Below are 121896 nucleotides of genomic sequence, written 5' to 3'. Positions count from 1 at the left end.
TAGAAAGCTGGAAATGGAGACTTATATTTCTCACAATGTCCTTGATGAGTTTTTTCAGGGCTGACCACAGCTTGGCTAACTGCTGTTCACTGGAAACGCAAGGAACTGCAGATGCTGGCATACAAAAACAGACACAAAGTGCTGGAGTAACTCAGCGGGTCAGGCAGCATCTCTGGAGGAGATAGAGATGCCGCCTGACCCGTTGAGTTACTCCAGAACTGGGTTTGCTGTTTACTGAAGTATGTGCACACTTGAAGCATTTAGTAGTTGGCTAATTAAATGAAAGACTTTGCAAAGCTCTTGCGTCCATTTCACTTTCAGGTGCTGCCTGAACTGCTTCAGATTTCTGGCAACTTACTGTAATGTCTCGTTTTTAACTCTGCAATCCTGGTCCAGTGTAATCAGAGTAATCATTCAAACTCAGAGAAGGCAGACAATGGAGTTTTTGGTTCTAGTTTTAATGCACAGCCATCTTCTGTTTCGACTTCACTTTGTTGCTGAGTAAAGCTTTATTAGGGCTTATTAAAGTTAAACCAAGCCAGAGGTTTATTTACTAGATGTTAGTATTGACTGCTCTGAGCTCATTCCATTGTTGCTGCAAGTTTGTTGTTTGCCAGTGGGCTAATTTAACATTCCTATCTCATTATCTTCAAAGAAATGTGTTTTTGTGACAGCTGGGATTGAAGGTGCTGCACAATATTCAGTGTAGAATTTGGTAAGAGTGCTGTAACTGATTAATAAACACAAGGCAGGCTGCCGTGGACATGTGGCCCTCAAGTTCTATGTTCTTGAACAGCCAATATGTTGAAAACATGGGGCTACGTGGCACTCAGTGTGTCCAGACTAAATTGGCTGAACCTTCGGTCTTAGATGTCCTCATAAGGTTGGTCAAGCAACTAAGCTACCAAGTTTTCTTTGAAGTAACCCTTACTCTTCTCCAATGACTTTGTGCATATACATCGACCTAATGTCAGCAGTAATTAAAATGGTGGAATCTACAATGAAGGCTGTAATAATTGAACACAATGAAAATAAGACACAAGGAACCATAGTTGCTGGTTTACAAAAAAGACTCAATGTCTGAAGAAGGGTCCCGACGCAAAACATCACCCATCCATGTTCTCCAGAGATGCTGCCCGACCTGCTGAGTTACTCCAACACCTTGTGTCTTTTCTGGTAAACCTGTAGTTCTTCCTATCTCCAATTTCCATTATCTTGACATGCAGGAATCAAGAACCAGCGGAATCATCTCCCTGCATCCATCCTACTGTATTCTAAAATAAATTTGCACATTTCAACGAGATTCTTTCAGTTATTGCAACTCTTCAGAACACAAGCCAGGTCCACTGAATTTTTCCTCACTCAAGATCAGTTTATGCCTGTGTAATGCATTGCAAATGATAACGCTGTGTGACATGCCCAGAAGGCCAGTGTACACAAATAACAAAAGAACGTGATGACATGTAGAAAAGGACAATTCTAATCCAGGGAACAAGAGATCAAGTGAGTTACCAAAAGATAGAGAAATTCATATTGAGCTCTGAAAGAGATTTGCAGATATCTGGATATTAAACATATCCAATAATCTAGGAAAATTGTTTCGATACAAGATTATCCATGATCTTGCCAAATGGCAGAAAAGGCTCAGGGTGCCAACAGTCCCTTATCGTATGTTCCAATAACATCAAGGAATTGAACATTAAATAGCTGATCTTTACCTTCTGCTCAATGTTTCAATTTGTATAGCACTTGCTGCAATTAGTGCTTTCACCTGTATCTTGTTGTATAAACACAAATTACATTGAGTTAATATGTGAGTATTGTCCTTTGGCACGTCTAACTGCTTACTTAATTAACAAAATAGGAATTTGGTGTCATGGGAAGTGTTTTTCTCTTGCAATATTCTGGATTAGGCTAAAATTTGTATTTCAAAGGCAAAAATAAAAATGGATTTGTCTTTGGATTCTGTGAATTTTGTGATGTAGGAAACTTTAAGTGGGTACAGTGGACAAGCATTTTTTGCAGCTTTAAACACATGTTTCATGCCATCTTTTAAGTAGTAACAAAGGTGAGTGGATTATAGAGACTGGTCTGGTCACCCTTGGTAATTAAAGAACATCTTTGTTTAAATTCTCTAGTAGTCAAATAAAACGAAGCAGAGAGGAGCCTTATATTATATATATATATATATACATATACACATATACACACACACTCATACACACATACACACACACACACACATACACACATACACAAAGTAGTAAGGATAAAGGTGTAAATGCAAACACTTGCACTGGCAATGTTACATCAGAAAAAGGCCATTTTTATTGAAGCACACGACTTAACTCCAGTGATTACTCAAGAGCACAAAATGAAAACATCTTGACAATAGAATATAATCTATGTTGTACAGGAGTTTGAAGTACAGTAATTCCATTTCAACAATATTATTATTTTACAATGTCAAACCATCAAACACGGTTTTAAAGGCAGAATTATTTTAATCTTGTTAATGTTAGAAGCAACTATTTGATACAGCCAAAGCAGACAGCCGTGAGAGAAATGGTTTGAGAAAGTATATTTTAAAACAAATTAGGCAGTAGTTTAGATGCATACGGTAAATATATGGCAAGCATTCTTTATTTTACTATGTTTATATCATGTACATTTAGGCATGGAGAATTTTTATCTTACAAAATTGAATCTTCCTCAATTACTTTTAATCTTTTAGGCTGTTATCTTCAGCATGAAAGCAAGAAATAAAGATTTCTTACAAAAAAATCTCAGAATTACACTTTATTACTTCTCCTCCCCTAGAAAACAAGATACCAATAAATGCAATGATCTGATATCAGGTAGGGCTGGTCATGGAAGCCAAGCCTCAGAAACAAACCCGATATGGATGTTTTTGGGTGAAACCTCCCCTTTTGGCTCAAGGTAATAGTGAGTTCTAAACAAATATTCAGGGTATCAAAAAACAAATATAAACTCAGATGGAGGGGTCTATAAATGGGCACGTGCATTACATTTTTCATTGGATATAGAATTGTGCTCCTTTACTGACTTAGTTTTGGTGCTGGGTCCTGTGAGATTGTCCATCTTACTAAAGTGGAACTCAGCCACTAAAGAAAACATCAACCTCACCCCAATCTCAGTCCCCCCCCACCCCGCTCCTTTTGAGACCATATTGGTCAGCACAAGTGTCAAGTACGAAAGACCTTTGGAGTCAACTGAACCCCTGTTTTGTGGCTTCTCGTCCAAATAATTCTGCATATTTGTGGCCGTTTAAATTAGACGTTTAATCACAGTGGTGCAAAGAGGGCAAAAAACTGTGGCCAAGCACCTAATAGCAACCTTTACTGTAATTACTGGTTACCGAGTATGGATAACAGAAAACGCCAGGGAAGTCCATTGTTTCATATTTGCTTCTGATTGTTATAGTGCCATGTCTTTGGCTACCAGGTTTCATTTTGGCTCAGTCGTTTGTTGGCTGTGGAAAAAAATAAGAGATTTCCTGCCCCATGTCCCCAGTGTGACTTGCTATGTTGTGGCAAATGGGAAAACCCTGGTGAGGATGAAGCTTATACTACTGATGCATCAGAATAATTGGGGTTGTATTTTGCTTTCCAGGATGCTGCCAGCAGCCCAAACTCGTAGCTTACAAATAGAACTGTCATTTCTCAAATAAGAAAAAGAAATAATATTCCAATCTTTAAAAAAAGCCCAGCTTGGCAGATAATTAATCTTTTGAAACCCCCCCCCCCCCAAATATATTCAATTATTAAATAGGATGGAATTTTGCACTGAAACTAACTTTAAAAGCGTGTAACCCGACACCCTTGTGTAAGTGCAACTGCTTAATCCAGATACATTTGTACAGAAATATAAACGTCTGTACGTGAACAGCTTCCAGCTCCCACTCTTAATAAATAAATTACAAAGGAGATTTAACGCTCAGAAGAGATAAGCTGGAAAGAAGTGAAGCTGACATCTACTTATTTTTAAAGACACATGCCTTCTCGGGCTCTTGTGAAGCTACAAGACTGCAATCAACAGGATTATCTTTTTTTGCATTTCTTTTGGAAAATAAATATATCAATACCATAGGTGTGTAACACAAGCCGTTGGCTAAACGCATTGCTTTATGTCAACCAAATAGAATCTGTGGGTGGACATTTTAATTAAAATGTCTTGGATGTCAGAATAGTATTCATATGATTGAAATGTACCTTGCAGAAAACATAATCATAGTCTCGACCCGTACCTGTGGAACAATGGGATACTTTAGTGCTGTGCACTCAAGTGAGGACACTTAAGTGACCACCTTCCTCTTCCTTGAAATTTGACCAAGTATCCCAGCCTTGGCTGTTTTGACATCAAGCAGCAGCATCCATAGTATGCAGCAAGACTTTGTAGTGGTATCTGTGTCCTACCTGAATGCTCAAGAGCGAACTATATCTTACTGAGTTGCTGAGACATAATCTTTGACTGCCCTGGGAAATACCATTATAAACCTCGTGTGCTTTATACTTGGTAACGTTAAATCCAACCTCGCCAAGGAATTTTCTTTAAATGATCTCTTTATAAGGAATTGTGATCAGATTGAAAATAGTTTTGCTGAATTATAATTGACCTTGGCAATTGTTCACTTAGATAAATAGTTACTTCATCAACTTGGATTTTAAGTTGGATATTCATAAAGACGATTTAACTCCTCGTTAGTGTACAACCTCACTGCGAATCAAAACGATCATAAAGTAGAAATCAAGGTACTATATGTGATGTTTTTTAAAATTTTAATTTCCCAACTGTGACCGGATGGTTTCATAATAAAAGAGCTTCCAATTTTATGAATTAATTATCTGTATATTCCCTGGTAGAACAGACCTTCAGGTATTTTAACTAGCATCTGCAGTTTTTTTCCTAGACCTTCAGGTAACCTACTGATGGCAAAGGAATTCGAGCTTCACCAAAGTTATAATAATTACATTTTGCAGACTGTCACTGGTTAGTAACAACCAAAGATACTAGAGGAACAAGATGGACCACTCCGTTAAAATCGCCTATATTGAAGTGTAGTACGCAAAGGAGCCATTTTAGTAAGCAAAACCCGCCGTTCGCTCTGCCTCTTGCAGTGTAATCAGTGTCTTGGGGGAACATTATGTGTGATGATACCATTAAAATGCAGAATATATCTCATCTATCAATTCACAGATTTTTGTTATTTTTCTTTTTAAATGTTTCTAAGTTTCTGCCTACTAAAATGGTGTCATGACATACTACGGTTTTTAGGGTCGTGTGGTCTATCTTGTTCCTCTAGTATCTTTGGTAACAACTAATTTCCAATTAACCAACGAAGGCATGAGTGTTTTACAGGGGAGATATGGGTAGCCACTGTACATCAGGTTAATAATTTAACACCCCCCCCCATCAACCTTATTTTCACAAATAGAAATACAAAAACACCACTTCATGGTTCTGAAACAAAATATACTCCTGAGGATGAAGGAACCCAGAACATTTCTTCCTGGGGTGTGGGAAAGCTGCTGGAAGAGGAACACTAACTCGTGAGGGAATTTGGTCATGGTACCATATCATAAACTGAGTGCAAAATGAATACGGTGGAATACCCTTTGGAACGTGGAACTTTACAGATCGCAACAAGAATAAAACAAACAATGATAAGAGAAAATTTATAGATAACCTTCAAGAAATCTATGCATTGGTCATTTACCTGTCTGATCAATATGGGTAATTTTGATAACCGAGACAGTTATTATTCCAATCTTCATAATCGGAAGTATTGCTGTTCACTTAAGTAAATAGTAATTCATCATCCCACGCTTTTATGTAAACAATCAAAAGAAAATCTAATAAAGTTGCCACAAAGCTATGCCATTATTTGAAAAAGTAGTAGCGTTTTGGTCAATTTATGTTTTAATTTAGCTAGGTGCAGCAACTCACTGGCTATCAAATGTAAAATAAAGAGGACCAAGAAAAAGCTTCAATAGAGCATTGTTTTCAGAATAAATACTACACATGCATATCAGCCATGCAAGGCTCATATAGCAAGGACAGAGGCAATCTCTACTAATGTGCCATTGAATTGTCATCCAGCCATATCCATGAGAACACATACTTATCACATATCCACCAAGCATCTATAGAATTTCACTGGCTGATCAGTAGCACTGTGTCCCAGTGCATTTTATGTTGCAGTCCGCAGTGAGCAAAATAATGGTAATCGGATTCATCTGGCCACGTACCTAGTTTGTGTCGATTCAGTGGTAAACATGAAGACATGCTCAGACTATTTTGTAGATCTAGTAGGGACATCAAGACATTTGCAGCTCATTGGCGGAGATCGACTAACACAAAAATAACTTTCTTCTACAAGTATATTGTGCAGTATTTCAGCTAAGTAGACAGTGTCCGAAATCAATTTACGAGGCTTGGCACGAGGGAGTTTGGTCACATCTGCAGCCCGACACAACGGGGAAGCAAAATTAAGTGTGCCAAATTATTATTCTAAATTATATTGTGTACTCATAGAGCAAAAAAAACTAGGAGTTCAGGTACCTTTCCAAGTGTGGCCTGAAGTAGGTATCTAAGACATTGACTTGGTCCTTGTTAACTGTGGCAAGTCTGCAGACATCCTGGATGTTTTCGGAATGTGAATATCTAACGCTCTGATAAATCAGTTGGCTTCTGTACGACCATCTCGTTTGTTAAAAAAGGAGAATAGCATGAAAACATAACTTTCTAAGGTTATCTCAACAGTCATTAGATAATGTCTTGTGGCCCTTATTTTCTGTTAGAGGTCCTTATAACAAATTTAACATGGCTTGTTTGAACCTCTGATGAAATAGACTAGTAATGTGCAGACTACGAGATTTTCTAATCCTTATACCTCTGTCCACGGAGACCGACCTTTAGTTTAATGGTTGTAGAAATTCTCTCCATCTATTGTCTCTTTGATAAAGTTTTTTCTTTAAAATACAAGTGCGGAAATACTATGGTCACACCACAGCAGAAAATAATCCAGTATCTGTACGGCCATTGCCAACTACATAACCACAAATGACCAATAAATGATTGTTGTAAAAGGCCAAAATATTAATTATATCCAACCTACGCCGACCTGCCTGTTACTTGTGAAATGTGATGATAATCATCTTTGGTTGGAAGTCATTCTGACTCGGTGGCCATTTGACCACTGCAAGGAGGGCTGATTATTTTCCACGATGGCTCATCTCTTAAGTGAAGGTATCTACAATAGGAGCCTTTAGCCAAAAGTCATACTCGAAACATGGACATTTTTGGATATTTTCATTCCACTATTCCCTCTATTACAGCTAGAATTCTTTATAGTGCATAGAGGGAAGATATCATGGATTTGTTTGAACAATTACTGCTGCTCGCACATCTTTGGTTGTCTAGTAAGGCCTCCAGACTGACTCGTCCATCCGTCCCGTGGTTGTCATTGCTGTTGGAGAATTGCTTTGACTGCCATCAGCATCCACAACATCATTCTGATTAGCCAAATTGGGATTCATAAGTGAGCTTCCAGTAGATACACTGGTGCAGGAAGGCAACATTCTGGTGGGTGAGCGTTCTCCTCCAGCAACCATGGAGAATTGGTACGATCCAGCAGAGGTGCCGTAGTAGAGATGATACGGCGAGGCGCTGGTCTGGAAGGGTCCACTTTGGTTCTGGGCTGATCCAGGGTAAGGTGGCGGCAAGTAGGTATGGTACCGAGCTGTGGCTGCCATGCCCGTCATGCTGATGCCACCAATGCCCGCGGTGGATGGAGCCGAGGCGTAGGTGAAGGCGGCTGCGGACATAGCGCTGGGATAGTGCATGCGGGGATCGGAGAAGCGGGAATCTGTAAGTGAAGATAGTCCAGGAAACTGGCGCTCAAACTGACGAGGATCTGTGAATGGGCTGATGTCTGAGGTGCCTGTGGAGAAAAACAAATGAAAGATTTTAAACATTTGTGTAGGAAGGAACTGCAGATGCTGGTTTATGCATCAGTGACAGACACAAGATTCTGGAGTAACTCAGCGGGGCAGGCAGCAGCAGCTCTGGAGAGAAGGAATGGGTGACGTTTCGGGTCGAATCCTTCTCAGTTTGAAGAAGGGTCTCGACCAGACACGTCACCCATTCCTTCTCCCCAGAGATACTGCTGCCTGTCCCGCTGAGTTACTCCAGCACCTTGTGTCTGTCCAAAGTTAACATTTGATGGGATGTTGTTCGACACTTCAAAATTAAGTCAGAGGTTCTTCATGATGAGTTTAGAGAAGCTGCATTCTATATTGATTTACACTTAAATGGAGCCTCCTCAACATAAACGGTTGCGTTGTGCAATGAATCAGTACGTTCCGCCCACTGTCACTTAGTCAATTTATCACTCACTATCACAAGGATGCTGCCAGGACTCAAGGGCCTGAGCTATGGTGAAGGGTTGGGCAGGCTAGAATTTTATTCCTTGGATCACAGGAGACTGAAAGGTGATCTTATAGAGAGTGTATAAAATAATGAAGATAGGGTGAATGCACAGAGTTCTTTACCCAGGATACGGAATCATGAACCAGAGAATATAGGTTTAAGATGAGAGATGAAAGATTTAATGGAAACTAGACCAAGTGGACCCGCTGGGCCCAAACCTCTCCTGCATTGGTGCAGCACCTTCTCTTCCCCCCCTCCCCCTTCCCCCTCCCCTTCCCCCTCCCCTCCCACCTTCCCCTTCCCCTCCCCCTACCCCTCCTCCCACTCCATCCCCCTCAACCCCCCTTACCCTCCCTCCTCCCCCTTCCTTGCCCCCTCCCTCTCCCCTCCCTCCCTAGGAGATAGATTTAAACTTTAAAATGTGAATAGCTTTCAAAATATAACACCGATTTCAATGAAACTTCTTCCATTAGCACCAAAGAGACAACGGTGAGTGAGGTGGGCTTAAAATTGTCGGGCTATCGTGTACAGTTTTGGCTGTAGTTCAGGAACAAACAAACAAACAAATGAGAGTTTTAGTACATAGATGTGAAAGGTAACTTTTTCACTTGGAGGGTAAAGGTATTTGGAATGAACTGCCAGAAGAGATAGTTGTGTCAGGTTCCATAACAGCGTATCAGAGGCACTTGGACAGGTATACGGATAGGAAAAGTTAAAAGGGATATGAGCCAAATGTGGGCAATGGGACTAGTTTAAATGCGGTGCCTTGGTCATCATGGACAAATTGGGCCAAAGGACCTGTTTCCATGCTGCACGGCTCTGTGACTCTATCTCATTCCTGTTAATGGCATCTTGCTCTTTGTATTTTCGTTGTCGCATCTCCTTACGACGGCGACTATCTTTTCAGGAAAGAAGCAAGTTTCATGTTAATGCTACCGGAATTAGAACGAATACATGCCCATTAAAGGGTTAAACCAGAACAAGATGAAATTAAATACGGATAAATGATCAATTCACTGAATTCGGAATGTGTTGCAAATTCTTGCTTTTTTAAAAAGCTGTGTGTGTTCAGAGCAGCGCCATTTGGAAGTGATTGTAAAATCTCCAGCTGCATCATTCTAAAAAATACAAACATGCTCGTATTCTAACCTGCTGCTGAATAAAAGCCTTGTGAGCGCAGGACTCTGCATAAACAATCAGAAACTGCGAGCAATGCTACTGGTCAACGAAGACCTGCTAAACCCAAACAGGAAGGTACTCAGCCGAAGCGCTGAGTCACGACGCCAGGCAACAGACTGTAGACGGCTGGAAAATCCATGACTGCAACAGTTTTCCACGCAGTGTAGCTCACACTACTGCAACCAGACGTGTCATTCTACAGAAGATAGACACAAAATGCTGGAGCAACTCAGCGGGACCAGGCAGCATCTCTGGAGAGAAGGAATGGGTGACGGTTTTCAGGACGAGACACTTCTTCAGACTCGTTAGGGAAAAGGGAAACAAGAAGTGCAGCCGATGATGTAGAGAGATAAAGAACAATGAATAAAAGATATGCAAAAAAAGTCTTGATGATAAAGGAAACAGGCCATTGTTAGCTGTTTGTTGGGTGAAAACGAGAAGCTGGTGCGACTTGGGTGGGGGAGGGATAGAGAGAGAAGGAATGACGGGGTTACTTGAAGTTAGAGAAATCAATATTCATTCCACTGGGCTGTAAGCTGTAAGCTGCCCAAGCGAAATATGAGATGCTGTTCCTTCAATTTGAGTTTGGCCTCCTTCTGACAATGGAGGAGACCTAGGACAGAAAGGTCAGTGTGGGAATTGGAAGGTAAATGAAAGTGTTTGGCAACCGGGAGATCAGGTAGGTGAATAATTGCATGCAGTTGCTCTGCATAGATTCCAAACAGGTGGCAACAATGAAATAAGATGCACCAACATGTTGTTGAGATTTTTATATTCAATTAGTCATTTTTTAAATACCTTTTCATATTTGATTTACTTACTTCTACATTGCTCCAAAGGACCGCATTAGTTTTTCTTTGATTGGTTGAGAGATGCAGCATGGAAACAGGCCCTTCGGCCCATCAAGTCCACTTTTTACTTAGTTAGTTTATTGTCACGTGTACCGAGGTGAAAAGCCTTTGTTGCATGTTAACCAATCAGCGGAAAGACTATATAGAAACATAGAAAATAGGTGCAGGAGTAGGCCATTCGGCCCTTCGAGCCTGCACCGCCATTCAATATGATCATGGCTGATCATTCAGCTCAGTAGCCTGTGCCTGCCTTCTCTCCATACCCCCTGATCCCTTTAGCAAAAAGGGCCACATCTAACTCCCTCTTAAATATAGCCAATGAACTGGCCTCAACTAACTTCTGTGGCAGAGAATTCCACAGACTCACCACTCTCTGTGTGAAGAAATGTTTTCTCATCTCGGTCCTAAAAGACTTCCCCCTTATCCTTAAGCTGTGACCCCTGGTTCTGGACTCCCCCAACATCGGGAACAATCTTCCCGCATCTAGCCTCTCCAACCCCTTAAGAATTTTATGTTTCTATAAGATCCCCCCTCAGTCTTCTAAATTCCAGCGAGTACAAACCTAGTCTATCCAATCTTTCCTCATATGAAAGTCCCGCCATCCCAGGGATCAATCTGGTGAACCTTCTCTGTACTCCCTCTAAGGCAAGAACGTCTTTCCTCTGGTTAGGAGACCAAAACTGCACACAGTACTCCAGGTGCGGTCTCACCAAGGCCCTGTACAACTGCAGCAGAACCTCCCTGCTCCTAAACTCAAATCCTCGTGCTATGAATGCCAACATATATGATTACGATCGAGCCATCTACTGCGTTCAGATCCATGATAAAGGGAATAACTTTGAGTATCGATGATCAGTTCACACTAGTTCTATGTTATCCCACTTCCACAGTGGATGCACTTGGGAGAATTCACAGAGGCAGATTCACCTACAAACCCACATGCCTTTGGGATATGGGAGGAAACCAGAGCACCCAGTGGGAACCCATGCTGTCACAGGGAGAACCTGCAGACTCCACACTAACAGCACCCAGGTCTCTGGCAGAGTCAGCAGCTCCACCAGCCATGCCATTGTGCTTCCATCTTAGTCTCATGTTTGGTATAAACTGATTTGGTTACCACTTTGCTTCCAGGAAGTGTGTTAATAGCTGTGCACTTTCCCAATCAAATTCCAACATCAAGTGCTGGTTGGAAATCTAATTGATAAATTCAGGGTTAGAAGTCCCCCCAGGTAAAAGGAAACGGGCAGCTTCACCTTTGAAGATCACCTCTCAAAAGACGGCTGCCCAGAGAACATTTCCGCTTCATGCTCCTCGCCATTCAATAGGGCAGCACAGCGGTGAGCCGCTGCCTTACAGTGCCAGAGACCCGGGTTCGATTCTGATTACAGGCCTGTACAGAGTTTGTGCATTCTCCCAGTGACTGCGTGGATTTTCTCTGTGTCTTCCGGTTTCCTCCCACACTCCAAAGATGTGCAGGTTTGTAGGTTAACTGGCTTTGGTAAAAATTGTAAATTGTCCCTAGTGCTGAGGATAGTGTCAGTGTACGGGGTGATTGCTTGTCTGAGCGGACTCGGTGAACCGAAGGGCCTGTTTTTGCGTTGTATTCTTAAAGTCCAAAGCTGCCTGGCTGACAGTAATGTGTAGATTCAAGATGGAAGACCTGTCTCTTTTCGGCAGCAGATCTATTTAATATAACAGGCCTCCCAGAGCCAACCCCAGACTTGATATTCATTCAGAGAGGCAACCAGTATTACACCCCTTGATCAGGTGTTGTGGACAATTTCAGGCACTGGCGCAGTCTGTCATTTGTTTACTACCAGAAGGAGTTGCGGCAACACTAAAACACGCTGCAGAATAACTTTGGCAGTGGCCCACCCTGGCCTCTGTGTCGGTGGCATCTCCGGATCGCGAGTAATCTAGAGCATTCAACGTTTGTCACCCACGTTACATGAAAACAACAAAACTGGGATTGCAAAACCTCAGTTCCACCCAACTGAGTTCATCTCCTTGTAGACACTGTAATTACGCCTACATTACAGATGTATGGATGCAAAACGGCATAGTTACCATAACTGAACTTTGAATTATGTTCTGTTCCTGTAGGAGCCGAAGGAGGTAGATTTAACCTGTGATACCTCAAGGAAATGAGTGATATTGAGTTCATGGTCTGCCTGCTTTGGCTCTCCCTAAAGTCAATGGAAAGGGTGTAAAACTACCAGTCCGTCTAATCCCATTGGTTTACTACTCACTATGTTGAGTTAAAATGATGTCCAAGACGTTTTCTTCTGAACTCCATCATGTGGAGGAAATCTTCCACCTACATCAGATTAATGGATGAAGAGACAGCTCGATATTGAAGAGACTATGAGGAGAGACTGAGCAGACTGGGGTTGTTTTCCCTGGAGCAGAGAAGGCTGAGAGGGGACATGATCGAGGTGTACAAGATCATGAGGGGCATGGATAAGGTAGATGGCGGGGAACTTCTTCCACTGGTGGAAGGTTCAACAACGAGGGGACATAGATACAGGGTAAGGCAAGGGAGGTTTCGGGGGGATGTGAGAAAGAACTTTTTCACCCAGAGGGTGGTTGGAGTCTGGAACTCACTGCCTGGGGTGGTGGTGGAGGCGGGAACACTCACAACGTTTAAGAGGCATTTGGATGGGCACTTGAAATGCTACAACATTCAGGGCTACGGTCCAAATGCGGGAAAATGGGATTAAAATTAGACTGTGTTTGGTAACGGGCGGCACGGACACGATGGGCTGAAGGGCCTCTTTCTGTGTTGTAAGACTCTATGACTCTATGACTATTGGTGTTGGGAATTTTGAAAAGACTTGAAAATCCCATCACAAACCCATGTGAATGGTGTCTCTGTTTCCAGTCGGTAGTGTTACTTTTGTACACAATACATTCACGTCAAGTTGAAGGTTCCACATCTGGGTAAGAGAGTAAAATGAAGATAGACACAAAATGCTGGAGTAACCCAGTGGGTCAGGCAGCACCTCTGGGGAAAAAAAGGAATCTGTGACTTTTTGGGTTGGAGCCCTTCTTCGGACTGAAGAAGAGCCTGAGGAAGGGTTCCGACCCGAAACGTCACCTATTCCGTTTTTCCAGAGGTGCTGCCTGACCCGCTGAGTTACTCCAGCATTTTGTGTCGATCTTTGGAATAAACCAGCATCTGCAATTCCTTCCTGCTAAGAGAGTAAAATTATTGGAGTAACTACTCTGTTTTGAAGCAGCTGGGCACTTGTGTAATGAGTGAAGAGAAGCTAGATTATTGTTGCTGATATCTCTTCCGTCCCACCTCCCGAATGACAACGCTGATTTTTTTTCTTGCAGTGATTTTCTGGGTTATTTAAAATAATTTGCCATTTGTTTGACATTATTGGAGACACCATTGCACAACTGGGGAAGGGCGAGAGCTGTGAGTTAGGCAACAAGTTTGCAATATCGATAGTTACTTTGGTGCCAGCAGATCCATGCAGAATGACAAGTCTGCTCATTGAGTATTGCACAGTAATGCCAGACAAAATAATTCCCTGCCAAAACGTCTTTGTAGAGGGAAAGTTTTAGCTAACAAGTTAGATAGATCTGAAGGTAAAACGTACAGGTATGTAGGTTAATTGGCTGGGTAAATGTAAAAATTGTCCCTAGTGGGTGTAGGATAGTGTTAATGTACGGGGATCGCTGGGCGGCACGGACTTGGAGGGCCGAAAAGGACTGTTTCCGGCTGTATATATATGATATGATATGATATGATAAATCAAGGCGGCAGCTCAACTAATGAATGATTTTTGCAAGGCTTATTATAAAAAATATAAGAAGCACTTTTGAAAAGAGGGATAGCAACTCATCTTGATGAGTTGAAAAGGAAGAGGCTGATTATGCATTATGAGAAATTTTAAGGGTGGCACACTGGGGCAGGGGTAGAGTTGCTGCCTTACAGCGCCATGGATCCGGATACGATCCTGACTACCGGCACTGTCTGTGCGGAGTTTGCACATTCTCCATGTGACCGCATGGGTTTTCTCCGGGTGTTCCAGTTTCCTCCCACATCCCAAAGACATGCAAGTTTGTAGGTTAATTGGCTTCTGTAAATTGCTCCTGGTGTGTAGGAGTGATGATGAGCACGGGTGATCGATGGTTGGCATGGATTTGGTGGGCCAAAGGGCGCGTTTCCACGATGTGTCTCTAAACTGAAAAAAACAAAACTAAATAGAACTCCTGAGGCGTGTTTTGAGATAGAGTGGTGATCACTGACGAGTGTGTCACCATCTCCGTCTGACTCTTCTAGGGCTCAGGCAAGATGCAACAGGGGTAGACTGTTAGTCAGTGCATTTGAGATAACTTACAACAGTATAATTAAATGATGATATCAAGTCTGCATTTTAGGTTAGACTGTAGGTGTGAGTCAATAATTTAAAGAAAATTACTTTTCCCTGAATTCAAAAAAACGAAACTGCCAGAAACAATTTATTTTACAGAGTGGAAACTGGCCCTTTGGCCCAACTTGCCCACATCGGCCAACATGTCCCAGCTGCACTAGTCCCACCTGCCTGCGTTTGGTGCATATCCCTCCAAACCTGTCCTATCCATGTACCTGTCTAACTGTTTATTAAATGTTGGAATAGTTCCGGCCTGAACTACCACCTCTGGAAGCTCATTCCATACACCCACCACCCTTTTAGAGAGAATCTTTTTTTTAACTTTGGTTAAACAGCCACATGTAGGCAAACGAGCAGGATTGCTTATGTTTAAGTACATTTTTGTCCTCTTTCCCAATATCACAAGTATTTTCAGCTCTTATAGTACAAGGACGCATTCCCCAGCAGTGTGTACGGTAACTATACCAAAGCAACCTGCTATGACTCGCTCACAAATACCTCCACACTACGTGAATGCAATACATAAGGATACAGTAGATTCTTCCGTCATGTGTTGGATTTATTATTTAAGCATTGGCTTGTTCACTACTATTCCCACCATAGTCATCATGACTAGTTTTTCCAGGTAAAAGGCAGACTGCGCTAAATTCCATACCTGATTATAGTGGAACCATCAGGGCAGAAGCAAGACTGTCATTAGCAGAATGTTGTGCATTTTATATTGGCCGTTCAAATGAGAGGTTTCCACAGTTGCGCAATGCTGTGGTCATTTTCCAGCAGATTTGATATGACCTTTAGCTGGTTTAGTTACTGGGAAAGTAGGATTTATGTAAAAGCTTAAATTCTATATTTTGCAAGGATTTTGTTATGTGTTGGTGGACAATCCAGATTGAATTGGAAACCTGAAGAAGCATCCAGACCCGAAACATCATCTATGCATGTTCTCCACAGATGCCGCCTGACCCGTTGAGTTACTCCTACACTTTGAGAAAAAATTCAAACAAACAATAATATTACAAATATTTTTAAAATGGCCCCGTCTATGCAATTCTGAGCTTATTTGGAGGTTGTAGAGCATGGTAGACACAAAATGCTGGAGTAACTCAGCGGGACAGGCAGCATTTCAGGAGAGAAGGAATGGATGACGTTTCGGGTTGAGGTCCTTCTTCAGACTTAATAGCATGATGGTTGTAGGGAAGAAGTTGCTCCTGAACCTGGGCGTTACAGTTTTCAGGCTCCAATACTTCCCGATAACAAGGGTGAAATGAGTGCGTGGCCAGGGTGGTGTGGGACCCTGATGATGTTGGCTACCTTTATGAGGCAGCGACTCCTGTAGATCCTTTCGATGGTGGAGAGGTCAGTACCAGTTATGGACTGGGCTGTGTTTGCCACTTTTTTGCTACGTTATTTGGGAAAATCCCGAAAATTCTCTACTTTTCCAGCTTTTGCTTGCATTTAATGAAGCAATCTTCAATGATCTAAGCACGCCCACCATCATTCCACGGGGAGTTATTCATTTAACTGTATGCAACTGTGGAAACCACTGACAGTAACAAGAATGCAAAGCCAATTTGTAAATAAATCACGTTATGGCAGTTCATTGAACTTCGCTGCATTTCGACCAAGTGGCTTCTGAAAATGGAAATTTACGATCAGTCAGAGATAACGTTTGAAAAACAGAGCTGCTATTTACTTTAAATGCACTGATCTCATGTGATTGTACAGTTGGGAACAGCTGAAAAATAGAAATACAAACTAGAGACTGACTTTAGCTCGCTAGAGTCTTTGTTTTTAACTGTGAAGAAAAATACATGCTGTTCGAAGGATCAATGTGATGAGCCAAATCCTGGTATTGGCAGAGTATGTGAATGAAACACAACACACATGAGTGGCACACCACCCAGATAAATATCTCATTTGGGACTATTGACATAAAGGTAACGACAGGCTAACCACACTGGTCAGTTACCATTGAAGGGAAATCACCTTTCTGAGTTGTTTTAGTCAGATAACTCATTCTATTCTATTCATCCACCATTCACTCAGTCAAACATAGAGGGAACAATTGTGCAGGAAAATAACTGCAGATGCTGGTTCAAATTGAAGGTAGACACAAAATGCTGGAGTAACTCAGCGGGTCAGGCAGCATCTCAGGAGAGAAGGAATGGGTGACGTTTTGGGTCGAGACACTTCTTCAGACTGCAATGACAATGAAAATGAACTTTGTAGATTGGTTCGGTGCTTGGGTGGGTTATGGCTTGGGAGGATATGGTGGATTTTTTTTTGCGTGGGAATAGGGCAGAGATCAGCAACAGAGCTCCAAAGTTTATTTGCTGGGATGGAGAACTGCGACCCTGATCCCGTGGCCCCATGAAGAAATGTTTCAAACTGAGCTCAAGTTCGAGAAGGCTCAAAAAGGCTTTTGGCACATTGGCCTTCATCAGCCAGAGTATTGAGTATAGATGTTGGGAGGTCATATTGCAGTTGTATAAGATGTTGGTCAAGCTACATTTAGAGTATTGTGTTCAGTTCTGGGCGCCGTGTTATAGGAAAGGGGTTGTCAAGCTGGAAAGTGTACAGAGAAGATTTACGAGGATGTTGCCAGGACTAGAGGGTCTGAGCTACAGGGAGAGGTTGAGGAGGCTGGGACTCTATTCCTTGGAGCGCAGGAGGATGATGGGTGATCTTAGAGGTGTATAAGATCATGAGAGGAATAGATTGGGTAGATGCAAGAGTCTCTTGCTCAAAGTAGGTGAATCGAAGACCAGAGGACATAGGTTTAAGGTGAAGGGGGAAAGATTTAATAGGAATCTGAGGGGTATCTTTTTCACACAAAGGGTGGTGGATGTATGGAACAAGCTGCCAGAGGAGGTATTTAAGGCAGGGACTATCCCAACATTTAAGAAACAGTTAGATTGGTACATGGATAGGACAAGTTTGGAGAGATATGGATCAAATGCTGGCAAGAGGGACTAGTGCAGCTGGGACATGTTGGCCGGCATTGGCAAGTTGGGCTGAAGGGCCTGTTTCCATACTGTATCACTCTATGACTTGCCTAACCTGCTTAGAGCCCCATTATGTTTTCTCCATTCCCTCATCCTCTGCAGTGACAATGGAGTTAAAGCCGCCTCAGGATGGAAGCAGTTTGGAAATGGACCGGTTCCATTTAAATTTCAGATTCAGGCTATCGCAATGTTTAAGAAACAATTAGACATGTACATGGATAGGACCGGCTCGGAGGGATATGGGCCAAACGCATAAGGTTGGACTAGCGAAGATGGGACATGTTGGTCGGTTCGGGCAAGTTGGGCCGAAGGGCCTGTTTCCACACTGCATGATTCTATGACTCTATTCCCTTAGAGTTTGCTGGGGTGGAGGGGGTTAAAATTCCCGATCGAATCCTCTAAACTGCCTGCTTTGCGATTGAGTGTGTGCACAGAACTTTACATGTGCACAGCAGGCACAGTGATTTTACTGTTTATTCCACACATGATTTAGTGTGGGAGCCTCCCTGGAGATATGTTCTGCATGTGTCTGTGACTGTACCACTGGTTACTAATTTAACAAACCTCAGCTGTTGCTCTGTGCAGCCGGAATTCAGAAAATGGAAAATTTTGAAAGCTACAATTAGTTACACCGGAAACACTGATTCAATCTATTCTCGCTGAATAAGATTTGCCCAATATTGTGGATCTCTAACTCCCCGTTGTACGATTCCTGTCCATTCTGTAGGGCAGCCGATTGTAAGCCGTTCATTAATAGCAAGCTAATGCCTCAGTTTTCCAAAATTTCTCCCAATCTGAAAGATGGATGGATTTGCAAGATAATGGGCCACTGTAAATTGCCTCTGATGTGTTGGTGAGTGGTAGAATTTGGAGGGGTGGGGGAGTTTGGAGGGTAGTGGAAGGAATAGTTTACAAGGAAGATTATCGGGGAATGGGATTGCTATATGAGCTAGCTTTGACAAAATGGACTGAACGGACTTCTACACCGTAAGGAAATATGGAATTCTCATCTGTTTGTGGAGCGGAAGACAATGTGTTAGGACATTCCCCCTGGTTTCACCTTTGAACACTATGATCTGCTTTTCTGCAGCTGATGCCAGCCCCAGGATATCTCCTTTCACCGTAACCTCTACACTGGTCTCCGTTCTTAACTTACACACACAGGCCTTCATGCTGCCACTCAACCTCAAGCAGCAGCTTTCTTCTACATTGCCACATACTCAACCTCTCTGTTCTTACACCCACTCCTTAAATAAACTGCACACTTCCCTTCAGCTGCTTGGCCTGATTGATGAATCTCGCAGAAGACCTTGGAGAGGATGGTATGGAGAATAGAGGACCAGAGGCTATAGCCTCAAAACAAAACGACAAGGCTTTAGAAAGGAGATGAGGAGGAATTTCTTTAGCCTGAGGGTGGTGAATCTGTGGAATTCAAACAGCTGTGGAGGCCAAATCATTGGGTAATTTGAGGTGCAGATTGACAGATTCTGATTAGTAAGGGTGTCAAGGGTTATCGGGGGAAGGCAGGAGAATGGGGTTGAGAGGGAAAGATACAGCCATGGTTGAATGGCGGAATAGACTTGATGGACCTAAAGGCCTAATTCTCCTCCTGCAACTTATGAATCTATGAAGAAGATTTCTGTGTGAGCATATATGTAAAGAGGTGTGGCATTAGAGTATGCCACAATGTACCACATGTGTATCGTGAATCTTGATGGAAGGAGACACACATAGAGGTTTATGCGTTTCCTACATTTAACTTTGACCATTTTTGCATTTAACTGTGCAGACTTTCCGCGACTTATGCTGTAGGCGACTTGTGCAAACACGCACTTACGTAAACAATTCTGTACTCAGTCCCTAGTGCAATCAAGGCAGTTTGTCAGTTCAAGTTTACAATGGGAACAAGCTGGCAATGGCGGTGTTGCTTACCCACAAGGCCGCGCGCTGCAGAAAGTGCCCTGGATGCAGTTGGACGCAGCTGAGGCAGTTAATGCTCTCTGAGTTATTTCAGGCAGGGGATGGTGATTCCGATTTACGTAAAATCTGGCTTACACAAGGGTTCACAGAACGGAACCCTTTATGTAGGTGGAGAGTGTCAATAGTTGGGACGTGTAAGGGTGCAGGCACTATGGAGATGTTTGCAAATAATCCATCTCCATTTATTCAGAGGCACAGAAGTTTGTTTAGGATGGTTAGTAATCTGAGGGAGCTGTAGTCTATTATCTGCATCGTCTGCACTCATTACTCTGAGTGATTGCACAAAGTAACTCCTGTGGGCAGGAGCAGGCCCCACCCTCAGCCCACATCAATTTCCCTGGGCTGCGTTCCAGACAAGCTTTTATATGCAACAGGGATAAAGCTGTGGAATCACACGGCAACCAGAATGAGAGAATTGATTCGTTTTTTGGGGGATGCTGTAAATCTGGGTCGGCCCAGAATAACTTCCCAGTTTGTGGTCAAAAGCCATGATACGGTGAGCAATACCACCTTCATTTGTTGTAACTTTTTACAGATATCGGCTCCTTGTTCCATCTCAAATGTCATCCTATTTACGCTGGTGGTGAGGTTGAAAGTTGTGAGATGCAGCACATGACCCAGTCTGGTCTTACGATGTGCAATCTTTTTCAGATCAGGCACCACCTGGATGTGTCTCTTAACCAAGGGAGCCTGTCTATACTCTTTGGTAGGCAGAAGAGATGCCAGAGCAATTATTTGAAAGGGGGGGGGGGGGGGGGTGGGGGAGAGGCATATTCTCCCAGATGCCCTGGACAACAAAGAAGAAATACCACCACTCCCTTGCTGCTTTATGACAGCTTGCTGCTGCAAATCGGTGTCTCGTTCATTAAAACAACAACGAGACCTCTGAGTACTGTAGATAGACACATGGTGCTGGAGTAACTCAGAGGATCAGGCAGCATCTCTGGAGAAAAAGGATGGGTGACATTTTGGGTCGGGACCCTTCTTCAGACTCTGTAGAAGGGTCCCAACCTGAAACATCGCCCATCCTTTTTTTCCCCCAGAGGTACTGCCTGATCCGCTGAGTTACTCCAGCACATTGTGTCTATCTTTGGTATAAACCAGCATCTGCTGTTCTTTGTTCTACTCCAAGTACTATAGTGGATTAAAAAAGTGCTATAGAATCTTTTAAAATCGTGAGATTGTTTTCATTTTTTTCCATCCATCATTCCACATTTATCGATAAGCATATGCTCATGCTCCTAGAAGATATTTACTCTTTTTTTCCCTTTCAAGTCTAACTAGCACACATTGTAGTGTCTTTACGCATGACTTGTGCCTATAACATTTGAAATCATTTCTGGAGATCTTCCCTATGTTAGCATTTAGCTGACATTCTGTCTCAGTGAGCAGATCTCATGCTGTCACAGAGATGTAAAGCACAGAAACAGGCCCTTCAGCCCAGCAAGTAGGTGCCACCCATCAGCCACCTATTTACACTAATCCCGCGATCGCATTGACTGCCACTGGACTCTACCACTCACCTACAAACTTGGGGCAATTTTGTTCAGTTTTTGTCTTCCTGCTAAAAGGAAAGATGCCATTAAACTGGAAAGGGTGCAAAGAGGATTTCCGAGGATGCTGCAAGAACTAGAGGGCCTGGGCCATGTGGAAAGGTTGGGCAATCTAGGTCTTTATTCTTTGGAGCTCAGGAGGTTGAGGGGTGATCTTACCAAGGTGTATAAAATTAAGAGGTGAATGCACAGATCCTTTTTTTTTCCCAGGGTAGGGAAAATCAAGACCTAGAGGGCAGATGTTTAATCTCAGACAGGGAAAGATTGAATAGGAACAGAGGGGAAATCCTTTTCACTCAGAGGTTGGTGAGTAGATGGAAATGAATATCCAGAGGACAGAAGGCTGTGGAGGCTAGGTCAATGGATAGTTTCAAGGCAGAGATAGATTCTTGATTTGTGCGGGTGTCAGGGGTTATGGGGAGAAGGCAGGAGAATGGGGTTAGGAGAAGGAGATAGATAGAACAGCCATGATTGAACGGTGGAGTAGACTTGATGGTGGTGAATGGACCCATCACTTCTAAACTTATGAAGGATTTTTTTTAGGGCAGGTACTGTATAACAACATTTAAAAGACATTTGGACAGGTATATGAATAGGGTAGGTTTAGAGGGATATTGGTCATAGATGGGTAAATGGGGCTGGCTTACAAGGGGCATGTTGGTCAGCATGACTAAGTTGGGCCGAAGGGCCTGCTTCTGCACTGTATCACTCTACTGTATGAGGAGGCACAGTAGCAATTACACTCAAGAACCACGAAGCCAAAGGGTTTCAGCCAGCATGTAACCAGCATGTTAACAAGCGTTCTGTGTAAAGGACCCTATTGGGAGTCATTTATTTGATTTCTTATTTCCATGAAATTAGAAGCCTCATTATCACGCCATGTAGTTGCTGTTTTCATAACACCACAAAAAAAGGCTTGTGGTGATGAATATGGCAGCAATCTCTGCCTTAGATGAACAAAACAACTATCTACTGGGGGAACTCAGCGGGTGTGAGAGAATCTGTGGAGGGAAATGAACAGATGACATTCAAATTGTAACCCTCCTTCAAGACCTGAAGATGGTCTTGAAGATGGGTCCCGACTTGAAATGCCATCTAAACATTCCCCTCCACAGATACTGCCTGACGTGTTGGGTTTGCAGGTAGCTCTCGCTCAATATTCCAGCGTCAGCAGTCTCTTGTGTCTCTGCCTGAGACGGTTTAGCTTGTGAAACAATCCGTCCTTTTTATTTCTTGGGCTTGGATTGCTTCACGAAAGGAATGTTGTGTGTTTGTTTTTTAATGTGAAAAATAAATTGGTCTGAACCCCACCTTCTGTTTAATTGTTTTGACTGGAAAAGCAATAGTGGAGGTGTACATGTCGTTAAGTAAAAATGCATGCGTGGGAGTGTATTACTGGCAGGATGAGAACAGTAACAAGGGAATGAATAGTTAAGCAAGCATTCCATTACAAACACCACATCTTCCGCGGTGCATTTAATGCTGCTTTTCTTATTCTTCCAGTTAATTTGGCATTTTATAATTGAGAGGGGATTTGTATCATGAATATCGAGACTTTATAAAATCTCGCACTAAGAAACAGGTTAAAATGGAGATCGTAAAATAACCATCTGAGAGTGGTTTTCAAGCTTTTTATATCAAGGCTATTTTAGAAGGCACTTTAGAATAAACAGTGTACTCCGATGTCTTTGGTATCATTAAAGTCTTACTCTGTTTACAAACACCACCATAAATATTCGCCAAAAGTGGTCATTTGGATAGGATCACAGGAAAAAGGCAAAAACATTCTCGGTTTTAGAATAATGAAACAGCTTCATTATGCATACTGAATCTGCATTAGTGGGTTGTAACGTAGTCTGAGTTTGTAAGTGGTTAATTATTTAAGAACTCGTGATTCCAGATTGTGTGCTTGAAGAGCTATTCTTCTGCCTTGATTTCAAGATGGCTCAATTAAAAGCCAGGGGTTCTTTCTTGTCGCGAACAATCTATGTTTAGATTGGGCTCGTGTTCATCAATATTGATTGGTTATTGGCTCCAGTTTGCACCCCATTTTTTTTCTATTAGACTTTACATTATTTGTCATTTTCTGTCACAGAATCATAGTCATACATCTTGAAAACGGGCCCTTCAACCTAACTTGCCTATGCCAGCCAAGATGCCCCATCTATAATTATCCCACCTGCCTGAGTTTGGCCCATATCCCTCTAAATCTTTCCTATCCATGTACTTGTCCAAATGTCTTTTAAATGTAGTTAAAGTACCTGTGCCAACTACCTCCTCTGGCAGCTTGTTCCAGAACCCACCACCCTCTGTATGTAGACGTTGTCCCTTAGGTTCCTATTAAATCTTTCCCCTCTCACATTAAACCTATGTCCTCTGGTTCTTAATTCCCCAAATCTGGGTAAAGAAACTGTGCATCTACCCTATCTATTTCCCTTATGATCTTTTTCAGCTCTATAAGATCACCTCTCAATCTTCTGTGCTCCAAGGAATAGAGTCCTAACCTGCCCAAGATCTCCCTGTAGCTCAGGCAGTCAAGTCCTGGCAACATCCTGATAAATTTTCTCTGCCCTCTTTCCAGCTTAACACCATCTTTCCTTTGGCAGGGTGAATAAAACTGAACACAATACTCCAAATGCGGCCTCACCAACATCTTGGAAAAATGTAGCATAACATCCCAACTTCTATATTAAGTACTCTGACTGATGAAGGTCAATGTGCTGAAAGCCTTCATGACCACCCTTGCCACCTGTGAGGCAACTTTCAAGGTGCTATATACCTACACTCCTAGATCCCTTTGCTCTACACACTTCACAGGGCCTTGTCATTCACTGTGAAGGTCCTGCCCTGGTTTGAGTTCCCAAAATGCAACATCTCGCACTTCTGCATGAAACCTCATGAAAAAACATTCCTCTGCCCACTTGCCCAACTGATCAAGATCCTGCTGTAATTTGTAATGTGACAACCATCTTCACGATCTACGATACCACCTACATTAGTACCATCTGCAAACTTACGAACCATACCTTGTACGATCTCAGTCAAATCGTTGATATAAACCACAAGCAGCACTTGATTCCCTGAGGCACACCACTAGTCACAGGCCTCCAATCCCAAAAAACACCATCACCCTCTGCTTCCTTCCATGAAGCCATTTCTCGATCCAGTCGGCTAGCTCTCCCTAGACCACATAGAATCTAACGTTCCAGAGCAGCCTACCAAATACCTTATCAAATACCTTGCTGAAGTCCATATAGACTACGCCTACAGCTTTACTCTCATCAACATTTTTGGTTACTCCTTAAAAAGACTCGATCAGATTCGTAAGACACAAATCTTTTTCAAGGTTATTCCTGAAAATGCTTTATTAATTTCTGGATGTTAAGTAAAAGCTGACAATTTTCAACCATTCCTTAGTTTAGTTAATTCTGCAAATCCATACAAGTTTAAAAAAAAAGTAAATACGATACTCTATATGTCGTGACTTTTTTAAATTTACAATGCTAGTGTTCACATTTTGTGCATGAAAAAATGATAAACTGGGAAAAAAAATCAATAATGTATTATATTGCTTCATTTATGCTGCAGATGTTTTCTGATCCAGGGTATTATTGAGGTCCTGACTACATGAATATAATAAAATGATCGGCCACTGACCAGCAACGTGTCCTTGCAAGTAACCTGAATGCAGAGTTAGATGGTACATTATAATGAACTCAATTTATGTCCTTTCTTTAAGACTCAGAGAACCATAAATGATATACAGTATATTGTTCCAGAACTGACAACATAGCTGGCTTGTAGCAAGGATGCCTGAGAGTCATCAATTACAAGTAATCTATTGCTGATGTGTATCAGACAGAGCCTGAACAATGGGTGTACTATACATAGCTTCTGAGATCCAGTCTGACATAGTTCATTAAGTACTGGTCTGAAGAATCTTAAGGAGAGTGCACAGTTGGTGATTCTGTCTTGCTTTCAGTACCTGGTGTACTTAGCAGGGGTGGCTTGAAAATACGGTTGCATCGGAAGCATTTTTTGTTGCACAAACTCAACAAAGGCGGTTCAAATGGTATCCCAATGTGAATCCAAGGATGAGTTGAGTTGCAACTCGTTGCAAATGGTGGATTTGGGTAAAGGAAAAGAGGTCAAAGATCTCTTTGGGCAGCACTGCTGGTAAAGTGGCTGCTTCAAAGCGCCAGAGACCCAAGTTTGATCCTGACTCCGGGTGCTGCCACTGTGACCACGTGGGTTTCCTCCAGGTGGTCAGGATTCCCTCCCACATCCCAATGGCATGCCGGTTTGTAGATTAATTGCCCCCCGTAAATTGCATCCAGTGTGCAGGGAATGTATGTGACAGTGGGATAACACAGGGCTAGTGTGAACGAGTGATCGATGGTCGGTGTGGAATCAATGGGCCGAAAGGCCTGTTTCCATGCTTCGCCTTTCAATCAATTCATTCAAAGATCTCAATCCAGGAATGTCAAAAATATCTGTCTATAAAAAAACAGTTTTATCATAAAATTATGGAACAATTTCAGCCTAACCAGTTTGTTGAGATCCTGTCAGCACGTTGTAGAATACTTTATGATGTCCTATTCTCATGCTTTTACACAAACTTTTAAACCATTCCCCCCCACCCCCACCTCCCACCCCACCCTCCCATGCCAATCTACTTCATTTTGAAAAACTCAAGTCATTTTGTTTCCGCCATCTTTACCATCACCAATTACAGTGTAAAAGTTCCCTGTATCCGCTGTTTAAATCTGTGAACCTCGGGGTTAAACTATGCATAAATGGGAACAATCTCCCTCTATTTGAACCCATCACCTTTATCAAATCTCTCATCCTCCTCTAATTCAAGGATAATGCCTCCCAACTTCACCTGTCTGAACTACTATATCACCTGTCTGAACTACTATAGCAATCCATCAACCCTGGAACCATTCCAGGAAATCTTTTCTGCAGCCTTGCTAGCACCCACACCTCCTTCTTAAAATGTGGTTGTCCAAATTGTGCTCAATACTTCAGCTGTGATAAAAGTTCAGCACAACTCCCCGCTTTTGTGCTCTGTGCCTCTGCAAATGAGGGGAATAATGTCAGCAAGGTTATGTTATCAGCCAGAGACCCGAACTAATGAGCTGGAGATATCAGCGCAAAGCTTGCTCGAATGTGCCTGTCAGGCTGCAGCGAGCAAGACTTTCATTGTTCCAGTTCATTTCTGGTGAATGCGACAAATAAACCAGAAATCCTTGGGTCATAAAAGCAGGTGCTTTGGCCTTCCATGTCCATGCCAGCCTTTTCCCCCCATCTATACCAATCCCATTTGCCCACTTTAAGTCCATATCCTTTCACGTCTGACCTATTCAAGTGCCTGCCTGCACACCTCTTGTACGTAGATATCTCATCCCACCACCCCGACCGGCAGCGACCCTCAGCTATCAGCCACTCTCTGCGTAAAAATTATTCTCTTCTGATCCCCATTAAAACTCCTTTCTCTTGTCTTGAACCAAAACCTTTTTGTTTTTGATGCCCCTCCTATAGGAAAAAAAGATTCTGACGATCATTCCTGACTGCAATCTTTTTTAGGTTCAGAGACACAGCACGGAAATAGGCTCGCCGAGTCCACGCCGACCAGCGATCCCTGTACACCGACACTATCCTACACGCACTAGGCACAATTCACAATTGTACCAAGCCAATTAACCTACAAACCTACACGTCTTTGGAGTGTGGGAGGAAACCGGAGGTCCCGGAGAAAACCTACGCAGGTCACGGGGAGAACATACAAAGTCCCTACAGGCAAGCACCCATAGTCGGGATCGAACCCGGGTCTCTGGCGCTGCAAGGCAACAATTCTACTGCTGCTCCACCATGATGCATGTCATCATTTTTTTTTATACCTCTATCAGGTTAACCCTTGGTCTTCTTGTCCTCAGGAGGAACAAGGACAGTTTATGTAATTTCTCCCCACAACAGAAGTCCTCCAATCCAGGCAATATGGTGGTGAATCTCCATTCATACTCCCATTCTGTACAAATGTAATTGATTTTACAAGATACAAAAGGCGTGTAAGTTTTGTATGCTGGTGCAAGTTCTCTGGACATCATATTCCACTCACCCTGAATCTGTGTTTGTGTTGGTGGGCTGAAGTGGGTGGGAACACTCAGAGGGCGGGGACTAGGATTGCATGGACCGACCCTCATTGTCGTTTGCCGATACCGTTCCAAATCGCTCAAGCGGTCTGAGAAAATGGTGCCAGATTTTGCCTGCTCTTCAAGCTTTTGCCTGTGCCCTGCAATCAAAGAAAATATCGTAAATGAACGATGTAGACACAAGGAACTGCGGATGCTGGTTTACAAAAAAAAGATTGCAAAGTAGCGGGTCAGGCAGCATCTCTGGAGAACATGGACAGGTGTCATTTTTGGTCGGGTCCCTTCTTCTGACGAATAAAGAATTGCAGAAGGATCCTGACCCGAAACGTCGCCTATCCATGTTCTCCAGAGATGCTGCCTGGCCCGCTGAGTAATCCCAGCACTTTGTGTCTTTTAAAAAAATAATAAATGAAAACTGTTTTAGCCTCTTCACTTTTCCTTCCAGTGTGTCCAACTGTCCTTTCCCTCATCGATTAAATATCCCTTTAGTTATGAACACATTAATAAATACATCTTTGTAAAGGGTTGGTGGGGATTGAGTGAGTCAATTATGATCCATCCCTTGGTGCACTAGATATCAGCGATATAAATAACAGAGGTTTTGTTGCCTTCACTAGAACAAAACAAGATTGGTGCTGCCTGTCCCGCTGAGTTACTCCAACATTTTGTGTCCACCTTCGATTTAATCCAGCATCTGCAGTTTTTTCCTACACAAGATTGATCTGGCTTCATTTTGCAATGTGTGACATCTTACTATTCAAAATGGCTACTTTGCCATAGTTCTTTGCGACAGTACTGTCTGTGGTAGGGTGGAGACTGAGGTTGGTGCAGCATTAACAAACATCTCCCTCTGCTGGTTGAGGAGAGCACTGATGCAGCTTTACAATGAAGGCTGACAAAGCCCTTCCATGTGAAACCAAGTGGCTTCAGAACATTGTGATGTGCAGTTTATAACATGTTGGTTATGAGCATCCCAGGACTGGCATGATGATTCTACACACATTCTACATGATGATTAAACACTGTTGATACTCAACTATCTATCTTTGATCGGCACTTCTCAACATAACTGATTTCTTAAATAAAGATCCATTAACATGTAACATTCAATCAGCATAACTGTGATTACCCAATCAGGAACAATTTTCTACAATTCTTCAAGTCTGGATGCTTTTTAAATGCATTGTAGAAAAGTGTTTTACATGCTTCTAGTTTTAAATAATTACCAATACAAATAATCGGCATCTGTACAGATGTTAAAAGGGGAAAGTTGCACAGCATGTGGACACTAAAGGGGGGAGGTATAAACTGGTCTTATTTTGGTCAAATTTTAGACAAAAAATCCTCTGAGATACACAGAAAGTGCTTTCTTCTAAAAGGCAACAATTGTTGTTATATAGCACAGCTAAGCTTCCCATGTATCCCATTGCATAGCATAGTAAACCAATCTCATGAGATACCCAAGTCTAAATATTCTTCCTGTTTTTCCATGCCTGTTCATTAGTCACAGCGCCTGCGAACGATATAATATCCCAGCACCCAAAACCACTGATAGATTCCCTTGTTTCGCAAACTTTTCATAAAACCTATTCTGTTAGGCCCGCAAGTAAGTTAATGCTGCAGAATCAACCACAAAACATGTGGATCAGACCCCTGTACTTTGGAGCTTAACAAGAAGACCAAGAGCAGTAGAAAAATCATCCAGAGTTACCAGTTTATTCTTCGTGCTTAGGTTTTAGTCATTGAGTAGTGCATTGTATTGATTATCATTGTATTGATGTCACCAACTAAAAAATGATTCATAACTGGAAGTACTTGGTTGACTTTCCAGAGTGACCCACTTTGACCTGGAAATGGTTGCAAACAAATTTCCAAAGACTAATTTCCAAGCAATTTTCGCTCATTGAGTCATCCAGCCTGGGAACAGGCGCATTGGCCCACCCCGACCAACATGCCCCGTGTACACTAGTCCCACCTGCCTGCTTTTGGCCCATATCTCTCTAAACCCATCCTATCCAGGTACCCATCTAAATGTTTCTTAAACATTGCGATAATATCTGCCTCAACTACCTCCTCCGGCAGCTTGTTCTATAGACCTACCACCCTTTAAAACGTCACTCTTATTTGCGCTAACATTCGGGAAGACGCCCATCAGTCATTCCCAGTTGGTTGTTCATGGCTTAGTTATCCTAGGTTAGGGGCAAAATGGAGTTAGCAACGTGAATGCTACATGCTGCTCAATGCAGGTATTATTCCAAAAGCAGTGCCTTCCGAACAACTGGACCTGCATCATTCAATCTTTCCTAGAAATAGAGTGGATCCTGAAGGAGGTAGACTCTGCTCCACTAAGTGTGAAAAGGCACGGCTCCAGATTCAGGAGCAGTTTCTTCCCAGCTGTTATCAGGCAACTGATTCAACCTACCACATCTAGAGAGCAGTCCTGAACTATTATCTACCTCATGGGTAACCCTCGGACTGTCTTTGATCAGACTTTACTGGCTGTACCTTGCACTGAACGTTATTCCCTTATCTTGCACCCATACACTGTAAATGGCTTGATTGTAATCGCGTATTGTCTTTCCGCTGACTGGTTAGCACGCAACCTTTCACTGTACCTCGGTGACATGACAATAAACTAAATAAACTAAACTAAACCCTGCTGCACATACTGTGAAGGCTGGGCACAATCATGCCTTGGTTTGAACATATTTGGCAGTAGTGAAGCTGTCACGCCGGGATCAATGCTGGCAAAAGCTGTGTTTTATCTTTACGCGGCTGTGAGATGAAAAGTGACAAAAATTTATTTGAAAACTTCTTGAACTGCAAATTTGCCCCAGTGTGTGCAATAAAAGCTTTCACTGACAGCCTTTAAACAACCTACTCGAAAGTCACTGTAATTTCCTGCCCATCCTTAAAGTTAAGCAAGGGAACAGACAGAGGTACGTGTTAATTGATAATTAATGTTCAGAAGAATCAGTCTGGGCATGAGATGAAATTAAGTACTTGTACTAATCCAAACTTGCAAGCCTTAATATATTGGCAATCATAACATAGTTTCATTTCAATTGTCTCTGCCAGTAGTGATTTGAAATGTTACATATCAATTTAAGAAAAAATGTTTCTTCTAAGTGACAGCAAAGCTTCAGCAGCAAGAGTTCAGAAATGTAAACAACTTCTGCAGTTGTGCAGGCCCTTAGTGAGACCACATCTGGAGTATTGTGTGCAGTTTTGGTCTCCCAATTTGAGGAAGGACATCCTTGCTATTGAGGCAGTGCAGCGTAGGTTCATGAGGTTAATCCCCGGGATGGCGGGACTGTCATATCGGAAAGACTGGGCTTGTATTCATTGGAATTTAGAAGGATGAGAGGGGATCTTATAGAAACGTTATAAAATTATAAAAGGAATGGACAAGCTAGATGCAGGAAAAATGTTCCCAATATTGGTGGAGTCCAGAACCAGGGGCCACAGTCTAAGAATAAAGGGGCCATTTAAAACTGAGATGAGAAAAAAAACTTTTTTCACCCAGAGAGTTGTGAATTTGTGGAATTCTCTGCCACAGAAGGCAGTGGAGGCCAATTCACTGGACGAATTTAAAAGAGAGTTAGATAGAGCTCTAGGGGCTAGCGGAATCAAGGGATATGGGGAGAAGGCAGTCACGGGTTACTGATTGTGGATGATCAGCCATGATCACAATGAATGGCGGTGCTGTCTCGAAGGGTCAAATGGCCTCCTCCTGCACCTATTTTCTATGTTTCTTGGTAATGGCCAAATCCACTAGTAAAGTGGAGTAACTCTTTATCTGACAGGTCACAGTATTTGACTATGCACTTCAAAGTAATTCATTGTGTGGGGTGGTTGAAAGTTCCTAATATGACAAGATACGACATAACTGCAACTCTTATAAATGCTAATGTGATGAATTTCTGACAACATCTCGATGCTGCAGGATGCAGGACAGATGTTCCAAGATGCAGGATGGAACGCCACAGGAGATCCTTCTTTCCTGCGGCTATCAAACTGTACAACTCCTCCCCCTCTCTGTCGTGGAGTAGACTGAGACTGAGATTGACTCCCCTCCCCCCTCCCTGATCTTTGTTCCTCCCCAATCCTTTCCACTCGTCACTTTAAATTCATGTTTCATGTACTTGCGTGTTTTATGGCTGTTGGCAGATCAATTTCCCTCCTGGGATCAATAAAGTTTTATCGTATCGTTTCGAATGGAATCTCGGTTTTTATTTGAGAGAAAAGCAAACTGCTCGTGGAACTCGAGCAAAGTGCAAATTGCTGGAAGAACTCGGTGGTTCAAGCAGCATCCCTAGAGGGAAATGGACAGGCACCATTTCAGGTCAGAGCCCTTCTTTAAGTCTTGAAGAAGGGACCAGATCTGAAACGTCTTTGGTCCATTTCCCTTCAAAGATGCTGTCTGATCACCTGAGATCTGCCAGTAGTTTTTTTTTTTGTTGCTCAGAATTACAGCACCTACGGTCTCTTGTGGATCTGTCTCTATTTGTGTTCTCATATCACAGTATGCATCTTGCTCTCTGCTTTAATGTCATCTTAGAAGTTGCGGCACAGTGGTGCAGCGGTAGAGTTGTTGTTATCACAACGCCAGAGATCCGGGTTCAAGCCTGTACAGAGCAAGTATGTTCTCCCTGTCACCACATGGGCTTTCTCTGGATGCTCTGGATCTCTCCCACATTCCGAAGACGTTTTCAGTCAGAGAGTTGTAAATCTGTGGAATTCTCTGCCTCAAGAGGCAGTGGAGGCCAATTCTCTGGATACTCAAGAGAGAGCTAGATAGAGCTCTTAATGATAGCGGAGTCAGGGGGTATGGGGAGAAGGCAGGAACAGGGGTACTGATTGTGAATGATCAGCCATGATCACATTGAATGGCGGTGCTGGCTCGAAGGGCCGAATGGCATACTCCTGCACCTATTATCTATTGCCTGTTGTCTATTGACGTGCAAGTTTGTAGGCTCTTTGGCTTCTGTAAATAGCTCCTAGTGTGTAGGATACGAAACTGAGATAATATCGAACTAGTGCATGGGTGATTGTTGGTTGGCTTGGACTCGGTGGGCCAAAGGGCCTGTTTCCACGCTGTATCTCCAAACTGAACTAAACCCGTGTTTCATTTTCTATTATCGAGCACCAGGTTCTAGGGATCCGAGAATATACAGTGAGTGCAACTTCACACCCTGTTGCGTGGATACAGTGGGCTGGTGCTTCTTGTTCATTTTGCTTTGAAGATCAAATTAGCACAAAAGGCACAAAGAACAGTCTTTGACTGGAACCATTGAGCACAGAGAAGAGCAGTGGAAAATACAGGCAATCAGTTTGTTCCCTGAATTAACCCTTCATGCATTACTCTGTTGCAATAAAGTAATATAGCTTATGGATAGAAACAAAGTGCTGGAGTAACTCACTGTGTCAGGCAGCATCTCTGGAGAAAAAGGTGGATGACAAAGGGTCCCGACCTGAAACGTCACCCATCCTTTTTCTCCAGAGTTGCTGCCTGAGGTACTCCAGCACTTTGTGTCTATATCTTCGGTACAAACCAACATCTGCAGTTCCTTCCCAAACAAAGCTCATTGTTGGGTTATTTTATGTTTACTTTTATATCTGGGACGATTGCACTTCAGCAGAGTGACAATAACATTTACATTTAATGGCCTTCAAAATAACCAGCAGCAACATTAACCATAAACAATGCACACTGAAGTGTACAATGTGGATGCATTGGACTAAAGACAGAATCAAAGCTATAGCCTTGATATCACTGGGCAATGATTTCTTTGCCAGTTTTGGCACTAAAGCTTGAAAACATTAGCGAAAATGACAACTAATAAGACAGACTATTCTAATGAAGAGCAGATCCTGAAGGCTAATCAACTGCGCAGAACTTCAGAAGTCCACAGAGGTATAAAGCTGAAGGACACTTCTCGTGCGTGTGTATATAAGGGAAATGTTTCCACCTGGCACAATTGCTGCTATTCCAGGAGAGTGACATGGAGTGATGACTCTGTCTGGAAGAAAATGCCTTGTCTCCATTATATCCTTCCATTCAATGGTCTAGCTGAGATGGATTTGCAAACTGCAGTTCTCCAGTCGGGACGTTATATCCTCAGTCAGACGCCCACTGCATTGGCACCAGGGTTCTCCATAAAGCACAGTGTGTGGTTTTATTCACGATTCAACAACAGTTGTTCTTTGGTCCACTATTAATAGAAATTGGCCCTTTTTATTGCACTTGATTTCGTGACAGGATATCAGGAATCTTAGTCTGAAAACTTGCTTTCCAGTGAGTGCAGCCACCACCCCAACAACAAAGAAAACCTTTTGGATCCTCAATCTAAAATAGAAGTCAACTCATTTCTGACACATGCCCGTATTTCCAGCGCGGAGGAGGAGTAGCCTGACCTAATATAGGGATTAGGTAATATTTGCACAGCAGCAATAAGCTGTGTATATGCAGCAAATCGAAAAAGTAGATTTTAAAAAGTTTTCTGACTTCTATTGCCAAATTTTAACCAATATGCTTAAGAGTTACACCCTTCCATTTCGCAGTTTTTTGTAACTTTGCACCATTAGTGCGTTGGTTTTTTAAAAAAATGATTCGGGAAATTTTCAGTTCAGGTTTAATAAAATAAAAAAAGTTGCAAACACAGATGCCCAGCTCATAATTGAACACACGCAAAAGCCACAAGACCCAGCATAAACAGCCAGAGAAATATTTAGGAGGGAACAGACTCTTCCAGCGACTAACAGAGGCAGTCACAGATAGATTATTATTCACATGTTTGAAGTTGGCCTGCTTGCGCCGTTTGGAAAAGGATCCAGTCACGCCAAGTCTTTGCCTTGGCTGCTCTCTGCACTGCTTAAACACTGTGGCTTCTGTCTGCTCCGCACCATGTTCCAAATATCAACTTTTAAAACGAAACCCGCCCAAAGCCAAAGTGTCTGTGCTTCAGTCAGAATTTTTTTACCAGCTTTAACAAATATAGGGCAAGAAAAAAAAAAAGAATTGCTCCAACACTACAATAATTCATATTGCTTGAGGTTAAATTACACTTGTGATAAATTGGCTGCCTCTAAAGGCGCAAAGAAAATATCCATTTAAAGGGAAATAGGCTGGCTGGCATCCAGTTGGCAGAAGGATGTCAACTGCTGAAGTCTGAGAGATTTGGACTCCCTTTAGTCAGAACAGTGGGAGAAATGTTCATTGAAGGCCTGATGTTGATTATGTAAAGGTAAAGTTTCCAGAAGTCCAGAACTACACAGAAGGCAAAGGCGGAAGCATAATAGTCAGTTTTATAACACACCGATTACATTCTGTTCTGTTGAGAGTCTGTGGCAGCCAGATGAACTATTTATATCATAGTCGTAATGGTTTTTCTCATGCTGAGGAAAAAGGGAACCTGCTTCAAGCGGCTGAATGACTAATAACACACTGCTATGTTCTTAGAGCCTACCCATAACATGCTTCCTCTTAAACAGCCGCTGCACGCTTTAAGAATGTGCATGGAGCTGCTTAACTGTTTCCAAGCCACATGTTGCAGTCATGTAGCATGCCTGTAGTAACTTGCCCCATTGTAAACATCAGCCATATGTCCTGCAAACAAATGCAAAGCACCGCAAATGCTGGAAACCTGAAAATACTAGAAATAACTCAGCAGGTCAGGCAACATTTGCAGTGAGCACAAGCATGTAAGATATAAAAGCAGAAGCTTGCTTTTGATGACTCTAATGCCTGCATACCTTTCAATACGATCATGGCCATTTCTTTACCTCAATGTCACTTCCCTGCACAAACCCAATATTCCTTGAATTCCCAAATCAAAAATTTTTTTTTGAATTATCTCCTGTGTGAATATATTCAGTGGCTGAAATTCTCGAATGGAATATTCCAAAGCTTCACTATTCTCCGAAGAATTTTCTTCTCGGCTTTACCCTGATTGTTGAGACTGCGTTTCTTGGTCGTCGGCACCACGGCTGGGAAAATTACCATCCCCACATCTTTTCTTTCGAGCGTATAGAATTTTGCGTTCTGAAAAAAGGAATAAATGCTGAGGAGTCTTCTTCTTCTTCTTCTTCTTCTTCTTCTTCTGTCGTTTGTCTTTTAGACCCGCAGCTCCGTTGAGGCGAGCCAGGCCAACGTGTCATCGTCCAGGTCAATCAGACCTCGTTCACCATTCGGTGGCCGGTATTTGGGGCAACTAGTGACTGTGTGCTCCACTGTCTGTGTTGGGTCCCCACACTCGCAGAAGGCACTGTCCACGAGAGCCCCACCTCTTCATCGCTACTCACGCTGAGGAGTGAAACGACGCAAAACGAATCTCAAAGCCATGTGAATCTCCTTCATTGCCGTTGAACAATTCCTATTTAATAGCGTCCATCTTAAAGCCTGACGCCTGGGGCAGTTTCTTATACACATTAACACAACCATGAGCTGAACTTTACTCTCCTGTAGTGCGTACTTTCTATGTACATTAGTATGTGCAAACCAGGTAAATACTGGAGGTAACACCCACTACTACCTTTTCTTAATGTCAACAGGTGCTGAATAATGGAACTATTGTTAATAAGCGAGGAAGGTTTCAAAGGATACAATAGGATAAGTTGAAAAGTTGGGCGGAGAAATGGCAGATGGAATTTAATTTGGATAAATATGATGTGGTACATTTTGGGAAATCAAATGCTAGAGGTAAGTATATGTAACTAGCAGGACTCTTCATAGCTATGATATGCAAAGGGACCTTGAGGTACAAGTTCAAAGTTCCCTGAAAGTGGATAGAGTGCTATAAAAGAGATATGATACACTGAGATCTAGGTTGGTCAGACACTGACGATAAAAGTTGGGAAGTCATGTTGCAGCTTATAATTCTTTGGTTTGGCCACATATGGAGTGCAGTGTACAATTCTGGACACCACTCAATAGAAAGGATATGGAGACTTTGGAGAGGATGCAGAGGTTTACCAGGATGCTCCCTGGATTGGAAAGGTGGAACAAACGGATTGTTTTCTCTGTAGCATTGAAGGCTGAGGGTTGGCCTGATAGAAGCGTTGCCTAATTCTGCAAGACGTAGATAGTGTGGACAGGCAGTCTTTTTCGCCAGGATGGAAACCTCAAATACCAGAGGGCGGAGGTTTAAGGTGAGAGAGGGGATATTTAATGGAGATTTGCGAGACGAGGTGTATACTGCCAGGAGAGGTGGCAGAAGCAGCAACATTTACATGGCTTATCCTTGGACACATGAGGACATAGTGATCTGAAGGGCCAATTTCTGAGCTGCATTTATCTATATACCATGTGTTCTATGTAATAAGGGCTGGTTATTTAACAGATAATGACACATTGGACACCTGTATCATGTTGGAGAGCACCTGAGATTCAGGACATGCCGGATATCATCCAATGTCTCCTTTTTGCCCAACGGCCTAACTGCCTCTGGTGGTAGGGCGGCAAGGTGGTGCAGCGCTAGAGTTACTGCTTCACACGCTTGCAGAGCCAGAGACCAGGGTTCGATCCTGGCTCCTGATGCTGTCCGTATGGAGTTTGCACGTTCTCCCCATGACCGCGTGGGATTCTTCCGAGATCTTCGGTTTCCTCCCACACTCCAAGGACGTACAGGTTTGTCGGTTAATTGGCTTGGTATAAGTGTAAATTTTCCCCAGATAGACACAAAATGCTGGAGTAGTCTGAAGAAGGGTCTCGACCTGAAACATCACCCATACCTTCTCTCCAGAGATGTTGCCTCTCCCGCTGAGTTACTCCAGCATTTTCTGTCTATCTTCGGTTTAAACCAGCATCTGCAGTTCCTTCCGACACATCCTGTAAATTGTCCCTCGTGTGTTTGTGCAGGGTAGTGTTAATGTGCGGGGATCGCTGGTCGGTGCGGAATCAGTGGGCCGAAGGGCCTGATTCCGCGCTGTATCTCTAAAATTAAAAACTAAAACTAGTACAAAAAAACCCCACTGCTATTCTCCATTTGTCATTAACTGAGACCGTGGGAATATGACTCAGAAACCAAGTATATATCTTACCGCAATGAAGAACAGAATGGCTTCTGGTTGTGAACTTTCTCCTCCCAACAACTTTTTCTACACTTTTCCAGATGTGATTGTGTCAACTTCAAAAAGAGGGGCCAAATTTACTTCTGCATATCTGAAGGGTACACTTAGATGAGGTTGCATGAGAGAAAGTGGGCACAGAAAAAGGCCCCTTTAAGCCAACTTTTGAGAACAGCAACAGATTATATTTTGAAACTCATTCACCAGTTGATACCAGTGTTAACATAATCTTTTTAGGCTGTAAGGGTTCAGATATCCTTTTTAACAATTGATACAGGTGTTCATTTAGAAGGCCTTATTTAGGAGATTTAAACACCACCTTTGTATTTATATTTATTTATTTATATTTTTGTATTATATGTATCTATATTTATTTTAAATATATAATGTATTTATATTCATAAGCTGCTAAATTGTAGGGAAGATGGCAACAATATCATGAGATGCAGAAGTGGGGGTTAGGAAAAAGCAAAAAATGAGATGTTCCACATAACGATTGAAGTTATTGTGTTTACAGGAGGAAGTGCTGAGATTCATTGAGATACTTGTACCATGTTGTCTCCTACTTCAAGAAAAGCTAGTGTGTGCTAAATGTAACATATCATAAGGTCATAAGTGATAGGAACAGAATTAGGCCATTCGGCCCATCATGTCTACTCTGCCATTTAATCATGGCTGATCTACCCTTCCCTGCTAACCCCATTCTCCTGCCTTCTCCCTATAGCTTCTGACACCTGTACTAACCAAGAATCTATCTATCTCTGCCTTAAAAATATCCATTCACTTGGCTTCCATGACCTTCTGTGGCAAAGACTTACACAGATTCACCACCCTCTGACTAAAGAAATTCCTCCCCATCTCCTCCCTAAAGAAGCGTCCTTTAATTCTGAGGCTATGACCTCTACTACTCCCACTAGTGGAAATATCCTTCCACACCCACTCTATCCAAGCCTTTCATAATTCGGTAAGTTTCAATGAGGTTCCCCCTCATTCTTCTGAACTCCAGCGAGTACAGGCCCAGTGCCGACAAACGGTCATCACACGTCTGTGAGTACAGTCTTTTACCCAATTCTGCATGTTGGAGTGGGTTAGGGTGATGAACAGGCAGCAAGAAGGTTCTTGCTTTAATGCAAAAGATCATTTATATTCCTTTGATTATTGACTATCCAGTACTTTTTTCTAATCCTAACATGAGCAATATAGTCCTCATTACTAAACGACCTGATAGTTAAGCGTAAAATGTATTATTGGAAAAGTATTTTTTGCAAAATGTCTAAGAATCCCATGAGTGTTCTTTCTTTAATTAAAGCAATTCCTGAGTTAAAAGTAATTATTTTTAGATTTCAAAAGCTGTGCAGCGCTGTAGATAATAAATGTAACAGAGGAGCATAATTTTGGGAACTTCTCTGCATTTGGCTGGGGTTTGAGTTATCTCTATTCAATCTTAGCAACACACTTCCAGTGTTCCACATCATATCTGTAAATAGATGACTGATTATTTTAACTCAGATTAGTTCTTCTTATTTTCCCAATGTTCCTTATCCCTGAGCAAAAGGTTGCTGCATGCATTCCCTCCCCCACTTTCCTCTTAATATGTTAAGATAAATATTCCTGCTCCACCAGTTTCTTTCACAACACCTGGCAGCATTAACTTCATTGGAAATTCATTTATTCACGACATCTGATACCTTTCCCAAATGGCCTACTACATCAATCCGCCCTTAATCGGACATTTACATGATATTGAACTGTTGAGTCATCACACCTAGCTCTATCTTCAACTCATCAAAGTCAAAATGATTATGGGTGGCACAGTCAGGAGAATTGACAGCCACAGGGTTTAGTCCTGACCTCCAGTGCTGCCTATGTGGAATCTACATGATCTGCCTATGACTGCAGGGACTCTTACCGAATACCTTGGTTTCCTCCCACAGCCCAGGTGTAGGTTGGGTGGTTAATCAGCCAACGTAAGTTGCCACAAGTGTGTAGCTGATCTGAATGGACCTTGTGGGAATGTGGGTGGAATAAAATGGGTTAATGTGGAATTAGTGTAGTACGTGGCTGATGTGGACACAATGGACCAGAGGGTCTGGTTCCAAGCTATGTGGCTCGATGATGGGTATCAAAAGCAAGACGATGATGGGTATCAACAGTCCCCGTCCTAACAGAGATTAGCACAGAACAGGGAATGACCCCGACATTGTTCTGATCTCATTGTGAATGTTCAATGAACTGATCACACGGATGGAAATCGGGGGAAATTAATATTGAGATATGTGAGGCAAATTCCAGAAGTAATCAATGAAAGTGCTTACTTGGTACATTTTGATAGGAAGAATAAGGAAAACATGAGTCTAAAGGGGTCGGAGAGACAAAGTGGGGAGTAAGCATTCACAAACTCTTAAAAGCAAAAATTGAAATCAATCTCACATATCTGTCCATGTTGAACTTATGTGCACCACACAACATATTCTGGGGCAAGGTAGCGTAACCCATTTACCCTCGTTCAAATGAAAAGTTTATGCACTGTGAATTGTTGGAAGAGGCTAGATAGGGCAATCTTGGAATCATGATAAATGGCAAGATCACAGCACAGTGATATTGACAAGTCACACTCATAATGACAAGTCTGAAGATGGGTCTCGACCTGAAACGTCACCCATTCTTTCTCTTCAGAGATGCAGCCTGTCCTGCTGAGTTACTCCAGCATTTGTGTGTATTCTCACAATAACATACAGCTATATAACGGATTTTGGTAATAGCAGAGCGAGGCTCCTGTTGCACCCCCTCTCCCCCCCCCCCCCCCCCCCCCACTCTGCCAGTTACCTAATGAGCTGGCATCACGTGGCGTACTTCTGGTTGAGGGAGCAGAGAGAGCGGGCAGCATGAAGGTGGCGTGAGTACTGGATCGTCCCTGGCGCACCACGTCAGGGGCCAGGGGATCCCAGGCCTGTGAGTTCCCACTTGTTTACCCCCTCCCCCCACCCCCTCCTCCTCAGCCCAGGGTTAAACTTTACCCCCCCTCACTCGGTTATAGAGGACAATCAGCAACAATGGGCACCATCCTCCCCCACGCGGTCCATTATTGCGATGGGTTACTGTACATGTCCTCAACAAATGAGATTTAGAGGCGGAGAAAGTAACTAAAGAATGAAGGAAAGGAAACAGCAGGAACTGAATATCAAATTGCATGTCAAAAAGTGAAAAAGAAATTGGATTAAATGCTTTGAAGAATGATAGATGGTGGATGTTTCCACTAGTGGGAGAGTCTAGGACCAGAGGGCATAGCCTCAGAATTAAAGGCCATTCTTTCAGGTAGGAGATGAGGAGGAATTTCTTTAGTCCGAAGGTGGGGAATCTGTGGAATTCTTTGCCACAGAAGGCTGTGGAGGCCAAGTCAGTGGATATTTTTAAGGCAGAGATTCTTGATTAGTACGGGTGTCAGAGATTATGGGGAGAAGGCAGGAAAATGGGGTGAGGAGGGAGAGATAGATCAGCCATGATTGAATGGTAGAGTAGACTTGACGGGCCAAATGGCCTAATGCTGCTCCCAACACTTACGACATAAATAATTTTTACTTGTTGAAGTCCCCTTAATTTGCAACCTGCAGGATTGAGATTCTGTGGTTTTAATCATTCCCTATCCTGTCCAGAGGCCAAAGGCCACTGCAGGAATATCATTCTTATTAAATAAAAAATATAAGTTGTCGCGCCCCAGCCCTGACTTGCTGTGAAGAGCTCAATGGGGAATTAATGGACATAGGCAGCAATTTCTGATAACTCAGTGGAATGTTGATGGTTAGTTGCCATTCACGTAACACTAATGGTGGAATGGCATAAATTGCAACCCAACTTTGTGACACGATGCAATGCATGATTGTTGGGCGTTTACAGACCTATAATGGCATCCACATTATTGCTCGATGGCTCGATTGTAATCATGTCTTGCCTTTCCGCTGACTGGTTAGCACGCAGCAAAAAGCCGTTCATTGTACATTGCACATGACAATCAAACTAAACTCAAACATTAAGCTCCAGCCCATTTGTAAAAACAAGATTTCGGCTCGGTCATTCGCTTGCCATGTGTATCAGGGATCAGGAAAAAAATCGCAAACAAGTATCTATTTGCTTAATGCAGAAAAGTGAAAATATCTTGACAGGAGATAGTAAGAAGAGATAAGTGAATATGGACAATTTTAAAGTAGGTATTTTTTTAACAAATCTTTTACAAAAGTGGTGAATAAAGAATTGTTCTTTCAGTGCTTTGTAAATAGAGGAATACAGTACAAAAATCAAGAAAACTTTTTTACAGACTGAGTGGCTAAGATTTGGAATAGGCGGAGGGCGAGAGATTCAGTGCTAAGAAGAATAGTGTGCAACTTCTGGAAGAGGAAAGATTATATGTCAAAAGAGCAGGAAATGACGCTGTTACCCTTTGAAAGGTTGCTGCAGATTTAACATATCAAAAACTGGTCTGTACAATCATTCTATTATATTGGCTACAGTCTAAAGTTATTAGTTCAAGCAGAAGTCGAATGCAACATGTCTCAGATGCCCAATTGCAGGTGCTGCTGATAACAAGCTAATTCTAAGGTGAAGAATAAAAAAAACACCCATGGGGATGAATCCAAATGCAAGTCTGGAGTAATGCTTAAATTCTCCTGCCATGGGGGAAATTAGATTGGCCATGGTCAAGCCATTTGCTAAGTAAATACAGCAATGAACAGTGTAGCCTGTAAATAGAATGTTATAAAAGGGAACTGCAGATACTGGTTTATACCAAAAATTGACACAAAATGCTCCGTGGGTCAGGCAGCATCTCTGGAGAAAATGGATAGGTGACGTTTCAGGTCGGGACCTATCTTCAGACTGTGATAAGGAGAGTGGGGGAAACAAATGGAAGTGAAGAATAAAACAGGATAAATCATATAGTATAATATAGTACAGTATAGTATAGCCTGTAATTCCATTTCCATCCTGTAAAAGTGGACCTCCAAAACGCTAACCAGAGAACAAACTTGGAAAACATAGAAACATAGAAAATAGGTGCAGGAGTAGGCCATTCGACCCTTCGAGCCTGCACCGCCATTCAATATGATCATGGCTGATCATCCAACTCAGTATCCCGTGCCTGCCTTCTCTCCATACCCCCTGATCCCTTTAGCCACAAGGGCCGCATCTAACTCCCTCTTAAATATAGGCAATGAACTGGCCTCAACTACCTTCTGTGGCAGAGAATTCCACAGATTCACCACTCTCTGTGTGAAAAAAAGTCCTAAAAGACTTCCCCCTTATCCTTAAACTGTGACCCCTTGTTCTGGACTTCCCCAACATCGGGAACAATCTTCCTGCATCTAGCCTGTCCAACCCCTTAAGAATTTTGTAAATTTCTATAAGATCCCCCCTCAATCTTCTAAATTCCAGCGAGTACAAGCTGAGTCTATCCAGTCTTTCTTCATATGAAAGTCCTGCCATCCCTGGGATCAATCTGGTGAACATCATGCATAAGTGCCATACATGTCTCTCTCCCGCTCTCGAGCAATATACATCTGGTCTGTATTCTTCTCAATATTTCTCTTTTCTTCCCAGGAAGCTGTGAATATGCCTCTAAACCAGAGGAATAGGTCATGCTCCTCACTTGGTTGGCTAGGATAAAGCAGGTAGAAGAAGAGGTCAATTAAGAACTTGCAATGAGCTGAACCCCAATGGGATTAATGTAGTATTAGTGTAAATGGGGGGTTAATGTTCAGCATGGACTCATAGGCTGAAGGGCCCATTTCTGTTTTGTAATTCAAAACTAGGAGGAAGAGAGGAGTTGAGTTGAAGCAGACTCGCTTTGAGGTATTCTTCTGGAGTACAGAACAATGCACCATGAGAAAAAAGGCCCTTCGGCCACAACATCGGCGCCAAACATGATACCAAGATCAACTCTTATCTGCCTGCATGTAATCACATTTCTCCATTCCCTGCATATCTATATGCCTATCCAAAAGTCTCTCAAATGCCACTATGATATCTGCCATAACCACCACCCCTACCAGGGCATTCTAGTCACTCACCACCTTCTCTGTGTGATGAACATGCTCTGCACATCTCCTTTGAGCATTGCCCCTCTCTCCTCAAAGCCACACCCACTGGTCTCTGACTTATTGCTGATTACAAAGGCCAGGATTGCTGTCCCTTTCCCCAGTTTTGACTTCTCCCTGCAAACGTCCAATCTCTGAGAATTCAAATTTGACATCTGCCCATCGCTAGTTCTTCATTTGCCTTGGCTGCCACCTGCTTCATCCAACCCAATGCACACAAGAGCCCTGGGCAGTTCCCCTGGCTCTCTCAATATAATCAATGTTCAATGAAGCAGGTGAAAGGCAGCAATGGAGACCTTTGTGAAAAAGGGAAACAACAGGTGAGAAATGAAAATGGATAAGAATTCATCGCACTCCCCAGAGTTTACTTGCCTCGGGATATCCGTTTGACAGCTTACTTTTGAGCTGGCGTAAATAACAGCATCTTTAGTCAGTTTGAGGTAGTGAAGGCTCAATGCTGGGTATGATTGATGAGTCTCCTATGGTGCAAATCCTTTTGCTTTAGATTCAGCACTGGGTGCCCAAAGACACTGAGAACTGCAAGGTAAATAATGTTAAGCAAGGATGCACCTGTAAAATAAAATTACAGCTGCTGGTTTTCTTCCTGTTGTTTGTCTCTGTATGTGCAGAGCAAACAAGTTAACAGGAACTCCAAGAATGAGGTTTCTTTGTCAACTAGGATCTGGCTTGTGGCCATTAGACATGCCACAGCCGACTGCCTTGGCTGGTAAACAGTATAGATTTATTTGTAGAGGTGGCAAAGCATAACTGGGCTGGAAAAAGTTAAAATAACTTCAGTCCCCAGCCCATGAAATTGTGTGGGATTAAAAGCCTTAGAATCAAGCGTGGGCTTGAGGGACCGTAACAGTATTTATGATTTCCTTCCTACCGCCTTCATCTCTCCCCAACACCACATGCTTCTATTCTTTTCTCATTCAAGTATGTATCCAGTTTTCCAAAGATGCCATTCTCCTCATCCCCAACATGCAGTACAAAATGCCACACACTGTGAATCCAGGCCCTTTAGTTTTTTTGTTTGTTTGGAGATAAAGCGCGGAAACAGGCCCTTCAGCCCACCGAGTCCATGCCGACCAGCGATCCCCGTACACTAGCACTATCCTACACACACTAGGGCCAATTAACCTAACAGCCTGCACATTTTTGGAGTGTGGGAGGAAATCAGAGCACTGGGGGAAACCCACGTAATCACGGGGAGAACGTACAATCCCTACACAGACAGCACCCGTGGTCAGGAACGAACCCAGGTCTCTAGCGCTGAAAGGCAGCAACTCTACCGTTGCACCACTGTGCCGCCCTTTCTTATTTATCTTGCATTGTGGCCCGTCAGGTGTGAACGCACCCTTTCTACCTCTGCCCTTCCAAACACCTTCTTTGTTTTAATATGGTTATGGCTCTTGTTACAAAAATGAATTATTTTCGATATTTGAAAAGTCACATAACATGAATAAAGAGAGACAGATTTTTTCCCCCTGATGCCAGGGAAAGGAGTTTTAAAACAGAGATATTTTTTGGCCTTCTTCCTATTTGTCCAACCTATTTTTCCACCAAGCTCCAGCTAGCTCTGCAGCACAGCAGTAAACACCTATCCCAGCCAGACGGCTAGCATTCAATTTTGCTGTGTTCGAGAACTCATGAGAGGAATAGATCGGGTAGACGCACAGAGTCTCATGCCCAGAATATGGGAATTAAGAACTAGAGGATATAGTGTTTAAGGTGAGGGGAAAATATTTAATAGGAGGGTTAACTTTTTCACACAAGGAGCTGCCAGAGGAGGTAGTTATGGCAGGTAGTATCGCAATGTGTAAGAAACATTTGGACAGGACCATGGATAGGACAGGTTTAGAGGGATATGGGCCAAATGCAGGCAGGTGGGACTAGTGTAGGTGGCACATGTTGGTCATTGTGGGCAACCTGGGCCCTGAGGCCTTTTTCCATGCTGTATGATCCTATGACTCTAACTCGTGACCTTGAATTTGACCAATGTATTAAATGGAGTTCAAATTCACAGTAAAGATGGTTAGCATGGTGGATTATTGTAGAAAGGAACTGCAGATGCTGGTTTAAACCGAAGATTGACACAAAAGGCTGGAGTAACTCAGCAGGACAGGCAGCATCACTGGATAGAAGGAATGGGTGACATTTCAGGTCGAGACCCTTCTACAGACCCTTCTGATATCACACATCAGGTGTGATATGTAATATTCTCTTCTTGCTTGTATGGACACAGCTCCCACAAAGACACGAACTTGAGCAAAATAGTCCACTTTAAAAAAGACTGAAGTAGGGTCCCAACCTAAAACGTCACCTATCCATGTTCTCTAGATATGCTGCCTGAACTGCTGAGTTACTCCAGCACTTTGTGTCCTTTTTTTGTAAACCAGAATCTGCAGTTCCTTGTCTCTAAAGTGGTTCACTTGGTTCGTGTTCCACCCAACAATCTGACCTTTTCCCTTCCTCCACTACCAGTACATTGAGGCTGGAGGGAAGATACCATCCACAAAATGAGCTGTATTTGCATGCCTTGGCTACTCTGTCCCCACTGCCCAGGCAAATGAACTCCACCAACAAGGAGGATAAGAGCAGTTGATGCATGTGATCACCGTTCATCCTCCAAGACATACACCATCCTGACATAGAGATTCAAGTGATCAAGAAGGTGACTCACCTTGGTAAGAACTATTAGGGATGGGCTATCAATGATGGCCTAGTCATCGGCGCTAAACATTCCACAAATGAAGAAGAGAAAGCACCACTTAAAAATCCATGCTTAAGTCATCTAGGACAGATCTACCTTCAGTTTTACCGTGCCTGCTACAAAATAGACAATGACCTTCACATATGCAACTGAGGAGTTTACATTGCTACAATTACACTGAGGATCATTTGGAGTAATTTTCAAACAGGCAAAATGTTTGCAATACTTTCAAGTTTTACTGGGCGATAAAGCTCCTTTGCTTATCTAATAGGAAGTTTAGAAAGTTTAACAGCATCTAAAAGTTCACCCTTTGAAAACACTTCATCAGAAAAGCAAACTGATGCAGACACAGAGATAACAACTTCCAATCTGACCGTTACTGTTTGTGGAGATAGAATTATATCAGATAAAACTTATTCCAAATAATTGTGTGTGACACAAAGACAGGTCTGGTTTAATCTCGGACCCATGAGCATGATGCAGTACTTGACACTGGGCATTGTGGCTGTCTTTCATTGTCTTTCTTGCACAACGGGCATGTAGTGCATTGGGTCGTGATCATAAGTCTCTTGATTGAAAATGATGACCTGAAACAGAAGGGTTACTGAAGGGGAACTAAAGGCAAGGGAAAATAAATCATATTTTGTTCGTGCCTTTTTTCCACTCCGAACATCGTCCTCAAAAGTCTCTCATCTCCAAATATCTATCTAAGCTCCACATGGAAGTGTACTGGGAATTGTCAAATTAATAAAAATCAATGATTCAACGATACTTTATTGTCACGTGTACCTAGGTACAGTGAAATGCTTTGTTTTGCATGCAACCCAGTCAAATCGTGTTGCAGACCTCAGCTGGGCCTTACACAAATGTCGCCAGGTTTTGGTGCCGACAAAGTACACTGAATATTCCGAGCTGCTGCCTGCTACTGCATGTGGCACCAGGGCATCATCCCCCCACCCCACCCCACCCCACCGCTGGGTCCCCCATTGTTCTCTGTGCCCCCCCCCCCCCCCCTGCCCCCAATCCAGATCCCCCTTCATCTAGCTTGAGACATGTAGCTTGAGGAACACATGAGGTGATTAAAGCCCTTGGTGATGTTCGTAAATTCATGAATTACCTTTTGGCCACTTCGTAAAATTCCTGCACTGAAAGAAAATTAAAACTAAGAGAACTGGATGGAGATATCGGATGCTCATTTCTGAGGCCTGAATTGAAAACCAAACACCAAAATATGGGATATAATGGTTTTGTTTGACTGCCATCTATGACATCCACTGGGAAATGAGTTTGGGCAGGATTGGATCCCCAGCTTGAACAAGTCAACACCACTAAACCTAGACACAGAAGAGACTGCAGATGCTGGAATCTTGAGCAAATCAAAAAGTGCGGGAGGAACTCAGCAGGTCAGGCAGCATCTGGGGAAGGAATGGAAAGGTGACGTTTCAGGTCAAGACTCTTTTTCAGAAAGGTTTTGACCTGAAATGTTGCCTGTCCATTTGGTCTCCCTAGATGCTGCCTGACGTGCTGAGTTCGTCCAGCACTTTGTGTTTGTGCCACTAAACCGACTTGGGATAGACATTTGGCATAAACATGGTGGGAATGCAGAGTGCAGAGAGAACCACACTTGTGCAGTCAAGGGTGCTCTGGCAATAGTTTAGTTTAGAGATACACCGTTGAAACAGGGCCTTCGGTCCACCGAATCCAGGCAGACCAACGATCACCAGAACACTAGTTCTATCATACACACTAGGGACATAGAGACATAGAAAATAGGTGCAGGAGTAGGCCATTCGGCCCTTCGAGCCTGCACCGCCATTCAATATGATCATGGCTGATCATCCAGCTCAGTAACCTGTACCTGCCTTCTCTCCATACCCCCTGATCCCTTTAGCCACAAGGGCCACATCTAACTCCCTCTTAAATATAGCCAATGAACTGGCCTCAACTACCCTCTGTGGCAGAGAATTCCACAGACTGACTACTCTCTGTGTGAAGAAATGTTTTCTCATCTCGGTCCTAAAAGACTTCCCCCTTATCCTTAAGCTGTGACCCCTGGTTCTGAACTTCCCCAACATCGGGAACAATCTTCCCGCATCTAGCCTCTCCAACCCCTTAAGAATTTTATATGTTTCAATAAGATCCCCCCTCAGTCTTCTAAATTCCAGCGAGTATAAGCCTAGTCTATCCAGTCTTTCTTCATATGAAAGTCCTGCCATCCCAGGGATCAATCTGGTGAACCTTCTCTGTACTCCCTCTAAGGCTAGAATGTCTAGAATAACTTACAGAAGCCAATTAACCGACAAACCTGCACCTATTTGGAATGTGGGAGGAGACTGGAGCATCCAGAGAAAACCCACATGACCACAGGGAGAACATACAAACTCCGTACAGACAGCACCCATAGTCAGGATTGAACTTGAGCCTCTGGTGCTGTAAGGCAGCAATTCTACAGTTGCGCCACTCTGCTGCCCAACATTATGCTGTACTCTGCTAATATCTGATACAGGTAGCCTGAAGTGTAGGGTGTTCCATTACTTTGCATTAACACCAATTACCTGCTCCCCCCCCCGTACAGAAATTAGGGTCCCAAGTTACTCTAAATACCACCTGCATCAATGAAAGGATATTCTTGAGATGTTACTCTAACTTCATTATGTTCGCACAGCAAGCAGATGTACTCTTCAAAGCATTTAGTAACCAAATAGTTAATGTTAAGGAGCCATGATTATCATCTCATCAGTGTTAAAGAATCAAAGGGGCTGAACTGTGGAATTCGGTTAACCAGATGAATTAGCACCAAAAGAATACTCTTTTTTTTTAACCCAATACCAAAGAAATGCTTCTTTCTATTGTGTGACTAACCAGTTACACGCCTCCAAAAAGTACAGTAATAAATAGCCAGTGGTATCAAAGCTTGCCTTCTAACCACAGTTAAGAACATTCAGATACTGGCCTGAGGACCAACATTACTACCCAACATGCTTCTGGCTGTAAATAGAATTTTACTTGACGCCTGGAGTCTAGACATTATTTATGTGCATCAAGTCTCTTGTAATGAAGACTCCCCAAGTTCACTAGCTACCCTGGTATTTGCATTAAAATAAAGTACAACAATTAACCTGATTCCGTATGTCTGCAAACTGTTTACTTTGTCGACATGCAAAGCACAGAAACACGCAGTGAAAATAAAAGCATGCACTGACTGGTGAATGGAGGGGGTTGGGTGTACTTTGAATTAAATAGGAGTGTCAACACTGAAACTGTACCCTGAATTCAAAGAAGAAATTGTTGGCTCGGAGCAGGATTTTGAATAAAAGGAGGGGTTTGCCAGCGTTGTACTGATTTGCAAAATAAAAGTTTGACTCACCTTAAAGTTCCCTACTTTATCTTGAAAGGCTTTAACTGCTGACACCAGGAATACAAATAAATCTCCTGAATTGAAAATGTCATGAATACTTTGTCGTGCCTTTCACTTATCTCCCCCGCTTCCCTGGTTGATTTTGCGTGAGCAATAAATGCACTAATTATACCAAGAAATTGCTGTTTCTGAGCTGTACTTCATTTTCTGAGTGATAGCTCCATCCTCTTTCTCTGGCAACTGCCTGAAGTTAATTTCCTGATCCCTGTCTCGCGCTGACCCTGAATGGTATTCCAGACCAAAGACTACTCATTTTCACCTTGGTTAAAATGCAAGACTTTGTCCCTGTTTTAGCTCAACTGCTTTTGAAAACCTAAACGATCTGTTTGTTACCTCGAACCTTGACTATTCCAATCTCATCTAGTGTCAGAAAAGGACACAAATTGCTGGAGTAACCCAAAGGGTCAGACAGCATCCTTGGAGAACGTGGATAGGTGATGTTTCGGGCTGAGACCACTCTTTAGACTGTTGTCAGCACCTATTGTTCTACCTTCCTTAAATGAGGACTTCCCAATATTTGTTCACCATGTGCTATCTAACCACAAGTATTCAATAGACAATAGACAATAGGTGCAGGAGGAGGCCATTCAGCCCTTCGAGCCAGCACCGCCATTCAATGTGATCATGGCTGATCATTCTCAATCAGTACCCCGTTCCTGCCTTCTCCCCATACCCCCTGACTCCGCTATCCTTAAGACTCCGCTATTCTTCTCCCAGCATCCTATGTTTGTTGATAGTTATTGGACAGTGTTGTGCTGTTCCATGTTCTTTATTGGCTCCATTTGGTAACATAGAGTAACAAAGTCAAACAGCATGGAAATATACTCTTCAGCCCTCCGAGTCCTTGGCTGACCATTATCTACCCATCTACACTAATCCAATTCTCATCACATTTTAACTTCAATTTTAATATTCTTATTCTTGTTTTGAAAGCCCTCCATGGCCTTGTCGCTCCCTCTGCCTGTAAATTAATCTGGTGCTGTAACCTTCCAAGACACATGCACTTCTCAAATCTTGGACATTTGATCATGCTTGATTGTAATTGCTCCACCATTGGTAGCGATGGCTAGACATGGAAATCCTAACTTCAACTCTTACACCTCCTTACCTTCTTTCAAACCTACCGCTCTGCCTTAGTACCTCATCACATAGATTGGCATTCATTTTCATACAAGTAGTACTATGTTGTGCCATGCGACGTTTTACTACGTTAAAAAGTTGCTATATAACTGTAAGTTGTTTGTTGTTGAAGCTCATTAGATTGCTTTATTGAACAATTGGGTCATATATAGAACATAGAACTTTGCAGCACCAGAATGTGCCCTTTGACCCACAATGTCTGTGCTGAACATGCTGCCACCTTTCGTCTTTCATGCTTCCATCTACTAAGTAACAAGGGGCCACAGTTTAAGAATAAGGGGTAGGCCATTTAGAACTGAGATGAGGAAAAACTTTTTCAGTCAGAGAGTTGTGAATCAGTGGAATTCTCTGCCTCAGAAGGCAGTGGAGGCCAATTCTCTGAATGCATTCAAGAGAGAGCTGGATAGAGCTCTTAAGGATAGCGGAGTCAGGGGGTATGGGGAGAAGGCAGGAACGGGGTACTGATTGAGAATGATCAGCCATGATCACATTGAATGGCGGTGCTGGCTCGAAGGGCCGAATGGCCTCCTCCTGCACCTATTGTCTATTGTCTATTGTAACTCAGCATACTTGGTAAAGAAAGTGAGAATGAGGGGAAGAAGATGGAAAGGCACATCACTCTGACATATTTACTAGCTTCAATGTTCCTCATCAACAGTGTGTACAGGTACAGCAGTCCCAGTAGATGCATATGCAGATATCTCAGTGTTTGCACATATACAGCTCTCAGTAAGTCCACATATTATTAATTATTTATTGGTTTTTATTGATATTGGTACTTATTGTATTGGTTCTTATGTTTGTGCGATTATTTTTTGGAAAGATTTGCACTGTTGCACTGTTTCCGAGGTAGCACTTTTAATTTTGTTGTACTGCTCGTACAATAACAATAAAGGCATTCTATTATTCTATTACTATTCTATACATATAGAGTATACAGGCCTTTGCAGATAGAGAGGACAGAACATATGCATACACCAAGTTCTCAGCACACACACACTTGCAGAGTTTTCATAATGTACATATCCTGAACTCTAAGGCCCCTATGCATACACACAGACGGACAGCAGTCAGAAATCAATGTGCAAATCATTCTTTATGAAAGATATGCTGTGGATAGTTGGATTTTATTAAATGCTGAGTGCACCTGTGTTACACTATAAGATGTCTTTTTTTAGTATCTGACTGTGTCCTGGCTTAATCAATGTTTAGTTTAGTTTAGTTTAAATATACAGCATGGAAACAGGCCCTTCGGCCTACTGAGTCCAGGCCGACCAGCGATCCCCGCACACTAGCACTATCCTACACACTAAGGACAATTTACAATTTTTACCGAAGCCAATTAACCTACAAACCTGTACGTCTTTGGAGCGTGGGAGGAAACTGGAGCACCCGAGGAAAACCCATGCGGTCACAGGGAGAATGTATAAACTACGTACAGGCAGCACTCGTGGTCAGGATCGAACTTGGGTCTCTGGCGCTGTAGGGCAGCAACTCTACCGCTGCGCCACCGTGCCGCCCTTGCAAGAGGACTGTGGAGTCTGAAATGAATCACATTAGACCATGTAGGAGAAAATGTTCTAAAATTGATTATTTTCTAATTATCTTTTTTCAAAATTATTTGTTTTCTGAGTTGTTAATTCACTGGAGGCTAAAGGGCCTTTCAGATTGCAAATTACCTCCTCAAATTCACTCGAGCCTTCTTGGCAATAAATAGATGCCATTAATTTTTCTCAAAGTAACCTGAGAAGGAATGGATAATTATATTTTGCATGTCGATTTCCACATTTGCATTTTTGATAAGAGGCTCACAGCTGAAATCTCTCCCATATCTCATTATTTTAAACTTTTTCCTCGGCCACAATGTGTATGTAGGAGTGAGGGAATCTTACAGCAAAACAACTTCCCTTCGCAGTGACATCATCTGTTTTGTTGGGAAAAACAAGCTTTACCAGCATGACAGTGGAGGCTTTTGCCTGCAGGCACATCTTTCAACTTTACCAGTAAAAGTTGATTTTCTCTCGAGAATCTGGGTTAGAGGTTGCACAATTTTGATTAGCTCTTCGACTCGTAAGCATGCGATGCTAGAATATGCACAACCTTTGCACAACGGAGGTGTTTTAAAACACATTCCGACAAGTGCTTTAACTAGTCTGGTCTGCTTGGCTCTGAGCAGGGACTTTGTGTGCTCAAACACCGCACCCGAACTTGTATGTGTGATCTGGGCCGACACTCCAGTGCATTAACAAGGCGGTGATGCATTGCTGGGAGGGATTAAACTGAACGTCAACTTGCAAACTGAAGGGCCATGAAAGGGACTTCCCCTGTGGGTATCATGCAATGTTCATCACCTCTCTCGACAGTGCTGATGCTCCACATGGTGGTCTGAGGGCCTTCACACATCCTTAGACAGAGGCCTAAGCTGTCTCCCTGCCTTTGCCACCCATTATCTCCATTTGCCTGTTTGGCTGTGGGGGAGATTGACAAATTCTTGGTCAGGAGTCAGAACCAATGCCATGGTTGGGGCGGCAAGCGGCTGATTTGAGGGTCCAAAAACCAAAAGTTAAGTGGATGGTCGGGAACTTAAACTCTCAGATGTCCTAATTCAGCATGATGATGGAAGCACTTAATGATAGTTGTTCCCAGTCCAATCCCCTCTTTAACGTTCAGAAACAGAGCACCACACAGGAAATGGCATTATCCCACATATGACTGAAACAGAAATAGCCTTAGGTACAAAGTGAATCACTCCAAGAAATTCTGATGTAAAATGACTTGGAGAGAAACAGTGTTAATCGATTGAATTTCTAGGCCAGAGTATTCAGTGTGAATGGGAATTACTCATTTGTTTTGTTTCCCCAAATCCATTTTGTTGTGTTTTATACTTTGAAACCACAAAAATCTGTTTGTGCCCACAGTGGCATAGAGTTGCAGCTGATGTCGTTCAGCTCAGGGTGGAGTTTGCTTGGTTGAATCAGCAGCCTCAGCTGTGCCTCCAGCCTTATTTCCATTCACCAACAACATAGACTGGCATCTAATTTGGTTGCTATTCAAATGAAGCACATTAGGAGGCAAAGCCAAACATAGAAGAATGGTTGATAAACCACTGGGATCAATTGGAGAGATAATGCCAGATTCTATACTTGCCTGACTTCTAGTTTGTAGAAATCAGCTTCATATCATATCATATATATATACAGCCGGAAACAGGCCCTTTCGGCCCGCCAAGTCCGTGCCGCCCAGCGATCCCCGTACATTAACACTATCCTACACCCACTAGGGACAATTTATACCAAGACAATTAACCTACAAACCTGTGCATCTTTGGAGTGTGGGAGGAAACCTAAGATCTCAGAGAAAACCCACGCAGGTCACGAGGAGAACGAACAAACTCCGTACAGACAGCATCCGTAGTCGGGATCGAACCAGGGTCTCTGAACGCTGTAAGGCAGCAACTCTGCTGCTGAGCCACCGTGCCGCCCTTCTAAGTAACTGAGTAATTGTTCATAAATTGCATATAAACTAAGTGCAGCAATAAACTCATCATTATTAAGTTACAAATCACACTTTGCTCCTACAATTAGCCATTCAGCTTATTAAATCTTTCATTTTGATCAAGTGTTATTTCTATTGTAATACTTTCTGTCTGCCCTTAATACTATCTAAAGATCCTTTATCAATTGACCTACTTTCAACCGTCTTTGTGGGGTGATTTGCTGATTCCACTGTCCTTTGTATGAACATGTTTGCTGCTTTATCAGCTGAGTCCCCTGCACCCAGTTTTGTGGATATACTGTTTGTTTTTGAACTCCCCTGCCAGGTGATTTTATGGTTCTCTGTCCTAGTCAGTCCTTAGATCATCTGCCAAATATATTGTGGACACTGGAAATTGGAAATTAAAACAGACAAGACTGCTAAAATGCAACAAATTTTGCAGAAGCTAGAAAAAATAAATGATTTTTAAAAAGTTGCAGGGGGAGCAAAGTAAAGGAAAGGTCTGTAACATGAATTCACCACAACCAAGACCATCACCACTGGTGTTACTCAATCTCCCCTGTAGCCACCTATCATAGAACTTCCCCTTTTGTTCTCTCTGCCCCCTCTCCCACCTCCCTGTAACTTAAAACGGTTTTGTTTTAAAACTCAACATTTTTCACAGTTCTAATGAAAAGTCATGGATCTGAGACTTTCAACTCTCGGCCTAAGCACTTCGATGAACCACCCCTGAGTTCTCTATATTCTGACCATTCTCTCAACACTCCTAAAAATTAAAACAAAAAGAAGAAGTTTTGGAAATGTTCAGCAGGTCGGGCTGTATCTGCCGAGAGACAAACAAAATATTCATGTTTTGCCCGTGACCATGTTAGTCATTGGAAACATCGCCATTTCTCCCTCCACACGTCTTGCCTAAGTCTCCAGTATCTGCTGTTTATATGTATGTGCTTCCAGCTTTCACAGCAGTTTGCTTTTGTACTTGCTTTCGCCAGTCATCATCTATTCAAGCAGCTTCTAAATAAAAGTGAACTGCTGCAGAAATGACAGCCTCAAAGGACTCATTTTCATTTTGCTTTAATGGCTATTTTTATACGTTGGTTGAGATCCAGTTTCCTTAATGCTGTAATAGGTTAGCTCACTCAGTGTACTAAGACTCCAAGAATGATTTCAAGCTGTTGAGTCCCTGTGCTGTGGGTGAGCATTGATATTTTCCCTTGCACAACACTGAAAATAACAGTCTGAAATCAGCTTGTATTTGCACGTGGAGAATGTTTTATTTGTACGGTGCACACCATTAACAGATCACAGTTATATTTAGTGAAGTGCATTTGCAGTGCAAAAGGTTCTACAGTACTCGAAGGGTTAAGTTTCCCACTGCTGCTTTGAACTTCAGTCTTTTTTTTAAAAAAGCAGCTACTGTTTCTTAACGGAAAAACATAGCTGATAATCATCTCTTCTAACTGATATATCACATTCACAGTCACATTTGTTTTTTTCTATCTATGTGCAAACGCTTTACTACGAGGTGTGATTGGTAACTTGCAAAAATATTCTCACACTCTGCTCGGTCACATACCGGGTCTGTCTTTTAAATATCCACTTCTTATAATTAGTAAAACTGGAGAAATGCAAAAAGTGTTTTTGTTTGCCATAAATTACACTGGAAATAAGTCACATCAATGGTTTACATTCTGCACCTGCTTACTTGTGTTCACCAACATTTTTAGACACTTTCTGTAACTCCAGCAAAATATTATTTAGCATTAAGTAGGGGCAGTGCCATATTACAGATGGCTCCTCACGGCACCAGAGACCTGGGTTCGATCCTGACCTTGGGAGCTATTTGTGTGGAGTTTGTATGTTCTCCCCGTGACTGCATGGGCCTCTTCCGAGTGCACTGGTTTCCGCCCACATCCAAAAGACATACTTGTTGGCAGGTTAATTGGCCTCTGTAAATAGCCCCTATCATGTAGGAAGTGGATGAAAACATGAGATAACTAGCGTGAATTAGTGTGAACGGGTGATCAACGGTTAAACTGGACTCAGTGGACCAAAGGCTTGTTATCCTGCTGCATCTTTAAATTAAACCAAACATAAGTGAGCTAACTAAATATAGCTAAGCCGGTATGCAGCCCTGTTTTGAAAAGGCAGAGTTGTATCAGTTTGCAGGCCTATGCAGTAGATAGTACATGGAAGACAGACACAAAACGCTGGAGTAACTCAGCGGGACAGATAGTATCTCTGGAGAGAAGGAATGGGTGATGTTTCTGGTCGTGACCCTTCTTCAGATCCTAAAAGTCACCCATCCCCTCTCTCCAGAGACGCTGCCTGACCATTTGAGTCGCTCCAGCATCTCGTGTCCATCTTTGGTATAAACCAGCATCTGCATTTCTTTGTGTAGGAAGGAACCGCAGATACTGGTCGACACCGAAGATAGAATCAAAATGCTGGAGTAACTCAGTATGCTGGGACAGTCAGCATCTCTGGCGAGAAAGATAGGAGGAACCTTCCGACACAGATAGTACATGTAGTTCTGTAACTTGAATTCATGATCAATGGGAGAGAGGGATTGGTCTTTATGGAGCCACAAAATGATACAGTACAGCAAAAACATGAACTTGCTCAGGCAATGTTGCCAATTCTGATTCTCAGATGGCCATTGTTAACCCAAACTTCTGTTGACTTCAATTAAGGATAATACCATCAGTTCATAGTTCTCATCACACAAGTCTATTAACTTATTGTCTCCCACAAATTTAAAACCCATTCAAATGTCTAGTTAACTGAATGCAAGAGCACTTGAATAAATATGAGATTTGCGCATTCATTTTCTGGTTTGTTTCATGGGGAATAATTTGTCTTTCATTTAAATATTAATGTTGACTACCACAAACCCTATTTTCACTGATTATTATTTTGCCGCAACATCAGGCTTTGGAACACTCTCTTACCAAGAGCCATTCTGAAAGCAGCATGATTTCAAGGTAAGCACTCTACAAATGCACAATATAAAGAAGATACCCATACCAGGATTTGCAACAACAAATTTAGTTTAGAGATACCAATCGGAAACGGACCCTTTGGCTCACTGAGTCCACGCCAACCAGCGATCCCCACATTAACACTATCCTTCACATACTGGGAACAATTTGCAATTTTACAAAGCCAATTAACTTAGAAACCTGTACGTCTTTGGAGTGAGGGAGGAAACCGGCGATCCCAGAGAAAACCCACGCAGTTCACTGGGAGAACGTACAAACTCCGCACAGAGTACCCATAGTCAGGATCAAACTCGGGTCTCTGGCGCTGTAAAGCAGCAACACTACCGCTGCGCCGCAGTGCCACACTTTATTAGGAGTATTTCTGAAATGAATTATTCAGCCTCAGCAAAGATAAAATAAAAACCTATCCTGTCAACTAATGAATGATTATCCATCTGTTCTCCTTCTGTTAATAATTTCTTGTCTTCCCTTGAGTAGCTTGCTTCTAAATTTGCTGGAACAAGTCCACAAAAGTAAAATGGAAATAATTGACTGTAGCAAAGAGAAATGAACATCAAAGTCACCAAAAGATGGAGCGATGTATGTAGATACCACAATAGTGAAAGCAGTTGGCATTATCAATTTGAATATTTGAAATGATAACATTTTTTATTAACTAACAATGACCATGCACACAGGCAGAGAGCTCATGCTTTTTATCCATCTCATAAATTCATCTCAAATTAGTGGGCCTCAATTAATACAGTCTCACTTCAACAAGGTAGTACACAAAGGCAACTATATATAGAGTGCTCCTTTGGTTTTGTGAACCTTTTTTTAATCAAAAATTCTAATAAACAATTCATTTAAAAATCTGTAGCATTCATTTTTAAGAACAGTATATCTCCATTTGTTCAGATATAGGAAAGACATTATTGCCATTAATAATTTACTTCCCTTTAATATACCTCTAAAAATACTGATTACCTCCTATCCATACTTATTTGTCATAATGTCTACCTTTAAACATATGAACTGGGAATTAAATGCTTGCATTAACTCAATCAATTGCAAGTAATTGCTCTGTTCTCTTAAACCCTGACAGCCAGTTAGACAAGACACCTTCTGCTTGGATCAGAGTTGTCCAGAAGATACAGACTGCTCCAATGGTACCTCAGTGAGTTGTCAGCATGTAACTAAAGCATTCAGATAAATAACACTCAGTGTGGTGAGCTGGACAAATAAACCTGTATCTCCACCATTGCCGTGACAAGCTCCTGGAATTCCTCACTGAATACCATTGCTGGAAAGAGGCTAACTACGCTTTCTTTCAAGTTGCACATTTTCTGATTATCTTTTGTTCAGTCTCAGCTTTGTTTAACGCCTGCTGTGCATTTTACATGAGCCACTGGGCGGAAGTTACCAGCCAAATGTGGAAGTACACAAATGTGATGGCCGGTGAGCACAAAGGCAGTTGAGATTCACAATCAGGATTGAAAGATGAATAATGATTCACTGAAGGACAGACTCCACAACTGCAATCATGTCGAGTTCTGGAGGAAATCGTGGGCGTGTTTGATAAAGGATGTTATTCTGGCCGGAGGTCTGTGACCAGTGGACTTCTGCAGGGATCTGTGCTGGGACCTCTATTGTTTGTCAGTGTGGATGGTTTGGTTAGTGAGTTTGCAAGTGATGTCAACATTGGTGGAGTGAGGAAGGCTGTTAAAGACTGCCAAAGTATACAACAGGATATAGATCTGCTGCAGAAATGGGCAGCAAAATGGCAGATGGAGTTTAATCCGAGCAATCTAAATTGTACCAAGTGTGTGTAGGATAGTGTCGGCGCGGATTTGGTGGGCCGAAATGCCTGTTTCCACGGCGTATCTCTAAACTAAACTAAACTGAATGAAACACACACCTTTAGGAGCATCCTGTACTGGGAAATGCTGGCATGATGGTAATTGGGCTTCAGTCTTCCTACTGAAATGGCCTAAAGGTCAGTGGTGGCCCTGCAACAGGCTATGGTTTGACAACTGGAAGCCGGGATTGTCCTCAGTATTTTTGGAGCATTCTCAGTCCCAGGTAGCCTAACAATGTCTGCCTAGACTGGCTTCAACAGGCTCTGGTTTAACTCAAATCTTAAAGCCACAAGTGCAAAATGTCTTACCTTCCTAGCCATTCCTCACATTAACAATCTGCAGGCATTTAAAACCCAATCTTAGTGTCACCGAATCAATACTTCTCATCTTCTTCCCTACTCTTTTGATGTCTGAGCTATAAGCCTTGGACTTTCACCTGAGGTTTCTCAATTAAAAGTAAATGGACAGACCTTTTGAGATAATAACTGCACTTTATCAAAATCTATAAATTAATGTACTCTGAAACATCAGATTAAGAGTTAATGCATTTATAATGGAAAATTAAATAGTATTCCTGTCTTGTGTCTGGTTGTTGTGTGAAGCAAGAAAAGATTGAGAAGGATTTTGGTGGGTCAGAAGGGCCTGAGTTATAAGGAGAGACTCATTAGTCTGGGACCGTTTTCCAAAGAACAAAGGGGGCTGAGGGGTGACCTTTTACGTAGTTTTCTAAAATTATGAGAAACATAGATAAAAGGACACAAAGTGCCAGAGTAACTCAGCGGGTCAGGCAGCTTCTCTGGAGAACATGGATAGATGACGTTTCAGTCATTCTGAAGAAACGTCACCTATCTATGTTTTCCAGAGATGCTGCCTGACCCGCTGATTTACTCCAGCACTTTGTGCCCTTTTGTGTAAACCAGTGTCTGCAGCTCCTCGTTTCTTCAGAGACCTAGCTAGATAAGGTGGACGGTCACAGTCTTTTTCCCAGCGTTGGGGAGTCCAAAACTGGACCAGAGGGTGTAGAGGCCATAGGCTTAAGGTGAGATAAAAGAGTTAAAGGAGGCCTGAGGGGCAATTCTTTTGACAAAGTGGATCATGGGTCTTTGTAATGAGCTGCCAAACAAAATGGTGGAGATGTACAATTACCATATTTAAAAAAACATTTGGGCAGATACATGGATAGGAAAGGCTTATATGGATAGGGTGAAACACAGGCAAGTGGGACACTCAGGAAGGCACCTTGGTTGGTGTTGACTAGTTGGGCGGAAGGGCCAGCATCTGCGTGATTTAATATTGAATATTGAATATTATTCCATAACACTCTGACTCAAACACATCGTATAGTTCCCGACTGCAACAAATGCTCTTTCATCTTCCAAACAATGATATATTTGTTAAACCTGGTGATCATTAAAAAGTGCTGTTCACAGTTGTAGCCTGGCCTAGTATGAAACTTTCTTATCCTCACATTGGACACCGAATACACATCTGACGGTCCGATAGTTTTCTCATGTTCCCTTTTCATGGCTGGAACTTAGTCACGCAGAGGGGATCGTGCTATTTGAATATCCCCATTCATAGGGAACCCTGGGTTAAAGAATTAATGCTAATTGAAGAGTTGATCTTCAGTGGCAATTAGAGAGGAATGAGCACCTGCCCAATAGTTACAATGTCGTTTATGTCGGATCATATGTGGAAAACCATTGTTCTGCCCGCACAACCTAACAAATCGCTCAGTATTTCTCTAACATTCCACAATAGAACAGAGGAAATTTCACTTTTTTTTCAATTCTTCGGGGATTGAGAGCTATTTTCTTTGGCCAGCCGAGCAATAACTCACTTGGGTTAAATCAGATGCCTGAAGTCAAGGCTTCACATCTCAGAGCGTGAACCTGCAGTGAACATTCCAGGTTATGCACTGCCATCACAAGTGAAGGGAATGAACTAAACCAAAATTCCCATCAGTGGTTGCCAGCTCCAATCATTGTTTTGCACAATAAAACAAGTCAACTTCATAAATCTCACATGACGGTAGGACAATCTTTTTCAGAACCTCCTCTGTGTTGATACGGGAATGTACATTCCCTCAGCTTTCTTCCTATTCCTTGCCAAATTACTTTTTGTTCAGAAGATAGACAGAGTGCTGGTGTAACTCAGCGGGTCAGGCAATATCTCTGGAGAAATAGGATGTGTGACATTTCTGGCGGGACCCTTCTTCACAGGGAACTTAATGTTCAGGTTTGATTTTTTTAAATTATGAATGGAACATTTTACTCATTATTTACAAGTCTCTCTCATGAACGATGCAGCCAAAGTTTGGGCCATGCACATTTCCTTGGTGTTTTATTTTACTTATTCTAATTTGATTTAAAATTAGCCTGTGCATAGCTGACAACAGAAAACGTGACAATTCCCACATGTTTGCTACTAAGCTCTGTTGCCATTAAAGCAAATGTTCACACAATGTGGAACGGCCGCACATTTATTTGTTATCTTCAAAAATAAGATGTTGCTTCAAGTGACCTAAAATCCATAGATCTATCGTTTCCATGGGTGGCGCACTGGAGGAGTTGCGGCCTTACAGCGCTTGCAACACCAGAGACCCGGGTTTAATCCCAACCATGGGTGCTGTCTCCACGGAGTTTGTACGTTCTCTTCATGACCTGCGTGGGCTTTCTCTGAGATCTTTGTTTTCCTCCCACACGCCAAAGATGTACAGGTTTGTAGGTTAATTGGCTTGGTATAATTGTAAATTGTCCCTTGTGTGCAGGATAGGAGTTAATGTGCGGGGATTGTTGGTTGGTGCGGACTTGGAGGGCTGGGCCTGTTTCCGTACTGTATCTCAACTAAACCAAGCTGAGCACTCCCCCTTTGGTTTCCAATGATACTTCAATGTAGTCCCTTCCTGGTTCTTTGATTAATAGGAACAATCAATAAAAAAGAAGTGTACAGCCCAGTTAGCAAATAAACGACATGTTTCTACAGTTCATATCCTTACAGAAGCTGTAGAACATTTCTGTGGTTTACCATATCTGCAGTGTGATTTAAAACCTGTTTATATCCCATCTTTGGAACAGAAACCATGCCTGAAATGCACAACAAATTGCGAAACCCTGACCTCATGGTCTAAGCATAGTGCATGTCTTTTCTAAGAGTATAGTTTGCAAAGATACAAGCTGGCTGAAGCAAAATAAAACTTTCCATTTCATTTGCTTCTAATTACTTATTGATAGTAAGCAAATTACTCAGCGAAAGGATCTGAATATTTTGAGTGTGAATACCAGTGGTGGGTTTCATTCCATTTGTCGCATGCTCTGATTTCAGCCACAATTTAACACTAGTATCTCTCCACAGCAACATGGCCAAGACTACAAATTGTGCAGCACATTGGTTGGTGTACTGTTTTTCCAGATGGAAGTATTCTTTAGCTATTAAATATTTAAAGGTTCATATTTTCCTTAAATAATATTTTTTCAATTTATTGAATAATACTTCATCTGTGGCAATTTTACACTGTTTGCCATTTATGGGTTAGAGTTATGCAGCATGGAAACAAGCCCTTCAGCCCAACTTGTCCACGCTGACCAAGCAGGTACTTTGGGCTCGTCTCATTTGCCTGCTCCTCTCCCTCTAAACCCTTCCTCTCCATATATCTGTCTAAATGTCTTTTGTAAGTTGTAATTGTATCCATTTCTTTAGCCTCCCCTGGCAGGTTGTTCCAGAAAAAGCTGCCCCTAAGGTGCCTCTGAGTGAAAAGGTGGCCCCCGAAGGTTGCTCTTAAATCTCTTCCCTCTCACCTTAAGCTTCCCCTTTAGTTTTAGAATCCTCTACTCTGGAAAACAGACCGTTAAATACTGCAATCAATTAATACTGCTTTGGAATGGTTGTTAATCTTACATGAATACCCTCCATGATATGTTTTCATCATGTATTTAAGTTTTCAGTGCAAGCGTATACTAATCGATATCACTGTACTGCACAACGCAATTACGTTGAAAGCAGTGAATAAAACCTATTCATGAGGAGTAATTGCCACTGATTAAAGCACCAATCTCAGATGATAATTAATGCTGAATGAATGTATTCTATGTTTGATATTTATAATCTGAGTTTTGACTTACTGCGTGGCTCTCTGGGTCCGTCCACTGTCACCTTAATGGCTCTGTGGTAGGTGGCAACTTGAGGAGGGCTGGTGAATACAGTGATTGTCAGTGTGAAGCTTTTACCTACAAGGGAAGAAATAGAAAATATTGTTTATTTTACCATGTTTCTGCCAGACTTGTCAAACATTGCAGACTGGGAAGGAAAAGGACTAGGAAGGGGGTGGGGAGGGGGTGGAAAGGGGTGGCAATAACTTCCTTGATGCTGCAGAACTTAACCGTGTACTGCTGAGTTTTCTTTTTAAAAAAGCCACAAAAAAAAATCAAGTTTATTATGAGATAAATCTTGCTGTTGTATTTATCCGCCTCTGACATTAAGGGTGGATTGCATGCGCTCCAGGGTTTATCTCTATGGAAGTACCTCGACTGAGTTAAGGAGTAATGAAATTGTCTTATAGCAGCTGCTTCCGAAACGTGTCCCTTGGCATCAGCAATAGACCTCTGGAGCTTTTTATCCCAAGGTATCCCCAGTATCCTAGCTGGTGCGGTGACTAACTGTGTCAGTTCAATTTTTGTTTTGAACAAAATGATTAATTATGAAGCTTACTTTTATCAAATACATGTTCTCCGCTGCGTCATTCTTGCCCCATCAATAAGGTGGAAGCTGCATGAGCTCTGGTCCCTTGCCTGTCACCACTACCACTCCATGGGGCTATGTGTCTTGTGTTCTTTTTTTCTATGACTGCTATGTAGTTTCGTTCGGTACTTCGGTACCGAACGACAAATAAAGCTCTGTTATACTGTTATACTGTTATACAATCTGTTACTGGGAGGTCAGATGCAAACAGAGCAATGTTAGCTCAATATGTGCTTCCACTAGTGGGGGTGTCCAAAGAAGGACTAGGGCCTATAAGGATTCTGAACAGTTCTTCCATAAGCTGGGGTACAATGTCAACCTCATTGTGGACATTGAGCTTTGTCTCTGGAACTGTTGCACTACTATGAAGATAGACACAAAATGCTGGAGTAACTCAGCGGGTCAGGCAGCATTTCTGAAGAAAAGGAGTAGATGACCCTTAGAAGGTGTTTGAGCCAAATCATCACCTATTCCTTTACTCCAGAGGTGCTGTCTGACCCACTGAGTTACCCTAGCATTTTGTGTTTATTTGCCATGTAAACCTGCATTTGCAGTTCCTTCCTACTCATGAAGTAGTTTATATTGTGGTTTGAACCATTTTATATATCAAACTAATTGTAGATCAGGGGTGTCCTGAAGTAATTCCTTGTTTTCCCATATATCTTAGCTGTCATCGTCACTGGGTCAAAATCCTACCACTCCCTACCCAATAGGTCTGAGAGTGTACCTTCGCTGGATGAAGGGAGAGATTTAGGGTGGCTTACTACCACCTTCTGAAGGGAAATTAGTGTTGCCTATATATTCTGACCTTTCCAGTGACATTCTCATCTCATGAGAAAATCTTTGAAAGATTTCATACCAATGTAACAGGACAGTATACTACACTGCCCGCAGATGGATATGAACTCTGCATGTTTTCTATAGCGGTCTATATCGTTCCAAGATCTTTGAGTGTGAAGACTATTTTTGCTCAAAGAAAAATCTAAATATTCTTACAAATTAAGATTATACTGCAAACGCATTAATAATTCGAATACTATTCCTTTATTTAACTCTGTACCTCATCTTTACTGAACATTGACTCCAAAAAATATGAATGGAATTATCAATTGGGGGAATAATTAATCAAAGATTCTGCATTATTATAGATCAGAAATCATTTTGCAGATCTTTGACAGCTGACAAATAGGTTAGGAGAATAACATGGCATTATACCATAAACTCCTGAGATACAAAGCAAATCAGGCAAACTTTCCCAAACAGGGCATTTGGGGGTGAGGGGACAGACGTCAATCCCAAAGGCAACAGGGTTAAAGGAGTAATGACAAAAGAATAGACATTGGAATTTAAATAATCAATATGCTGGAAAGACTCGTCATTGAGCTGTCACTGCAGCTGAGAACAGTAAGTAGTAACCAAACAACAGGGCAAACTTAACTTAGACTTGCAATACTGATTCAGTAAAATTTCATGCTGATAATGTAAAATATGTATGCATTGTGTATGCAAGCAAAGAATTTCACTGTGCCTAGTCACATGTGACAATAAGGTATTCCTATTCCCATTCCTAAATACATTTAAAAAAAATTATTTGCATTTGAGTATGAGTAGCCACTTGTTTAATCGGCAGTGTGTGAGGCCATATTACAGCTTTTCAATAGCCCAGCTTGCCTCCTGTTTAACCACATTCAGATGTCCTTTCTCTTGCTGTGCATCACACCAAATGCTACTTTAGGCAAATAGAACAGTTTTATACGCAAACCAGGCAGCAAGTGAAAAATAAGTGAAATACGGGTGTTTCGCATTTTCATGTTTAAAGGAACCGTTTCTTAAAATAGTCAAATTTAAATATTCCTGTTGGCATTTAATTCTATTGCTGGGGACACAATACTCAATCCTGTCCCGTGATGTGGTTCAAAATTAGTTAATTAGCAGATTTCATAGAATAATATATATCTGTTGCCATTTTCAATGTTACAGCTAGAAATAATCACTCGTCTGTTTATTTAGTTGTATTGAACTCTCTTAAATGCAACTATGCTTGTGCTAACTTGTGGTAAATGGAGGTAACACTCAGTAGGAGATTGCTTTTATTTTTGTTACAATGCATTATATGTCATATATCATCATCAGCCTAAACCCACATAACATGATTCATTAAAGTGTGTAAGTAATTATCTCAGGATTCATAAAAAAACATTTTGGAGGCGTTTTTTTATTACCTAAAAAAATAGAATTGGTTCCACAAAGGCATTGTCATGATTATAAAGTTTCAGTTGTCACCACAAAGTGTATGCTAATGTAGCAGATTGTAATGGTGCTTGGAGAGTTGTGTGAACTGGAGATAGATTTACTCTAAGAGGATGATCCTCCTGGTAAGGCCTCTGTAAACATTGCCTTATTAAAGTAATAAAAGAATAGTAAAGCCTTGAACTAAGAAATGACATTGCCAAAATTTGCCACAGTGCCAAAATACTGGGTGGGTGGAATCTGTTAGACATCGAGTCTCATTTTAAATGAGTACAATTTTTGATTGTTTATATAATGTGCAAAATTATCTTAATTTAGAATTTAATGTAAAAGAAACAGGAACTTCAAGAAATGCAAGACTGTCAGAGCTGAACAGAGCACAAATATTTCATTTTGTTTTCCATCTGAAAGCCTTGTTTAATCAATTTGAACTTTGCAAAATGAAACCTACTCTCAAGCCAAGAAATTAAGAATCGTTACAAATAATTTTAATTGATGAAAATATACAGATCCGTTTAAACTTTGCTAGTGTGTATAATTTTATGATAAGCAATTGCAGATTATGAGTTTATAATATGGTCTTCCCTGAAGACTTTTTTTTAACCAAGCTAATAGTTGTTTCCTATTTTGTTCAAACGCAATTAAATAAATAAATAAAATACCCTTTGGCATAAAATAATGCTTCCCAATCATTTGATGAATAACACCTGCCGGTCACTACCAGCTCATTAGAAAAATATCTTGTTTGCAAAACCATAGTATATCATGTTCATTTTTTAAAAAGAAAAATCTCCTGGCACAATTGTGAGACTTGCAGAATTTGCTAAAGATTTTTTAAAAGATGCCCTATTTCCACTACATATTTAAAGTGATCAACCACAATTAACATTACATTGGTGTATTGTAGCCTGTATCAAAAAGTTATAAATAGTTGAACAAAATTATCTTAATGGTTTTATTTCATGCCATCTCTTGCAGATGGGAAGGTTGTTAAAATTATTTTTTGATATTTTGTCAGGAAAATTTAAAGAAATGTTGATGATCAATGATAGTCTTTTTTTTGTATTTAGAATATTATGCAATGATTTTTTTTTTTAATTGGCTTTTTCTATCATTATTCACAGAATTAAAATATAATTGTTAAAAATGAAAACCCCAATTATATTAAAAAAACAGAATTTTAAACAGGTGTTTCTCATTATGTGAATGGGAAAATAAAATGATGGTGTAATCAGTCACATTTCGAAGTGGTTCTTTGAATGACTTTGTGATAAACAGCAGAAGTGCAGCAGGGATATTGTCAAGTATTACTGGTAATTAAAAAGCAACATGCAAGGTCATCTTCAGTTTTTGCCAGAGAACTGTTTGATAAAAATATCTTCACCAGCAAGAATGAAAGACTATTGCTTGCACATTGTTCCTAACCTCCTAACAACGTGCTTTGCAGTTAATAAAATATCGCTTTTCCTGCTTAATTACTTTCTGAACTATATTTACGACTTTAGTTCAGTGCCAATTTTCTTCTGGTAACAACCTTAATTCTTCTTGCATTTGTGCTGAAAATCATCAAATCTCACAAGAGAATGAATGCATATGTATGGCAACAAGGTAAAGACATCTTTAAAAAAAAGTTTTTGCGCCTTGAGGGCAGTAAATCCCGAACGTCTGACTGCCATATTTTGTGTATCTCTGCATCAGCGGTAACAGTCTGCATTAGTTAAGAGATACTGCTTGAGGTCCTGCAAATAAGTGAGTGTGATTGGACGTTTTTGGCTGTTTTAAGTGCAAAGATTAACAAAGGGGAACAAAAGAAATGGAAATACGTTATTTTTTAAATCAACAATTTGTGGTACTATCTGATAATCGTTAAAAATAAACATACTTTTTTTTAAAATGGCCTTTATGTATTGATTTTGGATCACACTGAAATTGGTTCAACTCTTTGTAATATTTCTGTAAGGTGAGTTTTGATATATAAATTCAATATTTTTGTCGAATAACGATGCAATCCGTTAACCTAACTGATGATCGAGCGAGATGGAGAATATTTGAATAAAACCACAAAAAAAAAATAGTCCCGGATTAAACAGACTGTGTTTAAATCGGAAATCGGATTGTTGAATGGTCATCTGAACATCATCACTACAATTTGGTCTCTTTCGCAGCACTTAAAATGCACAATAAATAGCCTTTGGGTTTATCTATCTATAATTAGGAGGGGTTTGGTGGATTCAAAATCGCAGAAGGAAATCTTCTTCGTCAGTTCAGCAGACAGAAAATGCGTAGACCAGGACAGGGTGAAGAGGAAGGAGACGGACTGACTACGTTGCCGGGGGAGTGGACGAAGTGATCGAGTTTAGTTGAAAAATGCAAGTGGTCCTGGCGCTATGAAAGCTCAATAAAGGCCGACTCACTGTTTCTGATCAATTTACCCGCCAAGAAAATGCACAGTTGATCGACAAAACAGTCAAATAACCATCGATTTCAATTCGAATGCGATATTTTGGTTTGTAATGAAAATGTTGTTAAAAATATATATATAATAGGAGAAAATATAAAGGTGACGAAAACATGAGGTGTTTTAATCAGTGATCGTGCTAATGTCAAAGTTTTTTGTTTGTTTTGTTCAAGAAAGCAAATTAAAACATTGAAGACAATTGGAAGAGTTAAAATATTAGTGTGAGAAGGGTTAGGAGAGATTTTTTTCTAAACCTTCAGTCGAGGCAGATCTTCGAACCAGAGAATAGATATTATAAAATCAAATGATGTTATGAAATATTGCCACCTGGGTTTAAATCTCCTAATCTAGGAAGAAAATAGCCAGCTATTGGTGAGAGAACAAAAGCAATTGAATAAAATTCCTTATTGCGGTGAACTAGGGTTGAGGGAAAAGAGGTTACGGTAACCCCGAGCCCCCAGAAACCACAAAGCATTTGGTGTTGCTGGTGTAAATACCTCGTCCGCTTCTTCCCACAAATCTGAGGTCGTTAAATCGGGCCACCGTGTTCTTCATGACGGCCGAAGCGTTGCGCAGTTCTGCTGAATAATTCTCGTCGTTCCCAGCCATTACAGTGACCAGGGTTCCATCAGGAACATCTCCAAGAGCCACGACCTGCAAAAACGAATCATTTGGGCTGAAGCACCTCGAAAAGCAGGAGACCTGCACTCAAACCTACACCCAAAACACCCCCCAACAGATCGGAAACTTTTCCCACTCAACTGAGCGCCGACATCCAAACAGTTACAATGAAATTAAACCCACACCAATTACAAACCAACGCAGATAATGTAATTCTAACAGTATTTGCGTCGAATTGCACATTGTTATGCCAGGTGTATCCACGGCTCTATGTGTGTCATTAAATATGGACTATACACAATTATGTGATTTTAAATGTTATAAGGGTTTCAAATACAAATACGTGAGTTAATTGTCCGCCCACTCGAATACTATTAATGGTTTTAGTGTAATGCCTGAAATTTGAATATTGAATTTAGCGGGAAGGCCAACATTATGATCGTTTTTCGACATTAGTGAGGAGCTCAGAATAGATTTGCAAAAGAGGTTGCGTTAAACAACTTTCCCCCTGAATTGTTAATCTGTCTCTTTCCATTTTAACGGATTGAACAATAAACAAAAACGACAATTACTTGCACCATGGATCTGAAAATTCTACATCAACGTTTTGAAGCAAACCTCAATATAAAGGCGCCACAAGATGCAATTGTTTTGTCTTTTTCGTTATTTCAAGATGTTAGCAACATTCGAACGTGTGTTTTTTTTCTGTACTGACTGCACCCACGATAAATTGTTCACGGACAAATGTCAACCTTTTTTGTCGCATCGTGCAGTGAGTATTGCACTCGGGGTGATGTTTAACGTCGCTCAGAGTGGCTTTCTGATTATAATACATAATGGGACGTCCTGCTTTGTGACTAATCTTGGGACGGCGCAGCATAATATTCCAATCATTTGTAACACGTGTTTAAATCTAAAGGGATCTAACAAATCCTTAAAATGCTGAAATTCTGCTTTGGGCGTCCTGCCCGCCAATTTTATATTGATTGTGGGCATTCGGTTGAAGATGTGCAACGTCGCTGGAACAGGATGAACATAACCCCGCACCATCACTGTCCCCCCGTTATATGTGGGAGTCAAACTTTGTTTGATTAACCTCCTATAAGCATTTTGGGCCATTTCTCCACTTTGAAGGAGTATCACAAGCATCGGGGTTTGTGGTGTCCTTGTGCCAATGTATAAATTATATTCAATCCATAGAGACCAGAGAGGCACTTTATATTCCAGTGTTACCTATCTGTGTGTGTAGTTCAATGATATATTATTGGATTGTCAAATTATTAACGTTTCAATTGGAATCAATGACTATTTATTACAGAATAACGCTGTGCAATGTTTTAAAAAAAAAAAATACATTTTCGGGGCAAGACCATGTGTTAATTGAAACTCCATTAGCAGGAACGATGGAAATGCCACATAAATGTATGATCATTTGATTATGTTTTACAGCGCTATTGCAGAGTTTTAAGTGACATCTGCGGATCGTGGTATTGTCATTATTGTATTCCTGCAAACACGCACGCTGACCTATCTGTAAATACTGCGGTTGCGGCAGAAACTTTCCCAATTTGACCAAAATGTTTTTTTTTTTTAAAAACACACGTTTGAAGGATACTGACCTTAAACGCCACGGGCAGTGTCTTGTTGCACCTCCAGTGTGAAGGCAGGACGGAGCAGAGGAAGTTGAGGCTGTCAGTTCGGACTAGTTCGCCAGCGTGGTCCTGCAGAACATCGACCACCGTGCGGGTCTCGGTCCGGATCCGGGACAGACCCGGCGGGTTGGGTTGAGTCAGTGACACCGGTTCGCTCATCTTCCCCGAGCTGGACGTCAGCGTTGTGGAGGGAGGAGTGAAGCGCCTGCTAGTGCTGGGATCTACGGGAATACGCATCACAACGCCCGGTTAGAGGATAGCAACGAGGAGTTGCATACAACGGCAGGCAACCGCCTCAAACTGTGTGTCTGTGTGGCTTAACAACCCTTAGGCTTAGTCTCAATTTGGAGTAAGTCTTTTCTCTCAACCTTTTTTTAAAAAAAACACACACACACAAACTCAACTCCCACGAACAACTTTTATGTTTCGTCTACTCCACACAGGAGGGATTCAGATCGCCAATCGAAATGTCCTTGCAGTTCCGATACCCTCAACTTGTTCCTTCCTAGTTATTGAGATACTGAATAGTCCATCCCTCTTGCTCACAGATCACTCGGAAGTGTGTGGATATCCGCGTTCGGTGCCAAGACTTTCGGCAGCCGACTTCAGTGTCTGAGCCCTTCAAGCCAAGAGTTCTTCAACTTCAAAGCGGCCGAGCACCATTTCCTCTCATGTTAGTCGCGGCGAGCACATCGCCAATTCTCCACATCTAAGTCCACGCACTGAGCCAACCCCGAGAGCCGACGATCACTTTCGGTATCACTGCTGTTCCTTCCAAACCCTGTCCTCAAACAGATCTGGGCACCTCCAAACGCGCGCAAAACTTAACAGCAACAACAACACAAACAAAAACCAAAAAAAAAAAACCCCAGGCGGTGGTGCAGCGTTTCAAAACTAAAACACATAAAGGAAAGGATTTTTTTTTTTTGCTGCTTTCCTCCGCGCCCCAAAGGTTGCAGACTGCTAGAGGAACATCCAGGCGAATTGCTCAAATCCCTAGGTCTCTTTCAGAAAGTTTGCTTGCTGGCTGATTAAGGCAAGGAAGTGCACTGAGCTGCCAATATACGGTCTCCGTCAGCTCACTTGAGAGGCGCTGCCGCTGAGTGACTTCGCTCGTAGCCAGTCGCGTCCTGCGATGTGCGACTCCATACGACTGCTGCCAATGAAGGCGGGTTCTGGCCGTGAAAGAGGCCGAGCCGCCTTTGAGCCCAACCCCATTCGGAATCTTCTGCATTTTTGCATTTTGTTAATATGTTTACATAGTTGACATAGCTCTATAGCAAAATACAAACGGTATTTTCATAGGTTAAAGCTCGACAAACTCTTTATTGTGGGATTTCCCCCCCTTACTATAATGTAAAACAAAACTAGCATGAATAAGACTACTGCAACTTGGGGAACAATGGGAGATGCTGCCTGACTCCCCTGAGTTACTCCAGCGTTCTTTGTCTCTTTGGTGTAAACCAACAGCTGCAGTTCCTTCTTACACAATAACTAAGAACCTCTCTCCCTGGCTTCCCTCTCTCCTGATTCTCAGACTGAAGAAAGGCTCTACCTCTGCCCTTTCTCCGGAGATGCTGCCAGATCTGCCGAGTTACACCAGCATTTTGCGTCTCACTGGAAGGTCAGATCAGGCTGGGAGCTCATGCCATTCAACATACAGGAATGAACTGCAGATGCTGGTTTAAACCGAAGATGGAAATGGAAAGTCTGAAGTTACTCCAGCTTTTTGTGTCTGTCTTCTACTTAATATATTCCAGGTGGAATCATTTTATGCGTGGATCTTGGTGGACGTTGACAATTGGATAGGTTGCAAGGATGCACACAAGTTCATAAATCTTATAAATGGCAGAAGCCTTGCGCTTCTGATTAACCTTGCCTTTTACATAGATACTTACCATAATGGTTCATTATACCACTCAGCTATAAATACACCGTGTACAGATGATAAATGTTAACCGGCACGCGCTTGGGTACATTCTGTATGCAGCTTATTGTTTTTCTTGAGAATAACCGAACATGATTATGGGTGTAACTTTAATAATGGCACAGCCGCCCACTCCATTATTTAAAGAGATCATTAAAGTGCTGTCATTTCAACCAGGCAAATGTTTAAAAAAATGCGAAGTGGAGAAATAAGGGGGGGGGGGGGGGGGGAGATAACGAGAGAGAGAGAGAGAGAGATAATTATTAGCATCTTTCCAGGAATCAGGCAAGAACAGTTATATCTATCGTCAGTTCAGGAAGAACGCGTTCGCTACTGTTCATTGCGCATTGAATTAACTGGGGCAGTCGATTCTTCTTTAGTGATTTCTTCTGCATCACACAAATTCCTCACTGAAGATAGACACAAAAATCTGGGGTAACTCAGCGGGCCAGTCAGCAGCTCTGGAGAAAAGGAATCACCGATTTACTCCAGCTTTCTGCGTGTATCTTCGGTTTAAACCAGTTCCTTCCTGCGAATTCCTCACTGATTTCACTGCGCGCTTGTTTTCTAATTAAAGGCCATTCCTCCCCATCAATGTGGTTCGAAACCATTTGTTACAGACATTCGTACCATGCTTCAGTAGAAGGGCGGCAGATATTCGCCCCTTTCAAATAAAGCGGTTGGTTTTATTTGTTTACTCGCAGAATCAGCTTGTCTATGGGACTACCCCTGACACAAATTAGAAAGCATTACTTGTTTCAAATCAATTTTCATAAAATATCATTGAAATCCCCCCCAAAAAGAAGCCTCCTCCAAATAGAACTATTCTGCAAACAAAAATAATCAGGAATTTTATCAAGACAACTGTTTGACTTTACTTCACTCTTTTTTTCTCTCTCCAATTACACACATATCTAGAAAGCCCGGAGATCGGAATATTTACACTGTCAGATGTCTCCACATGTAAATTGAAATGATGGTAGTGGTAACATAATTGGCGAAACTGTTCACCAAAATAAAACAAACTACCCCTTTTCTATTTTTACTGGAAAGCCGGGAGGTGCATGTCATTAAAAAAGTGGGATATTGAAACAATCCGCCCGCATCCTTGCAGTTCAGAATTAATCCTTGACTACACGGTTTATTCTGTTCAATGAACTCCCTCTCATGCTTTTGCTTTGCGGTGAATATCCACTGTGATTTCTTTCTGTAAGTTTCGCTCAGTCCATCCACTCAGGGCACCCTGACCCTTTCAACCGATACTGGCTTTGCAGAATACATATAGCTCCTTGTTTGAAACGACAGGGATGTAGAATTGTGACAGATTGTCTGTTAAGTGCGGTGTAAGACCTGTCAATAACTTTCACCATAAAATACCCACAAGAATTTGCCATAAGCCGCGTGTTGTCAGTATTTGTTCTCTCTCTCTCTCTCTCTCTCTCTCTCTCTCTCTCTCTCTCTCTCTCTCTCTCTCTCTCTCTCTCTCTCTCTCTCTCTCTCTCTCTCTCTCTCTCACACACTCTCTCTCTCACACACTCTCTCTCTCTCGCTCTCTCAGCCACACAGGGCACTGTGGTGATTGATACCTGCAGAGTGGCGCTGAATCCAAAAAAGGCCGGTCACTCTTATGACACACCGTGTGCACAGCCCGCGTCTGATATTGTTTTCATCTGTGAGTTATTTGTTGAGCTCTCTCTGACTATAACGCGACTTTTGTTTTAATGGCGCTTTCTCTGAAAATGACAACATATGGAACCGAATCCGCTGTTCATCTCAACGTTGAAATAACGGACCGTTTTCTCCAACGATGTTCTGCACACCGACAAGTCCGCTCCCGGTTCTTCCTGTTAAAAGGCGAGATTCTCACCCGCCACGGCTGTTTACACTAGTTTTGAGAGAGGAAATAGAAGTGTCTATATTTCATCAAACCCAGTGTATAAGGAACACCACCGGCGTATTTTGTAAAGTTATTTATTTCTCTTTTGAGAATTCCAGTACAAGACGGCCAACGAAATATCTACGGCGACCTATTATTAGTAAGGTAAACTAAACTGAGGCGCTGCGACGCGAGTTGCTTCACGACTTTGGTGTTCGGTTGCCTGTGTTGGCTTTTTACAGGACCTCTTGTTCAGCCACGACCCACCTCGTGATTTTCAGTCCAAGCGGTCCAAAGTGTGGATTTAACGAAAGTACCTTTCCCTGCTGGAAGTCACACACACCGATAGATGTCAATATTTCAGTGTTGTGAAACTAACACCTCTAATCAGTTTCCCTGCAAATTCCACAAAAGATCCCTGAAAATCCGATCTCCACGCCCCCTGTTTAGAATTTTTTTTTTAGTGGTGGGATTTGATGCGGAGTTTTGAGCATTCCTCGGTGTTTCAGATAGTGTAGCTGGTTGTGAATTTTTTCTCTATCTGGGAATTTGATTGTGAATTTCAATTAAAAAAAAACCCAATAACAACATATTATTTTGCATTTCAAAAAGAAAACCTCATGATCGAATGTGAATTAATTCCGCACAGACCAGCCATTGCACTTTGAAAATGTAGATCATCAGCCCTATTCCAGAACAATTCAAACACAGCAGGAATAGCATGTTTTTTTTGTCCCCGTTACTATTTAACAAATGTGTGCTTTGCACTGGACAGTTAAGTCCTTTCCAAAACCACGAAGGTCTGAAGTATTTCGCCACGCACGACAGGTAATTCCACATTATTCTGGTTTTCCGCTGGGCGCAATGACCAGTTTCACGAGAGCCGGTAGCGACCCAGAACCGGCCACGCCAACAACAAATGTACTTATTCACAAAATGCTGGAGAAACTCAGCAGGTCAGGCAGCATCTCGGGAGAACAACAAATGTACCCTCTGCAATAATACTCTTTGGGGTTTTACGCCTTTGGAGTTCAGGAATTAGAATTCAACATATTTTGCTGTTTTAATCATGTAACATCTTTTTGAAAATGTTCCAATTAAAATGAAATATATATATTTAAATTGAATATATATTAAATTGTATATATATATATATGTTTCAATTATATATATATAATTGAAACATTTTAAAAGAGATGTTACATAATCCCAGTGAAGCCGCAATGACAACAATACAGGTTTTCCCTTGAAATATTCAATGCGAAATTACTTGCGACAAAAAAATAATAATAGTTAGCCCGCACTGGGAGGAGGTGGCGACGTTCAGGAGTGTGTTTCCTAAGTGGGATGGTGTCCTCGGGTGTTGAATTGTCCGTCTGGAATGGCGCACTGTTGCCACTAGTTGGCGCCTCCGTTGTACATATGGGGAACTCTGTCTGCAAAACTCTCTCTGCCAGGCAATTCAAGTTGAATCTACAAATTACTGCAGCTCTTGCCGCCCAACGCGGAATTAGGGCATTTGGAAGTTCGATGTGACTATCGATATTTAGGGCAATTCAACTTTTTAACGGCCGTTTTAGAACTTACCGCCTGGAGTTAATGTAGTCAAGATATATACAGAAATACAAGGCGTGTGTGAATCTTAACTGCTTGTGTGAATTTCGAATATATATATATATATTCGAAATTCACACAAGCAGTTAAGATTCACACACGCCTTGTATTTCTGTTGTGTATTAAACTTCTGTACGTGATTATAAATCGACACCATGACTCTTGTATCTTATGTAAGCGACATGTAGATTTTATCAGAAGTGCGGAAACGTCGAAACAATCTACGTCCTTGCAGTGCCAATAAATACAATTCACTCATTCAGCGACACTTTTTAGTTCTAAGCTTCATTTGTGGGCGTTGATTGATGGTCAAATTTCTTCGAGTGACTGATTTCGAAATTCACGCGACTACAGAGAACAATTTGTTTGACCTTACAGCCAGAGTGTTAAATACAACAACACCGTTTAGGTTAAAGGATTGACACGAAACACGTATCGGGACACAGAATAGGTAAATGGGGTTAGTGCAGAGTGGGGCTTGAAGCTCGGCATAGATATGATGGGCAGAAGGGCCTGTCTGTGTTGCACTGTGCACACGAGAAATAAATTAACGTCTATGCAATCTCCGCACACGGGTTGTATAAAGGCAAGCGTTTCGGAATTGAATTCCGCGTCGAGAATGGATGGTGGGATGTGGGATTGTCCCGCTTGTAACTTCGCTGATTGTCCAGCAGAGGCCCCGATGTTGGCTGGAGCTAGATAGTCCCGCGATGGGAATTTCGGGACATCAGGTGGACTCGGCAGACTCATTCTGCACAGATTGACTATTGCCGGGCATTGTCTAGAGAGGCGGCGAACTGGATTCATTTCTTTGTTTGTCTTTGTCGAAAGAAAAAAGTTGAAAGTCTGCAATTAAAGTCCATCACCCTCCCACCCCCACCCCCTCCCTACCAGATCAATTAAACCGACAGAGTATCTAATAAATATGAGCAGTGGTAACGTTTAAGGAACATTTTCAATGTTAAATATCTTAAACAACCTAGTCGCACTGAAGCTCTAAAAAGCAATCCATTTAATAGAATATCCTCAAGGTAAAATTGAAATGAGTGATGATGTTTTATTGAACCACTTGTGGAGTGTTCTGTGCATGTTATCTTCCACCATGTTTGCATTTCTATTCCACCTGCACATTAAGAAAAAGACTAGAATATAGAAAAGTTGGCAAAAGTGAAAAGGGGTATCGGTTATTACTTGTATAAATTATATGCTCCTCTAATGTTGAATTATTTAATGGATCAAATATATATATTGTTGTACAACATACAATGCTTGCTGAAACTCCACCAATAACAACATAGTTGCATTTACCCGATTAAAAGGTGTGCTTCGTGTTTTTCTTTAAACTAAAACATGCATTGGCTGAATCATGTAAGGAGATATTGCAGCAAGCAACTAAAAGCTTAGTTAAAGGTAACTTTTAAGATAGTGAGAAACCAGTGAAGATGCAAGGAGATTTAGGGAGAGTTTTTGAGAAAAAGTTGTAAAAGTTGAATATACGGCTGCTAATAATAATGCAAAGAGATTGGGGATGCAACTGAGTCGTTGGTATGGACTTGATGGGCCAAATGGCCTCCTTATATGTCATAAAGAGATTTTAAATGTGAAAAAAGATTCTATATTTTGACAAATGTGATGATATTGAAGGACGATATGGAGGGATTAACTCAGATAACTTTGACAATAAAATCGAGAATTTTTAAATGTAAGCATTATTTGATCAGGTGCTAATGAATGGCAGTGATCGTAAAGGTTGAATGAGACTTGGTGTTTTAGGATATGCACAGAAGGGTTTTAGATGAACCAGCGAAGGCCTGGTCCAACAGTACTTCAACAGCAAACAGTACTTCAACAGTACTTCAACAGCAACAGAGGCAGAACGGGACAATGATGTGGAGACATAAAGGACTGTGAACTTCCGTAATGAAGCGGATGTGAGCTTAAAAGGTTACCTAATGATCAAACGGGCACCAAATTTGTTAACTACCTTATACACCTACAGACAATAATTGTGGGAAATGATGCATTTGGTAGTTAGCTGCTGTGAGACTGCACAACCAGCACTGCTCCCAGCAGACGAGTCAACAATAACAGCTAAGAACACACAGAAAACTGATGACAATTTATGTATCTTTTATTTATAATGAATGATCTCTTGCTCTCTTGCTATCCACTTTGCTGCTGTAACACTTTAAATTTCCCCGGTGTGGGATGAATAAAGAAATATATTATTATGAAATATATTATTATATTATTAGAGAAGAGAATTTGTAAAGGGGCCAGAGATAATGACTTCTCACCTTCCAATATTTAATTGGAGGACATTTCTGTTCATCAAATGCTAGATGTCCGATAAACAACATTCAACAGTCATGTAGAAACAAAAAACTGCAAATGCTGGTTTATACCAAAGTTAGACACAATGTACTGGATTAATTCAGCTGGTCAGGCAGCATCTCAAGAGAAAAAAGATGGGTGACGTTTCGGGTCAGGACCCTTCTTCAGACTGAGAATGGGTCTGAAGAAGCGACCTGACCAGAAACATCCTGACCTGAAACCATCCATTTTCTCCAGAGAAGCTGCTTGACCCGCCGAGTTGGTCCAGCACTTTGCGTCTATCTATTCAACGATCAATTTGTACTTCAGAATGGAACGTCAGTTCCACACTTTCAGTTTTGATCTATTTGCTGCATCTCATTCTCCATGGGGCAGCAATTAGAGATGTCCACAGCATTACGCTGCTGACAGCCTTGGTTAAAAGTGATAAATGAAGAAGCTTCTTAACGGCATCACCTGAGGTGCTCCTGCAGGTATCAGAGAATAAAGCAAAGTGATTGAAACTAACATTTTCATTTGATATGCTGCCATATACTAGAGGCATGCTGAGGTCAGGGATCAAGTGTCTGAATGATAGCTAACTAGTTACAAAACAGCGAAAAGGGGTTAAGCAGACTCGAATGAAGATGTACAAGTTTGTAGGCTAATTGGCTCGGTATAATTGTAAATTGTCCTTGGTGTGTGTAGGATAGTGCAAGTGTATGGGAATCGCTGGTCGACGTGGACTCGGTAGGCCAAAGGGCCTGTTTCCGTGCTGTGTCTCCAAACTAAACTAAACTAATACATGCAAATAGTGAATTACAAATAGTGATTGTGCAGGGACTACTTTGTCCACGTTCTGGAAGTAATTTTGACTGGGGCTATTTCCAATTTTTTTGAATCGTATCGAATTGGGGTTGCAATTACACCCAAGGAAACTCAAAAATACTTTTGTGGAATTGCTATGTTTTAAAGACACCTAGTGCACATGTAGACAAGGTGACATGTTTTGGGAGGAGAAATAAGAACAACAAACATAGAAACATAGAAAATAGGTGCAGGAGGAGGCCATTCGGCCCATCGAGCCAGCACCGCCATTCATTGTGGTCATGGCTGATCATAGAAACATAGAAACATAGAAAGTAGGTGCAGGAGGAGGGGCCTAAAGGGGATAGAGGGGCAAAAGGAAGAGCACACATCCACAAATTATCACTAGTTATAAAACACGTTTTGGGAGTTGTAAGTAATACAAACATAGTGTTTTAGAATAGGAAAGTTGGAAATTGATGTGCCAATAGCATTAAGTTAGACTCCCAGAGTATTGTTTACAGTTTTGGCCTCCAAAACATGGCAGCAAAGAAGAAGGTTGAAAGGATTATACTGGAATTGAGAGGTTAGAACCAATTTAATAGTGTTGTAGATTTGTACATCACAGAAACAGGCCTTTAAACCTTCCTAATCCATGCTGATCATCAAGCAACCATTGCACTAAACCCACACGAATCCCGTTTTATTTTTAATGTATTGCCGTCAATTCCCCCCGATTCTATCATTCACCCACACACGAGAAGCATTTTCCAATGGCCAATTAGCCTCCCAACCCTCATATTTTTGGGAATGTTCTGAGGCTATGGGAAGAAAAAGGAATACAAGAGTAAACGTACAGGGTTACATTTTAAAAAAAGCCAAAGTGTTGACTTATTGACGTTTCTAAAATTACAGAGGTTTATGTGGAGAATAGGGGAATTTAAAAAAAGTGTCACAGATCTAAGTTGGTCATTTATAGGTCAAATAAAAAAATAATTGTGATATTCTTTACCCAGAGCGTGATTAGATTATGGTTCGATCTACCACATGAGGCAATTATTATGGAAGCAGCTTGATAAGTGAGGGAGGGAGAAAGGGACAGAAGCACAAAACTTAACTGGATGAGTTGAGATGGGGTGGGACAAATCTTGTGGGACGCATAAACAATGTCAGTGCCAAGTTTGGCCGAGTAGCCTGCTACTATAGACTGTTAATTATTTATCAAGTGCATAATTGCAATAAATCAACATTTGATTTCAAACATGGCAAAGGAACAGTTGTAAAAATTATTGTGCAATCTGCCGAGCGTTAAGGAGCATGTCAGGTTTTGAATATTCGGCAGCGGAACAATAGCATTCCTCACATCTCACGGTGGAGTCCACGATATGATCAAAGAGTCGACATTGAAATGTAAACCTACTTCACAGGCATAAAAAGATCCTGCATTTAACAAACACAAGTTACGTTACAATCTAAAGGAGAGGTTAAAAGAGGGTTGTGAACAGTGCAGATTCCACAGTAGAACAATAAGGGTACATTCTCAAATATGACCCACTAGAATGAAAACCTATGAGGTTGAGGTCTGGTTTATTTATGTAAACCTCACCAAGTGCCTTCCCTTTATCCTAGTTTTTAAAAGGATATTGCAGGAAATTCTGAATCCTCCCTCTGTTATACGTTCAGAAATGGCAACATGATGTTTGGAAGCTGGAGGTCAGCCTTATGCTTTACTAATAGATCTTAAAAAATCCCAAATTCCCAACTAATTTAGATTTTAAATCTCAATGTCCCTCTGAAATAATCCCCTCATTATCTGAGTACACATTTTTGTTATACTTTAAAAAAAAAATCAGAACTAAAGTGTAAGAACAGCAACTACTGCTAAATTTTGCTCGGAGTCCAATGGTGTGGTTTAAACAGTCAGGTATTTTGTTTCTGATGTACTGGTGGTGTGGTTCTCTGTTTGTGACAAAGAAAGGGAGACATTTAGAAGGATGAGAGGGGATCTTATTGAAACATATAAGATCATTAAGGGATTGGACAGGCTAGAGGCAGGAAACATGTTCCCGATGTTGTGGGAGTCCCGAACCAGGGGCCACAGTTTAAGAATAAGGGGTAGGTCATTTAGAATGGAGATGAGGAAGAACTTTTTCACTCAGAGAGTTGTGAAGCTGTGGAATTCTCTGCCTCAGAAGGCAGTGGAGGCCAATTCTCTGAATGCTTTCAAGAGAGAGTTAGATAGTGCTTTTAATGATAGCGGAGTCAGGGGATATGGTGAGAAGGCAGGAATGGGGTACTGATTGTGCTTGATTAGCCATGATTATGGTGAATGGCGGTGCTGGCTCAAAGGGCCGAATGGCCTACTCCTGCACCTATTGTCTATTGTCTATTTCCAGAACCATTTGTAAAAGTAAGAAACACGACCAAATCCTGTTTCAGATTTCAAAATGGGTGTGATCTGTTTGGTTTAATTTATTGTTTATTGTCACGTGTACTGAGGTACAGTGAAAATCTTTACATCTGAGCTAAACGTGTGATGTATACTGTGTTACTGTGGCTTGGAGTTTACTTTACTTTAGCCTAACACTGAAGCACGCCAAATAAAGAATAAACAACGTAAAAATTTAAGGTGCAAGAGACCAATCGAGCTTCCAACCAAAAAGTTAAAATATATACTAAGGGGAGAGGTTTAAATCCTGGAACTTCTTGTCAAACAGCATTGCCAGAGCACCTTCATCAGAAGAACTATTGCTGTTCAAGAAGGTGGCCCATCTCAAGCAGGTTTAGTCTTAGTTTAGTTTTGAGAAACAGCTCGGAAACAGGCCCTTCATTCCACCGAGTCCGCACCGACCAGTGATCCCCGTACACTAACACTATCTTACACACACTAGGGACAATTTTACATTTACACCAAGCCAATTTGCCTACAAACCTTTGGAGTGTGGAAGGAAACTGAAGATCTAGGAGAAAACGCACACAGGTCATGGGGAAAATGTAGAAACTTTGTACAGACAGCAGCCGTAGCTAGGATCGAACCCGGATCTCTGGCACTGTGAGGCAGTAGCTTTACCGCTAAGCCACCATGCCACAGTAGCTCTACTGCTAAGCTGCCATGCCACAGTAGCTCTACCGCTAAGCCACCGTGTCACCGTGCCGAGGTGGCTGCTCTATCACTGGCACATTGTAGCCATAATTTCCATCCCTCTTTGGCTATATTCTTTTCACCTGAACAAGTACCCCACTCCTTGGCTCTGCAAAGGTCAGCTTCACATGTCGTGACAACATAACCACCCAAACTTCAGTTCCAACGGCTAAGGTAACCATGCCACCTGTGTGGATCCTTTTGAGTATCACATCTCGTTTTGTTGCCTTATGTTTGTTTTACATAACCATCTGGGTCATTCCTCTGTAAAACAAAGTGTTCCATGTCTGGGCTAGTTATACTGCAACCAAGAATTTATGAGCCTAACTCGGTGGCGTTCAATGTAGGTGTGACATTTGGTGGGGGGGGGGGGTTGGGGGGTTATATGAGCACCTTTAATTAGGTTATTAACTAGAGTAGTAGAAGTGCCTTACATTGTATTTTTCTTTCTGTGGTTCACACAAAATGATCAATGAAAGCATTTACAAACGGACTTTATTAAAAATATTCAGTCGTCTGACAAGTGATAGGTGGGATTTTCCAATACTTGATAACAAAAAACAAATTGAATAATGTTAGAAATGTTTAGTGTTTATGGATGAAGTACATTTGAAGTACTTGCACATGTGTGAACTTCAGAACACAAAAGACTCTATTTTTTCCCCCTGAACAGCTCTCTGCTTGTTTGCATTATTGATTGCTTGCATAATAATTAAAAGATTATTTGGAAAAAAATCATATAATTATGAAAATCAGGATATTATTCCAGCCAATAAGGTAATGATTGTTGTATTATCATCAATATAATTATTCATGAATAATTACACGTTTAATAACTAATGTGGAAATGTAATGTAGCAGCCTTTCATTTTACTTTATTCTTTTAATGTCTAACTGAAGATCTTACTGCTCCCAACATTACCTTTGACAACAATGCAAATAAAGGTTGTATAACAGATACTTGCAACAAATCATCTGCTCTACACAATGGTCCATAGCAATGAATACATTTCACCTTGACAAAAATTACTTGAATTAATGTGAGATATCCACTTTCTTGATGACAAAGATCTTTACACAATGGGGTACAAAGGTGGAGTAGCAATTCTTCACCAGTTGCTTCCGGCAAACATGCTATAAATTGGCAGATGCACATTGTAAACGGCATGTGAAACTCAGATCCATCAACTGCAATAGAAGTGAACTTTGGAAACAGACCACAATGTGCACCTGCTACTTTGTTGTTCATCTAGTGCTGAGGCCAAGGAAGATCCTGGAACTATCTGTCCAACAGCATTGCCAGAGCACCTTCATCAGAAGGAGCATTGCTGTTCAAGAAGGTGGCCCATCTCAAGAAAGCAACTTCTTAAAGATAATTAGGAATAAGCATTAATTCAATCAATACCAAAAGTGAGAGGGAGAGGAAGTCATGGTGCAACTTTTTAGAACTTTGGTCAAGCTGCATTTGGAGTATTGCATGCAGTTCTGGTCCATTACAGGAAGGACATGGAGACTTTGGAAAGTGTGCAGAGGGAGTTTAACAGAATGATGCCTGGACTAGGGGGTTTAGCTACAGGAAGATGTTGAACAGGCTTGGATTGTTTTCTCTGGAATGCCAGAGGTTGCGAGGAGACCTGATAGAAGTATATAAAATTATGACAGGCTGAGAATCCTTTTTCCTATAATGGAAAACTCAAATACTAGCGGTCCGAGCTGTAAGGTGTGTGGGGCAAACTTTAAAATAGATGTGTGGGGCATGTTTTTTGCACAGAACGTGCAGCCAAAGGTGGTTGAGGCAGATACCATAGTGGCATTTAAGAGAATTTTGGATAGGCATATGAATATGCAGGGAGTGGAGGGATATGGATTATGTGCAGGCACTTAAGTGTTGGACTTGGCATCATGTTCGGCACAGACGGTATGGACTGAGGGGCCTGTTCCTGTGCTTTACTCTTCCATGCACAATGAAAATAAGTCCAGATAGATAGAATACCTATATTTGAATGAGTCTGGTTTTTGTAAAGGAATTACGGAAATATTTTAAAGGACATTAAAGTTAATGCCCAGAAAGGCTGATGGTTATTCAAGGAAAAGATGGTGGGCAGAAAAAATGTGGGCCCTTTAAAAATTGTTGATGGCGACATAAATAGAAATAAAGAAATGGTGGAACCGTCAACCGATAATTTTGCGTTAAAAAGTGGATAGTGTACCATCATCCTCGGCAAACTAATATTGAATCAGGTGCTTAGCTAAATTATTGTAAGCAAAACAGTAGTGGAGTAATAATGGAGTAGAAGTCCACATATTCACATTGGCCAACAATACTGTTATCAGTGTGGACAGAGAAATTAAATTACAAAGAGATTTTAATAGATTGAGTGAATGAACAAAACTGTAATAAATGGATTTCACTGCAAACTAATGTGAGGCTAAATTTGAATCCTGAAACAGTAGAATAGATCACTTCCCAAATGCTGGAAGCTAGTTTCAGTGACAATCCAAAGAAACTTCAAAGTCTATGATTATAAAACATTATGGACTGGCACAGCAAATTTCTAAAGGGGTGACACTGTGGGATAACTGGTGGAACTGCTGCCTTGTGGCACCAGAGGGTTCAATCCTGACCTTGGGTACTGCCTGTTTACACTTTCTTCCTGTGACCATGTGGATTTCCTCCGGGTGTTCGGGATTCCCCTGCATCCCAAAGAATTGTACGTTAGTTAACGTACGTTAATTGTACGTTAATTGGCCTCAGTAAAATCTTCCCTCGTGGAGGGAATGGATGAGAAATTGGGATAACATAGAATAAGTGTGAATGGATGATTGATGGTCGGCATTGACTCGGTGGGCCGAAGGGCCTGTTTCTATGCCGTACCTTTCAATCAATCAATGAAAGTGGATGGAAGTCATACCATTGTATTACAAAACCCTGGTTCAAACGCAGCTGAAGTATTGTGAGATATCGTGGACATCACTTGTTAGGAAGAACATGATGACTCCGGGAATGGGAATGTGGGTTTATCACAATGATACCTGGACTCCAAAGGGAACATTGCACAGGGTGATTATGAAGGATCGGACTGCATTTCATAGAATTTAAAAGACTAAGAGATGATCTGGTTGAAGTTTCCAAAATGGTAAGGGGACCTGACAGGATAGAGAAAGGAAAACTATTTATACCTTGAGGAGAAACAACACGAAATGTCACCTTTCCAGGTTCTCCAGGTGTGCTGGGTTACTCCACCACTTGGTGTCCTCTTTTTAAAAAATCTATTGATGCCAGTAAGGATGTCTGGAATAAAGGGGAAGAGTCTAAAATTGAGACTTGGACCTCTTAGGATTAAAGTTTGGAGAAATCTCTACATGCAGAAGTTGGTAGAAGCTGGAAACTCTTCGAAACAGGCAAATTGAAACATTGAATCAATTGAGTCATTAAATTGGGTCAACTTTAAATCTGTGTTCTATAGACTTTTTTTAATAACCAAAAATAATAGGCTTGTGTATGTTCAATCACAAAACAGCTATAATCTTACTGAATGGCAGAACTGGCATGAGGTGCTAAATGGCCGAAACATCTTCCTATGTTTATTTCGCAAATGTAAATGAAAGAAGAGTAGGTGATTTCTGTTACTGGTTCCCATTACTCCACCTGGTCCAGTTTTTCTTCCTTTTCTTAATTGACAGTCAATGTCCAAGGTGGTAAATAGAAATGCCTATGACAATATATGTAGAGCTGTGTTGCTCAGGAGTTCCGGGGCTCCCACACTCATTCAAGGTTAAGGCCATCTTAAATATCTTATTGCATGGAAATTTCATGACATATTGGGTGTACGATTAGCCAGAACATGTACAGGAATTTATATTAGACCACATTCAGAGAAGCACATGCAATGCACACGTATCCTGTGCTTCTCTTTCTAGGTGTTATCTTGGGATTGATGATAACTGGCTTCTCCATTAGTTCTGTGACCTCTGGGGTGGCAGGAGAGGCCTATGTGGGTCTTGAAGAATGACCAAAGTGGGCAGAAAGTGCTAAATTGGTTGGTGGTTTGAGTCAAGAGTGCTTAGATTGCTTAGATTTGGCACTGTTGGGATTGCACGGGAAAGACCTGATGTTTCAGATCCCAACCTTCAAATTGAGTGGATGTTCCCTGTGCGTGATGAAGGTGGGATAGTCTCACACATCAGCTATAATGCAGGGTCTTGGTTCAGTAGCAAATGCGTCCTATGTTGCAGTTTACCAGGCTCTGCTGTATGGATATTTGCGCATACACACAGTCCAAGAATAAAGGGGAGGCCATTTAAAACTGAGGTGAGAAAAAACCTTTTCACCCAGAGAGTTGTGAATTTGTGGAATTTCCTGCCACAGAAGGCAGTAGAGGCCAATTCACTGGATGAATTTAAAAGAGAGTTAGATAGAGCTCTTAGGGGCTAGCGGAATCAAGGGATATAGGGAGAAGGCAGGCACGGGTTCCTGATTGGGGATGATCAGCCATGATCATAATGAATGGTGGTGCTGGCTTGAAGGGCCAACTGGCCTCCTCCTGCACTTATTTTCCATGTTTCTATGTTTCACAAACACATGCTCACACACACATATACACATGCTCACATACACATACACACATATAGATATTGGTGTAGGTCCTTGCTAACACATACACACTCTCACATGCACATGAGTGGGCTCAGGCATAGATGCCCTTAGCCTCTGCCTCACACTCAGTTAAACCCAGTTAAAACAAAAAGGGATCTGTGTTCTTCATGGGTCTGGTTAAAAGGTTTTGAAGATCGTGAGGGACTAGCGAGTGTCACATTGCTGAGATTTGGTATCTGTACACTCATTGTTTCGTTGCACGGAGGATGGGAGGTGCCATGCACAGGTTAATGGATATTCAGCCTCTGATACTAATTTGAAAACAGCAGTAATAGCTTTCAAGTTTCAGGCTTTTAAAACCCCAGTAGTAAATGATTTACTTTCCCTTTATCGTTTGATATTTATTTGCCTCTACAGAAAAATGTGAAAAGTTATTTTTTATCAACTGGATGTTGAAGGATGTGAGCCAGAAGACAGGAGTTTTGAATTGTAGAACTGCACATCTCAAAAGGAAGAGATTTATGCCAACTCTTCCACTTGGCTTCACTTCCTCTTTATCCCCACATTAACCAAGACCCTGCATTATTCCTCGGCATCCCTGCGATCTCTTCTCCTCTCACAAAGCTAATGTTGCTATACCGGTAATCGTCATTCCGAATATAATCAGTTGGGTAAAAATATTTATGTCCATGCCACCTCTTACTCTTTAACCATTTTCATCTTAAATTCATCTAAATCCATTCCCTTTGGTAACCAACTCTGCAAACACTGGAAACCATGTTTTTTTCATTTACGCTGTCTACACCATTCATGATCTTAAACAACTTAGCTTTCGTCGCTTCATTAGATCGATCACAATCTCTCCATTCTATCCATATAAATGTAATTCTTTAGTTTGGAACAATCCTGGTAAATTTCTCCATAGTTTTCCAAAACCTTCATATCCTTTCTGAACTGGGCACGATGCACAAACTGTGGCCAACAATGTTTTTGTAGAGAAAGGAGACTGCAGATGCTGGCAACTTGAACAAAACAGAAAGTACAAGACAATAGACAATAGACAATAGACAATAGACAATAGACAATAGGTGCAGGAGGAGGCCATTCAGCCCTTCGAGCCAGCACCGCCATTCAATGCGATCATGGCTGATCACTCTCAATCAGTACCCCGTTCCTGCCTTCTCCCCATACCCCCTCACTCCGCTATCCTTAAGAGCTCTATCCAGCTCTCTCTTGAAAGCATCCAACGAACTGGCCTCCACTGCCTTCTGAGGCAGAGAATTCCACACCTTCACCACCCTCTGACTGAAAAAGTTCTTCCTCATCTCCGTTCTAAATGGCCTACCCCTTATTCTCAAACTGTGGCCCCTTGTTCTGGACTCCCCCAACATTGGGAACATGTTATCTGCCTCTAATGTGTCCAATCCCCTAATTATCTTATATGTTTCAATAAGATCCCCCCTCATCCTTCTAAATTCCAGTGTATACAAGCCCAATCGCTCCAGCCTTTCAACATACGACAGTCCCGCCATTCCGGGAATTAACCTAGTGAACCTACGCTGCACGCCCTCCATAGCAAGAACATCCAAGAGGAACTCAACGGGTCAGGCAGCATCTGGAGAGGAATGGATGAGCAATGTTTTGGGTCGGGACCCTTCTTCAGACTCAAGTCTGAAGTCTGATGAAGGGTCCCTACTTGAAACATTGCCTGTCCATTCCCTCTCCAGACACTGCCTGGCCCATTGAGTTTCTCCAGTATTCAGTGTTTCATGTACATAAAATCATAATGGTTTAGAACAACTCGACCTTAAAGAGGATGTTCTCACTCCTGTGCCTCTCAGAACAATAAGCTCCAAGTTTAGCACTACCTGCAAACTACAGCTCACCAACATCTCTGATTTCAAACAGCAGGCAGTGTGAGAGACATTACTAAAGTATGTCAAACACACGCAGACCCAAATCCTTTGCCCTGTGACTATATTTTGGTGTTTTAGAAAGACCAACGGGGCCATATGAAACATCATGCATGACCTAATGCCTTTTTCAGACACAATTAGTTTCCATGAGAAAAAAGCTGAGCCGCTGCCCTTATGCACAGCCAGACCTCGATCTGTCTTTTACTGTGGTTAGAAAGGAACGCTGTTTGAGACATTCCATCTCAAAGAACAAACCACATGCTACAGAGATCATTTTCCTCTGAAATTGCTCTTGCAAAAAAAAAAAAGTACAACATTAAAATACAATTCTCCGTATGTTGACTGTTGTCTGAATTGCTGCCTATTGGAGTATTTTGCTCCAAATTCCAGGTTGTAGGTTGAGAATATCCTACAAAACATGGTAGGCATTGGCTTAGAAGGAGGTATTTTTAATTTGAATTCTTTCTAACTTACAGGAATGGTCGGGGCTGAATTCTGAATAAACGGATCTGGTTAAATATGTTTTGAAGTCAGATTTTGCAAGGATTCAGCTTCTGAAAATGAAAGAAAATTGGATTTCAGAGCAAAGATCCTTCAGCTGTACTCTGAGTTGAGTTTAGTTAATTGTCACGTGTACAGAGGTACAGTGAAAAACGTTTGTTGCGTGCTGACCAGTCAGTGGAAAGACAATACATGATTACAATTGAACCTTCCACAGTGTACAGATACATGATAAAGTAAATAATGTTTTGTGCAAGATAAAGTCTGATCAAATATCGTCCGAGGGTCTCCAATGAGGTAGATAGTAGCTCAGGACTGCTCTAGTTGTTGGTAGTATGGTTCAGTTGCCTGATAATAGCTGGGAAGAAACTGTTAATGTCACTCATCTGACTTCCTAGGTGAGCCTGCATAATCAATTCACTAATTTCACAGTCAAAGGGTGGAAACGAATCAAAAAATACATATTCAGAAGTGGAAATATTCTGTGGATTAAAACTAATATTGTGCATTCTATTAATAAATGAATAATTGCACTCCATAGCTTTGAATTAAGCTACAAATCATAGCCAGATTTCTTCCTTTCCCCATAGCATACTTTATTCATTATACATGGAGTAAGACAATTGGTGCATGTCATTATCTCCTTCACTATACCAAGCAATTCAATACATTCACTTAGGTCAACATTACTAATATTTCATCCTTAAACACTGTAGCAGTGAAATGTTTGATACTCTGCAGCTCAAGGCCTAGTCCAGTATCCACTGTTAGTTGCATCAAAGTTTAGTGCATCCCTCAGCATGCAAGGAACCTTGGTGTTTGTGTTCCCAGAGTCTTGGGAAATCTGACAGGACAACACACAAAGATGAACGTAGGCACAAAATCCTGGAGTAACTCATCGGGTCAGGCAACATCTCTGGAGAATAGGAATAGGTGATGTTTTGGGTTGTAACTCTTCTTCAGACTGAAGAAGGGCCCTGTAACTCTTCTTCAGACTGAAGAAGGTATAGGGTTTGGAACCTATACCTTTTCTCCAGAGATACTGCCTGACCCGATGAGTTGCTCCAGCATTTGTTGTCTATCTTTGGTATAAACCAGCATCTGCAGTTCCTTCCAACACAAAGGTGAACTTCAGGATGAGGGCAATGTAGAAACAAGAAACTGAAGATGCTGGTTGATGGCAATGTTGGGTATGTTTTAGCCTCTTTCACTGGAGACCTGCATATTATGTCCCTTTGCGCACAACCCATTTGAATTTCCAATTGGAAGATGGGTTGGATCACAGTCATAGCACAGGAGTAGCATCTGGCCACATCTACAGCAACACTGAGAGCACAAACCACTAGATGGCCATGTTCTTGCCTGCTGTCAAGTGGGAGTATTATTCCCACATTCCAAACCTCTGCTTCAGCCCATTCCCGCTTTAGGCTCTGGGTGCTATGAATCAGATTCCCAGCGCATTCCGAGAAGGTAAAAAACAGGGAACCAGTCAGACCAGTTGCCAAAGAACATGGCTGCATTCTTGTCATGATTAACACTTGCTCCGGGATTATTAGAAACTGGTTACAAAGGATGATCGAATTGTGGGTTGATAGTGGATCAAAGCAGAAGACTGAGTGGTGGTTTTGACTTGAGCTCCCCTGCTGTCTGGAATTGTAACCTGCTTTCTGATTGAAGGCTCAATACATCACACACATACATCACACATGCATTGAGGATATAGGGGAGATGACAGCCTTGCCTGTAGAATTATACCAAGCCAAATATCCTGCATGTGGGAAGAAACCGGAGATCCCACACAAGTCACGGGGAGAACAGGATCGAACCCGGGTCTCTTATGCCGTAAGGCATTAACACTACCGCTGTGCCATCGTGCCGCCCTAAGTATCAACTACAGTCTGCGAAAAATAATTTCCACTCAAATCCCTGGGAGGATATCTTGCCTCGGAGCAGACTTGACTCAATGGGCAATGGCTTGGGCAAAATCTTGCACTCCACATTCAACAGTGATATTGGTCTGTAATTTTTGATCTCTCTCTCTCTCCCCTTCCTCTTGTTGATAATGCTGACAATTCCCCTTTTCATGGATTCTGACATTCGACAGCCAGAAGCAGTGCTGTATGCCTGCTGCAAGTTTGGGCCCATCCAGCCAAGTGCAACTTTGCCGGAAACCATCGCTCTGGGAACTTTATTAATCTCAAAGGAATGTGTTGGGCTTGTCAGTTCTCCCAGGATTAGTGGCTGTTCTAAATTCTCCTATATGCCATTGCCTAAAACTTTCAAGATAAAGGACAAGGAGTCCTGGGGGTCTGTATTTTCTGTGGCCTACTAATCATGCAGGCTGACGTTGAAGGATTTATACATCTTTAATATGCTCTTCAGTGAAGACATTACTGAGTTGTCCTCATCCATAATCTCAAAGCTCTCTCTGTGAACCCTTTGGAAGACAAAGCATGAACATGGCTCAACCTGCTCCATGGGGCAGATGTTGGATTGGAAGGTGATAAAACACAGAGCATAGAAAAGCACACAATGCAGGGACAGGCCCTTTGGCACACAATATCTGTGCCAAACATGATCAGAATATAACTTAATGTCATCTGTCTGCTCATGATCCATGCCCTCCATTCCCAGCATTTCCATGCACCTGTCTAAAAGACTATTGTATCTGTCTCCACCATCACCCCTGGATCTTGAAGGACTCCAAGACAAAGAATGAGGCATGTTGCATCCTGGTCTTATTTTACGAATGCATGACAGCTGAGAATGTCATTTTAGCCATATGCAGATGCACATAGGAAGAAGAAATAAAATTAACCAAGGCATTTGATCCTGTTAACTGTGCAACAGCATTGTTGGAGACTGCAGTTGCTTGCATGTAAGATGGCGAACAAGGGTCTATTTAACTGTGGAGTAACATAGGGCTCAGCATGCAAAATTATGTGGATCATTAGAGCCCTGTTGATAACACATTTCACTTTGGATCTTAAGGGATTTTCCTTAACTGTACATGTAATTTCTCACCATTAATTGTTTATCTTACCCCTCACCCAGGCTGATACTTTCACTTAGTCTCTGAGGGACAAAGCACTTTATCAAATGAGGACTTATATTACACACGTTAGCATGCACTGTTGATGCTTCTTCCTGTAGCAGAGACATTTTGATATTATCTGTAACACTACCAACACATTGGCTTAACATATGCACACTCAAACTTTGTAATGCGTTTTGTGTCTCTTCCATTTCTAACCACATAGATTGCAGTTGCCAGTAAGGAATATATATTTATTTTCTCTCATCCTTGCCCTCTACATGTTTTCACTAACTACTTGGGCTTGTCTGCAAATGATAATTTCTGGCCTTTGTCAATTGGATTAATTTTCCTATTAAACAGTTTGGTCCACTGAAATCATTACTTCCAAATTATCCCAATCAAAATTAAGATAAGCCTTTTATATTAGATTCATATATGTATGAATATATATATTCAGGTATGTAGGTTAATTGGCTGGGTAAATGTAAAAATTGTCCCTAGTGGGTGTAGGATAGTGTTAATGTACAGGGATCACTGGGCGGCACGGACTTGGTGGGCCGAAAAGGCCTGTTTCCGGCTGTATATATATGATATGATATGATATGATATAGTCATAGAGTGATACAGTGTGGTACAGTCCTGAATTAAAAGTTCAATTCTTATTTTTGCCATTCTTGTTAGTCATTCAATGGTTCGGCCATTAAGTTGTATGTTTCACGGTACCAATCAGGTTGCCTTAATTGAGGATGCCAATCTCAGTCATGTCTGATGGTGACAGACCAAGTACGTGACCTGCCATCCAACTACAGATCAGCATTTACAGTGAATGTACGAAGAAATCTTACTCACTATCTCTCATTTCTGTAGATTGTGTGAAAGTGTTACCTTTTTGATACCAGATGCCTGACTTTTATCCAAATAATATCTATGAAACAGCCTGAGTTAATAGTTGATGCTTGGAGGTCCTTACCCCCTCACCAACTTTCCTGGCATTCTTGGCCTCACAGTTGGAGGGAATTGCGTGCGGCAGGTTGCTTCCTCATTTGCTCTCCTGCTGGGAGGAGCTTGACTAGGAGGAAGATGCTCCCCTTACTGAAAGAGGCCAAATGGAGAAAAATATCATCAAACCATTTCTACAGAGGAGGCCAGTCAACTATTGCCTTATCAAGTAGAAAGAAAAGTAAAGATTCGGCGCTCGGAACTGTGCTGAATTTATTGGACGACATGTCAAAGGTACATTGTTAAAGAAACCTTGTCTACCTGAAGCATGCATTACAAATATATCCAAATATCTATTTAAACATACTTTATATAACATTATTAATGCAAGTTGGATCAGAAATTATTGCTTTTATTCAATACCGCACAACTTTTGGCATTGGAAAATTAGCTCATTTTCTAAATAAGCTAATTCATGTATGCACACATACGTAAAATACATTTATATATATATATATATACACACAGTGTTGTGCATATATACATCATTGCCATTCTCAAATTAGAAAAATGTCTCATAAACTGCATGAAGTTCTGACATAAATTTCAAAATATTTTGCAGGCATCCAAATAACAAAATAATATAATTAAAAGAATCAACCAGTTGCTGATCCATTGTGTCTGTAGATTTTTACGACTCACAGTTGAATATACTGAGAGCGTTGAGAGGGAAACAAAAAATAGCTTGGAGGAAATATAGAAAATATAGAAATGAATTCTGCAGTTAATGATAGTTTCTGACTCAATATCACCGCATTATTTACCCGCCAGAGTAACCACTCCGGAGCTGACGTTACTGGGAGCATTTAACAAATGCATCACCAGCACAATTTACACCAGTTAGTATCCTAAGCACCAGTGACATTTTTAATGGCTCATAAATTATATTCATCCACCCCTACCTCTATCAGCAGCTAATATAATTCAACCATTGTTGGGTAGATCATGACTCTGCCATAGTGAAGTTGGGTGATAACAGATCTGGCTTACATTTCTCTCAATGTTGATTTACATCAAAGTCAAACAGAAATAAGAATTGGGTGAGATGTGAGAGGACCTATGACCTACTGTTAGTCATTTTGCATAAAGCGCAGGCAGTCAGGTCCAATGCCTGTGTGCAAAGCATTCACCTATGTGGTCTTGTTCATCGTGGCAGTCCTATGTTTTAAGACCTACTCCTCAGTGCCACCTCTTTCATTGCTTGCTACACTTGGTCGGCTGTACATCCATTTTCCTTTTCAATACCTTCTACAGTTTCCCATTATCAAAACCAAATGGTCCCATAAATAACGGTACGTTTGTTGTCTTGTGTTTTATTTTGAATTATGACACTCGTGGCTTAGCAGGTTGTGAAAATACCTCATTCATTTCTAGACTTGCTGTATTTCACTTGGTGAGACTAATGCTCCATGATTCATGGTACAATCGTGGTCTTAAGAGGTGAGCTGATCTTGAATTCTGCCGCAGCAGAGCTAGCTGTGTGAAATATTACTTGCGTGTGAAGTTTTTATTTCCACTGGAGTGACTGACCACAATTTACTCATGATTTTTTTTATTCTTGCTTATTCCTGTCACCCTCTCTCCCCCAGGCTTCTCATCAGTTAATCCTTTCCACTAATTACCATTGCCAATCTTACCTTTTTTACTTATTTTTTGTGCTTAAATTGACTGCAGCTACATCATAATTAATATAATCCTCATCCCTGCTCAAAAATTGGTTTAAAAAAACCCGATTCATATCAATCCGAATAAGATACTCAGCAATCTCCATAAAGTGTGATCTTATAAAGTATCAATAAATGATCAATAAACACTCATTACAATTCCTCCCCAAAATTATCAATGTTCAATAAACACTCAAAACCTTTCTCCGTATAGATGTCAAAAGACAAAATATTCTTTTGTGATCATCCAAGGATTGTTACATTTCAAAAAGAATATGACTAGTAGGAAAGAAATATACTCTGATTTGTCCTCTAAATCGGAGATCTTCCGAGGCAATAGACAATAGACAATAGACAATAGGTGCAGGAGTAGGCCATTCAGCCCTTCGAGCCAGTACCGCCATTCAATGCGATCATGGCTGATCACTCTCAATCAGTACCCCGTTCCTGCCTTCTCCCCATACCCCCTCACTCCGCTATCCTTAAGAGCTCTATCCAGCTCTCTCTTGAAAGCATCCAAGAGAGATGCTCTCCACTGGGCTCCACTGCCTTCTGAGGCAGAGAATTCCACACCTTCACCACTCTCTGACTGAAAAAGTTCTTCCTCATCTCCGTTCTAAATGGCCTACCCCTTATTCTTAAACTGTGGCCCCTTGTTCTGGACTCCCCCAACATTGGGAACATGTTTCCTGCCTCTAATGTGTCCAATCCCCTAATTATCTTATATGTTTCAATAAGATCCCCCCTCATCCTTCTAAATTCCAGTGTATACAAGCCTAATTGCTCCAGCCTTTCAACATACGACAGACCCGCCATTCCGGGAATTAACCTAGTGAACCTACGCTGCACGCCCTCAATAGCAAGAATATCCTTCCTCAAATTTGGAGACCAAAACTGCACACAGTACTCCAGGTGCGGTCTCACCAGGGCCCGGTACAACTGTAGAAGGACCTCTTTGCTCCTATACTCAACTCCTCTTGTTACGAAGGCCAACATTCCATTGGCTTTCTTCACTGCCTGCTGTACCTGCATGCTTTCTTTCAGTGACTGATGCACTAGGACACCCAGATCTCGTTGAACACCCCCTCTTCCTAACTTGACACCATTCAGATAATAATCTGCCTTTCTATTCTTACTTCCAAAGTGAATAACCTCACACTTATCTACATTAAACTGCATCTGCCATGTATCCGCCCATTCACACAACCTGTCCAAGTCACCCTGCAGCCTTATTGCATCTTCCTCACAATTCACACTACCCCCCAGCTTAGTATCATCTGCAAATGCACATCACAGGAAATGCAGAGAATGGATTCAGGCCAAAAAAAAAAGCAGAGTAAAACTCAGAAGAAAAGAAGACTTTTGAGGAGAATTTTTAAGAGAGATAAAAAGTAACAGAGGGGGCGGAAGATTTATGGAAGGAATTGCAGGATAGGTGCAAGAAAACTGAACAGTCGCCAGGGACGGTCGGTTGAAATGGGTGGTTTTGGAAGAGGTGCTGTTCAAGGGTTTAACTTCAAAAGAAAAAGTAAATTGAAGTAGACCTTAAGAAATTGTGAAGATTGTTTGCCGAAAGACCATGGCAGATTGAAAGAAAACCCCTAGAAAAGCACAGTGGCACAGCAAGCAGACCTGCTACCTCATAGCTCCAGCAACCTTAGATTTGATCCTGACCTCCAGCGGTGTCCATGTGAAGTTTGCAAGGGATGTGGGCTTTGTAGGCTGAGACAGCATTTAATTGCTGCACCCTGATTGCCCTTGAGAAGCTGGTAGTGGGCTGCCTTCTTGAACCACTCCTGCCCTTGAGGTGTGGGCATATCCACGATGGTATTCGGGAGGAGGTTCTAGGATTCAGATCCAGCAACAGTTATATATATCCAACTCAGGATGGTGTGCGGCATCCAAATGGTTGTGCTCCTATTCTTTTACTGTTGTCCTTTTAGTTGGGAGAGCCATGGATTTGAACGGTTCTTGCTGCAGTGCTCTCTGTGGATGGTACAAACTGTTGCTAACGTATATCGGTGGTGGTTGTGGACAGGGTGCTTATCAAAGTGAGCTGCTAGGTCCTGCTTGGTGTTGAGCTTCTTCATTGTTGTTTAAACTGTGCAAATCCAGGCAAATGGAGAGTATTGCATCCCATTCGTGTCTTGAGCCTTGTAGATGGTATACAGGCTTTGGGGAGTTATGAGGTGAGTGACCCACTGCATGATTCTTAGCCTCTGACCTGTCCTTGTGGTCACACTGTGTGTGCATTCTTATTCCAGTTCAGGTTCTGCTCAATGGTAACTCACAGGATATTGATAATGAGGGATTCAGTGCCATTGAATATTAGGGGGTGATAGCTGGATTTTCTCTTGGTGGATATCAAAATTGCCTTGCACTTGCCTGGCATTAATATTAGTTGCCGACCATTAGCCACGGCCCAGACATTAACCAGATCTTGCTGCAATTGGATATGAGCTGCTTCTTTATCTGAAAAGTCGTCAATGGTGCTGAACATTGTGCAATTATCAGTGAATATCCGCTTTACCACTGAAGGAAGTTCTTTGATGAGGCAGCTGAAGATGGATGGGGGCTCGGATAGTACCCTGAGGAACCCTTGCAGAGATATTCTGTGGCTGAGATGATTGACCTCCAGCCACCACATTTTCCCTGTGCTTGTGTTGGGTTTCCCCCTGGGAGCTCTGGTTTCCTCCCACATGCCAAGGACTTACTTACAGATCGGTCGGTTAATCGGTAACTGTGAATTGTCCCGAGTGTGCAGATGAGTGGTGGAATCTGGAGGGTTTGGTGGGCATACAGGAAGAATAAAATTGGATTAGTATAGAATTAGTGTAAATGGATGGTTGATGGACAGCATGCTCTCATTTGGCCAAACGACCTGTTTCGATGATGTTTCACTCTTAAAATTGAAGCATTGAAACTGGACAACCCAACACGGCTTTCTTAGAGTTTATGGAAAATGGGAAACCAGCAAGGTGAATTTTAGATTTGATGACACCTGTAGTGAAAAAGGCAGTTAAAAGCAAATCAGCATCAAGGAGTCTAAAGTATTGGTGGAAGTGGTTAATGGAGCAGAGGAAGAAGTAATTTTAATGTTGGAGATGGAGAACAAATGGAGTTCAAAACTAAAGTAGAATAGCAAAAACTGCGAAGTAATCATACTGGGAAAAATATTATTGAGGGCATAAAAAAAGCTAACATGCGAGAACATTATCCACATTTGTTTATTTTGTTTGGTTGACTCATGCAGTTCCTGTACCATTCTGCTCAATGGTCATGAATTAACAGCCCACTTCCTCACATTAGGAGTGGGAGTTTTAACCAAAGGGGTTATCCTCAAATTACCTCATTAACATGGCCTGACTGTTTCAGTGCCAGCTCAGATTCTGAATGAACGCTTTAAAATTTTGATTTTTACTTCTTGAGAAAATACTTTTGTCCTTGTGACAGTTTCTTTCAGCAGCTGTACTTGAAATCACTGCAGACCTTCTGACTGATTCGATTGTTCCATTTGTGATCGATAGCGACCTCATAATCCTCAACAGAATAGACAAAGGTTGAGCCCTTTAATGGAGCCCATTCTTATTAATACATGAATGAATGTGGGGGAGGGGGGGGGGGCAAAGGGGCGGGGGAAGGCAGGGTTAGATCTTGCTCATTGCTCATTCTAATTAATATTTCACAAATTCAGAGAAATCAATTTGCATTACAGAGAAGTCCTTATAAAAGCTCAGCTACTTTGCTAATAAATGCAATGCCCAAATTGCGATTTGTACAATCTCCAGATAAAAACTAGCAATAATCAAATGTTACGCTGAATTCACTTAATTATCCATTTTGTATCAGCCAAATAAAAAAAAGGGGTGGAGATATAGGGTATAAAACAGATTTAGTTAGAGAACGATAAGTTTCTATAATATGCTGCAGTCTTCAAAGTGAATCTGTTGATTCTTTTTTTGCCTGCAGATACACAAAACAAATGGTTGGGTAATACTTTATGCCCAGTCTGGGATTTTGTATTTAAGTATTATGCTTGGACCAAGATTCTACACAAGAGAAAGAAGTGGAAATGGATGGTACAGCGGAATTTAATGCTTCGAGTTATGTTTGGATCAGTTTATGAAGTTGGCTCCTCTTCATGTTACAGCGCAAAGCTTTTGAATTACAGAAGAAGAATTTTTCTGCTTTTTATCTGAATGGCCACTGACAGATTTATTGGCATTTGTCTCATCGCTATTCCCCAGTGAAGCCGTGGCGGTTATTTTAACAAGATGGTTGGATTCTGACCATATTGGGGGCACCACCCTTTTTATACTCTGTCGGATTTGATTTCCTATCCTTAACCCATGATTTCACAATGCTGTAACTCTCCTGCACAGAGAGACAAATTAAAAAAAGGAATGTCAAAATGTATTTGAATTGATATGGAACACAACAAATGAATTTCTAGATTTCATTCAAGACTAGTACAGAACTATAAGAATGTGTTGAGTAAATAGATAAAAGCTTAATCCACAACATATGGGATTGAGGATTCTGTTAATATATTCTATAGCCTCTCCTTCCCTCTCTCTGTGACTTCATCCAGCTCAAAAGCATCCAAATATTCTACATCTGTTTCGTTCTGGCCTTTCGTACGTTCCAAAACTTTTGTTCCATCATTGCCAGGCGTTCGTTCAGCTGTTTCAGTTCTGAGCTTTGGAATTCATTTCTTTCCTTGAAGACAGGGAAGCTTTTCACTAAGGTTTGGGTCACCTGACCTTCTTACTTTCTCTTTAACTTGATGCTGTTTATGAAACACCTCAGCACATGTTACAATGTTAAAATGGGCAGAAAAATGTTTGTTGTGCTTGGAGGCCAAACTTGCAAATTCAACTTGGGGAAGATGCCCATTTGCCATCAAGGTGCCCACATTGCAAATACCATGGAATAACATATTTAATGTCACAAGCAAATGTTTATGTTTTTTTAATATTTCTGTAAGAGATACAATGGGAAGAAATGTTCTTACTATGTTATTGATGGTGCTTGAGCAAAGAGTTTAGAGCAAATTCACTTACGGTAAACTGAGATGAGCAAGTTTGACCAAAGGTAGAACTTCCCAGTCTTTGTTTGTGGAGCTACTTTTTCGTTGAGGAAAAACTGTTTCACTGCAGAGGCTAAGTCATTGACCGACAGTACAAATTACTGCCCACAATGCTTGAAAACTGCAAAGTTGTCTGGTTGTAAACTTTGGTTGGTTTCTCACTAGCATTGCATAAAAAGAAGGTAACTTATTGTTAGCAAAATCCCTAACTGAGTCAAAGGTGTACAGTGGAGATGAGGTAGAATTTCTTTAGCCAGAGGGTGGTGAATCAGATGGCTGTGAAGGCCAAGGCATTGGGTATTTTTCCCAGCGGAGATTGATTGCTTCCAGATTAGTATGGGTGCAAAGGTTTTGGGGAGAAGGCTGCAAAATGGGGTTAAGAGGGTAAAATAGATCAGCCATGATTGAATGGCAGAGTAAACTCGATGGGCTGGATGGCCTATTTCTGCTCCTATGTCTTATGGTCTTATGGACCATAAAGCACACCTGAGGGAATGCAACGTTTAACAACAGATAACTAGCTTGGGCATTCCTCCAGAATCTAGCGAAGTTTCCATAGTTTCAAAAGTTTCAAAGGTCTTTTATTGTCACATGTACCAATTAAGGTACAGTGATATGTGAATTACCATAAAGCCATACGGAAAAGAAAGCAACAAGACACACAACTACATAAAAATTAACATAAACATCCACCACATTTCTCACTGTGATGGAAGGCAAAAAGGTCCAAGCTTCTTCCTATTTATTCTCCCGCGGTCGGGGCAGTCGAACCATCCGTCGGGGCGATCGAAGCTCCGCAGCCGATGGTCGAAGCTCCCGCATCGGGGCGATCGAAGCTCCTGCAGCTTGGAAGTCCCAAAGTCGGTCTCTGACTAGAGACCGCGAGCTCCGTGATGTTAAGTCCGCAAGCACCGAGGCCGAGCTCCGAGGTCGATCCCTGGCAAAGGGATTGTGGGCTCCATGATGTTAAAGTCCCTAGTCTCCCAAAAGTTGGTCTCCAGCAAAGGCCGCAAACTCCTTGATGTTAGGCCGCAGTGCGGACGGAGATGCAATACAGAAAAAAAAATCGCATCTCCATCGAGGTAAGAGATTAGAAAAAGTTTCCCCCAACCCCCCCCCCCCTCCCCACCCCATAAAACAAGCTAAAGAACACTAAAAACATACATTTAACACATACTTTTTAAATACAGAGAAATAAAGCACAGACAGACTGTTGGCGAGGCAGCCGTTGCTGAGTTTGTACACTACCTTCATGCAGATTCTAGGAATTAGAAATAAAACTGGAAATGCTAGATAAACTCAGCAGGTTTAGCAGTATCTGTGGGGATCTGTTAATTAGTAAGAGGGGTTTTGGGGAGAACGCAGAAGAATGGGATTGAGAAGGAAAGATAGATTTGCCATGATTGAATGGTGGAGTAGATTTGATGGGCCAAACGGCCTAATTCTGCTCCTAGAACTTATGAACATGAGAAAAACACACATTGTTGATCTTTTACTGAAACTCACAAATTAGCCAATAAATATAGGCCTAACTGCAAGTGTCGTTAGAATGGTACATGATTTAGAGGTGTCATACAATCAGTTGGAGATGACAGTATTCTGTGACCCTTCCAAATGATGTACCATTCTAACCTGAACATATCGTCGTTGCTTCATGCCAAGAGGGATAATCCAGAAGCTTCAAATGTAACAAGCCTGCCAAAATATCTTTACTGCATAACCACGAACCCTGCCTTTTCAAGCATGACTAGTTACAAGCAGATGTTACACATTCTAGGAATTAGAAATAAAACTGGAAATACTAGAAATACTCAGGTTGTTTAGCAGCATCTGTGGGGAGAACAACATAGTTGATCTTTTATTGAAACCCAATAAACTTTGCCCCAACTGGGCAGGTCCATACCCATAGAATAATAAAATCAAGAATTGGAATAGTAATCAGATTGCGCAGAAAAAGGATCGGAGAACACAAGGATGTTTACTGTTGTTGGTGATCTTATGCCATTTTGCTGGCTTTGATATTACTACTATTGCCAATGAGTTAGAAGGCTTTTGGTGTAGGGTTAGGGTTAGGGTTAGTGAGCTACTCCAGATATCAGTAGAGATATTTGAGTGCAACTGGAAGGGTTGTTGTAATTTTGGAAGTGTCATCTTTCAGGTGATGTGTTAAAATTATGTTTTCTTTGCAAAACACCAAAGATGCCATGGTAGTGTTTGAAGAAGGCAGGGAAGTTACCCTGGTGGTTTAGTCACTATGAATCCTTTAATCAACTTTGCCAGACAATCAGTCTGTGGGATGGTAATTGACTACCATTGGTTTTAACATTGCAACAATGTTGTTTCAGAAGAAGTACCATTGTAAAGTTCATCTGAAGAAGGTCTCAACCCGAAAGATCTCTTATCATGTTCTCCAGAGATGCTGCCTGACCTGCTGAGTTACTCCAGTACATGGTGTCCTTTTTTTAAACTCCAGAAGTACTTAATTAGCTGTGTAAAAGGCATAGGGATGTTCCGTGACTGATGTAAATTGTGTTATTTAATAAAAGCCTTTCTTTCTTACTGTGACCCACGACAAAAGCAAGTCAAGTGCTCATTTCGTGAAAGGGTTCAAACGATGACGTGTTAGGATTCGTCAGTCGGTAAGTGTCAAGGGATTTCCCAGTAGAGGTCTTATTGCCAGCTATCAAACAAATGCTTTATTTTTGAAGTTCAGTGCATTGGTTTCTATGGGTTGGTCTGACAGCAAGTGATTTAAGAGCAATTTCCCTTACTGCTTTGGAGCAGTGAAAGGAAAGGTGAATTCCTGATAAATTGAATTTCAATGAAGCAGTAGTTCTGTGCTGGAGAGCTCTATTTGGATTTCTTTGGAACAAGGTGTATTATTTTTGGCAGTGAAGCAAGAATTCTGATGCTTTCCACAAATTCTAAGGAAGTTGTGTTGCAAATTTCTATAATCACATGTTGAAAAATCCATTGGGGTGACAGTAGTCCTTCTATAAAAGCTTCTATGTCGCAATCCTTCAAGAAAGAAAGTAAATTTTCAATTCAATTCCTTCTTGGGATGTAGAAATCAATTCACCAGGCCCTTAAATGATTGCAGATTTTGCTGGTCCCGTTTTTTGACCATCAGAATAGTAAATTGGACCTCAACTGTTCTAGGAAGGGAGGTGTAAAGGTTAAATAAGGTTTCTGGTCCTAAATAAGGTTTCTGGCCCAGTGACATTTTCAGGGAAATGGGCTTCCAGTTACCAAAACAATCGCTTGATGCTCCCTGTATGATCTCGGTAATGACAGAGTAGATCGAGATGAAAGGGCAACTCGAATTATTAGGTTTACATTTAGGTTTATTATTGCCATGTGTAACGAAGCTTTGTTTTGCATGCTGTCAAAAAAGGTCAGATAACACTATACGTAAATACAATCAAGTCAAACTCAGTACATTTAGTAGAGCAAAGGGGAAGATACAGAGCGCAGAATATAGATCTCAACATTGTGGTACATCAGTTCCATAGACCAAGTCCAATGCCCACAATGGGGTCGAGCATACTAGAAATATACCCCAAAATGATATGGAATCCTCAGCTCACAGAATGCATTCAAGAGAGAGCTAGATAGAGCTCTTAAGGATAGCGGAGTCAGGGGGTATGGGGAGAAGGCAGGAACGGGCACTGATTGAGAATGATCAGCCATGATCACATTGAATGGCGGTGCTGGCTCGAAGGGCCGAATGGCCTCCTCCTGCACCTATTGTCTATTGTCTATTGTCTATAATGAAAACATTAAGATAAACATCAAACTTTCCTCATTTGTCTCTTTATCCATCTTTGTCACTTTTAAGGGTTCAAATAAGTTTAATACTATATGTCTGTAAATGATTACTACTTATATGCCAGGTCATGATGTGCACTTGTGAATCAAAGAATGGAAATCGCAAAATATTGTCACATAAAAGTAACTTATTGATTTGATTCAGAGCAGATTAAAAAAAACGATTTAAAAGTTCCGGTCACCAAACTTCAGGAATGAGTTTTGAATTTTTATTAACAATATTAAATCTCCACAGGTCAATCGTTGGAAGGTGAGAAACTTAAAGCAGAGACACTACTGTTCGGCGTGGTGTTATTACTTCCTAATTTATTATCAAAATTTGAAAGGAATTCTGTTGATGGGGTGGGGGGCGGAAGTGGAATTTTCTGACTGTATGTTGAAAATTTGAAATATACTAGAAGGAAAATGAATGAATGAATGTTTATTGGCCAAGCATGTGCATATACAAGGAATGTGCCTTGGTGATCCGCTCTCAATGACAACACAAACATACAGTTAACAATTAGGAATAAAGCATAAACACATCAAAACAATAAGGATACAACATTATGGTCTAAACATGTGGGTGAAATACAGACAGAAAGAGTGGAACTAACAGGATAGTTCCTTGAAAAATCATTACAGCCACAATTGGCCAAGAGGCTTCCTACAGACTAGAGATCTGGTGAGATATCTGATACTGATAAGAACTTCCAAAATTATTTCAAATGATTCTTCGTCACAAAACTTTTACTTCTTCACAGAATGGACGCATTAAAAGCTAATCTGGGGCTTTCAGAACCCATCAAATTTCCCACACATTTTACCTAATTCATCTAGAATAAAAGGCATCAGTGATGTTCGAATAACTTGGGCAGGTTTGAGTAATCCATCCTGAGTGTGTGTGCGCGTGCGTGTGTGTGTGTGTGTGTGTGTGTGTGTGTGTGGGTGTGTGTGTGTGTGTGTGTGTGCATGCGTGCGTGCGTGCGTGCGTGTGTTGGTTTGTTCGTTCTTATTTTGGAGTTACAATGGGATAGTAAGCAGGCTGAATGTGAATAAGTTGGTTCGGATCGGATTAGAGTGAGGAATTGTTGGACAGCTTCCAAGTTGTTCATTTGGGAACTTTGAGAATATATTAATTGACAAGTATTGTAAAGTTCTCCAGTTCTATACATGTCTCATATTAATTCCCTATCTCTGTGTACCTCTGTTCCTGCATTCTCTCACCCATTCTGAAGCCATTGTCTCCTGCTGTGAATAATTTCATGGAATTCACTTTCTCCACAACTTTGCTCTTCTGAGTGAAAAGAGAGGGGGGATACTTGTATTTTGTGGGGAGATGCACAGACATTTTGTACAGTGTGTAGTAGGCTATTTGACTTTGGAGGAAACACAGTTAAACCCAATCTTTCATTTATCACCTGACATTTGTGCACAAGCTATATCTGTTCAGGGTTGCTGAAATTCCCTTTCTTAGCCAAGGGTTATCTTTGTCTATGTTTATCCCCATCATATCTGAGGTTAGAAAACAGCAACGATAGGCCAACATAACACAAAATGCTGGAGTAACTCAGTGGGACAGGCAGCATCTCTGGATAGAAGAAATGGGAAACATCACCCTTCCTTCTACACAGGGATGCTGCCTGTCCCACTGAGTTACTTCAGCATTTTGTGTTTATGCCTTGGTACTAACAACGTATGGATTTGAAAAGCAGCTATATGATTTGCTGCCACTGTTGAGAATGATGTTATTGTACAGTGCAGCATTTCAATTCTCAATGTAGACCTGTAACTATTTGCTTCTTAAGCTATTCATATCGCCCATACCCCAGGGAATTAAAAAAATGTTTATATTGAGCCCAACCATAGAATAACATTTTAACTGAGACAAACTTTAGCATTTCCCCCACACCTACGCCCTAGGCCTAACCTCCTCTCACAAAGAACACTGCTACTGCAGTCAGTCCTGAGATGCAAAGAGATCAAAATTAAACAATTTCATAGTTCATTTTGAACCACCAGGAAACTTAAAACTCTGAGACTGAACAGTGATTCAAGAATTTACACATGTTTATAAAGCAGCAAAAACCACTTTTCAAAAAAAAAATCTAATGCTATAAATCTAGACATATGGTTTTAATTCACTCATAGCACCTTGATCGTACATTAATGTTCATTTTAACTCTAGCTTTGTTTAATTCACCCGCAAGATCACACAACTTTACTCAATAGTATATTTTCTGTAACGTGCCTTGATACTAACATACAATTGAGTTAGATAGAGCTCTAGGGGCTAGTGGAATCAAGGGATATGGGGAGAAGGCAGGCACTGGTTATTGATTGGGGACGATCAGCCATGATCACAATGAATGGCAGTGCTGGCTTGAAGGGCCGAATGGCCTCCTCCTGCATCTATTTTCTATGTTTCTATGTTTACTAATTAAGGCTCAGCTATCTGGTTAGGCTGCTAGCCAAACACTTAATGTACTCAAACCTGCCAAAGTTATTCGAACATCACTGATGTCTTTTACTCTGGATGAATCAGGTAAAATGTGTGGGAAATTTGATGGATTCTGAAAGCCCCAGATTAGCTTTTAATGCCAACTGTTCAAGTTTTTACAGACTGGGTTGTTAAACATAATTGTTTGCAGAAGAGTTCTCTGTGTATCCTTGAATCTTGGCAACAAAGTGCATATGTTCCAAGATATCAGGGGAGGTTTCTGCTAAATATTTGCCTAATTTCAGCATTATTGGTCACTCCTGGAGAGAGACCTCATGTTCCTCATAATCTGGATTGTGCCTTTTTCTACCCGATATTTAATTAATTGTCAGTGAAACATTGAGATTGAAACAAAGAAATGTAAGATTGTGCTGCAATCACTGGAGAGTAGATTCCATGTGATTCTCTGCACTGGAAAGTGGATTGATTTTCTCCCTCTTCTTGTTGCAACCTGACCTGGGCTTGGAATCAATAAATAGTGTTATTCCTAACAGACAAGTGACAAACGATATTTTGTTTAACAAGATACTTTCTATATTCTGTAACTTCCTTGATATATTAAATAACATAGACGATTCTTGGTCGCAAAATCAAAGCAGAATGTTATATGCAGTGCCAGTCCAAATATGATTAGATTAGAGTTTAGAGTTTAGTTTAGAGGTACAGCGAGGAAACAGGCCCTTTGGCCCACTGGGTCCACACTGACCAACGGTCATCCGTGGACAAGTTCTATCCAACACACTAGCGACAATTTACAGAAGCCAATTAACCTACAATTAACCTGCCTGCACGTCTTTGGAGTGTGGATGGAAACCGGAGCAGGCAGAGAAAACCCACGCAGTCACAGGGAGAATGTACAAACTCCGTGGTTGGGATCGAACCTGGGTCTCTTGTGCTGTAAGGCAGCAGCTCTGCCGCTGGGCCACTCTGCCTCTATTTCAGTCATAACATTCCCATCTTATCTCTATGGTATTAATATGTGGTGATGAAAATGAAACATAACCCTGAGTTTTCATCGGAGATTCTCAGAGGACAGTTGTATGATCGGCTGTTTGCCCAACACAAAACTTAACAAGCTGCTCTCAAGACTGAAAGTTGGCTCCATACTGCTTTCACAGTCGTGATTATCCACAGATTTCCAGTAATTAACATGTTTTAACCACTATTCATACAATGCAATCATCTATAAATAAACCCTGAACACAATGTGTTTATGGATAGTCGTATTTCTTTTGCAATTCCAAGAAAAAATGGATGCATTTTCATGTTCCTGCTAAATAGTAACAGGTTTACAAATCCAATAAAAGTGCACCAATCATACTTTTCATTCTTATCCCTTTTAAGCAGTCCCTCCTTTTTGAGGATAATTTGCACCCTCTCAACTTCTGTAGGTTCTGGCATGGCAATAGCACGAGCAAAAATAACATTTTTGCAATAACACTAACTTTGAATTGATATCAAATAAGGCAGTGCTAAAATCATGAAAATCACTTCAAATTAAACTGCGATTATGGACAAAAACTCAGGCAAGAATCTTAGTAGCACCGATGTTAATGGCAGTTAATGGCAAGATTCTTAACAAATTTCATATACAGAGGGATCTTGAGATTTAAGTCCTGAGAGGGGTAACACAAGTAGACAGAGTTGTAAAGATGCATGGTGTGCCTGCCTTCATCAGTTGGTAAATTGAGTAAATTGCCTCAGGAATTCATATTGCAGCTCTATCGGACTTTAGTTAGGCCACATTTGTAGTATTGTGTGCAGTTCTCGTCACCCCATTCATTATAGGAAGGACGTGGAGGCTTTGGAGAGGGTACGGAAGAAATTTACCAGCATGCTACCTGGATTAGAAGGTATTACTTAAAAGGAGAGGTTGGACACATTTAGATTGTTTTCTATGGAGTGTCAGAGGCTGAGGAGAGCTCTAATAAAAGTATATAAAATTATGAGATAAATAGATTAGGGAGACAGTTAGAACTTTTTGGTTGCTCTGCGCCACCTGAAATGTTATCTGGTCTGAGGGAGGCACAATTGTAGAGCTGCTGCCTCACGGCGCCAGAGACCCGGGTTCGATCCTGACCTCGGGTGTTGTTCCACCAGGTTCTCCAATTTCCTCACATATCCCAAAGATGTGTGGGTTTGTAGGTTAATTGGCCAGTGTAAAATGTCCCCAGTGTGTCGGGAGTGGATGAGAAAGTGGGATAACATAGAATTAGTGTGAATGGGTGATCGGTGGGCCTGTTTCCACGCTGTATTTCCTTAAAATCTAAAACATAGCTTTCAAAGGTGCAGCATCTTGGCTAAAGGCGCAATACAACAGAGTCAGGGCAGCGAGGACAGTGCAAACCTGAGTGGTGTAATAATGCTTGAACTGCGGAATAGCACAGGTATCCAGTCTATGGGAAACCTAGCCCAAGGGGAACTGTAGATCAAGTGCAGCAACAATGATGCCACCTCAGTTGCAGAGACAAAGGCCAAGCACCCTGCTACCATCTATGAAGGTTTTCGATGTAAGGAGAGGTACCGAGCGTTCCGATGCGAAATAGCTACAAGAGGTTCAGTTGGGTCAGTCAGTCGGGAAATCCTGAGTATGGTTATGACCAACGTTAAAGAGGTAATTGATCCGACCCATGAACCTCCCTCCCACAGGTGCTGCCTGACTTGCTGAGTATTTGTATCCTTTTCAGTTTTGTCCCATATTAATTACATGATAGATCTTGAAAGGCATCGAACTATTTTTGATGTTGCAGGCGTAGAAACCCACTGCTATTAGAGTTGGAAGGTATTATTTCAAAATTGGAATGCAGTCAAAGGAATGGAGATTTTGTATTTTGATTCCAAGTTGTTTTCTCCTTTCAAGCTGCCTCCCAAATCCCAGATCCATTAAAATGATCCAAAGGACTTTGCAATCTATCAAAAGTTTGGCGTTTAGAGTGCTGCTGGGAGCAGGCACAGCGGGCCCTTTGTACAGGCGTGCTGCACTGTGGAGGGTCCTTTTCCACTGTCTGCTTTTCTATCCCAGCCCTCCATTGGGGTTGTGAGATGGACTAAATGCCAGCATTCATGCTCGGGTCTTTTTAAGTGCCTCAGAGCAGAATCCAGGAGATGGTGACAGATTTTGGATCTCGAATGGAGCAGTTAATGGAGAGTGCCTCACATCTATTTCATTCATTTCCATCTTTGAATCAGGTCGGAGGAGTGTTGTCTGTGTGTTTGAGAGCAAGTGAATAACTGGGGGGGGGGGGGGGGGGTGGGGGTGGAACTGGTTGTAGAGTGAGTGTGCCACTGAGTGATGAGAGCCCTGTGTTTACCTCTGACTGACTTAATGTGAGTGTTGTCTGTGTGTGATAGAGAGTGGGAGCTTACGGAAACATTGTGCGTAAGGAATTGCTGAATGAAAGCACTGTGTGTTCGTACTGAGTACAGTATTAGAGGGTGATAGTGTGTGAGTCTGCATGTGTGTATTTTTACTGCCCAGTTCTGTCACTTAGTGTTGTCTGATCCAGCGTCACGTGTCCATAAATCAATGTTTCCTGATGCAATTACCTACTTTCCATCCTCAAATCCTGCCACACCAGAAATTTGTCTGGCTGCTTTGTGTCACAAGTAGTGGTTGTGCTGATGAGCTATTTTCAATAAGTGTTTAATGGCACAATTCCTGGGGGGGGGGGGAAGCACATCCAAGGCTGGCTTCATGTTCCCACGGCCAGGCAGCCCGAGGTCCCTTGGAAATTGTAAATTAGCACAGCAATCTGATGGTAAAACTGAGATCAAATTGACCCACATTATGTCTACCTTTAGTCACTCGCAAGCGAAATAGGTTTTTATGTCACTGCAGGCTCTGCGGATGTATGATTGAAAGGGTCTGAAGAAGGGTCTCGACCCGAAACGTTACCCATTCCTTCTCTCCTGAGATGCTGCCCGACCTGCTGAGTTATTCCAGCACTTTGTGAATAAATACCTTCGATTTGTACCAGCATCTGCAGTTATTTTCTTACACTATATATATATATGATTCAAAGGGGGTCTCCGTGATCAGAGCCCGGCTCAGCACAAGGAACGAAGCTCAGGTATGTCTCAATCCAAAACGTCATCCATTCCTTCTCTCCAGAGATGCTGCCTATCCCGATGAGTTACTCCAGCTTTTTGTGTCTATCTTCGGTGTAAACCAGCCTCTGCAGTTCCTTCCTACACAGTCTTATAAGGTTGCCTATCCTAATGGTTCATTATAACATGCAAAATTGGAAAAAGGAGTTCCAATTCGCAGATAGTGAAATAGGGTTTCATGAACTTTCTAAATTTGGCCACTGTTACACCTCAGCTAGTATGTATTCGAGCTGGAAGGCCGGGGATGTTTTGTTCTCCTGGCATAAGTGCATTGCAAGCTGACCTCACACCTAAATCGCACAGCATAATGTGGATTGATGAGAAGTTAAAACGGTTTGCGGCAAAGCACACTCATAAGTAGCGTTCACTGATAAGAGTTTGCAATTATACTGTGTTAGTAATACAAGAACCAGTATTTGTGTCCCACGTCAACTCCCTTCCACCCTCAATGTAATTCAGAAAACAAAAGCAATATTCAATGCATTACAGGGCCGTAAAAACACAAAGTACATGGGTTCGCACTTTAGACTGATTGGATTGTGCAGAAATAATGGAACTGCAACTAGATTTGGAAACAGAACGACGGAGAGGTCAGGGATAAGATAACATGAAAGTCAGAAGATAACACCATCAGTTCAACAGGAGATAACTCAAATAGCCTAGTATTCACTATCTTAGAGTTTCCGAGCACAGAAGTTAATCCTTCGGCCCACCACTTCCTTGCTGCCATTTTTTCCCCATCTACACTAATCTACAGTATGTGGCTGAACAAGGATCATATCGTTATGGGCCATGCCTTTTAAAATTTCTGTCCAAATATCTCTTAAACATTTAATTGTATGTGACTCCATCACCTCCCCTGACAGCAAGTTCCAGATTCCAACCACTCCATTTTCCTCTTAAATCTTCTTTGAAATTCCTTTCTCTTACCTTAAACGTCTTGTTTTGGATACACCTACCAGAGGAAAACATTTGGCCTATCTTTTCTATATCTACCTTATAAACCCCTCTTTCAGGTCAACCTTCAACCTCCTTCCTCTCGGGTAAATAACCCCAGCCTATCCAATCTCTCTGCATAACGAGTGTTCTCCAATCCAGGTAACGTACTGATGTATCTGCTCTGCACTTTCTCCAGCACAATCTCATTCTTCCTATAGTGTGGTGTCCAGAACTGCACAAAATACTCCAAGTGCAGCCAACCAGTGTTTTGCAAAGTATCAAAACAACCCTTCTAATACTCTGATCTATGATGGTAAGTATGTTATATGCTTCTTCATCATCTTCCTTCATGAATTGTCACTTTCCAGGAACTAGGGACATGTATATCCCTTTTCACCGTACCCTTTACTGTATATGTCCTACCCCCACTTGACTTCCAAAAATGCATCATTTCACACTTATCAGGATTAAATTTCTTGCCAATGTTCTGCCCAACTTTCCATCTGACCTCTCCCCTGCTGTAGCCATAGCCAACCTTTCTCACGATGCACAATGCACCACAGACTTACGAATCACACCTCCTGCAATAATGTCCAAATGGTTAATGCACATCACAACTAACAATCTCAGTGCTTGGTTGTGTCAACGGAAGCTCATTCTAGCACCACTGTTTCATACTCCTGGTGGATCTGCCTAGGAATGCTTATGATTATTTGTTTGACAAAGACTCCAGAAGTTGGTGAATCCACAATAGGTAAATAAAACGGATACAAGAGAATACTCACCCAAGAGAAAATGTGTCAACATTGTAAAATAGTGTGGCACAAATAAACTATGATGGAGACAGTGTCGCATGAAAGATGCAAATATATGAAGAAAGTGTTTGCAACAGATCTCCTGTGGGAATGTGTGTTGTATTACATTCCATTTATTAGGAATGGTTCAATGGTACTTTACATGTACTAGGCTAAGTGAAATTCCTTTTTTTGTATACAGTAGAGTAAAAATCTTACTTTACATAGGTGCAGCCACACTGAAGTACAAGAGCGTAGGTACAGTAGATTACACTGAGACAGTACACAAGAGTCACTATGTTTCCGGTGTGATTCAAGTCCGAAGTTGTTAACAGCGCAGAGTCTTATCTTTGCCGCAAGGCCCATTGTCCCAGCGGCGATACAAGGTCGGAGTTGTAAAGAGGGCTGGCCAGGCGATGTCGTTGTAGCCGGAGTGGATGCGATGGGGTGATTGCTTCCCCTCGTGTCATGGTAAGTGGATGAGGACAAGGAGTTGGAATGGGATGTGCAGAGACTGGGATCATCAGCCCAACGAAGGGACAGAGAATGGACACAGAGAAATGGGGACTCCCACATTCCACTGTAAGCAGTAGTTACTGGTAAGTGGAGAAAGGTGATGGAGAGATGTTGCAAGAGACACCTATCATAACATTAGACTCATAACATTATTGAAATGCGTGTGTTCAAGAATATATTTCCATATAGATCGGGAACAGCAATTTAAAAAAATACTAGACCAAGTGGACCCGTTGGGCCCAAACCTCTCCTGCATTGGTGCAGCACCCTGTCCTCCCCCTCCCCTCTCTCCTCAACCCCCCCTCCCCTCTCCCTTCTCCCCCACTCCCCCCTTCCCCCCTCCCTCCTCCCCTCCCCCCCTTTTAAACTTAAAAATGTGAATAACTTTAAAAATATAACACCGATTTCAATAAAACTACTCGCATTATCACTAAAGTGACAATAGTAAGTAAGGTGGGCCTAAAATTGTCGCGCTATCGTGCACCATTTTTGGCTGAAGTTCAGTCACAAACAAGATAACAAACAAGAGTTTTAGTATATAGATTACATTTTCAAACATATTTTACCAACGAGCTGGATTATTAGCCTTCAATGTCTCAGATATAAATGGTTAAACATTCTGAACAGAAAAATGTGTGCATCTCAACTTTACACAAGATTTCCCCCTTGCCTCAATGGTAGTGCTCTTCTCGGTCAAAAGATTCTTGATTCAAGTTTCACTGCAGGGGTTTCCGAGCACACTATCTGGTCTCATTACTGAGGGAGCATTTCACCAGCACTGGTGTTGGTTTATGCATAAGATGTTAAACCAAAGTCCTACTCACCTTCTGAGGTGGACATAAGGTATCAAGACACTGTTCAATGATAAGCAGGGGGATGCATTCAAGTCATAAATACTTTCCCTTTAACCATAACCCTGGGTGTGTGTTATCTGTACGCCATTACAATACCATTGTGAGGTTTTGCTCTGTGCAAATTGGCCATCATATTTTCCTACAGTCCAACGGTGGTGTACTGAGGTTTTATAAAATGCTGTACAAATGCCCAGGTTTCTTACCAGCAAAGACAGGAAAATTGTGGGGAAAATGACAGCTATTTATTACAGAGTTCTTATTACTGGATGCATTGTTGTCAATACATTGCAGGTGGAACAGGACAGGCCATGTGACTGGCAGTTCACAGACTAAAGAGTTGATTTATTTGGAAAACAGGAGAACAAGGAAGCTGCTATAACATCTTCCCCTTTAAAAGTAAAGAAGTAAAGAACCTTCTCCATAAGAGTCAGTCTGCTCAACAAGTCCCTCCTACCCATACCTAAATCATTGAAATCACTAGCAAATAGTTTTGAGCCAACATAGAACATCGGATTACTTAAAGGGGAACACTTATTACTGACCCTATCCTTAATTATGCCTTAATTATCGTCTAATAATACCAAATGAGAATTCCACACAGTCCTTAATTTTTTTTCTTTGTACAATCTGGTTTTGGAAGATATACAGAACAACATTAATAGTCCTCAGCAATTACTGTGACTGAGACACTCAGACTGGCAAGTCTGCAGTCTTCTGTTAAGTAATGGAGACATGCAGAGATTTAAGCAGCTGGGGGAGCAGAATTTCAGCGCCTCTTGCTTTATGCATGCACCTCATTGTAACACAGTAAACGTCTGGCTCCTGAGAACTTCATTATCACTAGGGTCAACTGCATTGGATTTTCTATAAATTTCTAATGTTGAAAATTACAGCAGCCTGTCTCTATAACACCCCCTTTGGGAGCCATATGAAGCAATGTTAAAGGGCGCAGAGAGAGATTTTGTGTATGTTTTCCTTATTAATTTGAGAACCAGAAGCAATTTAATGTGTCTAAACAAAAGTACGCACTTATTGTTGAGTCAGTGTACTGGACAAATCTGCATTCTATTTCTTTGGTGTCAGCCTTCCTCATGTAAACACTATAAGAGAGTCCATGGCACACTAACACTTAACATAATGGGGAGCAATTTTATACATTTTATTTTTTCCAGTTTATTTTGATTGAACTGGTCATGATTTGCTCGTGGGTGCATTGTTTGTGGGTGCTGACCATGTACAAATTGACTGCCGTGTTTTCTACGTTACAACAGCAACTACACTTTAAAAGTTTGTCATTGGGTGGCATAGTGGCACAACTAGTGGAACAGCGTCCCACAGCGCTGGGTTCAATCTGACCCCAGATGCTATCTGTATGGAGTTTGCATTGTTCTCCCTGTGACCATGTGTGTTTCCATAGGGTGGTGTGGTTTCCTGCCACATTCAAAGGACATGTAGTTTGGTAGGTTAATTGGCCACTCAAAATTGTCCTTGATGTGTCGGTGAGTGATTGAATCTAGGGGGCAATTGGTACAAATGTGGGGAGAATAAATATAAATGAATTAATATTGAATTTGTATAAATAGATGGTTGATGATTGGCATGGACTCGGTGGGCTGAAGGATCTCATTCTGTGCTGTATGACTCTATGATACTAAGAATAGTTTAGTTTGGTTTAGTGATACAGTACAGAAACAGGCCGTTTGGCCCACCGAGTCCGTGCCAACCAGTGATCCCCATACACTAACACTATCCTACGCACACTAGGGACAATTTACAATTTTACCGAAGCCAATTAACCTACAAATCTGTATGTCTTTGGAGTGTGGGAGGAAACCAGAGCACCCGGAGAAAAACCCACATGGTCACAGGGAGAAGGTACAAACTCTGTACAGACAGCACCTGTAGTCAGGATCAAACCCAGGTCTCTGGCACTGTAAGGCAGCAACACTACCGCTGCCCCACTGTGCCGCCCTTATTTAAGGGCAGGCAAGACACAACGCGAATAGGGTATCTTTAATGTTCTGAATGTCTTCCGATCCATGGTTGAGGGCTTTTGGTGAACTTCACACCAATGGGGGAAAAAAATGTGTATAATTGGTCCCCATTTCATTAAGTGTTGGTACGCCATGGACCTTCTTATGGTGTATACACAAGGAAGGATAACACTGAAAGAAACAAATTGCAGCTTTCTGATGCATCAGAAGTGATCTTGAGATCAGATATCCCTAGACACAAATAAGTTAATGATTTGCTTGCTGGATTTAGGACCTGATTGCTTGAATCAACATACACCGATCAGCCAAAACATTATGACCATCTGCCTAATATGCTGTTGGTCCTCCATGTGCCACCAAAACAGCGCCGACCTGCCGAGGCATCGACTCGACAAGACCCCTGAAGGTGTCTTGGGGTATCTGGCACCAAAACTTTAGCAGCACATCCTTCAAGTCCTGTGAGTTGCGAGGTGGAGCTGCTGTGGATCGGACTTGTCGATCCAGCACATCCCATAGATGCTCAATCGGATTGCGATCTGGAGAATTTGGAGACCAGGGCAACACCATGAACACTTCATCGTGTTCCTCAAACCATTCCTGAACAATGTGTGTAGTGTAGCAAGGTGCATTATCCTGCTGAAAGAGGTCACTGCCATCAGGGAATACCATTGCCATGAAGGGGTGTACCTGGTCTGTAACGATGTTTAGGTAGGTGACACGTGTCTAATTGACGTTCACATGAATGGCCGGACCCAGGGTTTCCCAGCAGAACATTGCCCAGAGCATCACACTCCCTCCACCGGCTTGTCGTTTTCCCACAGTCGGTTTGGACCAGAAGGGATTGCCTTTGTTGCCCTCGCGCATCAATGAGCCATGGGCGCCCAACACCCTGTTGCCGGTTTGTGGTTTGTCCTTCCTCAGACCACTGTCGGTAGGTACTCACCACTACTGACCGGGAGCACCCCACAAGCCTTGCCATTTCAGAGATGCTCTGACCCAATCGTCTGGCCATAACAATTTGGTCTTTGTCAAAGTCGCTCAGGTCTTTACTGCTGCCCATTTCTCCTGCATCCAACACGTCAACTTCAAGAACTGACTGTTCACTTGCTGCCTAATACATCCCACCCCTTGACAGGTGCCATTGTTACAAGATAATCAATGTTATTCACTTCACCTCTCAGTGGTCATAATGTTTTGGGTCATCGGTGTATTTAAACAATAATGATCTCTGGGACTCGATAGGTTGAAACTGGCCTGCGGAAGGCATGCAGCATCATCAAGGACCACAGCCACCCAGCACGCAGGCTGTTCTCCTTGTTACTGTCAGGCAGATGATACAGGAGTATGGCTGTGCGTACCACCAGACTTAAGAACAGTTTCTACCATCAGGCCATCAGGCTTCTGAACTCATAAGCACATTTCACATCATATATGTTGATTATTTTAATATTGTCTTTTTATCTTGCTAATGTCATTTTTATCTTATTTATCCTTGGAATATTACTGCTGAGGTGACCCGTTGTCTTGTCAAATACATTTAATTGTAACGTTGACCCTGTGCCAACTTACTTATGTCAAATAAATCTTTAATTAATCTTTAATTTCATTAACTAACTGTAAAGCTGGATGGTTGAATTGACACAGTATAATAATAACTTTATGTGTACCATAGCGTGGATTGAATATTAAAGGTATGTAAAGTCCAGCCTTGGAGATATTTAGAGTAGTTTTAATATTACTCTGGTGTCACTTGGTGTACTCATTTGGTGTAAAAGATCCTCTGATCCACATGGGCTACAGCAAATACGTTGATCTATTGTACTGAAGTATATTTATTTTTCAATGCTTGTTAAAAAGAGGCAATCTGGTTATTATCAGATTACTGGTATTGAAGCTTGCTTTTGCATAATGGCTGCCATGTTTCCTAATGTTATTACAAATGATATTACAAATCGGTTTGGCATGTTTTGATAATGTGTGTTGCATTCTAGTGTTGGTTGTGGCCAAACTGTCACTGTGAAAGTTAGCAAAAAGTGGAAATTAAAATGACACTGAACGGGGATCTGGAGTTCTTTGTAATGAAATCACTGTTGAATATCTTATTCATGATCAGAAATTTACGATGTAGGGCACTCAATCTCTTCCTCTTCCTTCTCGTCACCTTCTCCTTCTCCTCCTGCTCAGCAGTTGCTCACCATAGAATTTGTACCAAAATGTAGACCTAAATGTCGGCAAGACGATATCCCACCCCTTGACAGGTGCCATTGTAACAAGATAATCAATGTTATTCACTTTACCTGTCAGTGGTCATAACGTTTTGGCTGATCGGTGTACATCCAATGGGACCCAACACTGTGTCAAAGCAAGCAATTCTTGCAAGATGAAATGAAATATAGTTATCTCCCTTTGAGCAAGTTTCGGTGACTTTCCTTATTTAACCGCGGACTGAACATTAAGGAAGAAGGTCCCAATATAGTTCCTCAGTGTGGTTACCTTGACAAGCACTCAGCTGTAAGGTTAGAGTTGTGGCTGCAACAGGTGGTGTATTTCAGTGAGGACATCCTAACAGAGATAAAGATGGTTAAGGGGCTTTTTGCTGGGGATTAGATGGATTGCAGGTGAGAATCCTTTTTCTCCTCCTCCACTCAGTTCAGCCAGTTTGCTCTCTATGGGCAAAGGGACATAAGAATTAGTAGCAGGAGTAGGCCACAGCTTCTTGAATCAGTTTCACCTTTTAATAAGATCATGTCTGATCTGATTGTAACTTTAACACATTCTCCTCTCTCCAACATAACCCTTCACCCTATTACCTATCATGCACGGTAGCGCAGCGGTAGAGTTGCTGCTTTACAGCGAATGCAGCGCCGGAGACTCAGGTTCGATCCTGACTACGGGTACTGCACTGTAAGGAGTTTGTACGTTCTCCCCGTGACCTGCGTGGGTTTTCTCCGAGATCTTCGGTTTCCTCCCACACTCCAAAGACGTACAGGTATGTAGGTTAATTGGCTGGGTAAATGTAAAAATTGTCCCTAGTGGGTGTAGGATAGTGTTAATGTACGGGGATCACTGGGCGGCACGGACTTGGAGGGCCGAAAAGGCCTGTTTCCGGCTGTATATATATGATGATGTATCAATCCATATGTAAAGTATAAGAAAATAACTGAAGATGCTGGTACAAATCGAAGGTATTTATTCACAAAATGCTGGAGTAACTCAGCAGGTCAGGCAGCATCTCAGGAGAGAATGAATGGGTGACGTTTCGGGTCGAGACCCTTCTTCAGACTGAATATGTAATATGTAATATGTAATCCATATGTAAAGACTCAGCTTCCAAGGAAGAGCGTTCTAAAGGATCGGGACCTTATGCGGGAGTAATAATGACTAATTTCTGTCTATCTTGGGTGACCTTTTAGTTTTAAACAGACACTATTTATTCTGTCTCTTAGCATCTTGTATATTTCAATCTGTTAGGGGTGGGACAGTACACAGCTGGTAGAGCTTTGCCTCACAGCGCCAGAGACCTGGGTTTGATCCTGACCTAGGGTGCTGCCCATGTGGAGTTTGCAATGTTATCTCTGTGACCGTATAGGTTTGCTCCACATCCTCTGGTTTCCTCCAGCATCCCAAAGATGTGCGGTCTTGCAGGTTAATTGGCCTAGTGTGTGAGGACTAGATACGGAAATAGGGTAACATAGAACTAGTGTGAACGGGTGGTCAGTGGTCAGAGTGGACTTGGTGGGCCGAAGGGTCTTTTTTTAATGTTGTCCCTTTCAACATTTGAATCATTCAGTCAAGTCATCTCTCACTCTTCCAAACGTCAGTGGGTGCAAGCCTAGTCTATCCAGCTCTTCTCTATAAGATAACCCACCCATTCTGGCCATTGGTCTGCTGAACCTTTTCTGAACTGCTTCCAATCGATCCAGAAATAAGAAAACAGATTCATTTCCTTTTCTTGCTGAAGTTGAAAATAAATGCTTAGAGCACACCCATGTCTCGGAATAACTTACTTGTGTAGAAAACCTGAACTTAGATTGAACTTACACCTGAACTTAAAGTTGTTCAGAAGGTGACAACTCACTATCTACAGGATATGGCAACTTTAAAGTGCACCGGAAAGCATCAGACATCTGTAGAACAATATGGACAGTTCACAAAAAGCAACAGTTGCTTGTTGTGAGTAGTTGGGAGACTCCTATAAATAACACTGATGAGGTGACCCTGAAGCTATAGAACCGGTGTAAGGGTGCTACAACAGTGAGTGTGCAGGGAGGAAATGCAGATGCTGGTTTACATCGGAGATAGACACAAAATGCTGGAGTAACTCAGCGGGTCAGCTAGCTTCTCTGGAGAAAAGGAATAGGTGACATTTCGGATTGAGACCCTTCTTCAGACTCTTGAGAGTCAGAGGCGAATGAAACTAGAGGTATGAAAAGGCCCAGAACAAATCAGAGCCGGCACTGATGTCTCGGGAATGGTGGAGCCCACAATGCTCCATTGTTGCCTGTGGGCAAGGTGATAATGAAGTGATACGAACAGTGAATCTAGCAGACGTCTAGGGTGGGGGAGAGAAAGGGAGAGAGGGAATGCAAGTAGTTTCTTGAAATTAGAGAAATCAATATTAATGCAAGGGTTAATGGGCATCTGCAGTTCCTTCTGACACATGTAGACTAATATGGGCAGTTTACGAACTGCTCATTGTGAGTAGTTGGTGACTCCTATAAATAGCACTGTTGGAGTGACCTTCCAGCTCTTGCACAGATGTAAGAGTGCCAGAATACTGAGCTCTGTTATTGTAGAGCTGGCAATAAATCAGCATTGAATACTGACCAGTGTCACAATCTGCACATTTTAAGTGACCATTCACAGAGCAGACACCAAGGCCCTGCCCAGCACAGTGGGCAGTCAGACCTACACCATCAATGCATTGAAAATATTGGCATCATCTTGCTGTGAGGGTTCTGTGCTACTTTTGCCGCGTTAAAATGACTATACTGAAATTGAAGTTATAGTTGTTCTTGTTGAACCTGAATTAAATTCGACTGTTTGCATTTGGATGTTAACCCAATTAAAATAGATGGGTTAAAAGATGTGCTAAAGTAGCACAGACAGGGATTTAAATGGAGAGAGCAACGTGACCAATATTTATCCTGAATTAAGATCACCAAAGGAAGCTGCCAGTTCATTTATCTCACTGCTCTCCATGTCATTTTTCTATGCTCTAAATGGCAGCTGCATTTCCCTAGGTTACATTATCTGCCCGTAATGGAATTATTTGCTTGGCTGCGGAACCTTTCCTGACTTTGCTTATTTACTTGTACATCAGAGTTTTTCATCTGCAATGTAGCTTTAGGCTGCTTAAAATTGAAAAGAAGAGACTGGGAGGGATTCTGGTGGTGACGGTGAACCTACACGAGTCACATTTAGCATGCGTCATTGACCTTATGCAGCAACAAGGTTGTGGATGTGGTGGTTCATGATGATACTTGGAAGATTTCCAAATGCATTCATGACTTGAAGTGATGTGAAAATAATCTCCAATGTGGATTCTGAACATGGTGAACTCGTGTTTGTTTCCCATGTTACCCCATTCCCTTTAGATTGGAGATGGCCTAATGGATTAAAGCAAGCTCTCCATATGCAAGGCATATCCACTGCCGATATTGGGTGAGTTTGGCTAGCTGTCAGTACACAGGCATATCTACAGGAGGATCTTCCTCTTAATACTCTGTGTTATTCCTAGTAATCTGATAAGCATTATCCCATTCGTGGTGGCATCAATAGGATTTTCCAATCAATTGAATAACTCCTATTCCACAGGAATAAATGCTCCATGTTTTCCTTGTGGTAATAGTTCAAGTCGAAC

The 121896-nt window shown here is 41.7% G+C and overlaps 1 protein-coding gene across 2 annotated transcripts; it reads right to left on the bottom strand.

The window, feature by feature from the left end:
• Window positions 1-3774: 3774 nt before the first annotated feature.
• runx3 (RUNX family transcription factor 3) lies at window positions 3775-71971 on the bottom strand. 2 transcript variants are annotated; one of them, XM_078423024.1, is made up of 5 exons: window positions 71008-71971; window positions 69265-69421; window positions 63444-63548; window positions 27526-27699; window positions 3775-7963 (listed from the first exon to the last, which is right to left on the bottom strand). In XM_078423024.1, exons 1-5 carry the CDS (start codon window positions 71275-71277, stop codon window positions 7440-7442), a joined length of 1230 nt encoding a protein of 409 aa, XP_078279150.1. In that variant the 5' UTR covers window positions 71278-71971; the 3' UTR covers window positions 3775-7439. The 2 variants fall into 2 exon arrangements, with proteins under 2 accessions (XP_078279150.1, XP_078279151.1); XM_078423025.1 differs by lacking the exon at window positions 27526-27699.
• Window positions 71972-121896: the final 49925 nt, after the last annotated feature.

This window comes from Rhinoraja longicauda, chromosome 27, assembly GCF_053455715.1.
Source record: "Rhinoraja longicauda isolate Sanriku21f chromosome 27, sRhiLon1.1, whole genome shotgun sequence".
Lineage (NCBI taxonomy): Eukaryota > Metazoa > Chordata > Chondrichthyes > Rajiformes > Arhynchobatidae > Rhinoraja > Rhinoraja longicauda.
This window is presented reverse-complemented; position numbering and strand designations above follow the sequence as displayed.

Bases quoted from the DNA above. Each gene is read 5' to 3' on its own strand.
- runx3 (XM_078423024.1), bottom strand. From the start codon at position 71,277: ATGCGTATTCCCGTAGATCCCAGCACTAGCAGGCGCTTCACTCCTCCC. The intron at 27,700-63,443 runs GTAAGTCAAAAC...CTTTGATTGCAG, and splicing joins CGGACCCAGAGAGCCACGCA to GGCACAGGCAAAAGCTTGAA. The intron at 7,964-27,525 runs GTGAGTGGAATA...TTTTCTCCACAG, and splicing joins AACACAAACACAGATTCAGG to GCACCTCAGACATCAGCCCA.